The following is a 144,179-nucleotide window of genomic DNA, read 5'->3' on the forward strand; positions in this document are numbered from 1 at the left end:
TTATTTTTAAAGCAGTGAAAGATACACAGGCGCGGTATTTTGGTGTGAATTGTACTGCAAGGCGTGCATTATTTAAGTTATAGAGTGCAAATAAAAGATGATTAACTTCTAAAGTTAGTCTTTTTTTAGACTATATTTTTTGAATTTCGATTCCAGGGCAACAATTATGTTGCTAAACTGAAGGCCGTCAACATCGAAATTGAGACGACTTGCTAAAATTTCCGAACCGGCAACGTGGTTCGAGATACCGTACTTGGAAAAAGATGTCTTCGAACGCTGGTAGGTTGGTAGCTCAATGTTTTTAGGGGAATCAGACAAGGTGGAGTAGATTTTGTACCAAGAGAATAATTACTCATTAGCATCCAGCTAAGCGCAGCCATTCGAGTACAAAGGAAAGCTATAGAGGGAATTTTTCTCTAACTACGAAGTTCATGTGAGAGCTGTATATCTTTAATTTGTAGCCGTAGGGCTAGCCGCGCATGGGTGGACGCTGAGTAATTACTCCCTAATTGCTAGTAAGTTGGCTCTCTCACGTTGCACACCCAACAAATGGTATTGCTGCACGGGGCGCCGTCGCGGAAACAACGTCAGCATCTTCTACGTCATAAAGCACATGAACTGCATGGACATCTCCTGCATTAAATATATGAGTGCAACGGGGGAAAGCCAACTGACCACTTTCCAAATGCTTGTTTTCTAACGTGAAAGTTCGAAATCTCGAGCCAGTATGCCGATTCCGACATTTAAAAAACTGAGCTCTCCTTCAGTCTTGACGGCCTTCAAATTCGAAGTACAATCTCACGTCCTGAATTAAGCACATTTTTTCTTTTTTTTTTCAAGTTTAAACGCAGCACGAGACGGCGAAGAGTCGAATGGAGCAACGAGTTTAGGAAACTTGCTGGGATAGCGACGAGGGCGGATTGGCGAGAAACAGCATATCTCTGGGAGAGACCTTTCTACTGGAATACAGGTTCAACTCTGCTAACGATTATGACATTAATACAGGTACATCCACACTCGAAGAGCAGATTTAGAGAAATAGGAAATACCATCATTCTACTGCGTGTCCCTCTCCTTATTAATTCTGTATCTCAACATTCTGCTTTCTAATGAACACCAACAGAGTTCTGTGTTTCTGTACACTGCAGTGATCACTGGACCGCCTTACTTCCGTCACACGATTTGTTGAAAATGACTGGGCGGTTCAGAATGTGAAAAGTAATTTACAGCAGAGTTGTTCAGTGCGCGGATTCAAATGTTTTAAGAGCATTGTTATGGGGTCCATTTGTCGTTCCGAAACACCGCAAGTTCAGTGGTGGAACAGTATCCAAGCTCGCCTCCTCGCTCAACTTTTTAATGCTTTGGTTTCCACTCCACCCAGAACCCGATTCATGAACCCGATTTGACCTTTCCCCTTTGCAAGCGCCGACGGGGAGCAGGAGGAAAACAGTTGCGGCGCAGAGGCGCGCTCCATACGAGAAGCCAAAGGCGCAGCAAATCAGAGAGCGCTGGCGCCACAGGGGACGTCACTGGCGGCTCCTACGCAGCTGGCGGGCCTGGGGCAGAGGAGAAACCTCGCTTCAAGAACAAAGCGGCAAATGGTTCTGAAAGGAGGCCCTCCAGCCAATAGCGTCGACCGATTCTCATGACGTCGTGGTCAACCCCCTTTGACCTGCCAGCGTGAACTCGCAGGGGGCGGCAGATCAAAGGAGATTAACCACGGCTTAATCGGATTAACCACGGTGTCATGGCAGTAGGCCAAAGCCATTGGCTGGAGGACCTCATTTGAGGGTCATCTGCGGCTTTGTTCTTGAGTTGTATCCGACTAGAGGCGCGTTTGAACAACTTCTGCCGTGGCTCTTCACGGGTTAGCATGGAGGCTAACCCGGGGCCGTCCGGGTTGTCGGATGAGGAGTACCGTCGGGCTCAACGACGGGAACAACAACATGCACGACGACAGCGGCAGCCAGCAACCAGGCAAATGCTGCACCAAAATGCTAACTCACGTTAAAACCGTGATTGGCAATGGCAGACTGTCGGTCAATTCTTTCTTCTCAGAGCGCTTTGAAAAACTTCGAGTGCCTGGCGTAAACAATGTTGATGGTTAAACCGCGGGTTAAACGACTGTTGAAGACAACATGAACGGCGCTTTTTCGCTGCCAAAATTTAGTGCCCATGTATTTCCCCACCGACGGAGGATGGGAAGAGAATTGAACAAAAAGAGAGGTAGCGGGTCCGCATCCGTCCACACTGTTTTGAGAAGAAAGGATACACTAACGCTTATTCATTTAACTGTGACGGCCCGATCAAGAAACCACTAGCCTATATAAAAAAAAATATCCCCTGCCTGTTTGAACGATGTTATCAGCTGTTGGAGTTGAGGGCTGACAGCTGCCTCATTACCCAGAGTACGCAATACTTCTGGAACTGCAGCTGTTCTTTAAAATTAAACTTCTACATAAAGCTGCGTCTCTCGCGGGCATTGCCGGAAAATAATTTCAAGGTTTTCTAAAGGATCAGAAATTTCACATTCTGGATGCTGGTCTTCAGATGGTTCGCAGACATTAAATATCTTGTTGCGGCTAACAGACCTGCCGCTGTCATGAAATGAAATTCTTCCATAAATTACTATCTATTTCGCGCCTCCCTTAGCTAGAAATCTTATCTTACCACACTGCTCCGGAATCAGATTCACATCCTTGTCCGCTGTTTTGCTTACGATGTGGTTCGAGTATACCCTCTCGACGTTAGAGCAACTCACTGTGATAGTCTTACCAGTATGAAGGAAGCGCGCGCTGTAATGTTTGCAGCTATATCACGAAAAAAAAAACAGCCAGTTTGGCCTGAAAGAGCACAGAGCAAACATAACGCACCTGTGGCTGAAACACGCTGCGCATTTGACCTGCACTGTTTCTCTTAGTTCTTGGCGATCTTGGCTCTGATGTGCGCGCTACAGCTCGCGCTAGCATATGAGGGGTTATTACTCAAATCAGCCGGCACTTAAGAACGCCTCGCGACAACCCTTCGAATGCAATAGCTAAGGTGCTGGCCGAAAATGCGAACAGCTTTGAGTGAGAATCAAGTACTTGCACCCAGACGCAGCTTCTAATTTAGTGTGCCATATACGGATTTAATAGGAAGCGGGGGGGGGGGGGGTAGTGCCAACCACCAGCATGGTCCAGTCGCATAGATGCAAGCACGTGCGGTGTGAGGGCATGAGAAGACCACTTTGCACGAAGCTTCTGAGGTTATAGCAAGCGTATCACTAATCTCGACATGAAAAACAGTGGTACCCGCTGTATACATGCAAGAAGCTCACTCTGGTACGTTTACATGCCACATTTACTTCGACTTGCAATAGACTGATTGTGGTTCGTCAGTTGAGGTAAGATATGTTAACTTAATCACCAAATTTTGAGGGAGTATTTTTTTGCTGCGCTCATCGAAGTGCAAGTATCTTCTAATAAAAGACACAATGGCACCTTTTTTCGTGTGCACTTGATAAACAGTAGAACTGTTGTTCAGACACAGCATGTTTCATCGTGTGCATCGAGCACGTTCTTTCGAAGTGCATTCATGAGCAATCGTTTATCCTGCCAAGTGAGTTGACAGCTCTCATTCGGCGCCTGCGCTCTATATGGTGATCAACTCTTGCCTCTCAAGACGCAGCTGCGAGCACATTGTGGACCATCGGCACGGTCTGTTCTATGTGCGCAACTTCTCTTGTATAAGCGCGCCCTCTTTCGTATCACTTTTTAAACTCATTCATTCGAGCCACGGTTGGAATATGAGCGCTTTAAGACATATAAAATCGGCGAGCACATTGCATTTTTGCCGGATTTTATTCTAACAATGCGAATCGTTCTCTTCGTACCGACGGCGCCTTCCTCTCCAGGTCAGACTAGCCCGTCGGGAGTGTCGGAGGTGTATCAAGAACAGAGATTGCTAATCAGACAAGCAGGCTCTCGGCGGCTAGATAAAAAGCCAGGCCAGAGTCAGGAGCATCAATGCAAAGGGCTTCTAGAGGCAGAGGAACGTTCCTCTTCCCGCGTAAGACAAGACGCTGTCCGAGTGCGGGAAGATCACCGGACAGTTGAATGTGGCACCATCGCTTGGAAGCAACTTCGATTGCGATGCTTGTGCATGTGTGTGTTTGCGCAATGCTCTCTACGACGCTCGCGTTAAATTACACGGACGCTTCTCCGAAGCCCAATTTCGTTATAATGCTCATGGATGACGTGAGTGAATTTTATTCTCAACTTGTGGCATACCAATCACAGTAATCTGTAGAATGCAATGGATAAAAGCGAACTGCACCATTAACTCTCAATTCACGCTGCTCAGTGTTATCATGGCATCGATCCACTTGATAGAAGGTGCCCAGCCTGAAACACCCCTCTCGGACGCTGCAATTTTTATGCGGATTTCCCGGCACTACCACGGCGTGCTGAAAGCAGACAGCGCGCAGCATGGGGCAATGTGCGCACTCATGCAGGACAGGCATGCTTTTCCCAGCGCTGCGGGTTCCCCCCCCCCCCCCCCCCCCCCCTTTTTTTATCCATAACGGTGTACGCTCATGAATGCTCTTCTCGTGACACAAGACCGCTCATTATCGTTGTTAATTTTTTTTTAACGCGAAAGCATTTATAGGCTATAACGACGGGGTCGTGTCACCAAAACGTGTCTGCCGCGATTGTGACGTTCTCAGAAGAGGTAGCATCAAACGAATGGGTGTCACCGATAGAGGACGATGTGAGGATGATGCGCAAAAAACTGATGCCAATAGGATGATTAGTTATTTAATTAGAGACAATAATCTAAAAAAACATTGAAATAGCATGGACGTCCATATAGTGAGTGGACGGGAAAACAGTCGTGGATGCTAAGATAGTAGAAAAATAGGCAAATAAGTGAAAATAAAGTTTGAAATGGATTGAAATGGGTTTTATGAGTAATAATTAATTGAACAAAAAGTTTAATTGACATAGAATAATTAATTAATCAATTAGAAACAAAAGTCAATAGACGGTTGAATAGGTCTGATGGGTAAATAGTAAGCGGACGGTAAAGTAACCAAAGCGCCAACTTTGAAAGCCCAAAATGAGTGACTGATATGAAAAGAGGGTATATATCAGAATAAAACTGGTTAATTAAGTGAGTAATTATGAAAATGAGAAAAAAATGAAGAATTAAATGGACGGGAAAGCAACCGTGGCGGCCAATTTGGAAGGTGACGGGTGTCGAAGAGGCGTCAACGCTTTCGCATTCCTCCAATGCGGGCTGCCGCATGTGACCTCTAATTTTGTTCTGCTGAAGCAACAACGCCACCATCACGACCCATAAACCACAAAGAATAGCGCGAGAAAGAAACCCAGGAATGGGTTAATAAAGGTGTTTCAGAGGACCTGAACGCTGCCCTCTGTCATTTGATTAAGGCTTGACGGACCAGCATATATAGGCGTGCACAGGACTCTCTACAAGGGAGGCAGCAAAGTTCATGGTTAAAAACAAACTCTCTTCATTATCGTTTGGATAGGTGAAAAAAATATGGGGCAAAAAATGCGCTCCCCTCTTCCATGCCTGTTGCGGAGTCCACTGTTTCTTTTTCCCCGCTCTCCCCCTCTCTGTATTTCTCGAAGGCGGAAGCCGTTGGGGCCTTTCCCGTGTCAAAGAGCTTTCTCTTTCAATCGGCGGATCAGCTGTCTGCTTATATGACACCACCAGTGGCGCGGATCGCTGTGTGGTAATCACGGCGGCGTTACTCGCTGATATACGCTTTCTGTACTCCCGTGGTCCTCAGATGGGCTGGGGAGATCTGGGCATTTTCGGCAACCCGGCCAAGGAAACCCCCAACCTGGACAGGATGGCAGCTGAAGGGGCGCTTCTGACGGACTTCTACACGGCCAACCCGCTGTGCTCGCCCTGTAGGTTGTATCATTCTTTAGCCCAATCTATCCTCTGTGGGTCGTATCATTGTCATAAAATGGTGCATCCGGCGTTTTTGTCGGCGTGCCTTCACTTACAACGTGGCTTTGACGCATAGACATAGCGGTGAGGCATTAGTGCATAGGCGTATACCGAATTATCGGATACCTACTGCGCACGCACAGTGGCCTCATCTGACGGCGCACCTGCGCTAGTCCATGCTAGTACTGCTCCCCTTTCCTAAACTCTCTATTATAAACGAGGTCATAACGCGATGAAAAAGAAGATGATTGCGAACTTACAATGTATTACAAAATGCTTCGAAGAAGGGTTCCTTTGCTGCACGTTCATTCAGTCTTACCAAAAATGAAAAGAAATCGCTGCTTCCGAACAAATATGAACTGCAAAAGAAGAAAAAATACAGAATACAAACTGCAGGCAGCGTCTGGTTCGCCCACAGTACTGTCGCACTGTAGAATAACAACGGGACAGAATAATGGCACTAAAGAATAGAGGTAGACAAAGAGAAAACTTTTAGCGCAAAACAGCCAAGAAAGATCGAGGACAGAACACTAGACGAAAGATCACTAAAGAATAGATAAACTGTTCTTGTTATCAGAAATACTGTACATCGTGGCAAGGCCACACTTGAGGTTGTTCTACGGAGTGAGCGGCGATAATTTAGGCATTTTTGCGTGCCTTTATGATTTCGTAACAGTTAATTGTGAAGCGCGAGTTAAGAATGAATACGGTCCCCTTTCTGATAAAAGGTGCCTGCAACTAGAAGCGTACAGACACTTTTACCGCTTGTGCTTTAATGGGTCAAAAATTAACTAAACTATCTTTAATCAACGGCGAAAAGCCACAGTGTCCATACTCGGAGGAACTTCGCCGTGCTGCTGTTCCATGAATGTTGCACACGCTTCCTTACAAGCTCACCTCGGTCTCGCATGGTTCTCTGTACGCCTAATTCTTCCCACGTCTTCACCTGATCCCCCGTTTTTTGGTGACTCTTTGTACGCCACATGCTGGTGTCATTTGTATCCCGGCGGGTGGGTGTACTGGGGATTGTGGATGCGCAACTTTAACCTTTTTCGAATTTTCTAAGGAGGGCAGGTCACCTTTTCGTTAAGAATGCAGAAATCACAACAGTTTCAAGCACCCGTCTGCTCCTTCCGAACATTTTTAACTAATAGGACGGGCGTAATTGTTGCGGAACAGCCACTGTACGGGTGTTTTTGTCTTTGCCTCTTTGGCGGGTGCATGTGCGCTCTCCTTTTGTATGTGTCTAAGTGTGTGTTATAGTTATCGTAGAACACCCTGTATAAGCAAATAACTCTATGGTGCATTATTAACAAGCTGGCCAGCGTTGAACAGTAATGAGAAGCAAATGCTTGCTAGCGCACGTTCAAAAAGGAACTACTGTACAAAATTCCGCGATGCCAATGCGACGAGGAAGTACCGCTGTACGAATTTGTATGTCTAAATGGGTGCGCCATCCATAACAGAACGCTGAATGAACCTGTTTCAGGACTGTAGCGAGTAACTCTGAATTACTAAAATATGACTAAATGCCGCATATATAGTTCACTGAGAGCATATGTGAAACGATAACAAGTTTGATAGCGTGCACACAAACATACACACAAGCGCTGACTGTTGCTTCCAGTCAAGCGCAACTAGTCAGACAGAACTAAAAATCGAAGCGACAAGTGCTCCTCAAAGGATATCTTCTAACCAATGACGTCTACCTATTGTCATCACATCACGGTCAACCGCATATCGCTTACTAGCCACTTGTGATGCCCCGTTAGCAGGTGCAAGGCTGTTGACCGCGACACCTGACAATAGGTAGACGCCATTGGCTGCAGATATCCTTTGAGGGGCATCCGTTACGTTGTTTTTTTTCTTGAGTTGTATAGGACAGTTTGCTTATCTTTGTGAAAATGTCTGACTAAATCATTGTGAAGAACGAGCAAGAACCAACGTTGAGCCACGCTTTTCTTCGCCCAGCCCGGGCGGCGCTGCTGACCGGCCGGCTGCCCATCAGGAACGGTTTTTACACCACCAACAACCACTCCAGAAACGGTAAGCGCACCGCATATATATACGCACGGCGTGTGGTGACCGCCGGGCCCATGCTGATGTAGCGCGCATCCCGCATGCGCCCCTGCAGGCTACACGCCCCAGGAGATCGTGGGTGGCATTCAGGACGAAGAAGTGCTCATCCCCGAGCTCTTGGCCGAGGCCGGCTACCGCAACAAGATTGTCGGAAAATGGTGCGAGGTCCCGTGACACACGCATTGCTCTGGGGTCAGCGTTTCGCCTGGGTTAGCGTCCAGGCTGCGGTCACGTGTAGGAGAAGGGTGATGCCTGGAGGAAGTGGAAGCGAAGCCGAAGGGAACCCGCTAATTGAACTAAATGGATCGCGCCTACGACCAGCTGGACGTAATTCCGAAACGGACCCTTTGAAATGACTGTTCATGTACGGTGTGCCCTGGAGAGAAGAATTAAGAGAGAGGAAAGGGCGATAAGGGAAGCACGTGACTGTGGACAGGCAGGCCGCACTCGCTGAAGGATGTTTTGCGCTTTTCTCGATAACTAAAGCTGTTGAACTAACTCCTCGCAGCAGATGTCCTGATGAGAAGCTCCCCCCTCCCCCCCTAAAAAAATGTTTAGCATCAAGGAGGAAAAATATTTATTAAGAGCATAAATACTTGGTGGGTTCAGTAGGAGAACATATTGGTCGCCACCATAATCCGGCCCCTCTCAACCAACGATTTCTGGTCGAAGGAACTGTGGCTATGAAGGGTTGCCCCCCAGTGCTCATATATCGGATAGTCATGGCTGCCCAGGTCTGGGCTTTCTTGACATTCCCAAACCGCATGTCGCCGCCGTGGCTGAGTGGTTATGGCGCTCGGCTGCTGACCTGAAAGACGCGGGTTCGATCCCGGCCGTGGCAGCTGAATTTCGATGGAGGCGAAATTCTAGAGGCCCGTGTACTGTGCGATGTCAGTGCACGTTAAAGAACCCCACGTGGCCGAAATTTCCGGAGCCCTTCACTACGGCGTCCCTCACAGCCTGAGTCGCTTTGGGACGTTAAGCCCCCATAACCCATAACCCAACCCCAAACCGCATGAAAGAGTGTGCCAACTGCTCCACAGAAGGGGCAGGACGATTCGTATTTGTCTGGATACCATTTACTCATCAAGTAGTGATTGGGCAGAGTATTAGTTTGTAGTCTCCTGATTTTGTGCTCTCCAAATTTGCAAAGGGTTTTGTAAGGAAGAGGATATTTCTTTTTTGTGATCTTATAGTACTCCGTAATTTCTTTGCAGCTTAGTAAGGGTGGGGGGCTAACTGTGTCAGAGAGAGGCTGCCTGCCAGATGCTCGGAGGAGGAGAGCTTGAGCAGATGTGTTGGCAACCTCATTGCCCGTCGTTGAGAGTTGCCCTGGCGTCCAGAAGATCTGGACGTTCGAAGCATTACACGTTTCCAAAATTTCCCAACACAGAGTAATAATAATAATAATTGGTTTTTGGGGAAAGGAAATGGCGCAGTATCTGTCTCATATATCTTTGGACACCTGAACCACGCCGTAAGGGAAGGGATAAAGGAGGGAGTGAAAGAAAGGAAGAATAGGTGCCGTAGTGGAGGGCTCCGGAATAATTTCGACCACCTGGGGATCTTCAACGTGCACTGACATCGCACAGCACACGGGCGCCTTAGCGTTTTTCCTCCATGAAAACGCCGCCGCCGCGGTCGGGTTCGAACCCGGGAACTCCGGATCAGTAGTCGAGCGCCCTAACCACTGAGCCACCGCGGCGGGGCCCAACACAGAGCGCCAAAACGACTTCTGAGATAATTCCGTACAGTTACTTGTGAGTCGGACATAACCGTTGCCTCGATGTTCTTTGATATCCCTTGTCCGATAGCTGCTTCTTCAGCCGATGTAGTATCCACCGCTTGGATAAGGCTGCTTGCGATTATATCCCCCCGGGGTGAAACTGCTGCAATTGCCGCAACCCCGCTAACGGGTCCAGCCGCATCGACGTAGATCGTGTCCTTGCTTCCATCCCAACGCTTAGAGAAGTGTCCAGCTCTGGCTAGTCTGCATCCTCTGTTGTGTTCCTCATCTATGCGTCTTGGTACGGGGTGAGTTGTGATGTGTGATCTCATCTGCATATGCATGTCGATCTGGTCGGTGACTTCGCGGGGTGGACGGATTCTCAGCTTCTGCAATATTTTCCTGCCAGGCTTAGAAGTTGAGAGCCTGACAATTGGGTTGACACGGTAGGCCTCTATTAGTTCCTCGATGGTGTTGTGGATCCCCGGCTGTAGTAGCCGCTCCGTGGATGTGCATAAAGGGAGTCCCAGTGCCGCCTTAACTGCCTTTCGAATAATGACATCCAGTTAGTCTTTCTCAGTTTTGCTAAGCAGCAAGTACAGGGTGGCGTATATTATCTTAGAGAGAATGAAAGCCTGAACTAATCTAAAGGCCACCTTCTCCCTCAGCCCAGTTTTTTTCTTGATTCCCCTGCGTAGCTTCCTAGAGACTTGCTCGGAGTAGGCTTGGAACTGTTTGATTGTTGTGGTGTTAGTGTTGCCGCTGGGTATGATGGCTCTGAGCAACTTGTTTTTTTTTTCTTGGTCGTAATGCACATACTCTGGACCGTAATAGCGACAAGGGAGTGGATGAGAAAAGTGCATTATTCTGTTTCTTGCCACGGTCGATCAGGAGTAACTCGGATTTCTCGGCAGAGGGCGTTAAACCAAGCCTCGCCCTGGGACATGGCGTTCGCTGCTTCCGGAAGCCGGTCTTGAATTTTCCTTTTATTACCGCTGCAACACCGGGTCGTAATATGATCAGTCTTTCAGAATAGTCTTTATTTGTTAATATATATCATACGTATAGTATATCATACATATATAGCGGCGTATATAGCCTGCTCAATGCCTTGGATGGGGTCTAGCTTCTCTGGTAGCCCACGCATGACCAGGTTGAAGAGAAGCGGATACAAGACGCTCCCTGCGGAGTGCCCTTGGAACCTACATTGGACGGAGAGGAGGTCCGACCACCGATACTTATTGACCCTTTCCTGTTGGAGAGAAAGTCCCTCACGTAATTATATGTACGGTCGCCACAGTTGATTCCGTTAATCTCCTCCAGTATTCCCTGGCGGGTGACATTGTCAAATGCCCCTTTAATTCGAGCGTGACATCCTTCAGCGTGACATTTTGCACGAATTTTGCTTATTTTACCGAGCACACAGTTCTCGTTCCGGGCCCAACGGGCGCGAAGAGCTGGCCTATCTCGTGATAGTGCATTTCAAGCGTGTCCATGGAGTGCATCGACCTTGCCCGTCGCAGGCACCTTGGCCACCAGGAGCGGTACCTGCCTTTGAGACACGGCTTCCATGAGTGGTTCGGCTCGTCCAACTGCCACTTCGGACCCTACGACAACGTTCAACGGCCAAACATCGCGTTCTTCCGCGATGACCACATGATCGGCAGGTGCAGTTTCAGGAGCAAACGAAACAGCTTTCGTTTGCACTGTTATCGCATCAAAATTTATTTGCCTAGCGCAAACGCACGCGTACGGGATCGGGAAGGGGAAGGTGAAGAATGGAATAGAAAATAATGAACAATACCGCAATCCATCGTTGTGCCTGCGTCGGGCCCGTCTAAAAGCTTAGTCGCTTTCCACGCCCGTCCTCTGCAGTGCAGTGCAGTTGCGTACAGTCTTATTCTGTACTGAAGCTCCGCCCACATTCATGACTGCCATACAGTGTCTCTGCGATAAAGAAAACTTATGTCCGTTGTTGTAGCATTCCTCGTTACCTAAAAAAAAAAGTTAATCACAAGACGCAGTTATGAGCCCTAGAATTTTGGTGCTTTTGATATTTTCAACGCAGTGAAGTATTTAATTGCTTCAACAAAATTAAATGTTGTTAAACTATGCTCCCAGTATAACTTCCGTTATGGCTAGATAGATTGCCGTAGAGGCATGGTATAGAATCATGAAAGCCGATATCATATAGAGGTTAGTGGTTTAGTTTATGCACTGTGGTCAGTGCTTACTCTGAGCTTGCTCTCTGCAGCTAAAAAGATCTGCACTGCCGTACTTTAGTTGCGCACATGGACCTGAAGCTGAAACATAAAACGCACTTACTGCAGGTTGCTGCAAATGAAAAAAAAAGAGTCCGCGCGGTTGATGTGCGTTTAGTTAGGAAGCCGCAAATGTAAAAACAAGCGAACAAAACAAGGAACGTTGGCAGATTATTAGGTATCCTATTTCCTTTCCCTGCGGAACTCAATGTATTCCACTCGAGCAATGAAACATCTATGCGTGGATCAGAAAAGCGCCGAAGGCTTGTCCTGACTTGTGTTCGATGCCTGCCGCGTGTGCTTGTCGCAGACGCTTACTTTGACGCCAGCACATATCATAACGCACCCTATGCGTGGAAATGCATTTTTAAAACCTTAGCTTGCCTTCAACAACCATGTTTTCTTCTTTAAGGGCGCTGTCTTCAAAATGAACGACTCTCATGCGTTCAGCCGCTGGTCCATATCTCATGCACTGGCTTTGACGTGTGCATGTGTCCGTTTAACTTGTCAGCATGCTTTAGCCAGCACAAAAAAAACAGTGCAAGTCTGATATTGATCACATCGCCTCAAAAGTTTATTCACTTGTACGGTCTGCAGATCATTTGCGAGGTAGATGAAAACGCTTTTGAACTATTGAACGCTCATTTCTTGCTTAAGAGGACACTGAGGACAGCGCTGCAATTTTTTTTTGTTAGCAAAATCGAATAGTTCGGCATTTCGTGGCTTTGTTGCCGCTCGTCCGGCGGCGAAAAATGCATTTATTGCTGAGATTTGTGCTCGCAAGTTGAAAAACTTTTTCCCGTCGCTCTGCTTAAAATCTGGAACTCTCTGATGACGAAATAGTCGAAAAGTGACGTAAACTGGCGTAAACATGGGCTCCGTGATTACTCACAGCGAGCTGTGCAGCCTAGCAGCAGCCGAAATGAACACTGCCACCAGCCGGACGTTGATGGCCTCTATCGCCCGTCGCTACCGTCGCTTCGTTTACGCTGGCGCCAGCATTACGATGGCTCCCGTTCCCGATTCCGACAACAAAGTTCTCGCAAAAATACTGCGGCCTGCACTTCATCGACTTTACCACAACAGAGCGTGCGATGATTTTGAGGGGTGAGGCGGCGGGTTTGCCAGGATAGCCCGAGCGTCGAGGAGTCGGCAGCATCAGCAGCGAGCCATCTGCTGGCGCGGCAGCTGTCACCGCCGAGAAGTCGTCATGACTGATGAGTAGAAATTGGGACGTACGGATATATTTAAATTTTGTAACAACAGTCCTCGTAGCGCTGGTTGTGCAGCCCAACGTCTTGGTACGTTGACGAAGTGAACACGCCGAGCGGTGCTTTTGCTGACGTGCAGGCTCGTGCAACATTAGCTAGCCACAGGTTCTTTCCTCGTCGCAGGTGCGTGGCTCGGCAAGAACTTCGTCCGAGGAGCTCTTAGATGGGCACATTGAGTTCCTTTGCTGCTTCGTACTTAAATCGAGGCGCATCAAAGATGAAACCACCGGGGCAAGCAAAGCTCATGGCCGCAAAGCACCAAAACAAACTCAATTGGCCGCCTGCTGCGCCGCAAAGCATGCGATAGGTTTTCTTTGGTTTCTAGCATTCAGGTTGTGTTTTTCCCATCTTGTGTGATGAAAGTGCATTAGCGGTTTCAAGACAAAACTTATATACTTCAATATCTGAAACGCGTAACCTTCAAGAACGTTTGTGAGCTTCAAAGATCCGTAGCGGTTTTCGGATATTTCGTCAACGCGTTCGTACTTGCGAGATTGGCCTGGGGCGATAATACCTTTATTTATTTATTTATTTATTTATTTATTTATTTATTTATTTATTCATTTATTTATTTATTTATTTATTTATCCACATCGCCAATTGGCATTACAGTTGGGGAGGATACATAAAAAGACAAAACATGTCAGACACAGAACAAATCTTTTCAGAACAAACCAACATCGTTTCAAGAAACAATGACAAAACAGAAAAAAAAGAAAAATGATTACAGCACCACGAATTTGAAATGATCATTGTAACACAGAAAATACAACGTCATTAAACATAATCCAAGCAGTGTTTAAAGGCAATTTGTTACAATCGCGTATTGTTTTGGGGAAAAAAAACAATCGAAGTAAAGCAGCCTTAATTGGAGGTGATCTCCCGTACTTTGAAACTGTGGTCTACGTGGTCAGAGATATAGTGAGGTGCTAGTAAATATTCCGCCTTTTGAATTCAACGGATTTCCAAGTGTTCCCATTGCAGGCTTTCTTTGAAAGTCTCCGCAGAAGTATATTTACTTTAAATTCTTGACATAAACCGAGCAGCTAAATCCTGTACCCAATGTAATTTGTCGTTGTCTCGTACTGCTGGAGAGTTTTAAACTGTGCAGGTATATCCAAGTATCAACCTAACATTGGACTTTGACAATAATTCTTTAGTACTTAAAGGAAATGATCTGCCATTTCAACGCAAAAAGCTCGAAGCTTTTGTAGCTCTGCCTGCATCATAATCAACCTGTCTCTGCCACCTTAGTTAAGATGTAAACACCTAAGTATGTATACTCTGAAACTTCATGTAACGCTATACCGTTTAAATTGTAACTGGTCACGTGTGGATTTTTCCTTCTGGTAAATATCATGCAAACGATTTTATTTAAATTTAATCTCATATGCCCTTTATACACCATTCGCTGATTCTGTCTAGGTTTTGTTGGAGAACAGGCACATCACTTGCGCCTTTTTATTTCTTGCTTTTTTCTACCTTAGAAGTTGGAGCTTTGCTTTCAGTAAGAGCGGTCTTCTTTCTATTGATACAAGTCAACTTCAATTTTTCCTCAATGTCTCTTTAATATGGGATATATTTGTCGCTACAATTTGGGATATATCTGGCGCTACCTCTTCAACAACCATAAAAATATTTGACGTGTTTCACCGCCTACAGGTACTTCGAGGACTTCAAAATAAACCTGACAACGAGCACTTCCAACCTGACCAAGCTGTACGCTCAAGTAAGCGTTTGATCTCAGCAGGTTCTTCCTAATATGCTGCTGAAACTACGAAAACGTTACGCCGACCTCACCTCGGTGAGGCAAGGCACAGCTCAGGCGGTGCACAGTTAGTCCTTGTCGCTGAACATAGAAGATTCGTGAGGCAAAGTTAGGTGAAACGTAAGCGTGTTCTGGAGGAATGGAAAGCGACTGCTTGCCATCGGGGCAACGTCAGGGAGACCCTTGCGCCCACCGCTTGTCTGAGCCCCTGCATGGACGTTCCTTCCAGGAAGCCGTGGACTTCATCGAGAAGCAGGCTGCGCGGCGCCAGCCCTTCTTCCTGTACTGGGCGCCGGACGCTTCGCACGCGCCCGTCTACTCGTCCGAGGAGTTCAGGAGCCGCAGCCAGAGAGGACCGTGAGTGACTTCAGGCTGCGCAAGACATTCAGCAAAATGAGACGGCCTTATTTCGGCACGACAGTGGATTCATGCATGCGCTGCACGGTTAATTTATCTGTCTCTTCTCACATATTAGGCGAGTTCAGCGTAGACAGACAGAAGCACGAAGGAAGGATCATGCATGGAAAGACAAACATCGTGATCCTTCCTTAAAGTGAGGACGCATATTTGCAGCCCAACTTTGTGTTCCACACCACACCACAATGAAATCGTGTTAACCTACGCCATCATAAATGTTTTCAGTTTTGGAACCTCAATTTGTACTGGACGTTGGAAAAAAGAGGTAAGGATCCGAAACATTCATGCCTTTTAACCGTGGTGTCGCGATTCTGGCCTGATGCTTGAAAACTTTTTACCTGCAAAAAGGAACTGCGGCTTCGATTCAATATGAAACAGAGGAGGAGAATTGCGATTTAGTGGTAGCTCTCTCGCTATGTGAGCGACGGATTTAGAAACAAAAGTACACTTTTGCTCTTAATGTCACCGCATGCAGCAGTATTAATTGTATAGCGTGTAATGTACAGTCTCCAATACCCCACTGCGGGAATGTACTCGTCCTGCGCCGCGTTTCCTTGCCGTATGCGTTGTCGGTAAACAAACCTTTAGGCACTCGTTTCGTTGCTATTGTCTTCCGTTCTGTCACACAGGACAGTGAAAAAGTGATCGATGTGAGCTGCGAACGAAACCTTGCCCACCGGTCACGATTACTATGCGGCGTAGTGTGTTCAAGGCGATCGTGAAGGCTTGGCTGCACTAAACGCTTTAGGCGCCACTGTGAAATACATTCCTCGCTTCTCGGCTCTCTCCCGCAGCATATGCGAACGCGATCCTGCTGCCGTTTTACTCTTCTTGGCTCGGCTGCGTCTCTCAGCGCTGCTTCTGTGTCATGAAGGTTAATTGTTGCATCGTCCTGGAGTTCGTGGCGCCCTCAACTCTGGAGCACCCGTCATACATCCGACATTAGCGGCTGATCGACGCAGTTGGTAATTCATAGCCAAGTTTGAATGAAAAACAGGGAAACAGACGTGCGCTGTTCGACGCAGCCACGCGACCTTTCACCTTGCGTTAGCACTGATGCTGCCATCTTCGAAAAAGCCTCCCCTCGTGGGCAATCAAATGAGAAGACTCAAACGCACCCAGCCAGGGAGTCTTGTTCTGAGACAATTAGCCCCACGCCTACCTAGACCAGTAGCACAAAATTGAGAGTCCGAGCACATATACCACGAAATACGAGTATGATCCCCAGGTGGTCGAAATTATGCCGGAGCCCTCCACTACGGCACCTATTTCTCTTTCTACTTTCACTCCCTCCTTCATCCCTTCCCTTACGGCGCGGTTCAGGTGTCCAACGATATATGAGACAGATACTGCGCCATTTCCTTTCCCCCAAAAAACCAATTATTATTATTATTAACCCGAACAGTACACCGGTAGGCGTAATGGTAAGGACCAAGGCTCTGAGCGCCGACGACCACGACACCCTCTATACGGACGCTGCCGGCTACCCAACTACAAAGGTAAAGGTAACAGCCGTGGCTGACTGGAGAGGTGAACCGATAATATCAGCCATAGTACGGACCGACTGCAGCACGGAAGCAGAAGAGTGCGACACAGCCTTCGCTGTCAGCACTGTTCGAAAGACAACTCAATTAACATAATATGGGACTCACAACAAGCATGCCGAAGCTATGCGTAAGGACGTGTCTCGGCGATCGCACTCAAATCTTACATCGAAACAAACACATCCCGCCAGACCACCTATAGTCTGGACACCTGGGCATACGTCTCCCCCTGGTAATGAGTGCGTTCATGCGACAGCCCAATACCTCGCTCTCCGGGCACCAGCGGAAGGCCAACCCAACCCAGAGAGGGCGATAAGTACCCCACTTATATACAGAGACATACTACCACACCACAGCTATCCTGTAGAGCGCCCTCAACAACACGTAAAACTAATCCATTAAGAAGCCGCCAAATGGCGCCAGCTTCAAACACCTACCCCATAGCTCGCGCTAAGGCGCGCATTCTCCCCAAACAGGTACCCAGAGCGATGCCCGTCCTGCGAAGGACAATCAAAACTATATCATTTCACGTGGGAATGCCCCCCCCCCCCCCCCCACCTAGCCTCACAAAAAAATGCCTCCCCCTAGTAATGGGAAGCAACTCTGTCCAGCCCAGACCTGGACAACAAGCGCAGACTGATCGACCGCGCAAGGCGGATCGCAGCAGCCCATGGGGCACTGGACTAAGGCCTCCACGCTCTGGGGGATGTGTAACCCCCGAATGAAATGCTGTTGCTCAGTCAGTCATTCAAGCGCAGGTCCACACTGGCTTGTCGCGGAGGCCTGCGACAGGCTTCACTCGATTTGTTACGTTCCCTCCCTGCTTTCCCAGCGCTTCCGAAACCGGGACTAATTGACTGAATCCGGTTGCGCAACGTGTGCGACTGGCCAGTGTCAACCCGCCTTCAGTGAGCCAATCGTCGGTGATAGATGTGTGAAGCCTCGAATAAGAATCGAAGGGAGAGTGTGTAGGTGAGGATGCAGGAGTAGGAGCACCGTAGAAAGGAGGAAATTACAGCGGCCAATCAGAGCCGGCGGATGAGGCGGCGGGCACGCGGGTGAGGAGGATGGCGCGACCTCTTGGAGCGCGTTCGACATCGCGCCCTTGGGCGTGAAGGGCGCAGCTCCTTTTCCTGACACGCTAGAATGCATGCGCTCCCGAGATGCGCGTGGACAAACGGGAAGCTAGGCAGTAACCTCTGAGAGTACTAGCTCCGACGTGCGCTGTCCGTTAACGAAGAACTCAAGAACCTGAACAACTCTAACCGGCAGTTTTATTTGTTATCCAATGTTAGAAACACCTCGTCTACACAGTAAATCTGCAGACACAGTAGTACGTCTACGCTAATGCGTCTCCGATATGCTAATAAATTCGAAGGGTAACCCGTGACGCACTTCCCGAAAGTCACGGTCGCTCTGCCTTCCTCTTGGCGACCCCTGCAGGTACGGGGACGCCGTGATGGAGTTGGACCACAGCGTGGGCGTCATACTGGACGCACTTCGGCGCACCGGCACGGATAACAACACTCTCGTCTTCTTCACCTCAGACAACGGAGCGGCGCTGGTCAGCAAAACGAGAGGCAAGTTCACAGGGCCCACGCAGCGCAAGGCGACGCCAGTCTTGTGTGGCTAGCGTGTACTGAGACATCGTCTTCGCGCGCATGTGTTAACGTTCCCAAACAGCTAAGTAATAGACGTTTTTAGCATACCGGAGACGTACTACCGGAGGCGTATACCGGAGACGTATACCGGTTTGCCGGACCCCTCTTGCGCACGCGCAGTGGCTCCCCATCACCCCAACAATGCCAGTGCGCATGCGTAAGAGGGGTCCGGTAAACCGGCATACGCCTCCGGGAGTGCGTCTGGGGTAGTGCGTCTCCGGTATGCTAAAAACGTCTAATGAGAGTGTGCCGGTACGTGGGCGCAACTCGAAAACTTATATCATTGCAGCAGTGCACTCCCGACGGTGTTAGCTGTTCTAAAAATGATTTCTGAGAGCGATATGAACTACAAAAACGCGTGGTCGACTGCACCGTGCCAGTTCTATATACTGCAGCGAAAAACGCGAAATTGCTCATCCTTAATAACACGCTGAAGAAAACGTTCAAGATTAAATATGAGAGGTGCTTGGATCAGGGTATCGTTAGAATTGGTAGCGCTTCATACAGTGAAGCGATGATAGCTTTTTTAAGACATTGTCTGAGACAGGTTTTAGCCCCTCACTTCTGAACTACCCTTTTCGAACTTATCTTCAAATTCATCCGCTTCTTGAAAACGAGTGTCAAAAGAAATTTAAGATCCGTAGCCGACCGAATACACTGCTCTGAAATAAGCGCGACATAACAAATTTCCTTGCGGCGTCTTCAGCTTTTTGAACTCGAAAACCAATCGGATACAACTGCAGTGCGAATCGCAAATGCCTCTCAAGGGAACCCTAATCCAACCGACGGCTTCGACAAATTCTCCTCCTTGACGAATTCTCCCCTTCCCCCTTGACCGATCCCCTTGCACCTGCTATAGTCGGATACAAGTCAAGAAAAAAGAGACTTTTCCCCGTCAAAGCACCACTTTCCAGCCAATGGCTTCGGCCGATTCCTATGAAAATGCTAGCAACAATGCAGGGAGTGGCGTGACAATGCAGGGAGGGGCTATCCCGAACAATGCTAGGAGGGGACTATCCCCTTTCATCTGCCACTCCCTCCATTAGGAAGATTTAGCATACCGGAGACGTACTAGCGGAGACGTATACCTTTATGTACGCCTGTTGCGCACGCGCACTGGTCCTACCCGGCTGCACGCTTGCCACTGCGCATGCGCAGCTCCCGTACGTAAGACCGGTGTACGACTCCGCTAGTGCGTCTGCGGTATGCTAGCAGGTTCATGAGAATCGGGCGAAGCCATTTGCTGGAAGGGGGTCCTTTGACCGAAAAAAAGCGGCTTTTTTCTTGACTTGCATCCGACTACAGCGTGAAATCTCAGAGGGTGGCAGATGAAAAGGAATAACCACGGCTTAATCGGACTAACCGCAGTTTCATCAGAATCGGTCGACATCATTGGTTAGGGGGCCTCCTTTGCGGGGCACCTGCAGCTTCGTTCGTGAGTTGTATCCAACTATAGAAGCCTCATTTTCAGGGAGAAATCGGGGTCAACCCGATTATTCAGAAATGGGTTTGGGGCGCAATCATCAGGTAAAATCGGGTTTTACCCGCAAAAGGAAAAATCCTTCGTATACACCATGTACTGTAGTTAAACTACAAAATGATTTCGTTATGGACCGCAGCGGCGGCCTAGTGGCTTGAGCATCCGCCTCGCATGCGGGAGGTGCGAGGTTCGATCCTCATTGCTGTCGGCTACCCACCGGTGATACAATGGGTACAAGCGCTCCCCTGCGTGGTTCTCGGCTTCTCTAGGGTGAAATGCTTGGGAAGTAGGTCTTTTAACCCACCTTGTGCAAGGAAAACTAGCTTGTGCCATGGCGCTCTTTGGCCAAAGCTGCCCTTGCGTCATAAAGATTCATCATCATCATTCCGGGATGAAGCCATCTGCGTTTTTATGGAGGAAAAACGCTAAGGCGCCCGTGTGCTGTGCGATATCAGTGCACGTTAAAGATCCCCAGGTGGTCGAAATTATTCCGGAGCCCTCCACTACGGCACCTATTCTTCCTTTCTTCTTTCACTCCCTCCTATATCCCTTCCCTTACGGCGTGGTTCAGGTGTCCAAAGATATATGAGACAGATACTGCGCCATTTCCTTTCCCCAAAAAACCAATTATTATTATTGATCGAGAGCGCCTTTGTCACCATGAAGTGAGCGAAAACGTGAGTGACTATTCGTGTACTTCGGCTGCTCACTCGCACTACAGCATGCATACGTCATAGTTGCAGTTAAACCCAAATTGTAGCCTCTATCGCCAAAGGCGCATCAAATCGCTCCCTGAGTGACGCGAGACGCAGTCATTGCGCTCCGACGCAATGATGCACGGATGTTTCTCAAGCTATCCACGCTTCTAGGCATTCAATACGAATTCGACGAGGATTGTACATGACGTAGAAGACTGGAATTTAGGAAAATTAAAATGTGTGCTCATCAGAAGTGTATGGTTTATGGGGGCTTAACATCCCAAAGTGACTCAGGCTATGTGGCACGCCGTAGTGAAGGGCTCCGGAAATTTCGACCATCTTGGGCTCTTTAACGTGCACTGACATCGCCAAGTACACGGGTCTCTAGCCTTTCGCTTCCATCGAAATGCTACCGCCGCGGCTGGGATCGAACCACGTCTTTCGGGTCAACAGCCGAGCGCCATATCTCCTGAGCCACCGCGGCAGTTGTTTATCCTAAGTTACACCTTGTAATGGAGTTATAGTACAGCTGTTGTGTGGTGTTATTTTTTCTAATGCATGTCGGCCTTGTTCTTGAACCTGGAGGAGCGCTGCTAGATGAGTGAACTAACCGGTCACGGGATTCCGCAGGGGGTAGCAACGGACCTTTCCTGTGTGGCAAGCAGACCACATTCGAGGGCGGCCTCCGAGAGCCCGCGATCGCTTGGTGGCCCGGCACCATCGCGGCTGGAAAAGTGAGTAGTCTCCGAGCCTGCGACCTCACGGCAGAACAGCGCGCGGAAGAGCAGGCTTGCCTGTGCGCCCAATTATGCGCTTGTTAAAGTGAGCATGTGAGTGTAAAGCGTTCATTTCCCTGTAAACATGTCATGACAAAGTAAAAACTAGCTCACAATGGAACAGATGAACGATCCTCAGACGCTAATTTTCCCGCGGGGCACTGGTAAAAGCCGCCGTCACACTTAATATACGTTTTTAGCATGCCATAGAGGTGTAAGCGGAGACGTATACCGGTTTACCGGACCCCTCCTGCGCACGCGCAGTGACGTGGATCGGGCCAAGCGCGGCAGTAATTCGACTCGTTCGCAGGCTCGACTCGAAAGCTGCGCTTCATGTTGTTTGAGCCCCGCCATACACGATGCTCGCTGCGCAGGTCTAGCTTCGATGTTGCGCGCATTGCTCAGCATATACATTTGTTTTGCTGAAGCTGGACTCCTTCGCTCACGACCTCGAGACTATAAAGCGGCAGTTCTCGATGTTCATGTGCCCGCTGTTCAAGTTGCTCGCGAAGCTTGTCTATAGCTTTGATGTTGCGCGCAATGCTGAGCGTATGTTTTCGAGTGGTTGTTACGAAAGCTGGCCGTTACTCTGCCTATAGGCATAGCAACAGCAGAAATCTTTTGAGTACGCCATATCAGTGGGCTTATAATATTTTAGTATGCAAGGGAAGACCTCCATTAAGCATAGTCGCAAGCACGTTCACGGCCGCCGTCTCGGCCGTCGAATAGACGTGAAAATATGGCTGGTTGGAACTTTTGTAACGTGTGTAGGGTGGGGTAAAAGGAATCACGCGCAGGGGCGCGCGCATTGTCCCAGGCCGTTTTCAACTTTCGACGTTGTTAAAGCTTTTATGACCATGCATACGGCAGGCTGACATGTTGTTGTGCATTGTTTTTAAATTATTTATGAAGTACACACTAATTTTTTTTCTTGCCTTGTACCTTTCCTAATAAGGGGTTGCCATACCAAATCTTGCTTTATTTACCGTGGTAGCCCAGGCTGCTGGGCGTTATGCGCGACGATTTCACGACAGAAACCAGCGTTCTCTAATCACTGGACGCCGGCAGTTTCGCTATCGTTGGGAAAAAGTTGCCGGCGAAAATATTCGCTCCGCTGTTGAGTGCGTCGATGCGGGCAGGGCTTGACGAAGAGTTACGCGTTTTTTCAGCCCCGCCTCGTTCACTGGTGAATCACGGGTGCAGTGCTGCTGCGCGACACTTCCGCGGTGGAGGCGGCGATCTAAAGGGGACAGTATATACCGTGCTGGGTACCTCGGCCGCTGTCCCGACAGCAAAGACGTCGACTCTGCAAAGGCTGCCGGCAGTGCACGCGTGGTCATCGTCGAATTCAAAGAGAAAACATACCCCACATGCTCCGCCCAAAACCGGCGAATGGACGCGTGCCCGCTATCAGGCGTGTGTTGCAACTTTGTGTGCGCCGCTCGGCGAAAGCTCCGTCGTCGAGCTGCGAGCAATACAGCGTGGGGCGGGCGAAGCTTTCTCCACCTTGTCGGGCCGACTGCTCCGTACGCTGTGTTTTTACGGAGATCAGTGCGTCGGGAAGGGAAGACAGACGCTGTTCGCATGTTTGCCCGGCCGAAAAGCCGCGAAGACGCCCCGTAGTCGACGGGCAGCTGCGCGAGAAAAATTGGTTGTGGTTTAGCTCTGGTTAACCCTAGCAGAATAGCGAAAGCTTCGCCTCCTCGGCCCGTCGTCTACGCAGCGTCTCATTCCGAGAACTCAAACGACTTCTTCTAGCCGCATCCTCGTTAGAGAGAGAGAGAGAGAACAACTTTATTTGCCACTTGAGGTTTGGGAGTTAGGGCAGGTGGACTGAGTGTGGCCCCCAGTTGGGAGCGACGTCTTGAGCTCACGAGACGAGTGCGAGGTTTGTCTTCCTGTCTGGTCTTGCAAGAAGTTGGATCCAAACCTCCAAAAACGGAGCTAGCAGTAAAGTTTGTGGGGACGGGTTGCCCTCGCATCCCCATAGGATGTGTGCCTGAGTGGCAAACTCTGGGGTCGCAATTAGGACAGACGGAGTCATATTCCCCGTCAGTGATGAGGTATAGTCGAGAATGACAGAAAATCGAATTGGTCTGCAGTCTGCGAAGCATGGTGGCTTGCGCTCGGTCGAGGTCGGGGTGGGGAGGCGGGTACACGCATCTTGTCTCCTTGTAGAAGTTGGCGATTTCCGCATAGGATAGGGGGGCCTCGGCGAGAGCATACGGGTTCGAAGGGGTCGGCTTCCCGGTTGTTTAGGCATCGGGCTAAAAGATCGACCCCTTCGTTGCCAGAGCTCTCCGCGTGGGTGGGTGCCCAAACTAAGCTTACAGTGCGGTCGAGAGTGCAGCCGCGGAGGATGTGTGCGGCAGCCTCCGCATCTTCGTTACGGTGCTTCTCGAGTCATGCGGTGCGTTCTTCTGGCGTCTCTTGAGCGCGTTGTCTCTTCCTCGCTTCGTTCTGTCGTTGTTGCGTCTCTTTCGCGCTCTCCGTAACGACTACAATACAATCCAGTCCTTTCAGATTTCCAGTAGCAGACACAATGGCTCTCCCAGCGTTACCATTTCAAAGCCAAATGAGAGAAGCGTCAATTTTCCAGTGGAATGCCCGTGGACTCAATTCCCGCATTTCGGACATTCGCGAATACGTCTATAAACACAGACTTCCCATCCTTATGATTTGTGAGGGCAGTTTACAAAATCCCATCCGAATTTCTGGCTATGAAGCGTTTGCATCCTCCACGCACAGGGGAAATAGCAACGTCATCCTCTACATTCGAAGGGAGTTTACTTATGTGCACCATACGGTTCCCCCTCACAACCATAACCAGTACGTCTGTGTAACGGTGAAAATGCGCACCCTGACGTTTACGCTTGTGGGGACGTACTCAACTCCAACAACAAGGTTTGACGCCGACAGGCTGAGGGACTTGTTGGCTGCCACACCTGGGCCTTGAATCGTCACTGGCGATTTTAACGCGCAGCACGCCACGTGGGGAGGCATCCGGATGAATTCGAAGGAAAGAAACTTGTCTGTTTCGCATCTGACCACGATCTACAATGCCTTAACGACGGTTCGCCAACGTAGATTCGCGGGCTTTCTTACAGCAGTTGTCTGGACTTGACGTTTGTGTCTCGGTGCCTTGCGAGATGCGTCTGGTGGTTTGCCGACGTAGAAACGCATGGAAGTGACCACATCCCCATATATATTATTCTTCCTGGTCTCGCTGAATGCAGATCTGCCAAACGTTTGCAAGGAATAGAATGGACTATTTTTAAAACCTTTATGGAGGAATCCTGCAGAGAAGACATTACAACATACATTGAAGAGCGCATCAAGGAGGCTATGAAACACGCGAGATGCTTCTTCACTGCAAAGCCAAAGTTCACACACTTCGATGTGGAGCTGCAGCACCTCCGATCACTTCGACGAAGAGCAGAGAGAACATACAGGCGCACAAAGTCGCTGCTCGACTTAAGGGATGCAAGGCGCACAGAGAAGAAAATTCAGCGCAAAATTCAAATCTTACCGTTGGAAAGAATTCTGTGAATCACTGGATCCTCGAAAGCCTCTCTCACGAATCTGGAGTGTGGTGCGTGGTTTGCGAACAGCTCGTCAGCAGCTGCAACCATTCAAGTCTCTCGCACTTCACCAAGAACGTAGCGAAGCGGAGATTGGTGAACATTTTTGCGCAAGAATAGCAGGTCCCAGGAACCAATCCACAACTCTGAATTGCGGCGAAGTGCCTAGATCTAGGGATTCACGAATGGACCTTCTTTTCTCCATGGAAGAACTAGACACCGCCATGGCCGGTTGCAGACGGTCTTCATCGAGGGGGCCCGACGGAGTAACATACTCTGCACTTGCAAACCTTGGTCAGGAGGCTCGATGTGTTCTTTTAGACCACTTAAACTCATCATGTTGTACGGGTACAATTCCGGACGTGTGGAAATCAAGTCGTCTGGTTCCAGTCCTTAAACCTCGAAAATCGCCGCTTGACCTAGCATCGTACCGCCCAATCGCATTGGCTAGTTGCGTGGGCAAACTCATGGAAAGGATGGTACTAACGCGAATTGAGTGGTACCTGGAGCGCTATCAAATTTACCCAGATATAGCGTCCGGGTTTCGGCGGGGACGTTCTTCTATTGATAGCGTGATTCACCTGGTTCCAGCAGTTCAACATCAGAAGCATCTGAAGCGCTTGACCGCGGCGTTGTGTCTGAATGTTAAAGGGGCGTATGATAACGTCACTCATCAATCTATTTTGGACTCTCTGGAAGGTGCAGAACTTGGTGGTCGCATGTTCTGCTGGATACGCAGTTATCTATCTAACCGATCACTATTTATGCAGACTGAAGACGGACCAACATCTTCACATTACACTTCCCGCGGTGTCCCACAGGGTGGAGTACTCAACCCAACGCTTTTCAATTTTGCGCTTATCGGCCTTGTCGATATACTACCACAGTCGGCAAGAGTCTCAGTCTATGCAGATGATATTTGTATCTGGACATCAAGAGTTACGTGACCACAAGTTCGAGCAAGGCTTCGAAAGGCGGCAAGAATTCTTGCAGCCTACCTCCGCCTGCAAGGCCTAGAGATTTCTACTGAAAAAAATGTTTCGTTGTTGCCTTTACACGCAAGAGCACGTCCCATTACCCCGTACGCATAAATGGGTCAACAATACCCTATGAAAGAAGCCATCGCTTCCTCGGAGTAATCATCGATCGTAATCTAACATGGAGCCCACATGTCTCGTACATGAAAAGGCGACCGACATCGATCGTTCACGTTCTCTCCTTTCTCGGAGGGAAGTCGTAGGGAGCATCAGGGCAGTCGATGCTCCAGCTGAACACGGCGTTATTCATGGGATTCCTTCGGTACAGTATCCCTGCACTAGGAAACTTGAGGAAAACGAACATACGGTGTCTGCAAAGTGTTCAGTCTCAAGCTCTGCGGACGAGCCTAGGACTGCCAAAATGCGCCTCTACAGCCGCAACAGTACTCATCGCTCAGTAGAATCCAGTGACTGCCTATGTCACAATCGAAGCCTTGAGAGTGCATATTCCTCACCTTTCTCGGATTCCAGCGCACCGTCTTACCAGTCTTCCTGCTAACCGGCCGACTACATCGTTTGCGAAAATTATTGATGCCCATCGCGATTTCCTACGAATTCAATTCACACCAGCCTCTAGACCGTCTTCTGCATTATGGAGTCTGCACCAACCACGTGTGCTTCTTTCGATACCGGGTATCAAAAAGAAGGCTGATTTATCGACGGCAGCACTAAAACAGACAACTCTAGAATATTTGCTTGAGAAACACGGACACCGACTGCACGTACACACCGATGGCTCAGTGACCCCTTCCAGTTCCTCGGTCTCCGTAGTCATCCCCGTAAGGACCATAGTTAATAAAGTGAAAACATCACACCGGACTCCAACGACTGGTGCAGAACTTACTGCTATTCGTGTCGCCATTGAGCATATCAGTGCAGAAACTCCCCAGCGGTGGTCTGTTTTCACCGATCCAAAGGCCGCCCTCGAAGCGTTACAATCTGCTCTTCGTGATGGGTTCCATGAACAACTTGTCGCCGAAATCCGAGACCTCCACCACACAGCAATCAACAAAGGGCTCGATATTGTTTACCAATGGCTGCCATGACACAGCGGAATCGCAGGCAACCACCGCGCGAACGAGGCCGCGCGAACTGCTCATCATGGGGGGAGGGGGGGGGTTGTGTGTCCATCCTCATCCCGAGAACCGACGAAGCGGGTAGGCTTAGACCACTGTCGCGGGATGTCACGCTTGCCGCGTGGAGTTCAGGCCAATTCTCGCATTCGCGTTTCAAATCCACAGACCCAGATCTGAAGCTTCGGCTTCCATCCGGCTTACCACGACGTGAAGCAACTTTATTGTGTCGCCTGTGGCTTCGTGTAGCTTTCACCAAACACTACTCCTTCTTAATAGGCATGGCTGATAGCCTTGCATGTGCCATCTGGAGGTGTGATGAGAGAATAGCCCACATTCTTTGTGAATGCCTTGCCTACAGCGCCGAAAGACCGTCTCTCTGCCGTGCACTGGAGCCTCTCGACTTGCGCCCACTGACGGAAACGCAGATGCTCGGCCACTGGCCGCGGCGGTCGTCGGCGGTGAAGGCCTCCAAGCCACTGCTCGGCTTTTTGAAGACTTGTGGCCTGCCTGCACGATAGGCTGTTACTTTACTGAACGCTGTGACTTCGCATAGTGACTAATTTCCTGCAACTGTATTTTCTCCTTCATCTTTTTTCCCCTCACCCATTTCCCCCCGTGCAGGGTAGAAACCGGCCATTCGTCTGGTTAACCTCCCTGCCTTTCCTCCTCCTCCTTCACCTTCTCCTCCTACATACGGCATGCGCCGCGACGAGCTGAAATGTCTCGCTGGCTGACGTAGTAAAGCTTTCGCTTTAAAAGGCGCACAAAACGCCGCTGCGTGATCGGCATGCACTGCGCAGCCGCCGCGCCTTCCGACACTTCCTTCAGTGAGGCGGCCGTCTGCGCGGCTTTTGACCTGCGGGCAAGCGCGGAAGGCAAAACGTTTTGGGAAAGAGAAGAGGGCGAAAAAAAAGAACGTGCCTAGAAGCGAGGTTGTGTGCGCTTCTGCCAACCAATGTGTGTCAGAGAGAGAGAGAGCGACTCACTAATTACACGCAAACCTGTTGTAATCAGCTGTAACTGTGACAGCTGCAACCTCCACGCCTTCCTTTGCCCACAACTCTCTTTATCGGTGTTTTGCACAGCGATTCGAGTGCCCGCCTGTAGCTTAACGCTAAGATTCAATAACCTAAAGCAGGCGCGAACCCGGTTATTACCTGGGCGGCCAGACTTCGCGAACGCTCTTTTGCCTGAACACGGCCAGCTTTTGTACAGTATCTGGGTTCCGACGTAAACACGTGAGCGCATGTCAATATGAGCATTGAATAAACCCGCGGAAGTGTCTTTCTGCCAGCTTTAACGCCAGACTACTTACGTGTAGAGATCAAGCAGGCATTTCGAAAGCGCTGGCTACGCAATCGTGCCTACATTTTTTTTTTTCAATCGCAGCCCAATGACATTTTTAGTTTCGCTGCATTGCTTGCCAGGCGTGCAAACTCGCGCAGCTTAGCCGTATCACGAGTGCAAAAAATTTCACAACTTAGCCGGAGTACCCGGGTTCGAACCCGACCGCGGCGGCAGCGTTTCGATGGAGACGAAACACTAAGGCGCCCGTGTGCTGTGCGATGTCCGTGCACGTTAAAGATCCCCAGGAGGTCGGCATTATTGCGGAGCCCTCTACTACGGTACTTCTTTCGTCTTTTCTTCTTTCACTCCCTCTTTTATTCCTTCTCTTACGGCGCGGTTCTGGTGTCAGCCTTAATGTGAGGCATATTCTTCGCCATTTCCTTTCCCCAAAAACCAATCTTCAATTTTTTTCGTTGCGTGCAGAGGTTTGTCACGTGATCGTTGGTGAGCGCTTGCCCCACCCGAAGACGAAGAGAATAGACTTTTGAAGCGAAAGCTTTACTGGCCGCGAACTTGTGATTTCGCCCTGGTGGCACCCCGAGGAGGCACACGACGTCACAACGCGCGCTTCGCCGCAGATATTTCTCTCTCTCTCGCTCCCTAGTCACTACTGCGCATGCGCCACTTGTAGCACCGAGCCACAGGTGTTCCGCCGCTGCGCAGCACCACGCCTTTCCTCAAAATCCAACTTTCACTTTTCAGTTTTCTCTTTCTTCTTTCTCTCCCTCATTAGTACTTTCCTTTACGGTGCGGTTCGGGTGTCCACCGAGATATGTGAGACGGTTACTGTGCCATTTCCTTTCCTAAAAACCAAACACAACAAGTGAGCCGACGGCGTTCATAGAGTTCATTGGAGATGACTTTTCAAAGGCCGTTCATTTTCACGAAAGGAAAGGTGCACAACCGGCTCCGTGGGCCAGTGGAGACCTCAATATCGCTTTCATGTACGCGGCGTTGGTGTACAACTGCAAAGGCCTGCTTTGATTGCGATCCGCACACTGGATAGGCAGCGCGCCCTCCCTGCCACCCTAGGAGGTGAAATGCAGTTAATGGTTGATCGCGAGAGATTGATCACCCAATGAACGCGGCAGCCTAGCTATTGCTGCAGTGCCTCATGTCTGCCACAACTCTGCCAGCGCTAAAGCATTCAGGCCACATCTCTCTCCCACCATCGCCACATGTATCAAAACACGACTGAGGCGTCCACATATCCAGGGAGCAAGTTATGCGCCCTTCCTTTCCTCAAAGCCATAGCCGTCTGGAATATTGTCAACTCCAACGCCAATGAACGCAGTGAACGCCAACATTTTACGCTTCGTATATCCTGGATTAGCTGAGCTAATACACATAAAGTTTTAGGAACGCAACGACGCAGTAGCTGCAGCCTAGCGCGTCGCAGGCGTTTCTTACCACTCACTGCCCTCGCCTCGCCGCATTGGGGTTGCTGCAGTGCGGACAGCACATGCATTCTTTTCCAACGTTGTAGACAGAGCTCTCAAAAGCTGGTTTTAAAATCCCACGCGTTCGTTGAATTGCCGTGACACTATGCGCAACAACAAGGTTATTGCGAAGGTGTAGCGAACAGTGCGATCCAGCATTCAACCATACCTGGTGCAAAAATGCACGTCGGGGGCCATAGCATGTCAGTAAGAGCTCGTGACACAACTGAATTTCTTATAACTTTCCGCTGGTCCGACTTTATGCACCGGTTTATCACTGCGGTGGCAATGTGACGTGACTCCAATATCGAAGGAAAAAGATACTATTTAACAAGTCGAGAGTTGGACGAAAACTCGTCTGGTCGGGGACGATCATAATAAAACTTAAAAGGAGGACGCCGACCAAAAGTAAAAAACAACAAAAAACAACAAAATGACGTTTCGGCTCCCGTACGGGAGCCTTGTTCACAATGAGAAGGATTAGAAAGTGCATCAGGATTAAATACGTTTGAAAACAGGGCGCAGGGAGCGTGCGTATACAGGAGTTAGATTTCCAGTGTTGCGATTGAGGGTGCGATTAGTCGTTTGAATGAATAATTATTCGAGGTGAAGGCGACGGTACAGATTCTTTTCAGTTGCCAGCACGTGGGCCCTACCCCAGTCAATATCGTGGCCAGTTGATACGGAGTGTTCGGCGATAGCATTAGAGTTCACTTTTTTGTTTTTAACGTCATTACAATGTTCTTTTAGGCGTCTATTAAAATCACCAGTCTCGCCGATGTAGACGCTGTCACAATCAGAGCAGGGGACGCTGTAAACAACGCCAGGGTACTTTTCTTTGGGGAGAACGTCTTTGACGTTAACCAGCGCATGCCGAAGTTTCCTTGTGGGGACATGGGCAACGAGAACTTGGAATGTGCGCAGAATACGCGCCAAGGCTTCGCTTATTCCAGGTGTGTAGGGAACAGCGGCACGTTTCAGAGGGGACAACACGGGAGTTTCACGTGTCGGGCAAGATAACTGCTTTTCAGCGGATGCCACAAAAGCAGCTGGGTACTCGTTTCGCGCGAGTTCTTGCCGTACAGTACCAAAGTCGACTGCCCGATCTTCAGGAAAACTGCATATGCGTTCTGCGCGTTTGAACAAGGTTGTGGCAACAGATTTCTTTTGATTAGCCCGGTGCACAGATTTGAAGTTAAGGTATCTTCCGGTGTGGGTGGGTTTCCTGTAGACGCTGAATGATAGCTTTCCACTGTTTCGTTTTACCAATACGTCCAGGAAGGGCAACGCGCCATTAATTTCTTCTTCGACGGTGAAATCAATCGCTTCTTCAATGGAATTTAAATGGGACGAAAAGGCCAGCAAATCATCTTTCCGAATGAGGCAGAAGCAGTCATCTACATATCTAAGAAAGATTCTTGGCGGTGATGGGGATGTTTCAAGGGCACGGCGCTCAACAAATTCCATAGTCAGATTCGCGACAGTCACTGAGATAGAGGCGCCCATTGGTGTGCCCTGAAGTTGTCGGTAAAAAGAGCCTTGGAAGACGAAATAAGTGTTGTCCAGGCAGAACTGTAAGAGCCTGCGGAGATCTGGAATGTCAATGGGGGTCCTTTGTGGTAAACAATTGTCAGCTTGAAGGGCAGCAGAACACACTTGTACGGCGAGGTCAACGGGAACGCATGTGAAAAGCGACTTGACGTCAAACGAAACCCTGTACTCGTCATCGTCCGGTGATACGTCGCTTACCTTCTTGATGAAGTCAGTCGAGTTGCGTACGTGTGTTGAGACGAGACCGACAAGTGGCCTGAGGATCCGGTGAAGGTAGCTGGATAAACTGTGAAGAGGAGAACGACTGTAGTCTACGATGGGCCGCATCGGCATACCAGGTTTGTGCACCTTTGGAAGCCCGTAGAGAGCGGGGGCGGAACCATTCGTGCACGACAGTTTGAAGTAAAGTGCTTTGTGGGAAGGAGGAACGAATTTGAACACGTCAGAAAGAAGTCTTTGTAAAGCGCGCTGCACCTTTGCGGTCGGGTCCTTGTCGAGACGGGAGTAGGTGGCGTCATCTTGCAGTAGGCTTTGCATTCTGCTTATGTAGTCATTGCGGTCCAGAAGAACTGTCGTGTTTCCTTTGTCTGCTGGAAGTATAACAAGATCCATGTTCTTGCGAAGGCTCCTCACAGCTTCACGTTGTTCAGTGGTCAGTGGGGACGTGTGATGCTGCGGGTGGTACCTGGAGAGGACGCTGACAGCACGAGTCCTTGCTTCATCTCGGCGCGAAGTTTCAACCTGGTTAACCGCGTTTTCCACGGCACACACAAGTTTTTTGGCATCCAGGGTAGGTCCAGTGTTGAAATTTAGGCCCAGGTTTAAAACAGAAAGCTCGGCGCTGTTGGGTTTATAAGAAGAAAGGTTATGGACAACCGTTGAAGGCGCAGCTTTCTCTGTAGTTGAAGGGAGCGTAAGGAGTTGACGTAACTTGTTATTGTGTGCACGGTCAGCGGACCGAGGCACCATGGTTGCTTTATGATTGGCATGCAGATGAATGCTAGGAAATTCCTTCGGGTAGCGGGATTCCAGGCGGCGGCGGGCGAAAAAGGCTTCATTTTCCATTGCTCTAAGTTTTTCTTTGCATTCAAGTATCCTGGCTTGGAGGAGCGAACGTTCAGCCTTCGCAATAAGCCCGAAGGGTGTGCAGACGGGACGAATCAAACGAAGCGATCGTGGAATAAGTGCTAAACACTTGCACGTCATGTTGAATTGAAGATGGCCTTTGAACGATGCGACACGGGTGACCAGGGATACGTACTGACGGATGCTTGTGACGATGGGTTGGCCGTACGCCCGGCGAAGGTTGATGAAGTCGAGAGTTGGACGAAACCTCGTCTGGTCGGGGACGATCATAATAAAACTTAAAAGGAGGACGCCGACCAAAAGTAAAAAAAAAAGACAAAAAACAACAACAAAATGACGTTTCGGCTCCCGTACGGGAGTCTTGTTCACAATGAGAAGGATTAGAAAGTGCATCATTATTCATTCAAACGACTAATCGCACCCTCAATCGCAACACTGGAAATCTAACTCCTGTATACGCACGCTCCCTGCGCCCTCTTTTCAAACGTATTTAATCCTGATGCACTTTCTAATCCTTCTCATTGTGAACAAGGCTCCCGTACGGGAGCCGAAACGTCATTTTGTTGTTCTTTTTTTGTTTTTTACTTTTGGTCGGCGTCCTCCTTTCAAGTTTTATTATACTATTTAACACACTCTCACGACTGGAGCTCATTGCATATCCCGATGCAGGTCAATGGTGGCCGCATTTGTTTACACTGAAAGCGTTTACTGATTTGTGGACACTTTGTTCACTCAATGGTATAGCCCAGTTACCGATTTATTTATGTTTTCATGTATTTAAGTCAACTGCCTGACTCTGTTATCGGTTGTGGGCATTCTGCTTTATGAGTGGTGACGCAAAAAAGATGGTAAGATTCATCTCCGCAGAGCAGTAGGAAGCGCGCTGGAGAGTAAATGGACGCCGGCTGCTTGGCTATGGTTGGAAAAAGTTGCCGGCGAAAATATTCGACCCGCTGTAGAGTGCGTCGATGCGGGCAGGGCTTGGAGAGGCGTTACGCGTTTTGTCAGCCCCGTCTCGTTCACTGATCAATCACGGGTGCAATGCTGCAGCGCGACACTTCCGCGGTGGAGGTGGCAATCTAAAGGGGACAGTATGTACCGTGCTGGGTACCTCAGCCGCTCTCCCGACAGCAAAGACGTCGACTCTCCCCAGGCTTCCGGCAGTGCACGCGTGGCCATCGTCGAATTCAGAGAGAAAACATTCCCCACATGCTCCGCCCAGAACCGGCGCCTGTACGCGCGCCCGCCATCGGGCGTATGCTGAAACTTTGTGTGCGCCGCTCAGCGAAAGCTCCGTCGTCAAGCTGCGAGCAATACAGCGTGGGGCGGGCGAAGCTTTCTCCACCTTGTCGGGCCAACTGCTCCGTACGCTGTGTTTTTACGGAGATCAGTGCGTCGGGAGGGAAGAGAGAGGCTGTTCACATGTTTGCCCGGCCGAAAAGCGGCGAAGACGCCCCGTAGTCGACGGGCAGCTGCGCGAGAGAAATTTACTGCGGTTTAGCTCTGGGTAACTCTAGCTGAATAGCGAAAACTGCGTCTCCTCGGCCCGTCGTCTACGCTGCGTCTCTTTCCGAGAACTCAAACCGGTCTCTTCCGCAGTGGAAGAGTCACTCAAGGGACGTGGCACGACTTCTAGCCGCATCATCGTTAGAGAGAGAGAGAGAGAACAACTTTATTTGCCACTTGAGGGTTGGGAGTTAGGGCAGGTGGGCTGAGTGTGGCCCCCAGTTGGGAGCGACGTCTTGAGCCCGCGAGACGAGTGCGAGGTTTGTCTTCTTGTCTGGTCTTGCAAGAAGTTGGATCCAAATCTCCTAGGAGTGAGCTGGCAGTAAAGTTTGTGGAGGCGGGTTGCCCTCGCATGCCCAGAGGAGATGTGCCTGAGTGGAAAACATTCTGTGGTCGGAATTAGGATAGACGGAGTAATATTCCCCATCAGTGAGGAGGTATGATCGAAAATGACTGAGAATCGAATTGGCCTGCAGCCTGCGAAGCATGTTTGCTTGCGCTCGGTCGAGGTCGGGATGCGGAAGCGGGTACACGCGTCTTGTCTCCTTGTAGAAGTTGGTGATTTCCGCATAGGATAGGGGGGCCTCTGCGAGAGCATACGGGTTCGAAAGGGTCGGCTTCCCGGTTGGTTAGGCATCGGGCTAAAAGGTCGACCCCTTCGTTGCCAGAGCTCTCCGCGTGGGCGGGTGCCCAAACTAAGCTTACAGTGCGGTCGAGAGTGCAGCCGCGGAGGATGTGTGCGGCAGCCTCCGCATCTTCGTTACGGCGCTACCCGAGTCATGCGTTCTTCTGGCGTCTCTTGAGCGCGTTGTCTCTTCCTCGCTTCGTTCTGTCGTTGTTGCGTCTCTTTCGCGCTCTCCGTAAGGACTACAATACAATCCAGTCCTTTCAGATTTCCAGTAGCAGACACAATGGCTCTCCCAGCGTTACCATTTCAAAGCCAAATGAGAGAAGCGTCAATTTTCCAGTGGAATGCCCGTGGACTCAATTCCCGCATTTCGGACATTCGCGAATACGTCTATAAACACAGACTTCCCATCCTTATGATTTGTGAGGGCAGTTTACAAAATCCCATCCGAATTTCTGGCTATGAAGCGTTTGCATCCTCCACGCACAGGGGAAATAGCAACGTCATCCTCTACATTCGAAGGGAGTTTACTTATGTGCACCATACGGTTCCCCCTCACAACCATAACCAGTACGTCTGTGTAACGGTGAAAATGCGCACCCTGACGTTTACGCTTGTGGGGACGTACTCAACTCCAACAACAAGGTTTGACGCCGACAGGCTGAGGGACTTGTTGGCTGCCACACCTGGGCCTTGAATCGTCACTGGCGATTTTAACGCGCAGCACGCCACGTGGGGAGGCATCCGGATGAATTCGAAGGAAAGAAACTTGTCTGTTTCGCATCTGACCACGATCTACAATGCCTTAACGACGGTTCGCCAACGTAGATTCGCGGGCTTTCTTACAGCAGTTGTCTGGACTTGACGTTTGTGTCTCGGTGCCTTGCGAGATGCGTCTGGTGGTTTGCCGACGTAGAAACGCATGGAAGTGACCACATCCCCATATATATTATTCTTCCTGGTCTCGCTGAATGCAGATCTGCCAAACGTTTGCAAGGAATAGAATGGACTATTTTTAAAACCTTTATGGAGGAATCCTGCAGAGAAGACATTACAACATACATTGAAGAGCGCATCAAGGAGGCTATGAAACACGCGAGATGCTTCTTCACTGCAAAGCCAAAGTTCACACACTTCGATGTGGAGCTGCAGCACCTCCGATCACTTCGACGAAGAGCAGAGAGAACATACAGGCGCACAAAGTCGCTGCTCGACTTAAGGGATGCAAGGCGCACAGAGAAGAAAATTCAGCGCAAAATTCAAATCTTACCGTTGGAAAGAATTCTGTGAATCACTGGATCCTCGAAAGCCTCTCTCACGAATCTGGAGTGTGGTGCGTGGTTTGCGAACAGCTCGTCAGCAGCTGCAACCATTCAAGTCTCTCGCACTTCACCAAGAACGTAGCGAAGCGGAGATTGGTGAACATTTTTGCGCAAGAATAGCAGGTCCCAGGAACCAATCCACAACTCTGAATTGCGGCGAAGTGCCTAGATCTAGGGATTCACGAATGGACCTTCTTTTCTCCATGGAAGAACTAGACACCGCCATGGCCGGTTGCAGACGGTCTTCATCGAGGGGGCCCGACGGAGTAACATACTCTGCACTTGCAAACCTTGGTCAGGAGGCTCGATGTGTTCTTTTAGACCACTTAAACTCATCATGTTGTACGGGTACAATTCCGGACGTGTGGAAATCAAGTCGTCTGGTTCCAGTCCTTAAACCTCGAAAATCGCCGCTTGACCTAGCATCGTACCGCCCAATCGCATTGGCTAGTTGCGTGGGCAAACTCATGGAAAGGATGGTACTAACGCGAATTGAGTGGTACCTGGAGCGCTATCAAATTTACCCAGATATAGCGTCCGGGTTTCGGCGGGGACGTTCTTCTATTGATAGCGTGATTCACCTGGTTCCAGCAGTTCAACATCAGAAGCATCTGAAGCGCTTGACCGCGGCGTTGTGTCTGAATGTTAAAGGGGCGTATGATAACGTCACTCATCAATCTATTTTGGACTCTCTGGAAGGTGCAGAACTTGGTGGTCGCATGTTCTGCTGGATACGCAGTTATCTATCTAACCGATCACTATTTATGCAGACTGAAGACGGACCAACATCTTCACATTACACTTCCCGCGGTGTCCCACAGGGTGGAGTACTCAACCCAACGCTTTTCAATTTTGCGCTTATCGGCCTTGTCGATATACTACCACAGTCGGCAAGAGTCTCAGTCTATGCAGATGATATTTGTATCTGGACATCAAGAGTTACGTGACCACAAGTTCGAGCAAGGCTTCGAAAGGCGGCAAGAATTCTTGCAGCCTACCTCCGCCTGCAAGGCCTAGAGATTTCTACTGAAAAAAATGTTTCGTTGTTGCCTTTACACGCAAGAGCACGTCCCATTACCCCGTACGCATAAATGGGTCAACAATACCCTATGAAAGAAGCCATCGCTTCCTCGGAGTAATCATCGATCGTAATCTAACATGGAGCCCACATGTCTCGTACATGAAAAGGCGACCGACATCGATCGTTCACGTTCTCTCCTTTCTCGGAGGGAAGTCGTAGGGAGCATCAGGGCAGTCGATGCTCCAGCTGAACACGGCGTTATTCATGGGATTCCTTCGGTACAGTATCCCTGCACTAGGAAACTTGAGGAAAACGAACATACGGTGTCTGCAAAGTGTTCAGTCTCAAGCTCTGCGGACGAGCCTAGGACTGCCAAAATGCGCCTCTACAGCCGCAACAGTACTCATCGCTCAGTAGAATCCAGTGACTGCCTATGTCACAATCGAAGCCTTGAGAGTGCATATTCCTCACCTTTCTCGGATTCCAGCGCACCGTCTTACCAGTCTTCCTGCTAACCGGCCGAGTACATCGTTTGCGAAAATTATTGATGCCCATCGCGATTTCCTACGAATTCAATTCACACCAGCCTCTAGACCGTCTTCTGCATTATGGAGTCTGCACCAACCACGTGTGCTTCTTTCGATACCGGGTATCAAAAAGAAGGCTGATTTATCGACGGCAGCACTAAAACAGACAACTCTAGAATATTTGCTTGAGAAACACGGACACCGACTGCACGTACACACCGATGGCTCAGTGACCCCTTCCAGTTCCTCGGTCTCCGTAGTCATCCCCGTAAGGACCATAGTAAATAAAGTGAAAACATCACACCGGACTCCATCGACTGGTGCAGAACTTATTGCTATTCGTGTCGCCATTGAGCATATCAGTGCAGAAACTCCCCAGCGGTGGTCTGTTTTCACCGATCCAAAGGCCGCCCTTGAAGCGTTACAATCTGCTCTTCGTCATGGGTTCCATGAACAACTTGTCGCCGAAATCCGAGACCTCCACCACACAGCAATCAACAAAGGGCTCGATATTGTTTACCAATGGCTGCCACGACACAGCGGAATCGCAGGCAACCACCGCGCGAACGAGGCCGCGCGAACTGCTCATCATGGGGGGGGGGGCAGGTTGTGTGTCCATCCTCATCCCGAGAACCGACGAAGCGGGTAGGCTTAGACCACTGTCGCGGGATGTCACGCTTGCCGCGTGGAGTTCAGGCCAATTCTCGCATTCGCGTTTCAAATCCATAGACCCAGATCTGAAGCTTCGGCTTCCATCCGGCTTACCACGACGTGAAGCAACTTTATTCCGTCGCCTGTGGCTTCGTGTAGCTTTCACCAAACACTACTCCTTCTTAATAGGCATGGCTGATAGCCTTGCATGTGCCATCTGGAGGTGTGATGAGACAATAGCCCACATTCTTTGTGAATGCCTTGCCTACAGCGCCGAAAGACCGTCTCTCTGCCGTGCACTGGAGCCTCTCGACTTGCGCCCACTGACGGAAACGCAGATGCTCGGCCACTGGCCGCGGCGGTCGTCAGCGGTGAAGGCCTCCAAGCCACTGCTCGGCTTTTTGAAGACTTGTGGCCTGCCTGCACGATAGGCTGTTACTTTACTGAACGCTGTGACTTCGCATAGTGACTAATTTCCTGCAACTGTATTTTCTCCTTCATCTTTTTCTCCCCTCAGCCATTTCCCCCCGTGCAGGGTAGAAACCGGCCATTCGTTTGGTTAACCTCCCTGCCTTTCCTCCCCCCCGCCCCCCCCCCCCCCCCTCCACCTCCTCCTACATACGGCAATCGCCGCGTCGAGCCGAAATGTCTTGCTGGGTGACGTAGTAAAGCTTTCGCTTTAAAAGGCGCACAAAACGCCGCTGCGTGATCGGCATGCACTGCGCAGCCGCCGCGCCTTCCGACACTTCCTTCAGTGAGGCGGCCGTCTGCGCGGCTTTTGACCTGCGGGCAAGCGCGGAAGGCAAAACGTTTTGGGAAAGAGAAGAGGGCGAAAAAAAAGAAAGTGCTTAGGAGCGAGGTTGTGTGCGCTTCTGCCAACCAATGTGTGTCAGAGAGAGAGAGAGACTCAGTAATTACGCGAAAATCTGTTGTAATCAGCTGTAACTGTGACAGCTGCAACCTCCACGCCTTCCTTTGCCCACAACTCTCTTTATCGGTGTGTTGCACAGCGATTCGAGTGCCCGCCTGTAGCTTAACGCGCAGATTCAATAACCTAAAGCAGGCGCGAACGCGGCTATTACCTGGGCGGCCAGACTTCGCGAACGCTCTTTTGCCTGAAGACGGCCAGCTTTTGTACAGTATCTGGGTTCTGACGTAAAAACGTGAGCGCATGTCAATATGAGCATTGAATAAACCCGCGGAAGTGTCTTTCTGCCAACTTTAATGCCAGACTGCTTACGTGTAGAGATCAAGCAGGCATTTCGAAAGCGCTGGCTACGCAATCGTGCCTACATTTTTTTTTTCAATCGCAGCCCAATGACATTTTTAGTTTCGCTGCATTGCTTGCCAGGCGTGCAAACTCGCGCAGCTTAGCCGTATCACGAGTGCAAAAAATTTCACAACTTAGCCGGAGTACCCGGGTTCGAACCCGACCGCGGCGGCAGCGTTTCGATGGAGACGAAACACTAAGGCGCCCGTGTGCTGTGCGATGTCCGTGCACGTTAAAGATCCCCGAGAGGTCGGCATTATTCCGGAGCCCTCTACTACGGTACTTCTTTCGTCTTTTCTACTTTCACTCCCTCTTTTATTCCTTCTCTTACGGCGCGGTTCTGGTGTCAGCCTTAATGTGAGGCATATTCTTCGCCATTTCCTTTCCCCAAAAACCAATCTTCAATTTTTTTCGTTGCGTGCAGAGCTTTGTCACGTGATCGTTGGTGAGCGCTTGCCCCACCCGAAGACGAAGAGAATAGACTTTTGAAGCGAAAGCTTTACTGGCCGCGTACTTGTGATTTCGCCCTGGTGGCACCCCGAGGAGGCACATGACGTCACAACGCGTGCTTCGCCGCGGATATTTCTCTCTCTCTCTCTCTCGCTCCCTAGTCACTACTGCGCATGCGCCACTTGTAGCACCAAGCCACAGGTGTTCCGCCGCTGCGCAGCGCCGCGCCTTTCCTCAAAATCCAACTTTCACTTTTTAGTTTTCTCTTTCTTCTTTCTGCCCCGCCGCGGTGGCTCAGTGGTTAGGGCGCTCGACTACTGATCCGGAGTTCCCGGGTTCGAACCCGTTCGCGACGGCTGCGTTTTTATGGAGGAAAAACGCTAAGGCGCCCGTGTGCTGTGCGATGTCAGTGCACGTTAAAGATCCCCAGGTGGTCGAAATTATTCCGGAGCCCTCCACTACGGCACCTCTTTCTTACTTTCTTCTTTCACTCCCTCCTTTATCCCTTCCCTTACGACGCGGTTCAGGTGTCCTACGATATATATGAGACAGATACTGCGCCATTTCCTTTCCCCCAAAAACCAATCATTATTATTACTTTCTTCTTTCTCTCCCTCATTTGTCCTTTCCTTTACGGCGCGGTTCGGGTGTCCACCGAGATATGTGAGACGGTTACTGTGCCATTTCCTTTCCTAAAAACCAAACACAACAAGTGAGCCGACGGCGTTCATAGAGTTCGTTGGAGATGACAACTTTTCAAAGGCCGTTCATTTTCACGAAAGGAAAGGTGCACAACCGGCTCCGTGGGTCAGTGGAGACCTCAATATCGCTTTCATGTACGCGGCGTTGGTGTACAACTGCAAACGCCTGCTTTGATTGCGATCCGCACACTGGATAGGCAGCGCGCCCTCCCTGCCACCCTAGGAGGTAAAATGCAGTTAATGGTTGATCGCGAGAGATTGATCACCCAATGAACGCGGCGGCCTAGCTATTGCTGCAGTGCCTCATGTCTGCCACAACTCTGCCAGCGCTAAAGCATTCAGGCCACATCTCTCTCCCACCATCGCCACATGTATCAAAACACGACTGAGGCGTCCACATATCCAGGGAGCAAGTTATGCGCCCTTCCTTTCCTCAAAGCCATAGCCGTCTGGAATATTGTCAACTCCAACGCCAATAAACGCAGTGAACGCCAACATTATACGCTTTCTATATCCTGGATTAGCTGAGCTAATACACATAAAGTTTTAGGAACGCAACGACGCAGTAGCTGCAGCCTAGCGCGTCGCAGGCGTTTCTGACCGCTCTCTGCACTCGCCTCGCCGCATTGGGGTTGCTGCGATGCGGACAGCACACGCATTCTTTTTCAACGTTGTAGACAGAGCTCTCAAAAGCTGGTTTTAAAATCCCACGCGTTCGATGAATTGCCATGACACTATGCGCAACAACAAGGTTATTGCGAAGGTGTAGCGAACAGTACGTTCCAGCATTCAACCATACCTGGCGCAAAAATGCACGTCGGGGGCCATAGCATGTCAGTAAGAGCTCGTGACACAACTGAATTTCTTATAACATTGCGTTGATCTGAGATATTTTCACCGGTCTATCACTGCGGTGTCAATGTGACGTCACTTCAATAACGAAGGAAAAAGATACTATTTAGCACACTCTCACGACTGGAGCTCATTGCATATCCCGATGCATGCCAATTGCCGGCCGCTTGTGTTTACACTGAAAGCGTTTACTGATTTGTGGACACTTTCTTCACTCAATGGTATAGACCTCCTTCACCCCGCGACGTCACGAAGATGTGGTGGCGCTGATGTCAGCAGCGACTTTCGCATGGTAGGCAAAACAGCTACGGCCAGCCGGTGCCTACCGCAGCTGCTGCAGCTACCGGCGGCTGCATATCATGCCTGCGCACTGCAGAAGCAGCATGTATTGATCAGCCGCGTTACTGTTCGATCCACGTAGAAGCATAAAAGGAAATTTAAATTAGCCCCGATAGGCTTCTCGCGATAAATACCCCATTAGTAAACTGGCTAACGGAATGGGCCGCGGTACTAAAGCGCGGAGTCTGGGAGTAGATCGGCACTGCCACTCAATGTACTTAATAGCATCTAAGTTACTGCGTTCATTCACCTGAACATCAGCATAGCACGCTTGTAGCTGCGCAAGGAAATAAAAAGCACGTATGTAGCTGCGCATGCATTTATCACCTTGAGCCGGTGTGCATGGGGCCCCCGCCGGCAGGTTCAATCGCCCCCAAGGAATGCGTACTTTTGTTAATAGCACAGCATGTTTTAATGGCACGTTTTATGGCATTTGATATTTACTAGAAAGTGTTTTTTATTATGACAGTCGTAATTATTTGATTCGAGTAGAAAGAAGTCTGGTAAGTTCATGCGCGGTCACGTTGGCGTGCTTAGAATAGCGTACCTTAAGTGTGCTAAAAGCCACATGCTTTTTCATTGCATCATGCATGTGTCATGTTTCATGATGCAGTCCATGACCGCGAAGCTTGTTTGGAAAGAAGCAGCCGCAGGTGTGCTACTAACAGACGTGTCAAGATTGAGAGGGCCCGGGCGCGGCAATGAAAAGTGTTTTCGTTATTTATGCACGTGATATGAAACTAAATTTGGTGCAAATATGAAATTGCTACGCTAGTTTCAGTAATTCCTTTTATTTTTAGCTATACCTGGTGCATTTCTTGGGTAATTTTAATTAACACCCTCGTCAAGTCACCTCAAAGTCTTAAATAATTGAGTAGAAAGTGCGCAAATTTTTTATGCCAGCATGTTCACAAAACACTGTTCTGTATATGACGCTATTACTTCTTTTTTTAGATAATCGTGTACTTATGCATGCATAGTTACGTGAGAACGTTTCTTACAAAAGTAACGAACATAATACTGCAGGTGTAGGAAAAAAAATCGAGAGATAAATTACACTCCTCAACGTCTCAGGAATCGTTTGCGACAAATAGAATCATTCTATTTTCATGCGTTACGAAATTACGAAGGTGTGAGTGATGTCAATCGCAGAAAATGTGAAAGGTCAGAAAACAAACCTTATAATTAACGTTTATCTCCTCGTTTCTGGCCTCTTCGCTTGCGCTTTGTTTAAAGAAATGCGGCCCTGAACTCAAAGAAAGCCTCAAAGGAATTACCTCACAATTTTCGACGACCCCGCATCTCGAAAGCGTAGTTTATAAATTTGTACTGAATATTTTGCTATAATTTTTCGTCACGAAACAAAACACCCCAGGGCTAAGAAAGAAAATAATTCCAGAAATCAAAAATTTTCACCAGATCGACCAGTTTAACAAGGGGAGAAGTTGGCCTGGCTGGTGCGTTATCCTGCGGATAAAAACAGCGCTTAAGCGGGACAGCTAGAGGAGAATGGGGGCACGACGCTGTCCCCTCTTTTCGCACAGCACGACACCTACGTATGTCAGCAGACGGGGAGCGCACGTCTGCTCCGCCGAAAGCTCGCCAGCACATCCCCTCACTACTGTCAAGAAGTAAAATCATTCTGGCTATAGCAGAGTGTCAAAAACTTCCTATTTTATTCAATGCCTAGCGTAGAAATCAATGGCAGAAACGCTTTCTATACCATATATACCATATATACAATACACAGTGGCGAACTATTTCTCTGAATACGCCGCACGTGGCCAACGCGAGCCCGTGTACTTCAAGAAGTTACTAAGCTGTAAACATCAACCATTGCTGTGCTTCGCAGAAACTGAAAACGCGCCTACAAGCCTTGAAAACCCGCGCTCAACACCTCTCCGCGACGACACTCCCTGGCCTTTTGCCTACCGCGAGCCCGCTAGCGACTGCAGCGCCACCTCGTTTTTTTACAAACATGCAGGAGGTTCATAGCCCAGTCCCCAATTTATTTACGTTTTCATGTATTTCAATCAACTGCCTGACTCTGTTATCGGTTGTGGGTGTTCTGCTTTATCAGTGGTGACGCAAAAAAGATGCTAAGATTCACCTCCGCAGAGCAGTAGGAAGCGAGCCGGAGAGTAAATGGACGCCGGCTGCTTGGCTATCGTTGGAAAAAGATGCTGGCGAAAATATTCGATCCGCTGTTGAGTGCGTCGATGCGGACAGGGCTTGGCGCGTTACGGGTTTTGTCAGCCCCGTCTCGTTCACTGATGAATCACGGGTGCAGTGCTGCTGCGCGACACTTCCGCGGCGGAGGCGGCGACCTAAAGGGGACAGTATATACCGTGCTGGGTACCTCGGCCGCTTTCTTGACAGCAAATACGTCGACTCTCCCCTGGCTGCCGGCAGTGCACGCGTGGCCATCGTCGAATTCAAAGAGAAAACATTCCCCACATGCTCCGCCCAAAACCGGCGCCTGTACGCGCGCCCGCTATCGGGCGTGTGCTGCAACTTTGTGTGCGCCGCTCGGCGAAAGCTCCGTCGTCGAGCTGCGAGCAATACAGCGTGGGGCGGGCGAAGCTTTCTCCACCTTGTCGGGCCGACTGCTCCGTACGCTGTGTTTTTACGGAGATCAGTGCGTCGGGAGGGAAGAGAGACGCTGTTCACATGTTTGCCCGGCCGAATAGCCGCGAAGACGCCCCGTAGTCGACGGGCAGCTGCGCGAGAAAAATTGGCTGTGGTTTAGCTCTGGTTAACTCTTGCTGAATAGCGAAAGCTTCGTCTCCTCGGCCCCGTCGTCTACACAGCGTCTCATTCCGAGAACTCAAACTGGTCTCTTTCGCAGTTGAAGAGTCGCTCCAGGACGTGGCACGACTTCTAGCCGCATCATCGTTAGAGAGAGAGAGAGAGAACAACTTTATTTGCCACTTGAGGCTTGGGAGTTAGGGCAGGTGGGCTGTGTGGCCCCCAGGTGGGAGCGACGTCTTGAGCCCGCGAGACGAGTGCGAAGTTTGTCTTCTTGTCTGGTCTTCCAAGAAGTTGGATCCAAACCTCCAAGGAGGGAGCTGGCAGTAAAGTTTGTGGGGGCGGGTTGCCCTCGCATGCCCAGAGGATGTGTTCCTGAGTGGCAAACTCTGTGGTCGCAATTAGGATAGACGGAGTAATATTCCCCATCAGTGAGGAGGTATAATCGAGAATGACTGAGAATCGAATTGGTCTGCAGTCTGCGAAGCATGGTGGCTTGCGCTCGGTCGAGGTCGGGGTGGGGAGGCGGGTACACGCGTCTGGTCTCCTTGTAGAAGTTGGTGATTTCCGCATAGGATAGGGGGGCCTCGGCGAGAGCACATGGGTTCGAAGGGGTCGGCTTCCTGGTTGGTTAGGCATCGGGCTAAAAGGTCGACCCCTTCGTTGCCAGAGTTCTCCGCGTGGGCGGGTGCCCAAACTAAGCTTACAGTGTGGTCGAGACTGCAGCCGCGGAGGATGTGTGCGGCAGCCTCCGCATCTTCGTTACGGCGCTTCTCGAGTCATGTGGCGCGCTCTTCTGGCGTCTCTTGAGCGCGTTGTCTCTTCCTCGCTTCGTTCTGTCGTTGTTGCGTCTCTTTCGCGCTCTCCATAACGACTACAATACACTGAGGCAAAGCGCATATATATATATATATATATATATATATATATATATATATATATATATATATATATATATATATATATATATATATATATATATATATATATATATATATATATATATTGTGAGTCTGGACACGGGCTTTAGAATCTTCAGAGGCTGGCGCTCAGCGAAGAAGACGACGAGAAGCGCCGAACACTGCGAAGCTCGAGCGCCGAACACTCCGACGCTCGAGCGCCGAACGCTCGGTCGCTCGTGCGTGCTCTGGACTGAACGCGGTCTCTGTTCTGTGCCTGGACGGTTCGGCTGGTTGTTCGTGACGCTGTGCTTATTACTGTGCTGTGCTCTCATTACTGTGCTGTGCTGTGGTGTGCTGTGTTCTTATTACAAGTGGTGGAGGTGCCAACGATCCCTCGCCCTGGAGCTTCGCGCCCGCGCATTTACTACCACCTCTGCAATGTCTGAGACCGTCACTCACACCGCTTCACCGCTTCCGTCGGCTGTCTTCGGTTCCGGCGCCGCGCGGCAGCGTGACCCGACCATCTTCAGCGGCACCGATGACACGGATGTGGAGGATTGGTTGGCCTCCTATGAACGCGTAAGGGCATACAACAAGTCGGACGATAGCGTCAAGCTCACCAACGTTATCTTTTATCTGAGCGACGTAGCCAATCTGGTTTCGAAACCACGAGGCTGACATCTCAAGCTGGGCAGCTCTAAAAACCGGTCTGACAGAATTCTTTGGCCGTCCCGCAGTGCGAAAGCTTCGCGCCGAGCAACGCTTGCGAAGTCGGACCCAGCAAACCGGTGAAAACTTCACCAGTTATATAGAAGATGTCGTCGACCTCTGCAAGCGTGTCAACCCTTCTATGAGCGAGGCCGACAAGATCAGACACATTATGAAAGGCATTGAGGATGATGCCTTCCAGATGCTCGTCGTTAAAGATCCCCAGACTGCCTCCGGTGTCATCGGCTACTGCCAAAGCTTCGATGAGCTGCGCAAACAACGCCTTTCTACCCGGCGTGCAGGCTTTCAGGAGGCCGCACTTTGTAGCTTGGCTCTGCCAGGGGACGGTGCTCTGGACCAACAGTCGCTGCTCCAGAGCATCGAGCAGTTTGTACGTGAGGAAGTCGCACGCCAGCTATCTTTGTCTACCTGCCCGCCTACGCCTTCGCCGTCGCTCACTCCCAACCTACAGCGTGTTATCGAGGAGCAGGTCGCTGAAGTCCTGCCACCTCCTTCTCAGCCACCCCTGATGGCGGCTCCTCTTACGTACGCCGATGCTGTGGTGTGGTCGCGGCCCTCACCTGCTGCCCCTGTCTACAGGCCACCTACCCGGCAGTTAGAACCCCAGCGACCTGCAACCCCACCTTACCGTCCGGTTGCCCGCCCCCGATCACAGCCGCAGCCACTCAACCCCTGGCGCACACAAGACAACCGCCCTATTTGCAACGCCTGTGGCGTCGCTGGTCACGTGGCTCGTTTGTGTCGCAGTCGTGACCACCGTCGATTATAGGCGTGAGCCGACGTACGACCTTCCGCCGTCGTCCTCGCCTGCGTCACACTTGCCGCCTCCGGATTCTTCTTCCCCTAGTCACCATCCCCGCTCCCAATGCTCGCCGTCTCCTGGCCGTCGTTCCCGTTCCCAAATGCTCCGTCGCCAACCCGCCGTCCATGCGGAAAACTAATCACCGCAGTTCCGGAGGCAAGAACTGCGTCACCAGCGGCTCACTCAAGACCTGTTTCTGCGCCTGCCAATATTATTGCCGTTTTCGTTGAAGGAGTCGCCGTCGAAGCACTTGTTGACACTGGCGCAGCCGTTTCGGTTCTCAGTCACACCCTCTGTCGCAGACTCAAAAAAGTGACGACGCCCCTTCCTCCCGTTTCTCTCCGGACGGCCAGCGCTCAGGACATTCGACCTTTAGCCGCCTGCACCACCCGCCTGTTCATCGGGAACGTTCCCTACACAATCGAGTTCATCGTCCTCGCCCGCTCCTCTCACGACGTTATCCTTGGCTGGGACTTCCTCTCCTCACATCACGCCGTTATTGATTGCGCCCATGCTCAGCTTGACTTGTCGCCCTACAGTGACGCCCCCTTGGACGTAACCGGTGCTGCTGCCGCTGCTGTAATCGTCTCAGAGGACACAGGCGGTCCACCTTTCTCTTCAGTGCTGGTGCATCTTTCTTGTGCTGCGCTCTCAGATGCAACAGTGACTTATACATCCTCTTTACGGTGCGCTGACCAGAAGTCTGTTTTGCTGCCTCATGCTGTGCTGACAATTGTTCGTGGCTCCAGCGCTATTTATGTGGCCAACCCGTTCTCCTGTCCTACCACTTTACTCCGTGGCCAATCGCTTGGTAGCGCTGCCGTTCTCGATCCCGCCTCCGCATACCCCGTCGTCGATAGCGCGGCCGACCTTCACGTCAGCGCCATTGCGCCTGTTCCCATCACGAATCAGTTGTCTGTAGATATTTTTCACCGTTCCGTCGACACCGCCCTGACGTCTACCCAACGAGACCAGCTTGTAGCCGTTCTGCAGCGTTTTAAAGCTTCGTTTGACTACCAGCAACCTTCCTTGGGCCGCACCACCACCGTTACCCACTGTATTGACACTGGAACCCATGCCCCTTTGCGCCAACGTCCGTACCGCGTGTCAGCCGCTGAGCGCAGCATCATTGACGCCCAGGTGACCGACATGCTCCAGCGTCACGTGATACAACCGTCGCACAGCCCGTGGGCATCGCCAGTGGTTCTGGTCAAGAAAAAAGACGGTTCCATCCGTTTCTGCGTCGACTACCGTCGTCTGAATAAGATTACACGCAAGGACGTTTACCCTCTCCCCCGTATCGACGATGCCCTTGACTGCCTGCAGGGCGCTGAGTTCTTTTCTTCATTGGACTTGCGCTCCGGTTACTGTCAGGTGCCGATGGCGGAGGCCGATCGCCCAAAAACTGCGTTCGTCACACCCGACGGGCTCTATGAATTTAATGTCATGCCTTTCGGCCCCTGCAATGCACCCGCCATATTCGAGCGCATGATGGATAACATACTCCGAGGGCTCAAATGGCACACATGGCTTTGTTATCTAGACGACGGACTTTCCGTATCACCTCCAGCGCCTCGAAATTGTTCTTCGCTGCCTGGCCGACGCTGGCCTCCAACTTAATTTGAAAAAGTGCCGCTTCGGAGCTCGGCAGCTCACCATTCTCGGTCATGTCGTTCTCCCGGACCCGGCCAAGTTGCGAGCTGTGGCCGAATTTCCAAAGCCCACTTCTGTCAAAGACCTCCGCAGCTTCGTTGGCCTCTGCTCCTACTTCCGCCGCTTTGTCCGCAATGTTTCCACTATCGTCGACCCGCTGAACAAGCTCCTTTCCACTGTTACGTCTCGCCTACGACGCGCGGTATAGCCGGCGCGGATGCAACGGACGCCGCGGCTTCGTTCGAAGTGGCGGTCATTTTGGGCCCGTTCATCGCTGCCGCAACGCCTCCCGCCAAGCGCGTCCAGGTAGGTTTCAGTGCCACGTGTCGTCGTGCGTGCGTGTGTGTGTGTGTGCATGTTGGTGCCCACGCTTGTCAAAGCGCGGCAGCCGGGGAGAGGAGCTCCCCAACTGGGAGGCGAGGAGGTCTGACCGGCGCCGGCCCGGCGGACGCGCCCGTCACGTCTGTACATGTCCGCGCGTCGCCGTCTAGTGCGCCTCATCCCAAGCCGTTCCTTCTTGCCCTCGACTCCGTGGGTATAAAGGGAGCTGCCCCGGACGCCAACGAGAGATTTCGATTTCTTCCTTCGAGTAACGTGGTCGCCCTGACCGGCTGCTCTTTTGCGACGCCAGAATAAACAAGTTGTTCTGTTGCCAGTCGACTCATCTTTTGCCGGGACCTTCGGATGTTTCCAGCTTTGCCCCAGGCCGCCAGGCCAACGCTACCCTTGGGGCTTGCAACCCTTTTGCAACAACTGGTTGCCAGCGGTGAGATCGCGACAACGGAGGCCAGCAGCGAAGATATGCGGTCAACTGTATGCTGAGCAGCTCAACGACCATCCGGGAGCACTGCAACGAGCCCTGTGTGATGACTGGTTGCCTGCAGCGGAACGACTGCGCTGAATTCTTGGCTGCGAGGTTTGGTGAGTGCGGGACTTTCTTCTTCTGAGTTTTGCCAGGCTTTTGTTAGTGTCAGAAACAGAGCTGGTAATTGTGTTGTCGTTGCTGCCGGGTTAGTTTGCGGCAAGACAATAGTAGGCAGTAGAGAAAGCAGCATTCGGAGCAGCCATGGATTTGAAGTCGTTGCGCAAACCGAAATTGCTGGAGCTTGCAAGAGAGTTGGGTCTGGATGTCTCAGACAAACTCAGAAAACCAGAACTGCTAAGGGCTATTCTTGAGTTGGAGGCTGAGGATGACGAGCTGTCGGAATGCCTTGAGACCATTGAGGAGAGGGAGCAAAAAGAGAAAGACGAGCGCGAACGTAAAGAGCAAAAAGAGAAAGACGAGCGCGAACGTAAAGAACAAAAAGAGAAAGAGAAAGAAGAGCGCGACCGTCAACACGCTTTGGAAATGAAGCGTCTCGAGGTAGAGATGGAACGCGCTCGTAATGGAAGTCAGGCACACGGTGCAGGAGAACGGGTATCGTTCAAAATGACTGACCTGATGCGGCCGTTTAAGCTTGGAGAGGACATTGGTTTGTTCCTGGTTAACTTTGAGCGAACGTGCGAGAAGCAGGGGTTCTCTCGGGAAACGTGGCCACAGCGCTTGCTCACTTTGTTACCCGGCGAGGCGGCCGACGTAGTCGCTCGCTTGAAGAGAGAGGAGGCAGAGGATTTCGACCAAGTGAAATCAAGTCTGCTAAAAAAGTACAGGCTGTCAGCGGAGGCGTTCCGTCGGAAGTTTCGGGAAAATGAAAAAGGCAGAAATGAGTCATATACAGAGTTTGCCTACAGGCTTATGTCAAACATGCAGGAGTGGCTCAAAGAAGAGAAAGCGTTTGGTGACCACGAGAAAATTCTGCAGTGTTTCGGGCTGGAACAGTTTTATAGTCGGTTACCTGAGAACGTGCGGTACTGGGTCTTGGATAGGCCAGACGTTAGTACAGTGGCTAAAGCCGCCGAGCTAGCCGAGGGGTTTGTGACGCGTCGGGCTCGCGGAGCTAAGGACGGTCAAAAGGGTGAATTTGGCTCCAAGTCTGAGAGGCCGAAGTTCACACCCATGAGAGCAAGGGGGGACACACGTAGTGCGGATGCGAGTGAAAGCAGTCCTACCGAACGTAAGGAGACGGCGGCAGCCGAAGCCGAACGCAGAAAGCGGTTCGAGACGAGGCAAGCGCGCGTGTGTTATACGTGCCAGAAGCCGGGTCACTTTTCGGCGCAGTGTCCAGAAACAAAAACAAAAGTCGTGTTTTTGTCATTATGCAGCACTGACGAGAACATGAAGCTTCTCGAGCCTTACATGCGAGACTTCCTCGTGAACGGGAAAGAGTGCCGAGTGCTTCGTGATTCCGCAGCTACAATGGATGTAGTTCACCCCTCTTACGTAGAACCCGATATGTTCACGGGCGAGTGCGCATGGATCAAGCAAGCCGTGGAAGCTCACAGCGTGTGTCTGCCCGTAGCAAAAGTGGTTATTGAAGGACCTTTCGGAGCAACTGAGACGGAGGCCGCAGTGTCATCTATGCTGCCCCCCTCAGTACCCGTACCTATTTTCGAACCGGTCCGATCACCTCCTGCGCGAGAAGGGGCTTTTGTTTGGTAAGGCTAGCGTTCAGGCCTTAACCAGATCAAGAGTTCGGGAGCTCGCTGCAAAGGCGGTAGTTGCGGGGCCGACGTTGTCGAACAATGAAAAAGGGTCGGAGGCGCAGCAAGCTAATATTCAGAGCACGTCCCAACTGAATAAAATTGAGCCTGTAGCGTTGAAGGCACCAGGTACTGGAGAGGAAACGCCCGACACGGGAAAGTTAGAAGAGCTATGTGCAGATTTGCTCATCGCGCCTACGTCCGATGGACTTAGTAGGTTGCTAAAAGTCAGCCGGTCGGCTTTGATAGCCGAGCAAAAAAAGGATGGCAGCCTAGAAAACATGCGCTGCAATGTCAAGGAAGGTATCGCCAAGAAAAATGTTCGTTTTGTGGAAAGAGGTGGGGTCTTGTACCGGAAGTATCTAGACCGCAGGGGAGTCGAGTTCGATCAGCTGATCGTGCCTCAGTGCTACCGTCAGGATCTGTTGCGCTTGTCGCATGGCGGTTCGTGGTCCGGACACCTAGGAGTTAAGAAGACTAAGGACCGTCTCTTGCAAGAGTACTATTGGCCAGGGTGTTTTCGTGACGTAGAACACTTTGTGAGGACATGTGACACCTGTCAGCGGGTTGGCAAACCAGGGGACAAATCGAAGGCGCCGTTGAAGTTGGTACCTATCATTACGGAGCCTTTTAGACGGCTCGTTATTGATACAGTGGGACCTCTGCCGGTAAGAGCCACGGGGTACAGACACATTTTGACTGTGATCTGCCCAGCGACAAAGTTCCCTGAAGCAGTGCCGCTTAAAGAACTCAGCTCAGTTGAGATAGTCAATGCACTACTGTCCATATTTGCGCGAGTTGGTTTTCCTGCGGAAATCCAGTCAGATCAGGGCACAGTGTTTACCAGCGCTTTGACGACAGCCTTTCTCGAAAGGTGTGGGGTAAAGCTGTTACACAGCTCAGTGTACCACCCACAGTCGGATTCCGTTGAGAAGCTCCACTCCGTCATGAAGCGCGTGTTGAGAGCATTGTGTTTTGAGCAACAAAGTGATTGGGGGCTGTGTCTGCCTGGGGTGATGTTTGCATTAAGGACCGCGCCGCATGCGGCTACGGGGTTTTCGCCAGCTGAGCTGGTGTACGGTCGCTCGCTGCGGTCTCCGCTTCGCATGCTTCGAGACTCGTGGGAAGGCAGGGGCGACGACCCAGTCGTGGTCGAGTACGTGCTTAGTCTCCTCGAACGTTTAAGAAGGGCACAGGAGTTGTCAGGTGAAACAATGGCAAAGGCCCAGCAGAGGGCGAAGGTTTATTATGATCGGACAGCCAGGGCCCGTCGTTTTGAGGTGGGCGATGAGGTAATGATATTGCGCACATCGCTAAAAAACAAACTCGACGTGCAGTGGGAGGGCCCAGCACGGATTGTTCAAAAACTGTCGGATGTTAACTACGTGGTGAGTCTGCCAGGAAAACGGAAAGCACAGCAAGTTTACCACTGTAATCTGCTCAAACCCTATAGAAAACTGGAAGCAGTGGTGTGTATGATGGTAAACGTTCCCGAAGAGCTTCCGGTCGAGCTTCCGGGACTAGGCTCAGTGACGAACAGGGAAGACACCGGTCAGGTCATTAGTGACTTACTCAGTAAAGCACCGCTGTCGCCTGAGCAGAAAACCGAACTACACCAACTCTTACAAGAGTTTCAAGGTTAGTTCTCTGAGAGGCCTGGTAGGACTTCTGTCCTTACTCATGATATAGAACTTACCTCCCCAGAGCCAGTACGATCCAAGGCGTACCGGGTGTCACCCCGCCAGCGCGATATTATGGAGGCTGAGGGAAAGAAAATGCTACAGCTCGGTGTTATTGAGGCGGGTGAGAGTGATTATACCTCCCCTTTGATTTTAGTTGAGGTACCGGGCAAGGAACCTCGTCCTTGCGTCGACTACCGCAGGCTTAATTCCATCACTAAGGATCAAATTTATCCGATCCCTAACATCGAGGAGCGCCTTGAGAAAGTTAGTAGCGCTCAGTTTATTTCCACCCTAGATCTTGTCAGGGGTTATTGGCAGGTTCCACTTACAGAAGAGGCTAGTAGGTATGCGGCGTTCATTTCACCAATGGGAACATTCCGTCCTAAAGTTTTGAGTTTTGGTTTGAAGAATGCGCCATACTGCTTTTCAAGCCTCATGGACAAAGTGTTGCGGGGACAGGAAGAATTCGCTTTACCGTATTTAGACGACGTAGCGATATTCTCCGCATCCTGGTCTGAGCATATGGCACACTTGCGGGCAGTGCTAACCCGCCTGCGCGAAGCGGGCTTGACAGTCAAGGCTCCCAAGTGCCAATTAGCACAGGCCGAGGTTGTCTACCTCGGTCACGTGATTGGACAGGGTCGTCGCCGCCCCTCTGAAATAAAGGTGGCCGCTGTGCGAGACTTCCCGCAACCGCGCACGAAGACCGATATTCGGTCGTTCTTAGGTGTCGCCGGCTACTATCAGAGGTACATCCCCAGGTACTCCGATATCGCGGCTCCCCTGACGGATGCTCTAAGAAAAACAGAGCCCCAAACAGTCGTCTGGAGCGAGACAAAGGAAAGAGCTGTTAGCGCCCTAAAGAGCGCCCTAACAAGCCAGCCTGTGCTACGATCGCCAGACTATACAAAAGGGTTCGTTGTTCAGTGCGATGCTAGTGAGCGAGGCATGGGCGTTGTACTGTGCCAAAGGGACAATGGAGAAGTGGAACACCCCGTCCTGTATGCTAGTCGTAAGCTGACCTGTCGTGAGCAGGCGTACAGCGCCACCGAGAAAGAGTGTGCGTGTCTCGTGTGGGCCGTTCAGAAATTGTCATGCTACCTAGCCGGCTCGAGGTTTATCATTGAGACGGATCACTGCCCTCTCCAATGGCTGCAGACCATCTCTCCCAAAAATGGCCGCCTCCTGCGCTGGAGCCTCGCTTTGCAACAATATTCCTTTGAGGTGCGTTACAAAAAGGGGAGTCTCAACGGTAACGCCGATGGCTTAAGTCGAAGCCCCTAACGTGGGAATCCGCCTCAAAGTTGTTCGTTACGGATGTTTTCTTCCTGAGGCAGGATTTTTAACATATTGCTTTTGTTTAGTGTTTCAAAGTGATTATGTGCTTTCTAGTGCAATTTTCCAATTTGTGGACGCGTTCTGAGTGCTGCTTGACTACTGTAAGGAACTAGGCAGTAGTATAAAAGGGGAAAGAGCCTGGCAGAGCTTAGTGAGGGTTGTCTCGTGCTTGCTGACTGAGCGGTTGCGTTTCGGCGTAGTTCTAACGCTTGCTGGGAACGAGCACCAAAAATGGCAACTCTCCCGAAGTGACTTTGCAGTGTCCTATGTGATCCTGAACCCGAGAACGAGGCCTTCTCTGTGCGCTGCGCTCAAGCAACGTCGAGGGACGACCGGTTTCGATTACGAGCATCATCGAGCGACATCCCTCTGGACAGTGGATGCAGTCCCCTGACCATCGGGATCTCCTTCTCCCGGCGGGGCGGTCTGTTACGTCTCGCCTACGACGCGCGGTATAGCCGGCCCGGATGCAACGGACGCCGCGGCTACGTTCAAAGTGGCGGTCATTTTGGGCCCGTTCATCGCTGCCGCAACGCCTCCCGCCAAGCGCGTCCAGGCAGGTTTCAGTGCCACGTGTCGTCGTGCGTGCGTGCGTGCGTGCGTGTGTGTGTGCATGTTGGTGCCCACGCTTGTCAAAGCGCGGCAGCCGGGGAGAGGAGCTCCCCAACTGGGAGGCGAGGAGGTCTGACTGGCGCCGGCCCGGCGGACGCGCCCGTCACGTCTGTACATGTCCGCGCGTCGCCGTCTAGTGCGCCTCATCCCAAGCCGTTCCTTCTTGCCCTCGACTCCGTGGGTATAAAGGGAGCTGCCCCGGACGCCAACGAGAGACTTCGATTTCTTCCTTCGAGTAACGTGGTCGCCCTGACCGGCTGCTCTTTTGCGACGCCAGAATAAACAAGTTGTTCTGTTGCCAGTCGACTCATCCTTTGCCGGGACCTTCGGATGTTTCCAGCTTTGCCCCAGGCCGCCAGGCCAACGCTACCCTTGGGGCTTGCAACCCATTTGCAACACCACCCAGGACCTTTCGGCCTGGTCGCCAGCCTGTGATGAAGCGTTTACGACACTCCGTCGCCTCCTCACCACTCCACCAATTCTGCGTCACTTCGACCCTCGTTCTCCGACGGAACTCCACACCGATGCCAGCGGCATCGGCCTCGGTGCCGTACTCGCTCAACGCGAGCAAGGCTTTGACGAATACGTTGTCGCTTACGCTAGCTGGACACTCACAAAAGATGAAGCCAACTATTCTGTCACCGAGAAGGAGTGTTTAGCCATCCTTTGGGCGATCGTCAAATTTCGCCCCTACCTGTATGGGCGCCCTTTTGACGTTGTCACCGATAACCACGCCCTCTGCTGGCTGTCCTCTTTGAAAGATCCCTCTGGCCGACTGGCGCGATGGGCTCTGCGACTCCAAGAGTACGAAATTCGCGTTATCTATCGTTCCGGCCGCAAACATGCCGATGCTGATGCCCTCTCACGTTCCCCTGTACCATCTGAGGCAGCGCCTTGTATATCCGCCCTGTCTTCTTTGAAGTTTGAGTTCGCTGATATGGCTTCCAAGCAACGCAAAGACCCGTGGATCACTTGCCTTTTTGATCTATCTGGCCAATCGTCTCGACCTCCTTCCCGTGCTCTCCGTCGTCAGTCCCACCATTTCGCCATCCGAGACGAGCTCCTTTACAGCCGCAACTATTTCCCGGATGGTCGCAAGTGGCTTCTCGTCATTCCGACACATCTGCGCTCCTTCATTTGCTCTTCTTACCACGATTATCCCCAGTGTGACCATTCCGGATTCTTGAAGACTTTCACCCGTCTACGACAGCGGTACTACTGGCGTGGGATGGCCCATTACGTCCGCCAGTTAGTTCAGTCCTGCACCACATGCCAGCGACGAAAGCATCCACCTCGCCGACCCGCCTCTCCTATGCAGCCGCTGCCTTGCCCAATACAGCCCTTCGAGCGTGTTGGCATCGACCTCTACGGCCGTCTTCCCAGCACATCAACCGGGAACCGCTGCATCATAGTTGCCATCGACCACCTTACACGTTACGCTGAAACATCGCCTTTACCATCCGCTACAGCCCACGACATTGCATCCTTCATTCTCCATCGCATCATTCTCCGCCATGGTGCGCCCAAAGAGCTGCTAAGTGATAGAGGTCCAGCCTTCCTCTCAGAAGTTGTAGAAGCTCTCCTTCAGGAATGCAACGTTGTTCACCGCTCCAGCTCCGCCTACCGTCCCCAGACAAATGGCATGGTTGAGCGTTTTAATCGCACCCTCGGCGACATGCTGGCCATGTATGTTGCTTCCGACCATTGTAACTGGGACCGCGTTCTCCCTTTTGTCACATTCGCTTATAACTGCGCTGCTCAAGCCACCACCGGATTCTCTCCGTACTTTCTCCTGTACGGCCGTGAGCCTTCTTGCACAATGGACACCATTCTACCTTACCGCCCTGATGCTTCCGAATTTACAACTCTTTCTCAAGCCGCAACTTATGCCGAAGAATGCCGACAGCTTGCCCGGTCCTTCACTTCTCACGCCCAGCAGCAGCAGAAAAGCACCCGTGATCCCCTGCACTTCCTCCCGCTTACCTTCCTGACTCTTTGGTCTGGCTCTGGGTACCCTCCTCAGGTCCCGGCCTTTCCTCCAAACTTGTTAGCAAGTACCAGGAACCCTACCGTATTCTTCAGCAGACATCCCCCGTCAATTACCTCATCGAACCCCTTACGCCATCCCTTGATCATCGCCACCGAGGCCGCGAAATTGTCCACACGACCCGCCTCAAACCTTACTACGACCCCGCCGTCGTCACATCCCGGGGGGAATTGTAAGACTCGACACGGGCTTAAGAATCTTCAGATGCTGGCGCTCAACGAAGAAGACGACGAGAAGCGCCGAACACTCCGAAGCTCGAGCGCCGAACGCTCGGTCGCTCGTGCGTGCTCTGGACTGAACGCGGCCTCTGTTCTGTGCCTGGACGGTTCGGCTGGTTGTTCGTGACGCTGTGCTGTGGTGTGCTGTGTTCTTATTACACTATATATATATATATATATATATATATATATATATATATATATATATATATATATATATATATATACCCCGCGAGGCGACACCTCCTCTCCCTCTACACCAGCGGAGCACATCTGGTGGAGCGAGCGGCGACGGCAGCGGCGTCGACGGCGACACCATCTGTTGGAGCGCGGCTGCGGCGTTGCTAGGCAACGCCGGCTCAAGGTCGTTCGTGGGCCACCGCATACAGCATACGGCTGCCTACATACGGCATACGGCGCGACGAGCTGAAATGTCTCGCTGGCTGACATAGTAAAGCTTTCGCTTTGAAAGGCGCACAATACGCCGCTTCCTGATGGGCATGCACTGCGCAGCCGCCGCGCGCCTTCCGACACTTCCTTCAGTGAGGCGGCCGTCTGCGCGGCTTTTGACCTGCGGGCAAGCACGGAAGGCAAAACGTTCTGGGAAGGAGAAGAGGGCGAAGAAAAGAACCTGCTTAGAAGCGAGGTTGTGTGCTCTTCTGCTAACCAATGTGTGTCAGAGAGAGGGAGACTCACGAATTACACGCAAACCTGTTGTAATCAGCTGTAAATCTAACCGGTGCAACCTCCCCGCCCTCCTTCGCCCACGCCTCTCTTTATCGGTGTTTTGCACAGATATTCGAGGTTGCGAACGCGTAGTGCCCGCCTGTAGCTTAACGCGCAGATTCAATAACCTAAAGCTGGCGCGTACGCGGTTATTACCTGGGCGGCCAGACTTCGCGAAAGCTCTTTTGCCTAAACACGGCCAGCTTTCGTACAGTGTCTGGGTCTGGGTACACTACTTTAGGTACCAAGAAATGCGACCTCGCAAAGGACGGTGTGCTTTGTCGGAACGAAGTCCATAAAGCCGATATTGTGGATTCACTTTTTTTGGAAAGTTCCACTTCTCGCATGCTAAGCTGAAGGTCAAAATACGCCTGGATTTGACCTCTAACTGGAAGCTCGCCGCATGTGTGGCTGTGACGTCATACCGCGTGACTTGTCGCAGCTGTTACCGCTCGCTCTCGCCAGTTGTGTCGCGTGATTAACCACGTGATTCGCTCCTGCTGAATAAAGGCCAGCGCTAGCCGCCTAGACACCGCAGAGAGATGGAGCCAGAACTGGTCACCGCGAGAGTTCTTCGACTGAGCATTGGAGGCGCCGGGCTGCTTCCGGCGATCCCTACAACAGGGAGCGTCACGAATCCGCGTTGGCTAGAGATAAGTCGCGTAACCGGCTCGCCGGGTGGATGAAACCGCTAAAGAACGGGAGGTACGTCTGGAGAAGCAGCGGCACAGGAAACGAGAGTGTCTCAAGCGATAAAGGAATCGCGAACACCACGAAGCCATTTTCACGCTGGCTTGTGCACTGCAATGCGCCGCAACCGGGCATATTGGATTGCGAAACATTTATTTCGTCAGAAAATGCAAATGGAGAGGATCCGTGCTAGGTGGCTATCAGCCCACGGCTGACAACAACGCGCGTAGCCCATTCAATGCCCCGGTTTGAACGCCCAGGTATGAGCTGACCAAGACGGCCTCCCATTGCTCAAGAGTAGGACCTTGTGTTAGAGATTCCGGTGGCGACTCCTCTTTACAGTTCTACAGTATGTAATCATAAGTGACTATTTCGCCACATACTGTGCCTTTCGGGTCGTAATCACCGGGATATAATCTTGATAGCAAGTAAGGAGTCATGAAGGATTGCGTCTGGAGTCGCCTTCGAATGGTCTCCTGCTCCTTATCTAAGGTTTTGTCTGGAGGAGGGCAGATCCTTCCTTCTTGGTTTCTTCCTCGTCCCTTGACGTTTTTTTGCGTGGTTTCAAGATGCACTCTACTAATAGTCACCAACTAGCCCGTCTCTCTCTATTATTCTAGTTTAAAACGGTTAGTAATTTTGTGATACGATGTTAGGCTGTCCCTCGAGAAACTCTCCGTAACTACCGCGTCCCCTGCACGGCTGACGAATACTCGAGCTTGGATGTGTGCCGCTTCGTTACCAGGATTCCCCGAGTGAGCCGGGACCCATATCAACTTAATAATTCTGCCGAAGTTGTTTGTTTGAGCCAATATGTTCATTGCTGCCTGAGAAATTCTTCCCTTCACATAAATGCGTATGGCGAATTTATGATCGCTTAATATACTATGAGCGTAACGTGGCAGTAAAAGTAGGGTTGGATTTGTCATCGCGGGCGCGCGCGCGCTACACACACACTTGGCAAGTTGTCCAAAACCCGGTGGACAGCCTGCCACACGGCCGGGGTCCGCACAACAAACTGACACAGTGGATTTTCGTCTGAGTGAGCCGACAGCTCTGTGAAAAAGAACTCTTCCTCAGGTTGCGGCTCGCTGCTCATCCGCCGAGTGAAGCTAAGCACTCCAGGAGGAAGGAGGACAGTACGAGAAATACATGAGTAAATGTTGTGTTCTGTATATCGAGTGCATTTATTCAGCGCATTCAGAATTAGACGCCAGACAAAGTGATGAACGTGTACACACGCAGGACGAACGTTGAATTTCACCTGTTTGTTTAATTGAACGTGCCACAAGCATATAGACTCAGACGCGATCACTGATCTTGTCAGAGGAGAAGTGTGGACATCGTGAAAATCAGTGCACCGAAAAAGTAATAAGAACACCATAATTGTAGGTTTTCATACCTGGCCTTATGCGATACCAGGCATATGATTGCAACGAAAAAGAAATTGTCATTCACAGGAGAAACGAGCACCGAATTGACCGCAAAAAAAAAGGTTATCAGCGAGAGATCCCCACAAAATCACCTGAGCGCACCCGTATTTCTGGATTTTAGAAAATGCATTTATCTAGACAGTAAAGTTGGTGAAGGAGTGCTTACGCAGTCGTTCTGTATTGATACGGCCTCTAGAATTTCTTTGATGTTCTGCTGCTTCATTCTTCGCAAGGACGTGCGTCACTGAATGAAGACGTGCATGCTGGGCAATGATTGCTCGACTATTCACTCGGCATTTGCGGCTCGACTGCCACGTGGTGCCCTCCTAATCTGCCGTTAAAAAGGTCGTGACACCACTTTTCAGACAAAAGCTGTTTATTACATGTAGTGTGCTATGCATCTCGGAATAACTGGACCAAATATGAGCTCATCTGGCGCAGCGAGTAATTTGCAATTGAAATTCTGAATTTTATATTTCTTCTGGACCGTGTGGCAGTCAGGCAACACTGGCGCGCTCGCGAACCATGATGACTGTGATGACGTTAGCCGACGGTCACGTGCTTGCTCGCGACTGAAGTGGCTGAGCACGGCGGAAGAAATGTGACTGCGCTACTGAACTGCGCATATTGAGCGTAGGGGAGGGGGTTGTTCGTTGTTCGAGTGCGGCGGAGTGAAGGGGGGAAGTTGGAGAGACGACGCGGGGTAGTTAGATTGCTGAGGAGCCCACACCCCTCGACAGGGGGGACGTAGGCAACAAAGGCCCGTGTGCTTCCCTTTTCTGCCTAGCTTCTGCCCGATCTCTGCAACTTCACCACTATGTGCTTCAGCCGACTCGAGTAGGCGCCCGCTCTGCTCCGCACCGACGACCGTGCGTGTGGCAGTTTGGCAGCAGACAACGGCGCTGTCCGATCAAGACCTCACTCAGGCTGCTTCAACATGGCCGTCGCTTCCAGGGGAAGGAGATAGCTTAGACCCGATAACGTCTAAATGCAATTTCTAGGTCGAATGCGTGCCTAGAACCCTACTTCTTTTTTAAATACGCACATTAACCTCGCGGCTCCAGCGTAAAACCACGATATGATGGTAGACCATGCCATCACCCCTTTAAGGCGACCAAGCCAGTAGCGCGAGGCGCATGCAAGGTTGGTCGCGTGATCGCCAACCGACCGAAGCTACGCTGTAGCTGATACTCCCACTCGGGCTAATGTCTGTTAACAGTGTACCTGAAAGAAGACTGCTGTGTCAAGTTCCAGACGCATGCAGCATGCATTTTCAAGAGAGAGGTGCGACTTAGTTGTATTGAAGATGGAGTTGAGCCTCTTTCTGAATGAAAAACGGAAAGTACGTGAGTGGCGTGTGTGAATGGTGTGCCCCCGTAGGAGCTGACCGGTGCGGTGGCTACGGTGCTGGACTTGCTGCCGACGCTGTGCGAGCTGGCCGGTGTTACACTACCACCGACTCTCGTATTGGACGGCGCCAGCATGGTACCCTTGCTGCTCGGAAGACTGTCGCCTGCAGACCCGCGGATCCAGCGCGACAGGCAGGTGGCACTCGCAGAGTCTGCCTATACGCGCTGCAGTCGACCTCGCACACCTGGGTCCGCTCCTGGAGCTTGCGTTCAACGAGGAAAATTCAAGATCTGCTGGCAAGCACCAGAAAGGAACTGGGGGAAAAATGCTTAGCTGATATCAGACACAGCAGGTAAAAAAGGAAAATGGTTACGGGCAAGCACTGTCGGCTGCTCGAGTCAGCTTGAGGTCATGACGCGAGGCTTTCGTGGTGCTGATGAGGATAATGAAATTCAACGAGCATTACAATTGTTCCCGATTTCAGCACCTTACAAAGTTGCGACGCATGCAGTTCTTGAGTGCAGATGTGGCGCGTGCACAGGCCGGTGTTCTTCTACCGTGGCAACGAGCTGATGGCGGTGCGCAGTGGATCGTACAAGGCCCATTTCTGGACGTGGACAAACTCCTGGGAGGAATTCAAGCAGGTATGCTGCGCGAATCAGCCCCAACGAACGTCCCCGCTCGTCGCACAGACGCCTGTCGCAGAGACGCATTCATTGTCCGCATTTCGCAATGCAGCAGTTGTCGTAGCGGCCTTCAGTGTGCTGACAGACAGTTAACCGCATTTTGTAATTGTGATTAGCATGTCAAGGCGTCAAAGAGAATAATAACTGTTCTCCACTACATCTCGGTGCACACATGCAAAAGAACGCGCATATCACGCGTGCTCACCAACACGGAATCAGGGCAGTAAGTGTTCAAAAAGCGAAGCCTTCGTTTCGTCGTTTGTTGATGTCACGCTTTCACGGCAAGCCAAACGAAACAGTCGCTTCAAACGAACGCCGATGATGATGATTGTATTCGAGGGCATTGTGCAGTTTTTAGTGCGGTAGCACTACTAGGCGCATTTTCCGATTTCGGGCATATGTAAAATATTATATATGTAGTACGTCCCTGAACCTGAAGCCTGGTTGGTGGCAGGCGGCCCACCTGCCTACCGGGTTGTGGGCAACCTGCCAGGTGTGTACACCCGGCAGGCCTTAAAATGGGTGAAGGGCGCATCTGGGTGAAGGTGTTCAGGGTAAAGGCATTTAGGTGAAAGGCTTTATGATAAATACCTTTAGGTTGAATGCCTTCGTTGTAAATGCCTTCCTTGTAAATGCCTTTAAGAGCAAAGCCTTTATGCCAAAGGCCTTTAGGTAAAATGCCTTTAGCACGTAAGGACCTTAAGTGTCCACCGTAACTAGTGGTATTGAACGATATTCCGCGCTTAGCTGTGCTAAACTGCCTGCTAATACTTAGGGCGCTAGCACTTATAGGGGTCATTCCCCCCGTTTATCCGTTGTGTGTTTGGAGCATGTTTTGTGGCTGGTGAGAAGCCTGCCCGCCGTGTCAGGCGGCAGCTCAATTAATCATCAATTAATCAGGCTGCTCGGGAAGGGCAACCTGGATCGCAACTCAACCCAAGCAACGCAAGTCACACAGATGGCAGCGCCTGCCATAGAAAGGCAGTGGCGCATCTTAACTTGACCTGTGCACCACTGCACCGAGAGTGGTAGGAAGACTCCCAGGGATCAATGAATGCAGAGAATGACCAATTCCGCATATATGCGCATTAACCCATTATCGCTATCCGAACAACTGCCATCCATGGACACTGGATCTGAATGCCGGAACCGAAGTGAAAACAGAACTGCTAGCGCACCTAATTCGCATTTGGCCTAACTACGCAAATCGACCACTTTTTTTTTGTGTTTCAGGACGTATGCACCATGTGGTGTCTGAACAAGTTTTGCTCAACAGAAAAGAACTGAATTACAATGACAGATCCAGCTCCCAAATTTCCGGCCCTCAAACTTCTTTGCATACTCGGCAAATCCACAACAAATATTTTCTTCTGTCAGTGCTGATTTCAGCAATGTGGGTCATTTACCATGGTTGTATATTAGTTGGTAGCGAGTGCACCACCTGCGCCAAACAATCAAACTCTAGACTCTGTCGCTCATACCATCTCATATCATGCAGGATAAATAAATTTCTGAAGCTTCGTTGCTGATAAGTGTACTGGCCTGTGCTCAAGAGGAGCCTGGTGAAGGCCGTCGCTGGCCTCTGGGACTTCCCTAGCATTTGTTTTGATGTAGGCGGTCAAGCACGAAAAGCGAGAGATTTTTTTTTGTTTTTTTCCAGTACCACTCCCATCGTGTATCCTGGAGAATACGAAGTGGCGCAACCAAGAGTCTTTATTGCCCAGGATTGTTGGAGGTTGGGAGCGACGCAGTGTGTGACGATAATTTTACTTCTGTGTTCGACGAAGGCAATAGTAGATCATTCTCCCCTCCTCTGGGGTCGTTAAAGAGCATATAGAACACATTAATCCGATTGCTGCCGGAAAGCGCCGATAAAATTTCTAATATCTAAAGCTTTGAACCTTAATATATAGTATGTTCCGATTTTAATCCTGGATCTCTTTGGCAGCGTTTGAGTTAGCTTTCGGTAGTTCCGCATGTCTCGCGGCGGCGAGGAATGGAAGAAATAGCAAGCGCCCGAAAGAAAGAAAGCTACGAGCAAGCGGAAAAGCGGAAACTATTGTTGGGTGCTGAACGCACGAAGACGCCCCCCCCCCCCCCCCTCCTCCCCTGTGCTGCGCCTTTGGTACGAGCAGAATGAATCCCATGTGTTCTTCTGTCTCATTTCCTCCTGCTAGCATTTTATTTGCTCCCTACAAACGCAAATTTGCGTCAGCGTAGTCAGGTGTGTATGCACTCCAACCAGACCCTATCTTTAGGCCCTTCGCTGGCGGATTCTTCACTCTTGCTGCGTTCTTCCTTGGACACTGTTAACGCGGCGGAAGGTGCAGGAGCAGACGCTGCGAAGCTCGTGGGTCGCACGCAGTCAGCGGTCAATCGCGCGCCAATGTACCGCCAATATTCAATCACCGCCAGGCGCTGGCCTTGAAGCGACCAAGCACAATAACCTATGGCGACAATAGTATACAATCTGGGCTCTTAAAATATGCCTCGTGCAGTGCTCCAGCTGCAGCCTTTACTGCGGATCAAAGAGATATGCCACGGAAGTAAACGGCCGGTATGGAGCAGCATCCGGATATAAGGGGTGTCCCTCAGAGCCCTCGGTAGCGCATATCCTCCCGAGTATAGGGTCAACGGTATACAGTGCCGAGGCGGATATATGTCACTTTTGTTTGTAGTGGATTCCAATTGAACAATGCATTAGTTTGACTTTTTAGTGCGTAAAATGTTGCTCGACGAAGTTTTCCTATAAATATCCCTGGCTAGGGCCTCAGTGCGCAGCTGTAATTCACGGTGGTGGTTGCCTGTGTTGTTGCGTGAGGAGTCACTGCGACAACCGCATTCGTTGCGCTCAGGGCATCGACTTCTGCCCCGGCGTGGTCGTCGACAAGGTGACGTCGCACGAACAGCAGAACCACACGGCGTTACCGGTCCTCTTCCACTTGGGACGAGACCCTGGCGAGAAGTACCCCCTCAAGTGCGTATATGTATTGGGCTCGTTGTCTCGCCTGCGCGGAGGCATTTAGGGCGAGGGTCACAAAGCTTTTCTCGTGTACGGTTCGTGAGCGGTCGGCGCTTTTGTTGCTGCAAGCACAGAGCAACTCTTGCTGAGGATACGGCCCGGAAGGGACGCATTGTGTAAGGATTCTTTTGGTCAGCCTTGTTTTTGATATCGGGACGCCAGAGACTGGCATTGATTGCTACCTGCCAGCCCTGGCGTCACTGGTGGTGTGGATGCACCAGTGGGAGAAACAAAACAATAGACCGAGAAAAGAACCCGTTATGAGACAGAAAAGCTCGTAAACAAAATCTGATTTATCCGGAAAAATATAGAGCGCCATTGTTTTCACGCTTCATTAGAGGGACCTCTTCGGCCGAGTCGCTGCACTTTACAAACAGTCGAGTTTGTTTTCGCCGTTATTGTTGTAAGCTGCCATATCCAGTAAGGAGCAGCGCGCTTTTTCTTTTGCTTTTTTCGTTCTGCAGCCCGAAAAGCGAAGAGTATAGGAAAAGCATGGCGTCTATCCTCAGCATTTACCACGAGCACAAGGCAGCGCTAGTTCCGGGCAAACCGCAACTGGATTGGTGCGACGCCTCTGTCATGGTAAGTATATAGGCTATATTGAAGCCCAGAAATGAACGATAAAAATATTGTGTGTGAGATACTGTATCAGTATTCGCTAACTAGTATAGGTGTTGTTGGTGCTTCGACTTGCTTCTGAACAAGTATTAGTTATTCTGGTCACCGTCGTCGACAAAGAAATGACCGTTTTCCTCTCTATGTTTGAAATGACCATTTTAGTTAGCTATATGCCAGATGAGCGGGCGAAAGCGCTTTGCGAGCGCCAGGTGACCATTGTACGCGTCTATTTCTGTTGTCTTCGCTTTCCAAGCAGAGTTTCGCCGACTCGCTTCTGCGTAGCGAATCTAAAACACAAGCGCCACAGTTCGTTCCCATGGAGTACCTTGTGCTTGCAAAGGACGGTGCCGGCTGTCAGGAGGGAGCCGATGTTTGTATTAGTTGCACGACGGGCGTGCAGTTACTGAGGTGAAAAGCGCAAGGGGATGGGAGAGGATCTGTGGCGTCGAAGAATGGGAGGAGGTACAAGAAAGGCAAACGCATGTTTCGTTCCGTACGTCGATCCGTCGCCGACTTCTCCGCGGCCTCTGCCCATCGCTTTAGTCCCTGTCTGACCGCGATGCTGCTTCCTTTCTTCTGCTTTGTGGCTCAACCATCCGCACCACAAAACTCGTCGGGATGACACCACCTGGAACGCTGTACGATGAACGACTGCATCATAGTTTTCGTACGAAAATTGGTTTATGAGGAAATGAAATGGCGCAGTCACTGTCTCACATCTCGGTGCACACCTCAACCGCGCCTTAAAGGGGATCTGAAATGCCTTCCGATTAGAGCACATTAACTCAACGCAGCAGACGACCCAATATCACGCGTCAAAGTTGGCGAGCCTTTCCCGGCGACTTTTTCATGCTCGCACACTCCTCCGTCCCCCGCCTCAGCGTAGACAAGGTGAGAGGTGGCCATTGGATAGATTCTTTCAGACGTCAGGCAGCTACCGTGGCCGCGGCCAATAAGCCGCCTATCTCCGACGGGTCGGGAAGCTCCGCTCCCAGGGGGAGGGGGTCGGCGAAGGAGCGCCTACCTTCCAGCGTGCAAAAAGTGATGAGAGGAGCGGAAAAGGCGTGAAGACGCTGAAATTCCAATTTTAACTACAGATAACTCGGCTTGTACAAAGAGCATTTAAAAAATCCTTGCTGGACACTATTCGTGAAGCGGTGTGCATCAATATCCCAGGCATGCCGCAACTTTATTAGAGCCCCTTCACAGAACCTTTAAGGGATGAGGTAAAAAGTCTGGGAATTCAGCCAACGAGAAATTGTATGACACCGACCGGAACGATGCTGCGTGCGTCACAATATTGGTACAAATGAAGTCGGGAAAATTGGCGCCACACTGAGATCGGCCAGTGGAGAGTATATGTAGACGAACGACATGCCTATGATTGTCTGAAATGGCGGTGCTTGGCTTGCTGTGTGCGTCGTACGGCCACTTGATGACGTCACCTTATTTTTCTTGCCATCGCTGGGATCTTATGTGCCATATACGAGCAAACACACTAACACACGCCGCCAGCTTTTCTCGTAATGGGACTAGTCATGTTTTCGCTTTAAAAAGAAAACGCTGATATCAACGACGTTCTAAATGTTTACTGCGGGAGCTAAAATCTGAGGTCATACTATTGGCTAGTCCGCGCATGAATTACATTATGTGCCTTACGTGTTAAAATATGACTCAGTTGTTAGAGGTGTCGGCGGCGCGATCTTACTTTCAAACACGGGTTGTGAACAGATAGACCTGGCAAGTGAAACAAGGAAATTAACATTCACTCGAATGCAGCCGTATCGGTAGAAGGGGAAATTGCAAAAATTCTCAGTCTTGTAGCCCCGTGGCTGCACTCAGGTGAATATAACCGCGTGTGCAACAACGGCTGTTCTGTGGCTGCTTATAAGAAAGCCCGCGTTGTACGTTCCTGTTTTCAGAAGAGCCTGAAGTTCAGCTTTGGCCATGCTGTGTTCTTATGGCACTCATCTGCCTTCTGGGACTCGCCCCGTTAAAAGCCTGTCTTACCTGTCGTGTCGTGTACTAGTTCCTATGGGGCATACAGTAATGCTAATTATTTCCTTTTTGAGTTCTACTCACTATACCGCATAAATATGCCCTTACACACAAAAAAATAAGAACAAAAATCTAATGGATCTATGCCTAGTGATTGTTCGATTGAGTACATGTATTTCAGCGATTTGAAACGAATGGGTCGATTTCCGGAATTCGTACGGATGAAACGAATAAATAAAACGTTTATGGCCGTGGTAGAGGACGAGGTTGTGAAGGCTGGAAGCAGATCAAGGAGGAGGAGGAGGAAATGCAGGGAGGTTAACCGGAACAATAGCCGGTTTGCTACCCTGCACGGGGGGAAAGGGGTGAGGGATAAAAAGATGAATTAGAAAAGAGAGTAGCAGGAAATTAAAGTCACTATGCAAAGTCACAGCGTTCGGTAAAGTCACCGCCTATCGTGCAGGCCAGAAGTTCTCAAGAAGCGGAGCAGTGCATTGGAGGTCTCAAACGCCGACGATGGGTCGGTGGCCGAGAATCTTCATTGCAGTCAGTGGGCTCAGGTCTAGACGCTCCAGCGCATGGCAGGGAGAGTGCCTTTCGGCGCTGTAGGCAGGGCAGTCTCAAGGCATGCGGGATATAGGCTCGTGATACCCGCACTGGCAAATGCAGGGCTATCAGCCATACCCGTTAAGAATGAGTAATGCTTGGAGAAAGCTACACCAAGCCACAGGCGACACAGCGAAGTTTCTTTACGACGTGGTAGGCCGGATGGAAGCCGCAGCTTCATATCTGGGTCCAAGGATATTAAACGTGAATTTGAAAATTAGGAAGGACCTTGGCTTAGGAGCAAGATGTGGCGAAAGGCTATCAATGGGTTAACGTGCGTCCGGTATATGCACAGTGCGCACGTCGCGCGTGGACCGAGGCGCTGCATGGAGGAAAGAAACGGCGCATGAAAGGGCACACTGGCGCACACGTCTCTATGGCTGTCGGGATTTGTGGGCAGGTTTATACAACAATGCAGCGCGATGTTGTCTCTCTTTCTGTGCTGTCGTGCGTATTTCTCATAGACACATTTCCTTGCCTTTCTCTTCCAGCACTGGGCTCCTCCTGGCTGCGAGGAAATCGGGCGCTGCCTCAGGAAGCCGCCTTCCAGGCCGTATCTCTGTGAATGGCCCCACTAAACCATTAACACACTATTAAAGAGTCGTGAGCTGGCGCTCCGTATTTCTTGTCCCTCTGCAGCCATGTCGCGAAGTAAATGACATGAGTTGTCGCCGAAAGCTTGCGTGCCCGCCACCCCAAAGAGAATGTCGCCTGAGCCGAGGCACACGCGGACCGCAGAGTGGGCCCGACGCACGCTTTCCACGGCCTAGACACGTGCAGGCTTTCGCTGCTATCGCAGTGCTCCTGGTTCGCCAACGTGGCGGCTGCAGTGAAGTCGGTCCAGGCCGTGTACCGACGCGCCGGCCGCCACTCCAGAATGTCGCCTTACGACCGCCCTCCGTTACAGCTGCAAAAGAAGCACTCACTGGGAACACGTGGCGCTAAACTTGGTAACCGCGGGTGAAGGAGGCGTGCTGCTGCGCTGGCATGATTCCGCGAAGGCCAATTTTCAGCGTTAAAGAAGGATGCACGCGAAACCATCTGATTAATTAAAGTACAGCTTTGACAAGCCTACCGTCATCGCTGTGTACCCAAAGACATCGGTGCACGAAGGGCAAGGAATTTCCCCCGCTCGTAAAGACGGCTTGCACTATGGCCGCCGACCATAAATGTCGCCAAATCTTCCCCGTCGACGACCGTTGGAGAACGTCGGTCAACTGCAGGCAAACAATCGACACGTCACGCTGAAAGACAGCGTGCTCACACTCATCGCACGCCTGACGTACTGTACTAGAAATTCCACGCCTGCAACACCAATGCCTCTGATACGATATAAACAGGCCCGGACGGTCCTGGCTGCAAAGGGCTGCGCACTACAGCATTTGGTTTGGTTTATGGGGTTTCTGATTAAACTGCGCGAAAGAAACAGGGACAAAAGGCAAGAAAACACGTACACACACAGAGCACACTGTGCTCTGTGTGTGTACGTGTTTTCTTGTTTTGGTCTCTGTTTCTTTCGCGCAGTTTAATCATGAACGAGAAGCACCGGCTAGCCCGCCAGAAAACCCTTCTTGAGTTTATGGGGTTTACCGTCCCAAAGCGACTCAGGCTATGATGGACGCCGTAGTGGAATGCTCCGGGAATTTCGGCCACGTGGGTTTCTTTAACGTGAAGTACATTATTTAGATATATGACCTATCCCAACCACTTGTGTGTATACACCGACATCATTGCAAGTTACGCCAGAATTTTTATTAGCAGCCTAACCTCATCCACCCACGCGGAAATGATATGCTTTCAATGTCAAATACATGAAATTAATGGTGATAATCGCCGACGTCAAGGCAACTATACAGCGCCTTCGAAAGTCAACGGACAAAGCACACTTAATTCCAGCGCTCCTGAGGCCACAGCATCTCTTAGAGGAATAAACGTTGTCATCAGTGGGTATACCACCCCGAAATAACTGTTGCTTCACACTTGGAGGGAACACGGGAAGGCGTCTGTTGCGACCGCGCATCGAAGCAAAATGGCGCAGGCGCAGGGGTACCTGGGAGTGGTGCTTCGCGTCGTCTGCCAAGTTGCCTGCCAGTGCAGCCAAGTTGCCTGCCAGTGCAGCCACGACGGACGCACCGCTCCGCGCAAACGCACTTCCGTGTTCCCTCTAAGTGCGAAACAACCTGCACATTGCGCCAAATTGAAGCAGATTTAGTACTTGTCTTGTACAAATGTCATGTACAAGGACGCACGAAACAAAGTGAATGCACCGCCGTCCGCAACTTAACACGAGCACTCGAGACCTGGGCTGGCATTAGCGCCGCGGGGCGTTGGCCACCGGTGAATTTATTTTTTTAGGGCAGCTTCAATGGAGAAGCTGCCGACGCTCGCTTCGCCATGGCCCATGCATCGAAACAGTTCATTGGAACCTTGGCAGGCATAGGCGTAGGCGCCGACTGGGGGAAAGGGGGGAGGGGGGCTGGAGGGCTCGGGACTACCCCTGCCCCTACCCCCCTCGAAGGCTGAGTGTTGGGGTCAGGGGGCAGCATATCTTCTGCTACGGACTTGCACATCCACACGGGCGACGGGGAGTCGCCGAGAGCGATGTCGCTGTTTCCAGGCGCACGCTTCACGACAGAAACAGCGAAGTACACTGGAGCGAAAAAAAAAACGCGCAGCAAAGTGAAATGAACAAACTCGTCCCGTCAGCCACTTTATATCAGCAGCGCCAACGTATCGTTCGTCACTTGTTGATCACCAACACAAAGTTCACTTGAGTCACTGCCACACAAACTCGTTTTTTTATTCGATCATGTCATGCACGTTAAATGACTGGAATCACCTTCCTGTAGACACTGTGCAAATAAGCGATTTTTTTTTCGCCACTCACTGTCTCCATTTTTGTTTCGTGATCTGATTTAGCTTTTTTCACAAGTAGCCCGTTTTAGTCTTAATTTTTGCCGATGCGTTTTGCTCATGTTTGCATGGTGTCCTAGATTATTGGTCGAAAATCTGTACTACTTCCATTACGCTATGATCTGTTTTGCGAATGTTCTTCAACAATTTCTTCGCTCTAACAGAGCATGGCTTCCGAAAGTTATTCTCTTGTGGCATTCAACTACTTTCCTTCACTAAAAACTTGCACTTGTATTTGGACTCCGCTTTTTCAACTGACTATATATTTCTTGACTTTCCTAAACCATTCGATAAAGCTAATAACTCACTGCTATTCAGTGTTGGCGGTAACGCGTTACAATTAACGGTAACTTAGTAACGTACTCGTTACTTACGTGGGTAACGTACTTACGTTAACATTTATCGGTAGCGTGAGGTGTCTAGTTACTAGTTACTTTTTATTCCAACCAACCCCCCCCTCCGCCCCCTTGTTTAGAAAAAAAAAGCGCAGAGCACCTAAAGGGATGTTGCAAATAAACAAAATGTACAGGTGCTCTCGACGACCCTTGTTGCGGCTCACATGCAGTGCCAGAAAACACCTGCTCTTCACGACGCCCCCAATTGAAGGATAAAAACTGAATACCCACAAAGCACGAAACACGTGCACAAACACGCATTCACACACTTGCCTTCACCTACCTCTCCTTCCCAAACCACTCACACACACCTCTCTAAAGAGTGGAAGCATGCCGAGCATTTTGGAACATCGCATGTTTCGGAATTACTGTAAATTTGTCTAGGTATCAGAGATGTTTTATTTGTGAAGTTAGAATTGATGATCAAGTCCCATTTTGGGTGTAATGTCACATTCAGAAAATGGCTTCACCATGTGCCACAGGGTTACAAGCGATCACATGTATTCTCGTTAAATCATGATTTCGGGTAAAATGGTTGTTTGGGCTAGAACGTTTATGTGAAATATGAGCTTCATAAAATTGTTATCGTGAGTTCTTGCAGCGAAGACGTACTGAATAAAATTTATGGCGACGGAGTAACGGGAAAGTAACGTGCGGTACTCTTTTCGGTAACGGTACCGGTAACGCGCTACCTTTTTTTGAAGCTAACCTAGGGCTTTGACGAATTTTTTAGCATAAAGAGTAACGTATTTAGTTCCTTTTTTTCCGGTAACGCCTACAACACTGCAGCTATTACGTAAACTAAGTGTGCTGAACATTGACCCTGCAGTTCTTAACTTAATCCACGAATTTCCTTCTTCTAGTGTTGAATTTGTCAGCATAAATGACGCTGAATCCTCTACCGTGCCACTTGGTTCTGGGGTTACTCAAGGATCAGTACATGGCCCCCTTACCTTTTTTTATCTTCTATATCACTGTGAATCGCCGTTCTCCTCTGTAATGTACTCTGTATCCTGAGAGTAAAATCAATAAATAAATATCTCTTGCCAAGTAGCATGCCCGAAGGAGGGGGGGGGGGGCGAATGTAAAAGGAAGAGGGTGCTAACTGCGCCACCCCCCGCCCTCCCCCCGCAGATTGAATGCTCGGCGCCTTTGTTGCCAGGAGTAGTGGAAGTCGTGGGATATGACTCAATACAAAGCCTAAACACGTAATAAATGTAGTTTGGAGCTGCTGCGTACTGTTCCCCAGGTCCAAATTATTTTGATGAAATATTTTCTAAAATATTTTCATCATTTCTTTTACCCCTCTTTACGCTGTATAAAGACGTAAAAGCAGGGTGCTAGCGTAGTTCTACTTTTCTGATAACGCGAGGTAACTGAACGTTAAAGCGCGGCTGCAACTGAGCAACACTGAAAACGTGCTGCTGTGCCTCAAATGTCGCCGTTTCGAGAGCTAGTATGAGCGGCGTCGCTTTTTCGCCATAGGCCAACATCGATCCGGGTTGTAATTTTTATACGATGGCGGTGCCGTCAATGGGTTACGGGCTATATGAGTGCATGTGAACAAAAGCTTTCAAACTACTTCTATTACTTCGCATTGCACCTATGAGGTCGTCCCGTCGTTAACCAAAGCGGATTACATCCACGACGACGACGATCCAATGACAGTGCAGTTTCAGCTAAGATGACGTAGCAAGAAATATGGGTTAGCTGTCTTCACGCAGACGTCATCTTCGTGTTTGGGGCTCCAATCAATCGGCGCGGGCACAAATGCTACCCAATTCAGGAACGGATTTATAAACTTTATAGGGAGTAAGGAAGCGGTTGCTTCCCCCCCACCCCAAGCGAGAAATTTTACACAAGAAAACGAGGCAGACATCCATTTGTTTTCTACAAAAGAAGTCCTAGGAATACATGGTTCAAATGGGACTGTCCCAACCGCCCTTTCCAAGAATGACCCATAAATCCTCCCCTGACATCCCCCACGAAAGCCAACTACGTGCTTCAGCGCTTGCACTTAATTTAAAGCGAGTATAGAGGGAAATCTTTAAAACTAAATCGTCGAGCGTGACGTAACATCTCGTATGTCATTTAGACTATGCTTGCTTGCGCACAGTAGGAGAAATGGAGGGCTGCATTAATACGGGAAGATGATGTGCTGGAATTCAACAGCGCGAAAAGAAACGAGGTCAAAGGAAGGAGCACGTATCAAACGTCGCCCCCCCCCCCCCCCTCCGCCTCTCCCCTCCAACACGCGAGCCGACCCTCCCAGCCACCCTTCCGGCAACGCGGTCGTTCACGACGACTGCTCGAAAGCCCGTCGTGGTTGTCGTCACGAGCCCGCGTCCAACCCGATGCCAGAGAAGCCGAGGTACGGTGAGGCAGCCTCCCGACACACTTAGCAGCACGTTCCTCACCACAGGCAGAGCCGCGATGCTGACTTCTGCTCGGTCCTCCTTCCACAGCAAAGTGGTAAGCTCACGTTTGAGACGGTATATAGGTGGCTTTCCCAAACGTCACAGTCATCATCATAATCATAAGCCTGACTACGACCACGGCAGCTGCGACCACCGTATCCCCACAAACTTCTTTGCCTCATCCGCGAACCTATGCCTTTCTGCCGCCCCCTGCTACGCTTGTCTTCGCTTGGTATCCACTCCGTTAACCTTAAGGACCAGCGGTTATCTTGTCTTCGCATTACGTGCCAATTTCCTCTCGATTTCAACTAGGATGTTTTTAACCCGCGCTTGTTCTCGACCAACTCTGCCCTCTTCCTGTCCCTTAACGTTACACCTGTCATTTTACTTTCCATAGCTCGCTGCGTTGTCCTTAACTTAAGCTGAACCCTTTTCGTTAGCCTCCTCGTTTCAGCCCCGTAGGTGAGTAACGGTAAGATACAGGTGTCGTATAGTTTCATCCTGAGAGATATATTGGTAAACTGTCATTCATTATCTGAGAGGACCGGCCAAATGCGCTCCGCTCCATTCTTATTCTTCTAGTTATTTCCGTCTCGTGATCTTGATCTGCGATCACTACCTGCCCTAAGTAATGAAATTAAAATTGGTTTTTTGAGGAAAGGAAATGACTTAGTAAATGTCTCATTTATTTCGATGGACACCCGAACCGCGCCGTAATTGAAGGGGTAAAGGAGAGAGTGAAGGAAGAAAGGAAGAAAAAAAGGTACCATGGTGGAGGCCTCCGAATAATTTCGATCCCCTGGGGATTTTTATCGTGCATTGAAATTGCACAGCACACGGGCGCCTCTCCTGTTGCGCCTCCATCGAAACGCGGCCGCCGCGGTCGGGTTCGAACCCGGGTACTCCGGCTCAGTAGTCGAGCGCCTCAAACATTGAGCCATCGCGGCGGGTTAGGTAGACGTATTCCCTATCCGCTTTCAGCGCCTCGGTACCAATTATAAGCTGCTGTTCACTTGCAAGATTGTTGAACATCACTTTGGTTTTCTGAATATTAACTTTTAGACCACCCGTCTAGGGGCACTCTGATGGTTCAAGTCATTGACTATGGTTTGCAATTAATCCCCCGAGTGACTGAGCAAGGCAATGCCATCAGCGAATTGCAGATTACTAAGGCATCGACATTACCTCTTATCCCCAACTGTTCCTAATCCATGCCTCCGAATACCTCTTGTAAACAGGAGTTGAAAGGTATTGGCGCGACTGTGTCTCCCTGCCTGACGCCTTTCGTTATCGGAATTTTATTAATGACTTAATGGAAGATGATGGTGGTTGTGCAGCTTTTATAGATATCTTCCAGTATTTTCGGATAAGGCTCATCTACTCCTTGATTCCGTAATGTCTGTATGACTGCTGAGGTTTCTACGGAGTCAAGTGCTTTCACGTTATCTATGAAGGCTATATGTAGGGGTTGGTTATATTCTGCGCATTACTTATCACGTGTTTGATGGTGTGAATATGGTCTATTGTCGAGTAGCCTTTATGAAAGCCTGCCTGATCAATTGATTGATTGAAATATAAGGTTGCCCGGACTCTATTAGCGATTACGTTAGTAAATACTTTGTAGGCAACGGAGAGTAAGCTGATCGGTCTTTAATTTTGCACTTCCTTCACGTCCCTGTTCTTATGGAGTAAGATGGTGTTAGCGTTCTTCTAGGCTTCCGGTACGCTTGAGGTCATAAGGCATTGCGTATACAGGGTGGCTATTTTTTATAGCACAAGCTCCCCACCGTCATTCAAGAGACCTGCTGTTACCTCATCCTCACCAGCTGTTTTCCCCCTTTGCTTTTCTCCTAAGTCCTAAGGCTTTTCTTTACTGCCTCTTTCGTTACTGGTGGGACGTCCCATGGCTGTACGCTACTGCTTCTCTCATCAACCTCCTTATTACATTGGCTTCTGTACAGATTTGTGTAGAACTCTTCGGTTACTTTAACTATCGAATCCATATTGCTAATAACATTGTCCTCTTTGTCTCTTAACGCATACATTTGGTGTTTACCTATACCAAGTTTCCTCTCCATCGCTTTTAGGCTACCTCCGTTTTGTAGAGCATGCTCTATTCTCTCCATATTAAATTTGGTTGCGTCGGTTACCTTCCGCTTATTTATTAGCTTTGATAGCTCTATCATTTATATTCTGTCGGTGGGATTATAGGCTGTTATGCTTTGACGTTTCTTAATCAGATCTTTCGTCTCCTGAGATAGCTTTCCGGTGTCCTGTCCAACCACCCTACCGCCTACTTCTACTGCGTACTCCATAATTAAGAGCTTTAGCGCAGCGTCTAAAACGTCCGAATGAGCGTAGTAGAGCGGAGTAGTGTTCCTATATATGCTCCCGCAGGGAGCAGAGTTGCGCGTCTGTTTACCCTCGCCGCTCCGAACGCCATTCGCCGAGAGGCGGTCACATGATTTTCGTCACGTCAGGTGTTCACTTTCAGCGGGAAGCTGACTTCTCAGGCGCAGTGCCGAGCGACCCTTCGTAAGCTCGGCGCCTCACAAGAGCCCCCGCTGTCGGCTACATTTCACACATTTCCCGTGCGCACCTGTCGCGTCAGGTTTGGGGTTCTGATGTGGCAGTGAGCCACGCCGCGTCAGCTATGACTGCGTGCAGTGCGTCAAACTGCAGCAACCGCACTGGAAACGGCAAAAGCGTTTTACGAACTGCCATTTGGAAGTTCGGCAGCTGAAGTGCGTCGGCGATTAAAGTGGTTTTTGAGAATGGGCCGCGTTAAGCGCGACGAAATATAACTTAATAACACAGATGAAAAGATAATGCTTAATAAAAATTAGGTAAGCTAATAATATCAACGAGAAAGAGTACTCTCAAAGTCCTTGAAAGATTCGTCATTTCACTGCATTTAGCAACGGGGTACATTGTGTAAAATGTTTTAGGCAAGCAACTGAGTTTTAATTTTTTTCGTTAGGTCATACTCGCCTGTTCAAAGCATTGGCGTTGCTTTAGTCTAATTGCCTGTAATATGCTGCAGAATTATTTTAATGTGGTTCTAGGGAGATGCGTTTCCATATTTTCCGTGCATAACTCGCACAGAACACGCGGCGGTGCTAGTTTTGAAAAAAGTAATTCATCGCTATACTCTTTTTTTCTTAAGATGCGCACAGAGGAAGACAGGACGGGACAGACGCTGTCTCATCCGGAACGGGACTGCTTGTGCATCTGAAATTATTTTTTCCAGAAAAAAAAAACTCACAGGCTGTTTCCAGTATTTTCCGTCAATTTGTAATGACGCCGTGCGGACGCGTCTCGCATAAGCTCCCGAGTTTTGTGCTCCTGTTGGCGGAAATTCGACACTGGGCAGATAGTAGACCTACTTACAAGTTCCACGAAAGTGAGTTTCACTTAACCGCTACAGTTTTTGGGGACGAACCCGGGATTTTTGGACACTTTTCGACCGTTACAAGCACGGGAACGCGTGGGAAGCAGCTAAGCCTGACTAGGAGTACGCGTCACCAAAGGGGCTGCCTGCGGCGCAGTGCTAGGCCTAACGGCCGCCGCCCGCATGGCGAACCATGGCTACGTCGTTATGAGCGAAGATATCAGCCCAGAAGAATACAACAATCAAGCTTTGTGAACGCGAATGCTAGAACACCAAAGAAGAGTCCATCAGAAGCATAATGGCGCGTTCACACTTGGACATTCGGCAGCGAGAGCGAACGGAATCCGCTGCCGCGGCAGATGGATGGACGGAAGACTTTATTGGGTCCTGCAACTAGTGATAAGTAACCACTAAGCGGGCCGCTCCCACGTCGGGACCGGAAGACCAAGCCTCACGGCTACGTCGTGAGCCTGCTGGACAGCCCAGGATTGTTCATCCAGTTCCAGGCTGCGAAGTGCAGCCTCCCACTTGGATGCGTCCTTGATCGCCGAGTCTTCAATTCCTGCGCAAGACCAGAGCATGTTGTCGAGCGTGGCTAAATCACCACAATCCTGGCAATAAGGCTCAGCATACGTCTCAGGATAAAACATGTTCAACCTCCGTGGGCAAGGATAAGTACAAGTCTGTAGTAAGCGTAATGTAAGTGCCTGAGCCCTGTTTAGTTAAGGATGCGGCAAACCATAAACCCTGCGATTAAGAAGGTAATACTTCGTGAGGGGAATCTCTGTTCTCGGGGAGTACCGCCACGCCGTGCGCGGGGCAGAGCGGAGGGTAAGATCTCGCGCTGCCTCATGAGCGGACTCACTGTGATTCGGAGGGGCTCCCTCAATCATCCCAAGGTGAGCAGGAAACCAACATAAGTAGTGTTGAGAGATCTCACAGGTCTGCACAATCCTAAAAGCAACCTTAGCCACCGAGCCCTTCTCAAAGGCCCTAACGGCCGACTTTGAATCACTGTATACAAAAGGCCTGCGCCTGTCAACCAGGGCGAGAGCAATAGCCGCTTGCTCCGCGACCTCTGGCCTATCAGTCCGAACGGTAGCAGCGTTAACGACACTGCACTCATTGTCCACGACAACTACGGTAAACACCTTCCTCTCCTCGTTAAATGAAGCATCGACGAAGCCAACCTTCTGATTCTCATCACGAATGAGTCTCAGCAAACAAGCCCCCCGGGCCTTTCTTCTACCCACATTTCGCTCCGGATGCATGTTCCTGAGAACAGGCTTGACATGATACCGCTGACGGACCTTCAAGGGAATACCGACGTGAAGCTGCAAAATCGTCTCCTGAGGAACACCTAACTCTCTCAGAATCTGCCGACCGGCGCTAGTTGTAGAGAGACGCACCATCTGCGTCCTCTCCTGAGCCTCAGCTATCTCATCGAAGGTATTATGAATTCCCAGCTGGAGAAGTCGGTCGTTGCTGCTGCACATCGGCACTCCCAACACTTTCTTGGTGATCTTCCTAATCTGTGTGTCAAGCTTCTCCTTCTCTGATGGTTTCCATTTGTGCATGGCCGCCACATAAGTAAAGTGAGACAATACAAATGCGTGCATAAGTCTAATCAGACTATCCTCCTTCAACCCCGTCTGCCTGTTGGCCACCCTCTTCACTAGGCGTACCGCATTTTCTGTCTTGGCAATGATCTTCTGGATCGTCAGCGTGTTGGCGCCGTTCGACTCAATCAGCATCCCCAAAACCCTGATCTTATCTACCCTAGGAATGAGATCGCCATTTCTTGTGCGAAGCTGAATGCTCAGCTTCTAGTGGGACTGTACAGCAACAGCTCCGACTTGGAGGGGGAGCACCTTAATCCCGTTGGGTCCAAATAAGTCTCCATTACATCTACTGCCTCCTGCAGTACACGCTCGATATAGCCCTCACTACCCCCGGGACACCATATGGTCACGTCGTCGGCATACATGGTGTGCTTAATCCCCTCAATCTCCAAGAGCTTCTTGGCCAACCCGACCATGGCCAGATTGAACAATGTGGGCGAGATGACGGCCCCCTGAGGAGTGCCCCTGTCACCAAGGTTTAACGTCTTTGACTCCAGCTCCGCAACCCTCAAGGTGGCCTTCCTGCATGACAGGAAGGACCTGACGTAGTCATGAAAGCGCGCGCCGAGGCCAAGATCCGAAATGGACTTTAGAATATAAGAGTGCTGAGCGCTGTCAAAGGCCTTCTCCAGGTCCAGGCCTAGGATGGCCTTAACGCCCCTTCCATCTCCGTCAATGACCTGATGCTTGATGAGTTTCATTGCGCCTTGAGTCGACAGCCCAGCCCGAAAACCAATCATAGTGTGGGGGTAGACCTCGTTCTAATCAAGGTATCTTGTAAGCCGATAAAGCACCGCATGCTCGGCCACCTTGCCCACACAGGAAGTGAGCGAAATAGGCCTTAAGTTATCAATGCTCGGGGCTTTGCCAGCCTTGGGAATGAGCACCGTGAGAGCTGTCTTCCCCTGCTCCGGAACCACACCATCTCTCCACATAGTGTTAAACTCCCCGGTAAGGTACTTGATCGACCTATCATCCAGGTTTTTCAAAAGCTTGTTCGAAATGCCGTCCGGTCCGGGAGCCGACTTGCTGTTAAGGTCATGCAAAACCGTGCGTATCTCTTCCACAGAAAAGGCCTCATCAAGGGAAAAGTTGTCCTCTCTCGTGTAGGCATGTTCTGTCAGAAGAGCATCCGGGTCCGCAACAGAGAGGTATTTTTTTGGACAGCCTCTAAACCAGCTCCTCCTCCGAGGCAGACCCCACTGCTTCGTGTACAGCTCTAGCAAGGACGTGCCCCTGACTAACTCTCGTATTGGAGTCGTTCAGCAAATGCTTAAGCCAGCCCCACGACCTCCTGTTGCGTGCCTGCTCGTCCACCGAGTTGCATACCTCATTCCACTGTTGCCTAGACAAAAGCTTACAGTGCTCCTCAATCAGCTTATTCAGCTCGGAAATCTTTTTACGCAGCCTGCGATTAAGCCGCTGCCCCTTCCACCTAGCCAGCACAGACCGCTTGGCTTCAGTCAGATGGGCCAGCCTGCTATCAACACAATCAACCTCCAAATCCGTAGTGATCTCCTTCGTAGCCTCCTTTACATCCTCCCTCACCTGGGTGACCCAATCCTCCAGGGACGGCCGGTACGGGCCTTCGAATTCCTTCCCACTTTTTCCTCTCTCCTCACGGATCATCCGAAACTTATCCCAGTCTATAAACGTTAACGCCATAGGGAACCTACCTTCAACCTCAAAAACGACTTGGTCAATATAATGATCACTATCTAGGTCTTTGGCAAGATTGCACCAACTAGGCTTGGCGGCGTTCTTTACAAAGCAGAGGTCAGGGGTAGTATCCCTACACGTCGACGTCCCAATACGTGTCGGAAAGGCAGGGTCAGTGACCAGCGTTCTGCTAGAGGTCTCTCCCTTTAACTGTGGCATGCTTGTACCCCCACACGTGATACGGAGCATTAAAGTCCCCGGCCACGATCAGCGGATGGTCCCCGGCAAGGTTAGAAGCCTTCTGCAGAAGCAGCTTGAATTTCTGCACCCTGTCCCTCGGGGCTCTATACACGTTCAGAATAAACACGCTTTTCTTATTCACCCGGTTAGGGATCACCTCAATCATGACATATTCCAGGGAACTGAAATGTATCTTAAGAACATGGACCAAGTGCGTCAGTTTGCTATCCAATAGAATGCAGGTCCCCCGAGCTTTGGATTCCTCGAAGACGGTTCGGTAGCCCGTCAGAGAAACTTCTGTCGTTATTGTCTCCTGCAGTAGAATAGCCTGCGGCCTACACTTACACGCGCGAATATACTGCTGTAGAGGCGCCCGTTTACGAGCATACCCCCTACAGTTCCATTGCCACATACAAAAAGTCATTTTGTCGCGCCATGTTGAAGCAGTTGCTGCGAGGCATCTTGCTGAACCTGAGACTGCCCCGTCGAGGAACCAGCCGACTGATATCCCGACCTAAGAAGGGGAGAGGCACTCAGACTGGACTTGTTTTGGAACACCTCTATTCTACATTGCAGCTCCTTGAACCTCCCATCGATCAAGCCGAGCGACTCTGTGAGACGCGTATTCAGCTGCGCCAGACCATCGTTTACCTGCTTGACACTATCCACAACACTCGACATCTCCGCCACCTCAGATCTCAGCTTCCTCGACGCGGGCTCCGCCTCATGTGTCAAAGCATTCCTCTTTGAGGGGCGCGACCCTCTAGCCTCATCTACATCAGCAAAATCCATGCTCTCTATGGGCTCAGGCATTGCCCTCTCTGCCGGTGCAGTGTCTGCCACACCCTTAAGTGCCGAGATTGCTGCCTGAAGCGACCTCACCAGTTCTCTCAACTCTGCGTTTCCCTGCTCTAGCCTCTTGAATCTCGTCTCATTCTTGCTATGCTCTGGCCTTACCAAACTAGGCATCTCCACGCGAGCACTTGCGCGCTCCGCCCAGGTAGTACCACTGGCCTCTTCACCGGGGCCCTTGCCTTGTAGACCCTGCAACACACCACTCTTGCGCACACCCTGTCTCTCAGTCCCATTGGGGCCACGCGCAGTTTCAGTTACCAACTGTCCGTCCATTCCGAAGCGCACCTTAGACGCCGATCTGCTCCCGGAGCGGCTGCGAGATACTCTTCCTGGTCCCCTTGATCTTGATCTTGAGCGTCGACACCCACGATCCTGTCCTTGCCCAGCCTCCAGCGTCTTCCCCAACGTTGGGAACTGGCTTTCGGCGTATCTGAAGCTTCCATTCTCTTCGTCCTTCGCCTTGATATCCGCCATAGCCCGCTCAAAACGGCGGCGCCGGACCACATATGGGGTACGGAACCGCTGCTGGCACTCCTTGGCAGCCGTGATATGCTCTCCCCCACACAGCTCACACTTGGGCGTACACCGGTTGGCCTCATCGGGATTGGTTGAACCGCAGCCCCTGCAAACCACTTCTTCCGGCGAGGGGCAGACGTCAGCGCGGTGCCCCAGCTTTCCGCAACCATAACAAACATCAATCTGCTTGCGGTAAAGCGTGCACCAAATCAGCGCGTTACCATACCGAATGTAGTTGGGCACCTTGTACCCGTCGAAAGCGATGATGACCGTACCCGACTCCTTGATGCGTTTTGCCGCCAGGGCCAGGGGATTACGAGGGTTAACAATCTTGCGACTGAGCGCTTCGGGTCCCTCGCTGAGAGGAACGTTTCTTATGATTCTCTTGCCCGTTTCATGCGGCGCCGCACGATATGCGGCAGCTGCATGCGTGTCCCCAGCAATGCATAACTCCTTGATCCTCACGTACTTCGTAGCATTTTCTTCTTCCGGCGTGCTGACCACCACAATATTCTGCTGATAGTTGGGGCAGATCGTGTCCTCTTCTCGCTTCACCTCGTCTATGCAAGCAGCAGCCGTGATTGCATCAGCCACCGCGGCCGCACCAATTTTAGCAATATTCAGACCTCCCCTGATCCTGACGATAATCTTGATATCATTTTTTGGCAGCGGAGGCATTTTACCTCGCCGGGTGATACCCTTCTTGACACTAGAAGGCGAGTTTGTACTCACTTTGCCGTTCTCGGGTCCCAGCCCGCCGTTAGGGCTAACAGCGTTGCCGCTGTATGACAGCTTTGCCTTGGTCGTAGAATTCCTCTGGGTGTTAATTTTCCAGCCAGCATCCTCCGAAACGTCTTCCGGAAAAATATGCCGCGGCAGAGATTCCGCCGAAATACCCAGCGGAAAGGCCGATCGGTCCAGGGCCGAATTCTGCCGCCGGAAAAAAATCCGCCGAATCTCGTCAGCCAATAGGAAGGCGAGTACCCGCGGCGAGAAACATGGCGACGCCTTTCGATGCAGGACGCCTCGCTTCGGACTGAATTCGTCGCTGTTACTGCCTTTTTCAGCGCGTTCACTGGCCATAAAAGAGCCAGCGGTCTTTCGCTTTGTCTCATCTCGCCCATAAGAAAACGTTTGAGTGATAAATTTGCTTTATTTTTTATTTCGGGTGACGATTCTTCCCCGTTTAGGATTAAGAGGGGCGTCGGTTTGTTGACAGTAGTAACTCTCGTAACCACCAGATGGCGCCACTAGGCGTTTAAAGTTGAGAATGTTAGAAATGGCGTAAAGTCTGACAAAATAGCTGCATTTAGCGTGCGCAAGCGTGCATACGGTTTTGGTACGTAGACAGCATCGATTAAACTCTTGCCACATCTGTGTACGCCGTGAGCAGACGACACACAGACGATGAGCGGCGACGCGGCGGCCGGGAAGTGTGAACGAGGGAGCAGTTAGGCAGCCGCGGATTCCTCTCGCTCTCGCCGCCGAATGTCCAAGTGTGAACGCGCCATAAGGCGCCGGGAAACGCAGCCCACCAGAAGCATACGACGCCGGAAAACGCTACGAACATTGACTGAGACGCGGACGCGGCTGGCTCAGTAGCTAAGCTGAACACCCGCGTTGCGAGGGCGAGCCTTTTCGGAAAGAAACCCCTACCGCGACTACCGAGCGATGACTACAAGGTAGTTTTCAGGCCAAGAGGAGGCCTAGACCTCAGCCGAGCCTCACCCCAGAGCATCGTTGGAGCGGTCATCAAAGGCGCTGGATGCAAGGAATTGACCGCGGCCCTCAAGCAGGACGCGATCCGGATAAACACGGTGAATAACTCTTTCACTATAAGCATACGAGATAGAGCCAATGAATATGTAAAGCTTCTATACCTCAAGTTGGATGATGAGACCTATCCCTTGAGGGCATACGTACCAACTGCCGAAAATGCAGGCATCGTATACAATATCCTGGCGGATGAAGGGCACGAGGAAATTGTTAAAGACGTTATAGAAGCGAACCAAACGCTCCCGATCGCAGACACAAGGAGACTAGGGCACACCAACTCGATGATCATCACTTTCTCTGATTTGGAGCACCCTCCAAGACAAATTAGGTACAGAAACGTCATCTGTATAGGCTACAAATTCAAGACCTAAGTAGAAGCTTGCTTGAACTGTTGAACAGCTGGACATCGAGCGAATATGTGTGCGTCAAGCCAAGGACTAACCTGTGCGCTAGGTGTGGACTAGACCACCCCAGAAAAGACTCGCCAGACTGTGCCTCAAGCGCATCATTTGTGGTGGAGACCACTTCACGGGAACCAAAAAGTGCAAGCTGCGCTTTGAAAGTACCGTGCAACCGTGCAAGGCGAATCACCGCACCTCAAGGACAACAAAGTGAGGAAGAAACCCCGCAAAGAACGGACACCGGTCGACCACCGCTCGGGTGGGAATCGAAAAGCTCGGATCAGCGAGCATCGAGGAACAGGGCCAGGGGATCCGACCGGGACAGCAGCCGGGGCCGGGCCAGGAGTCGCTCGGAATACTTCCCGCCATTCAGCCGGGAGGGAAATACAGAAACAACTAAACAGGTGGGCTGGGAACCGCACTCTCCATGGGAAAGAAAGAAGGAAGAAATAAAGGTTCAGATAGCACAGTTAAAGATATTGATATTGGAACTTAAGCGAGGGCAGGCCCAAAGTAAACAGGATGAAGCCCCTCAATCTAAACCACCCCAGCCGAAGTTACAAAAAAGGCTCAAACCGTAACCACGCCCACGACCCATACCCTTACTGCACCTAAGGCTCTCGGCGTGGAAAGTAATACAGCAATGGAGGTAGCGTCAGCGAGCTCCTCGAGAGCCAGTTCACCGGTTTGGCAACCTCAGTTGAAAAAGCGGTCTAATGAGGATCAAGACCACGAGGGCCAGTTCAGCTCATTTAGAACTCTCGTAGAAGTAGAGAGCAGGAACAACAAGAGAAATGTGCGGATAGAGGATGGAATAAACGGAATAATGCAGCAGTTGCAGGAACAAAGCAAAAAGAATAACTTACCTGATGGAAAGGGTGCATAAAGTCGAGGCAACGGTGGCAGACCATCAGATCCAATTACATGAAATCAAGCACAAAATTAAGATAGCACCGCCTGAGACACAAAGGGTCGAGGTAACCATACACATCGCTGAAGCCCAGGAAGAGCAAGATGGCTAACGAGAAAAAGGAAACCATAATCTGGCAGTGGAACTGCAGGGGATACCGTCGAAAAAGGAAGAAGCTGAAGCTTGATATCCAAAACCTGGAGGAAGTGAATGTGCCGGCCGTGATTGCCTTACAAGACACGAAAGCAATTACTAAATTAAGAGACTACAAGGCACTCCAAAAGAAAAATACGGCGATGCTTGTGCAAAGAAACCTTACGGCTATAGAATATGACATAGGCCCCGCAGACGTAGACTGCTTCCTAGTGGAGCTGATACCCTCTCAAATGGGCAAAATCAGTATTTTCGTGCTGAATGTGTATAGTACACCCAGAGAAAACAATCCCCCGGTAGTGCAAGCAATTAAAAAGGCGCTTTGTGTGATTGGTAGACAGCCACTTATAGCGGTTGCAGACCTAAACGCCTCGCACACTACGTGGGCATACAAAATAGACCAACCAAAAGGTGTAGGGATCTTGAACTGCATTCAGGACGAAGGCCTAACGGTTATAAATGATGCAATGAAGCCGACCCGGATTGGGAACAGCGCCCAACGAAACACCAGCCCAGACCTGACCATGTGTAAAAATGCGGGGGACAGAAAGTGGCAAAGCACCCAAGACAGTTTAGGCAGCGACCATTTTATTATTGAAGCCAGATTACCAATTATGCATATAAGAGACATTCCGAAATTACAAGCGAAAATAACTAATTGGGACAAATTCAGACGGATTAGAACCCATCGGGAAGGGGAAGGAACCCCTAAATATATTAGCACTTGGTTGGGACAGCTCGAAAGGGACGCTGCTGCAGCAACATAATCTGTGCCGATAGAAAGAGAACACCAAGCGCTAGGCAGTAGGATATTACACAAGTGGCAGGCAAGGGCTTCCTTGATGCAAAGGTAAAGCAAAAGCAAAACCGGAAACGGAAGGTAAAAATCAACCAGTTTTATTTTTGCATAGGAAAGCACTCGCAAGACCTAATTAGGCAACAGTGGAATCAATTTTGCGATCAGATGAGTGGTAAATTAGGCAATAAAAACACGTGACAACTGCTCAGGCATTTATTAGACCCAGAAAGCAGCAAGGCGGAAAGCAGGAACGGCATAAATAGACTAATACACCAGGCAGGTTTAACAAGTGGCGCTTTATTAAAGGAAATCGAACTTATCTATATTGGCGACACCAATTCGGCACCACATCAGAAATACAACGGTACTCCGAATTCGGGTATGGACGAAGACATAACGGAGGCGGAAGTAAGACCAGCATTGCACCAGGTACGCACCGCCTCGTCGCCGGGAGCAGATAACGTAACCAACAAAACGCTAAGAAACCTAGATGACAGGTCTGTAACAGATCTCACCGATTTCTTCAATCAATGTTGGCTAGCGGGGAAAATCCCGGATTCTTGGAAACACGCAAAGATAATAATGATACCCAAACCTGCCAAGGCCCTCGACTTAAAAAACCTAAGACCGATTTCTCTCACATCGTGTGTAGGAACGCTTTTGGAACACGTAGTACTAAACAGAATTCAGCATCACATGCGCAAGGGGGACCTATACCCGGTTTCTATGCTGGGCTTTAGTCCTTCCTTGTCAACACAGGACGTCATGCTGCAGCTGGCCGAGGAAGTGATTAACCCAAAAAGCAGTGGGGTGCCCGAGCAATACTAGCGCTAGATTTAATCAAATCTTTTGACAATGTCAAACACGAAGCTATTCTAGAGGCGCTAGGTTCGCTGGGGGTAAGGAAGAACACCTACAATTATATCTCAGCGTTTTTCAAAAGAGAACGGCTAGGATACATATTAACACACTCAAAAGTGAAACAATTAAATTAGGAAGCAAGGGGACCCCACAATGATCAGTCCTGTCCCCGTTCCTATTTAACATAACTCTCATAACTCTGGCTAAAATTTAACAAAGTGCCTAACCTTTCCAACCTGTTGCAATGAAATTTGGCATGCAGGGGCCAATATGTTTACGATTTTCTGTCTTTGCTTGTTGAGATACAGTAGAGGCGGCATAAAGCGCTTGGAAGTGAATGCCACGACCACTTCAGCCTTTAAGCATATTCGTAATGGCAACTATGACACGTTAAGTACTAGCTACCCACACAGTACAGCCACACATTACCTACCCACGCAGAACGAGGCGGCACTATTCCGGGTGTTTAAAATCATTCGTTGCAGATTTTTTTTAAAGCAATGAAAGATACACAGGTGCGTTTTTTTGGTGTGAATTTTACTGCAAGACGTGCATTATTTAAGTTATAGAATGCATATAAAAGATGACTAACTTCTAAAGTTAGTCTTTTTTTACTATATTTTTTGAATTTTGATTCCAGGGCGAAAATTATGTTGCTAAACTGAAGGTCGTCGACATCTAAATTGAGCCGACTTGCTAAAATTTCCGAACCGGCAACGTGGTTCGAGATACCGAACTTGAAAAAAGATGTCTTCAAACGCTGGTAGGTTGCTAGCTCAATGTTTTTAGGTGAATCAGCCAAGGTGGAGTAGATTTTGTAGCATGGGAATAATTACTCAATAGCATCCACCTAAGCGCAGCCATTCGAGTACAAAGGAAAGCTATAGGGCGAATTTTTCTTTAACTACGAAGTTTCTGTGAAATCTGTATATCTTCATTTGTAGCCGGATGGCTGCGATTGGGTGGACGTTGAGTAATTACTCCCTAATTGCTAGCAAGTTGGTAGGAGAAAGCCAACTGACCACTTTCCAAATGCTTGTTTTCGAACGTGAAAGTTCGAAATCTCGAGCCAGAATGCCGATTCCGACATTTTAAAAACTGAGCTCTCCTACAGTGTTGACGGCCTTCAATTTCGAATTATGATCTCGCGTCCTAAAGTAAACAAATTTTTTTTAGGTTAAACACAGTACGAGACGGCGAAGAGTCGAATGGAGCAACGAGCTTAGGAAACTTGCTGGGATAGCGACGAGGGTGGATTGGCGAGAGACAGCATGTCTCTGGGAGAGACGTTTGTGCTGCAATACAGGTTCAACTCTGCTAACGATTATGACATTATTACAGGTACATCCACACTCTAAGAGCAGATTTAGAGAAATAGGAAATACCATCATTGCATTGCGTCTCCTTCTCCTGATTAATTCTGTACCTCAACATTCTGCATTCCTCTGAACACCAACTGAGTTCTATGTTTCTGTACACTGCAGTGATCACTGGACCGCCTTGCTTCCGTCACACGATTTGTTTAAAATGACAGGGAGGTTCGGAATGTGAAATGCAATTTACAGCATATTTGTTCAGTGCTCAAATTCAAATGTTTTAAGAGCATTGTTATGGGGTGCATTTGTCGTCCCGAAACAGTGCATGTTCAGTGGTGGAACAGTATCCAAGCTCGCCTCCTGGCTCAACTTTTTAGTGCTTTGGCTTCCACTCCAATCAAAACCCGATTCTTGAACCCGATGTGACCTTTCACCTTTGCGAGCGCCGACGGGGAGCAGGAGGAAAACAGCTGCGGCGCAGAGGCGCGCTCCATACGAGACGTCACAGGCGGCGCAGCCAATCAGAGAGCGCTGGCGCCACAGGTGGAGTCACTGGCTGCTCCTGCGCAGCTGGCGCGCCTGGGGCATAGGAGAAACCTCGCTTCAAGAACAAAGCGGCAAATGGTTCTGAAAGGAGGCCCTCCAGCCAATAGCGTCGACCGATTCTCATGACGATGACGTCGTGGTCAACCCCCTTTGACCTGCCAGCGTGAACTCGCATGGGGCGGCAGATGAAAGGAGATTAACCACGGCTTAATCGGATTAACCATGTTGTCATGACAGTAGGCCAACGCCATTGGCTGGAGGACCTCATTTGAGGGTCATCTGCGGCTTTGTTCTTGAGTTGTATCCGACTACAGGCGCGTTTGAACAACTTCTGCCGTGGCTCTTCTCGGGTTAGCATGGAGGCTAACCCGGGGCCGTCCGGGTTGTTGGATGAGGAGTACCGTCGGGCTCGATGACAGGAACAACAACAGGCACGACGACAGCGGTAGCCAGCAACCAGGCTAATGCTATACCAAAATGCTAACTCACGTTAAAACCGTGATAGGCAATGGCAGACTGTCGGTCAATTTTTTCTTCTCAGAGCGCTTTGAAAAACTTCGAGTGCCTGGCGTAAACAATGTTGTTGGTTAAACCACGGGTTAAACGACTGTTGAAGACAACATGCACGGCGCCTTTTCGCTGCCAAAATTTAGTGCCCATGTCTTTCCGCACCGACGGAGGAGAGGAAGTGAATTGAACAAAAAGAGAGGTAGCGGGTCCGCGTCCGTCCACACTGTGTTGAGAAGAAAGGATACACTCGCGCTTTTTCATTTAACTGTGACGGCCCGATCAAGAAACTACTAGCCTCTCTAAAAAAATATCTCCTGTGTTTTGAACGATGGTATCAGCTGTTGGAGTTGAGGGCCGACAGCTGCCTCATTACCCAAAGAACGCAATGCTTCTGGAACTGGAGCTGTTCTTGAAAATTAAGTTCTACATAAAGCTGTTCTACATAAAGCAGGCTAACAAACCTGTCGCTGTCCTGTAATCAAATTCTTCCCTAAATTACTATCTTTTTTGCGCCTCCCTTAGCTACAAATCTTATCACACTGCTCCGGAATCAGATTCACATCCTTGTTCGCGGTTTTGCTTACGATGTGGTTCGCGTATACCTTCTCGACGTTAGAGCAACTCACTGTGATAGTCTTACCAGCATGAAGGAAGCGCGCTCTGTAATGTTTGCAGCTACATCACGAAAAAAATAAATACCAGCCAGTTTGGCCTGAACAAGCACAGAAAAAAACATAACGCACCTGTGACTGAAACACGCTGCGCATTTGACCTGCACTGTTTCTCTTAGTTCTTGGCGATCTTGGCTCTGATGTGCGCGCTACAATTCGCGCTAGCTTATGAGCAGATTATTACACAAATCGTCCGGCACTTAAGAACGCCTCGTGACAACCCTTCGAATGCGATAGATAAGGTGCTCGCCGAAAATGCGAACGGCTTTGACTGAGAATTAAGTTCTTGCACCCAGACGCAGTTACTAATTTAGTGTTCAATATACGGCTTTAATAGGAAGCGGGGGGGGGGGGGGTAGTGACAACCAGCAGCATGATCCACTCGCATAAATGCAAGCACGGGAGGTGTGAGGGCATGAGAACACGACTGTGCACGAAGCTTCTAAGGTTATAGCAAGCGTATCACTAACCTCGACATGAAAAACAGTGGTACCCGCTGTATACAATCAAGAAGCTCACTCTGGTACGTTTACATGCCACATTTACTTCAAATTGCAATAGACTGGTTGTGGCTGGTCAGTTGAGGTAAGAAATGTTAACTTAATTACCAAATTCTGAGGTAGTATTTCTTGCTGCGCTCATCTGGGTGCAATTATCTTCTAATAAAAGACACAGTGACACCGTTTTTCGTGTGCACTTGATAAACAGTAGAACTGTTGTTCAGACACATCATGTTTCATCGTGTGCATCGAGCACGTTCTTTCGAAGTGCATTCATGAGCGATCGTTTATCCTGCCAAGTGAGTTGACAGCTCTCATTCGGCGCCTGCGCTCTATATTGTCACGGACGCCGGTGGGACGTTCAATCCCTGGCAGAACAGTACCTGGCGAGCACACTGCGCAGAGCGTAGCCGGCAGGGCCTAGCACCGAGCAGAAGAGGACGATGTCCGGCGCGCGACAAAGGTCGAAGACAGACCGCACGAGGGAGCCGGTAGCGTGATGGCTTAACTAAGTGCGGCAATATGGTGATCAACTCTTGCCTCTCAAGACGCAGCTGCGAGCACATTGTGGACCATCGGCACGGTCTGTTCTATGTGCGCAACTTCTCTTGTATTAGCGCGCCCTCTTTCGTATCACTTTCTAAGCTCATTCATTCGAGTCGCGGTTGGAATTTGAGCGCTTTGAGACATATCAAATCGGCGAGGATGTTGTATTATTGCCGAATTTTAATCTAACAATGTGAATAGTCGACGGCGCCTTCCTCTCCAGGTCAGACTAGCCCGTCGGGAGTGTCGGAGGTGTATCAAGAACAGAGATTGCTAATCAGACAAGCAGGCTCTCGGCGGCTAGATAAAAAGCCGGGCCAGAGTCAGGAGCATCAATGCAAAGGGCTTCTAGAGGCAGAGGAACGTTCCTCTTCCCGTGTAAGACAAGACGCTGTCCGAGTGCGGGAAAAGTCAGCGGACAGTTGAATGTGGCACCATCGCTTGGAAGCAACTTCGATGGCGATGCTTGTGCATGTGTGTGTTTGCGCAATGCTCGTTACGACGCTCGCGTTTCCCTACACGGACGCTTCTCCGAAGCCCAATTTCGTTATAATGCTCATGGATGACGTGAGTGAATTTTATTCTCAACTTGGGGCATACCAATCACAGTTATCTGTAGAATGCAATGGATAAAAGCGAACTGCACCATTAACTCTCAATCCACGCTGCACAGTGTTGTCATGGCATCGATCCACTTGATAGAAGGTGCCCAGCCTGAAACACCCCTCTCGGACGCTGCAATTTTTTTGCGGATTTCCCGGCACTACCACGGCGTGCTGAAAGCAGACAGCGCGCAGCATGGGGCAATGTGCGCACTCATGCAGGACAGGCATGCTTTTCCCAGCGCTGCGGGTTCCCGCCCCCTTCCCTTTTTTTATCCATAACGGTGTACGCTCATGAATGCTCTTCTCGTGACAGAAGACCGCTCATTATCGTTGTTAATTTTTTTTAACGCGAAGGCATTTCTAGGCTATAACGACGGGGTCGTGTCACCAAAACGTGTCTGCAGCGATTGTGACATTCTCAGAAGAGGTAGCATCAAACGAATGGGTGTCACCGATAGAGGACGATGTGAGGATGGTGCGGAAAAAATTGATGTCGATAGGATGGTTAGTTATTTAATTAGAGGCAATAATCTTTAAAAACCGCCGAAAAGCGCGGACGTCGATATAGTGTGTTGACGGGAAAACAGCCGTGGGTGCTAAGATTGTAGAAAAAGAGGCAAAGAAGTGAAAATAAAGTTTGAAATGGATTGAAATGTGTTTTATGAGTGATAATTAATTGAGGACAAAGTTTGTTTTGCCGTAGATTAATACGTAATCAATTAAAAACAAAGGTCAATAGACGGTTGAATAGGTCGGACGGGCAAATAGTAAGCGGAAGGCAAAGTAACCAAAGCGCCAACTTTGAAAGCCCAAAATGAGTGACTGAGATGAAAAGAGGGTATATGTCAGAATAAAACTGGTTAATTAAGTGACTAATTATGAAAACGGGAAAAAAATGAAAAAAAAAAACCATGGTGGCCAATTTGGAAGGCGACGACTGTCAAAGAGGCGTCAACGCTTTCGCATTCCTCCAATGCGATCAGCCGCATGTGATCTCTAATTTTGTTCTGCTGAAGCAACAAGGCCACCATCGCGGACCATAAACCACAAAGAATAGCGTGAGAAAGAAACCCAGGAATTGGTTAATAACGGTGTTTCAGGGGACCTGAACGCTGCCCTCTGTCATTCTATTAAGGCTTGATGGACCAGCATATATAGGCGTGCACAGGACTCTCTACAAGGGAGGCAGCAAAGTTCATGGTTAAAAGCAAGCTCTGCTCGTTATCTTTCGGATAGGTGAAAAAATATGGGGCAAAAAATGCGCTCCCCTCTTCCATGCTTATTGCGGAGTCCACGGTTTCTCTGTCCCCGCTCTCCCCCTCCCTGTATTTCTCGAAGGCGGAAGCTGTTGGGGCCTTTCGCGTGTCAAATCTTTCAATCGGCGGATCAGCTGTCTGCTCATATGACACCACCAGTGGCGCGGATCGCTGTGTGGTAATCCCGGCGGCGTTACTCGCTGATATACGCTTTCTGTCCTCCCGTGGTCCTCAGATGGGCTGGGGAGATCTCGGCATTTTCGGCAACCCGGCCAAGGAAACCCCCAACCTGGACAGGATGGCAGCTGAAGGGGCGCTTCTGACGGACTTCTACACGGCCAACCCGCTGTGCTCGCCCTGTAGGTCGTATCGTTCTTTAGCCCAATCTATCCTCTGTGGTTCATATCATTGTCATAAAATCGGGCATCCGGCGCTTTTGTCGGCGTGCCTTCACTTACAACGTGGCTTTGACGCATAGACATAGCGGTGAGGCATTAGTGCATAGGCTTATACCGAATTACCGGATACCTACTGCGCACGCACAGTGGCCTCATCTGACGGCGCACCTGCGCTAGTCCATGCTAGTACTGCTCCCCTTTCCTAAACTCTCTATTATAAACGAGGCGATAACGCGGTGAAAAAGAAGATGGTTACGAACTTACAATGCATTACAAATTGCTTCGAAGAAGGGTGCCTTTGCTGCACGTTCATTCAGTCTTACCAAAAATGAAAACAAATCGCTGCATTCGAAGAAATAAGAACTGCAAAACAAGAAAAAAGACAGAATACAAACTGCAGGCAGCGGCTGGGTCACCCACAGTACTGGCCAACTGTAGAATAACAACGGGACAGAATATTGGCACTAAAGAATAGAGATAGATAGAATACCTTTAGCGCAAAACACGCAAGAAAGGTCGAGGACAGAACACTAGACGAAAGAGCACTAAAGAATAGATAAACTATTCTTGTTATCAGAAATACTGTACATCGTGGCAAGGCCACACCTGAGGTTGTTCTTTGGAGTGAGCGGCGATAATTTAGGCATTTTTGCGTGCCTTTATGATTTCGTAACAGTAATTGTAAAGCGCGAGTTAAGAGTGAATACGGTCCCCTTTTCTGATAAAAGGTTCCTGCAACTAGAAGCGTACAGATACTTCTACCGCTTGTGCTTTAATGGGTTCAAAATTAAGTAAACTATCTTCAATCACCGGCGAAAAGCCACTGTGCAAGTACTCACAGGAACTTCACCATGTTGCTGCTCCATGAATGTTGCGCACGCTTCCTTACAAGCTCACCTCGGTCTCGCATGGTGCTCTGTACGCCTAATTCTTCCCACGTCTTCACCTGATCCCCCGTTTTCTGGTGACTCTTTGTACGCCACATGCTGGTGTCATTTGCATCCCGGCGGGTGGGTGTACTGGTGATTGTGGATGCGCAACTTTAACCTTTTTCGAATTTTCTAAGGAGGGCAGGTCACCTTTTCTTTAAGAATGCAGAAATCACAACAGTTTCAAGCACCCGTCTGCTCCTTCCGAACATTTTTAACTAATAGGACGGGCGTAATTGTTGCGGAACACCCACTGTACGGGTGTTTTTGTCGGTGCCTCTTTTGCGGGTGCATGTGCGCTCTCCTTTTGTATGTGTCTAAGTGTGTGTTATAGTTATCGTAGAACACTCTGTATAGGCAAATAACTCTATGGTGCATTAATAACAAGCTGGCCAGCGTTGAACAGTAATGAGAAGCAAATGCTTGCTAGCGCACGTTCAAAAAGAAACTACTGTACAAAATTCCGCGATGCCGATGCGACGAGGAAGTACCGCTGTACGAATTTGTATGTCTAAATGGGTGCACCATCCATAACAGAACGCTGAATGAACCTGTTTCAGGAATTTAGCGAGTAACTCTGAATTACTAAAATATGACTAAATGCCGCATATATAGTTCACTGAGAGCATATGTGAAACGATAACAAGTTTGATAGCGTGCACACAAACATGCACACACGCGCTGACTGTTGCTTCCAGTCAAGCGCAACTAGTCAGACAGAACTAAAAATCGAAGCGACAAGTGCTCCTCAAAGGATATCTTCTAACCAATGACGTCTACCTATTCTCATAACATCGCGATCAACCGCATATCGCTTACTAGGCACTTGTGATGCCATGTTAGCAGGTGCAGGGCTGTTGACCGCGGCACCTGACAATAGGTAGACGCCATTGTCTTTAGATATCCTTTGAGGGGCATCCGTTGCGTTGTTTTTTCTTGAGTTGTATAGGACAGTTTGCTTATCTTTGTGAAAACGTCTGACTAAATCAGTGTCAAGAACGAGCACGAACCGCGACGTTGAGCCACGCTTTTCTTCGCCAAGACCGGGCGGCGCTGCTGACCGGCCGGCTGCCCATCAGCAACGGTATTTAGACCACCAACAACCACTCCAGAAACGGTAAGCGCACCGCATATATATACGCACGGCGTGTGGTGACCGCCGGGCCCATGCTGATGTAGCGCGAATCCCGCATGTGCCCCTGCAGGCTACACGCCCCAGGAGATCGTGGGTGGCATTCAGGACGAAGAAGTGCTCATCCCCGAGCTCTTGGCCGAGGCCGGCTACCGCAACAAGAGTGTCGGAAAATGGTGCGATGTCCAGCGATGCACGCATTGCTGCGGGGTCAGCGTTTCGCCTGGGCTAGCGTCCAGGCTGCGGTCACGTGTAGGAGAATGGTGCTGCCTGGAGGACGTGGAAGCGAAGGCGAAGGGAACCTGCTAATTCAACTAAATGGATCGCACTTACGACCAACTGGACGTAATTCCGGAACAGGCCCTTTGAAATGGTTGTTCATGAATGGTGTGCCCTGGAGAGAAGAATTAAGGAAGAGGAAAGGGCGATAAGGAAAGCACGTGACTGTGGACAGGCAGGCCACACTCACTGAAGGATGTTTTGCGCTCTTCTCGATAACAAAAGCTACTGAACTAACCCCTCGCAGCAGGTGCCCTGAAGAGAAGCTTTGCCCCCCCCCACCCCAACCCCCTAAAAAAATGTTTAGCATCAAGGAGGAAAAATATTTATTAAGAACATAAATACTGGGTGGGTTCAGTAGGAGAATCCAATGGCCGCCATCATAATCCGCCACCTCTCAACCAACGATTTCCGGTCGAAGGGACTGTGGCTATGAAGTTTTGCCTCCCAGCGCTCATATGTCGGATCGGCATTGCTGTCCAAGTCTGCGTTTTCATGGCATTCCCGAACCGCATGAAAGAGTGTGTCAACTTCTCCACAGAAGGGGCAGGACGATTCGCATGTGTCAGGATACCATTTACTCATCAAGTAGTGATTGGGCAGAGTATTAGTTTGTAGTCTCCTGATTATGTGCTCTTCAAATTTGCAAAGGGTTTTGTGAGGAAGAGGATATCTCTTTCTTATGATCGTGTAGTACTCCGTAATTTCTGCGCAGCATAGTAAGAATGAGGGGCTGTGTCAGAGAGAGGCTGCGTGCCAGATGCTCGGAGGAGGAGAGCTCGAGCAGATGTGTTGGCCACCTCATTGCCCGTCGTTGAGAGGTGTCCTGGCGTCCAGAATATCTGAACGTTCGAAGGATTAGACGTTTCCAAACTTTCCCTGCACAGAGCGCCAACACGACTTCTGAGGTAATTGTGTACAGTTACTTGTGAGTCGGACATAACCGTTGCCTCGATGTTCTTTGATATCGCTAGTCCGATAGCTGCTTCTTCAGCCGATGTGGTATGCACCGCTTGGATAAGGCTGTTAGCGATTATATCCCCCCGGGGTGAAACTGCTGCAATTGCCGTGACCCCACTAACGGGTCCAGCCGCATCGACGTTGATCGTGTCCTTGCTTCCATCCCAACGTTTAGATAGGTGTCCAGCTCTGGCTAATCCGCGTCCTCTGTTGTGTTCCTCATCCATGTGCTTTGGTACGGGGTTTGTTGTGATGTGTGATCTCATCTGCATAGGCATGTCGATCTGGTCTGCGACTTCCCGGGGTAGCCGGATTCTCAGCTTCTGCAGTATTTTCCTGTCGGGCTTAGTATTTCCTGGCAGAGCCTGACTATTTGGTTGACACGGTAGGCCTCTATTAGTTCCTTGATGGTTTTGCGGATCGCCGGCTGTAGTAGGCGATTTGTGGATGTGCATAAAGGGAGTCCCAGCGCTGCCTTTCGAATAATAACATCCAGTTAGCCCATCTCCTTTTTGCTAAGCAGCAAGTACAGGGTGGCGTATGTTATCTTACAGAGAATGAAAGCCTGAACTAATCTTAGGGCCGCCTTTTCTCTTAGCCTATTTCTTTTCTTGATTCCCCTGCGTAGCATTCTAGAGACTTGCTCGGAATAGGCTTGGAGCTGTCTGATTGTTGTGGTGTAAGAGTTCCCGCTAGGTATGATGGCTCTCAGGATCTTGAGTTTTTTCTTGGTCGGAATGCTCATACCCTGGACCGTAATAGCGACAGGGGAGTGGATGGGAAAAGTGAATTATTCTGTTTCTTGCCACTGTCGATCAGGAGTAACTCGGATTTCTCAGGAGAGCACGTTAAACCAAGCCTCGCCGCACGCTGGCACACGACGTTCGCGGCTTCCGAAAGCCGGCCTTGAATTTTCCTTTTATTACCGCTGCAACACCGGGTTGTAATATCATCAGTCTTTATTTGTTATTATATTTCATACGTACACTATATCACACATATATAGCGGCGTATATAGCGTGCTCAATGCCTTGGATATGGTCTAGCTTCTCTGGTAGCCCACGCATGGCCAGGTTGAAGAAAAGCGGAGACAAGACCGCTCCCTGCGGAGTGCCCTTGGAACCTACATTGGACGGAGAGGAGGTCCGACCCCCGATACTTATTGACCCTTTCCTGTTGGAAAGTCCCTCACGTAATTGTATGTACGGTCGCCACAGTTGATTCTGTTAAGCTCCTCCAGTATTCCCTGGTGGGTGGCATTGCCAAATGCCCTTTTTAAATCGAGCGCAAGGATGGCCTTGACCTGTCATTTGCCGGGGTTGTCTAGAATATCCTCTCTGATTCGAAGGAGAATATCTTTCAGCGTGACATTTTGCACGAATTTTGCTTATTTTATCGACCGCTCCGTTCTTGCTCCGGGTCCAACGGGCGCGAAGAGCTGGCCTATCCTGAGATCGTGAATTTCAAGCGTGTCCATGGAGTGCCTCGCCTTTGCCCGTCGCAGGCACCTCGGCCACCAGGAGCGGTACCTGCCTTCGAGACACGGCTTCCATGAGTGGTTCGGCTCGCCCAACTGCCACTTCGGACCCTACGACAACGTTCAACGGCCAAACATCGCGTTCTTCCTCGATGACCACATGATCGGCAGGTGCAGTTTCAGGAGCAAACGAAACAGCTTTCGTTTGCACTGTTATCGCATCAAAATTTATTTGCCTAGCGCAAACGCGCGCGTACGGGATCGGGAAGGGGAAGGTGAAGAATGGAATAGAAAATAATGAACAACACCGCAATCCAGCGTTGGGTCTGCGTCGGGCCCGTCTAAAAGCTTAGTCGCTTTTAACGCCCGTCCCCTGCAGTGCAGTACTGTTGCGTACAGTTGTACTGAAGCTCCGCCCACATTCATGACTACCATACATTGTCTCCGAGACAAAGAAAACTTATGTCTGTTGTTGTAGCATTCCTCGTAAACTAAAAAAAAAAGTTAATCACAAGATGCGCTTATGAGCCCAAGAATTTTGGTGCTTTTGACTTTTTCAATGCAGTGAAGTATTTAAATGCTTCAACAACATTAAATGTATTTAAAATATACTCCCAGTATAACTTCCCTTATGGCTAGATAGATTGCCGTAGAGGCATAGCATAGAATAATGAAAGCCCATATAATATAGAGGTTAGTGGTTTAGTTTATGCACTGTAGACAGAGCTTACTCTCAGCTTGCACTCTGCAGGTAAAAAGATCTGCTGCAGTTCCGTACTTCAGTTGCGCACATGTACCTGAAGCTGAAACATGAAACGCACTTACTGCAGGTTGCTGCAAATGAAAAATAAAAGAGTCCGCGCGGTTGATGTGCGTTTAGTTATGAAGCCGCAAATGTAAAAACAAGCGAACATAACAAAGAACGTTGGCAGATTATTAAGTATCCTATTTCCTTTCCCTGCGGAACTCAATGTATTCCGCTCGAGCAATGAAACATCTATGCGTGGATCAGAAAAGCGTCGAAGGCTTGTCCTGACTTGTGTTCGATGCCTGCCGCGTGTGCTTGTCGCAGACGCTTACTTTGACGCCAGCACATATCAGAACGCATCTTATGCGCGGAAATGCATTTTTAAAACCTTAGCTTGCCTTCAACAACCATGTTTTCTTCTTTAAGGGTGCTGCCTACAAAATGAACGACTCTCATGCGTTCAGCCGCTGGTCCATATCTCATGCACTGGCTTTGACGTGTGCAGGTGTCCGATTACCTTGTCAGCATGCTTTAGCCAGCACAAAAAAACAGTGCAAGTCTGATATTGATCACATCGCCTCAAAAGTTTATTTACTTGTACGGTCTGCAGATCATTTGCGAGGTAGATGAAAACGCTTTTGAACTACATTGAACGCTCATTTCTTGCTTAAGAGGACACTGAGGACAGCTCTGCAATTTTTTTTGTTAGCAAAATCGAATAGTTCGGCATTTCGTGGCTTTGTTGTCGCTCGTTGGGCAGCGAAAGATGCATTTATTGCTGAGATTTGTGCTCGTAAGTTGAAAAACTTATTCCCGTCGCTCTGATTCAAATCTGGGACTCTCTTTTGACGATATAACCAAAACGTGACGTAAACTGGCGTAAACATGAGCTCCGTGATTACTCACAGCGAGCGGTGCAGCCTAGCAGCAGCCGAAATGAACACTGCCACCAGCCGGACGTTGAAGGCCTCTATCGCCCGTCGCTACCGTCGCTTCGTTTACGTTTGCACCAGCATTACGATGGCTCCCGCTCCCGATTCCGACAACAAAGTTCTCGCAAAAATACTGCGGCCTGCACTTCATCGACTTTACCACAACAGAGCGTGCGATGATTTTGAGGGGTGAGGCGGCGGGTTTGGCAGGATAGCCCGAGCGTCGAGGATTCGGCAGCATCAGCAGCGAGCCATCTGCTGGCGCGGCAGCTGTCACCGCCGAATGAATGAATGAAAAACTTTATTGTATAAGGGTTATTTCTCGCAGCCTAGGTGGAGCCCTCAGTCCAGGGCCCCAGCGGCCTTTGCAGTCTTGCGAGCCCTGTAGATCAGCTTGAGCTGCTCTTCAGGCTTCGAGCTGGACAGCGCAGCCTCCCACTGCTCCGGTGTAGGTGTGTTGTTTATCGGCGCTGCCTGCATTTTCTGACAGGCCCATGTAACGTGGTAAAGCGTTGCGTGTTCACCGCATAGGGGGCATTTGTTTTCATAAGTGGATGGAGAGATTTTGCTGAGTAAACTCAGATTGGGGTATGTATTAGTCTGTAGTTGTCTCCAGGCAACCGACTGCTGTTTACTAAGGTCTTTGTGGGGAGGCGGGTAGGTCCTCCGGAGGGCTCGTTGGTGTTCTAAGATGGCTCCATACCGTCTAGTGACTGCGTCCAGTTCCCCTTCGGACTTCATATGTCACCGCCGAGAAGTCGTCATGACTGATGAGTAGAAATTGGGACGTACGGATATATTTAAATTTTGTAACAACAGTCCTCGTATCGCTGGTTGTGCAGCCCAACGTCTTGGTACGTTGACGAAGTGAACACCCCGAGCGGTGCTTTTGCTGACGTGCAGGCTCGTGCAACATTAGCTAGCCACAGGTTCTTTCCTCGTCGCAGGTGCGTGGCTCGGCAAGAACTTCGTCCGAGGAGCTCTTAGATGGGCACATTGAGTTCCTTTGCTGCTTCGTACTTAAATCGAGGCGCATCAAAGATGAAACCACAGGGGCAAGCAAAGCTCGTGGCCGCAAAGCACCAAAACAAACTCTATTGGCCGCCTGCTGCGCCGCCAAGCATGCTATAGGTTTTCTTTGGTTTCTAGCATTCAGGCTGTGTTTTTCCCATCTTGTGTGATGAAAGTGCATTAGCGGTTTCAAGACAAAACTTATATACTTCAATATCTGAAACGCGTAACCTTCAAGAACGTTTGTGAGCTTCAAAGATCCGTAGCGGTTTTCGGATATTTAGTCAACGCGTTCGTACTTGCGAGATTAGCCTGGGGCGATAATACCTGTATTTATTTATTTATTTATTTATTTATTTTATTTATTTATTTATTTATCCACATCGCCAATTGGCATTACAGTTGGGGAGGGTACATAAAAAGACAAAACATGTCAGCCACAAAACAAATCTTTTCAGAACAAACCAACATCGTTTCAAGAAACAATGGCAAAACAGAAAAAAAGACAAAAACGATTACAGCACCACAAAATTGAAATGATCATTGTAACAGAGAAAATAAAACGTTATTAAACATAATTCAAGCTGTGTTTAAAGGCAATTTGTTCCAATCGCGTATTGTTTTGGGGAAAAAAGACAATCGAAGTAAAGCAGCCTTGGAGGTGATCTCCCGTACTTTGAAACTGTGGTCTTCGTGGTGGTCAGAGATATAGTGTGGTCCTAGTAAATATTCCGCCTTTTGAATTTAACAGATTTCCAAGTGTTCCCATTGCAGTCTTTCTTTCAAAGTCTCCGCAGAAGTATCTTTACTGTAAATTCTTGACATAAACCGAGCAGCTAAATTCTGGACCCAATCTAATTTGTCTTTGTCTCGTACCGCTGGAGAGTATTAAATTGTGCAGGTATATCCAAGAATCAACCTAACATTGGACATGTACAATAATTCTTTAGTAGTTTAAGGAAATGATCAGCCATTACAACGCAAAAAGCCCAAAGCTTTTGTAGCTCTGCCTGCATCCTAATCAACCTTTCTCTGCCACCTTAGTTGAGATGTAAAGTAAACACCTATGTATGTATACTCTGAAACTTCATGTAACGCTATACCATTTAAATTGTAACTGCTCACGTGTGGATTTTTCCTTCTGGTAAATATCAAGCAAACGGTTTTATGTAAGTTTATTCTCATATGCCATTTATACACCATTCGCTGATTCTGTCTAGGTTTTGTTGGAGAACACGCACATCACTTGCGCCTTTTTAGTTCTTGCTTTTTTCTACCTGAGAAGTTAGAGCTTTGCTTTCAGTAAGAGCGGTCTTCTTTCTATTGATACAAGCCAACTTCAATTTTTCCTCAGTGTCTCTTTAATATGGGATATATTTGGCGCTACCCTTTGGCCCCCTCTTCAACAACCATCAAAATTTTTGACGTGTTTCACCGCCTACAGGTACTTCGAGGACTTCAAAATAAACCTGACAACGAGCACTTCCAACCTGACCAAGCTGTACGCTCAGGTAAGCGTTTGATCTCAGCAGGTTCTTCCTAATATGCTGCTGAAACTACGAAAACGTTACGCCGACCTCACCTCGGTGAGGCAAGGCACAGCTCAGGCGGTGCACAGTTAGTCCTTGTCGCTGAACAGCGAAGATTCGTGAGGCCAAGTTAGGAGAGACGTAAGCGTATTCTGGAGGAATGGAAAGCGACTGCTTGCCATTGGGGCAACGTTAGGGAGGCCCTTGCGCCCACCGCTTGTCTGAGCATCTGCATGGACGTTCCTTCCAGGAAGCCGTGGACTTCATCGAGAAGCAGGCTGCGCGGCGCCAGCCCTTCTTCCTGTACTGTGCGCCGGACGCTTCGCACGCGCCCGTCTACTAGTCGGAGGAGTTCAGGAGCCGCAGCCAGAGAGGACCGTGAGTGACTTCAGGCTGCGCAAGACATTCAGCAAAATGAGACGGCCTTATTTCGGCACGACAGTGGATTCATGCATGCGCTGCACGGTTAATTTATCTGTCTCTTCTCACATATTAGGCGAGTTCTGCGTAGACAGACAGAAGCACGAAGGAAGGATCATGCATGGAAAGACAAACATCGTGATCCTTCCTTAAAGTGAGGACGCATATTTGCAGCCCAATTTTGTGTTCCACACCACACCACAATGAAATCGTGTTAACTTACGCCATCGTAAATGCTTTCAGTTTTGGAACCTCAATTTGTTCTGGATGTTGGAAAAAAGAGGTAAGGATCCGAAACATTCATGCCTTTTAACCGCGGTGTCGCGATTCTGGCCTGATGCCTGAAAACTTTTTACCTGCAAAAAGGAACTGCGGCTTCGACTCAATAGGAAACAGACGAGGCGAATTGCGATCTAGGGGTAGCATTCTCGCTACGTGAGCGACGGATTTAGAAACAAAAGTACACTTTTGCTTTTCATGTCACCGCATGCAGCAGTATTAATTGTATAGCCTGTCATGTACAGTATCCCATGCCCCACTGCAGGAATGTACGCGTGCTGCGCCGTGTTTCCTTGTCATATTCTTTGTCAGTAAACAAACCTTTAGGCACAGCATACGGCTGCCTACATATGGCATACATAAGACATACACATGGCGTACATACACATGACATACATACACATGGCATAACATACGTAAGAATATGGACTCGTCCTCATCAAGCACATCTACCGTCATCACGACGCGTGGTGCACCGGCACATACAGTCCTGTTTGCGCCTGAAACGCCCACCGACAACCTTAACCTGCTGAGCAGACAAGCTACGTCTGTGTTCCTCGAGGCTCGCGTCCCGGGGGTGATCAAGGACGTCAGGATCAACAGCCGAAGGAACCTCCTTGCCATCGATGTAACGGAGTGGAGCGCCTTGGAATTTCTTGCCACCCTCAGGAAGATCGAAGACATTCCCAACCACTCTCCTGTTCTTGAAAACAATGGCAGAACCGCTGGCGTCATTTACGACATCGATGCGAACATCTTTGACGCCGACCTGCCGATACTCATTAAACCAGCGACGAACAGCATCGAAATAACCAAGGTTCAGCGCCTCGGCAAGTCAAGGTGCGCCAAGCTCACTTTTAAGGGCGATTGTATTCCATCGCACGTGAATTTGGCCGCTTTCGACATGCAGTTCGCACATTCGTCCCGAAGCCGCTTCAGTGTCGCAAGTGCATGAAAACTGGGCATGTAAGTGGTGTTTCTAATAGCACCATTGCGTGCCCGCGCTGCTCTGAAGCACATAGCGGTGACAGTTGCCACGCTACTGTCTTGAAGTGTGCCAACTGCCGTGGCCCTCATGACGCTTCTTCACAAGCCTGCCCCCGCCTGAAGAAAGAACGAGCGGTGTTGAAGGAAATGGTGCGAGATCATTTAACGCACAGAGGGGGTTCAGCCACGGTGCGTCGGCGTCGTTCGCGTCGTCGACGATCTGCTAGACAAAAGGCCGACAGCGGCAGGCAAGCCCCCATCGCACCAGCTACTTGTCCTCCCGCTCCACCGAGTAATGTAAGCCCGGTGACTGGTGAAGCCGGAACGAGTGCTTCAGAGGTGACATGGCCACCATTGCCGAAGCCACGCTCGACCTTGGTGTCTGAGCAGGCACCACGCCCCCTCTGTCCCGCGCCTACAGCTGAGCGAGCCCAAGGCAGAGATCCAGCCCCAGGTGAGGAAGTGCAGGTGTTCGCCATCTTGAGGTCCCTTATGAACGCCATGCCTGCGATGCTGTCTAGCTTTCACTCGCCAGCAGCATGGAACGCATTGCAGGTACTGGACGCGCTAAATCCAGTCCTTTCAGATTTCCAGTAGCAGACACAATGGCTCTCCCAGAGTTACCATTTCAAAGTCAAGTCAGGGAAGCGTCAATTTTCCAGTGGAATGCTCGTGGACTCAATTCCCGAATTTCGGAGATTCGCGAACACGTCTATAAACACAGATTTACAATCCTTGTGATTTGTGAGTCCAATTTACAAAATTCCATCCGAATTTCTGGCTATGAAGCGTTTGCATCCTCCACGCACAGGGGAAATAGCAAGGTCATCATCTACATTCGAAGGGAGCTTACTTATGTGCACCATACGGTTCCCCCTCACAACCATAACCAGTACGTCTGTGTAACGGTGAAAAGCTGCACCCTGACGTTTACGCTTGTGGGCGCGTGCATATCTACAACAACAAGGTTTGACGCCGACAGGCTGAGGGAATTGTTGGCTGCAACACCTGGGCCTTGGATCGTCACTGGTGACTTTAATGCGCATCACGCCATGTGGGGAGGGATCCCAATGAATTCGAAGGGAAGACGTCTTGTCTGTTTCGCATCTGACCACGACCTATAATGCCTTAACGACGGTTCGCCAACGTACATTCGCGGGCTTTCTTACAGCAGCTGTCTGGACTTGGCGTTTGTGTCTCGGTGCCTCGCGAGATGCGTCCTGTGGTTTGCCGACGTAGAAACGCATGGAAATCACCACATACCCACATATATTATTTTTCCTGGTCTCGCTGAATGCAGATCTGCCAAACGTTTTCAAGGAATAGACTGGTCTATTTTTAAAACCTTTGTGAAAGAAACCTGCAGAGAAGACATTACAACATACATTGAAGAGCGCATCAAGGAGGCTATGAAACACGCGAGATGCTTCTTCACTGCAATGCCACACACTTCGATGTGGAGCTGCAGCGCCTCCGATCACTTCGACGAAGAGTAGAGAGAAGATACAGGCGCACAAAGTTGCTGCACAAATTAAGAGATGCAAGGCGCACACAGAAGAAAATTCAGCGCAAAATTCAAATCTTGCAGGCTTACCGTTGGAAAGAATTTTGTGAATCACTGGATCCTCGAAAGCCTCTCTCACGAATCGAGTGTGGTGCGTGGTTTGCGAACATTTCCTCAGCAGCTCCAACCATTTGAGTCTCTCGCACTTTACCAAGGACGTAGCGAAGCGGAGATTGGTAAAGATTTTTGCGCAAGAATAGCAGGTCCCAGGAACCAATCCACAACTCTGAATTGCTGCGAAGTGCCTAGATCTAGGGATTCACGAATGGACCTTCTTTTCTCCACGGAACAACTAGACGCCGCCATGGCCGGTTGCAGACGGTCTTCATCGCCGGGGCACGATGGAGTAACATAATCTGCACTTGCAAAACCTTGGTCAGGAGGCTCGACGTGTTCTTTTAGACCACTTCAACTCATCATGTTGTGCGGGTACAATTCCGGACGTGTGGAAATCAAGTCGTCTGGTTCCAGTCCTTAAACCTGGAAAATCGCCGCTTGACCTAGCATCGTACAGCCCAATCGCATTGGCTAGATGCGTGGGCAAACTCATGGAAAGAATGGTACTAACGCGAATTGAGTGGTATCTGGAGCGCTATGAAATTTACCCAGATGTAGTGTCCGGGTTTCGGCGGGGACGTTCTTCTATTGATAGCGTGATTGACCTGGTTTTCATCAGTTAAACGTCAGAAGCATCTGAAGCGCTTGACCGCGGCGTTGTTTCTGGATGTTAAACGGGCGTATGATAACGTCACTCATCAAGCTATTTTGACTCTCTGGAAGGTGCAGAACTTGGTGGTCGCATGTTCTGCTGTATACACAGTTATCTATCCAACCGATCACTATGCAGACTGAGGACGGAGCAACATCTTCACATTACACTTCCCGTGGGGTCCCACAGGGTGGAGTACTCAGCCCAACGCTTTTCAGTCTTGCGCTTGTCGGCCTTGTCGATGTACTACCCCAGTCGGCCAGAGTCTCAGTCTATGCAGACGATATTTGTATCTGGGCATCAGGAGTTAGGTGACCACAAGTTCGAGCAAGGCTTCAAAAGGCGGAAAGCATTCTTGCGGCTTACCTCCGCCTGCAAGGCTTGGGGATTTCTTCTGAAAAATGTCCCGTGGTTGCCTTTACACGCAAGAGCATGTCCCATTACCCCGTACGCATAAATGGGTCAACAATACCCTATGAAAGAAGCCATCGCTTCCTCGGAGTAATCATCGATCATGATCTAACATGGAGCCCACATGTCTCGTGCATGAAAAGGTGACCGACATCGATCGTTCACGTTCTCTGCTTTCACGGAGGGAAGTCGTGGAGAGCATCAGTGCAGTCGATATGCTCCAGCGGTACATCGCATTATTCATGGGATTCCTTCGGTATAGTATCCATGCACTAGGAAACTTGAGGAAAACGAACATACGGTGTCTGCAAAGTGTTCAGGCTCAAGCTCAGCGGACGTGCCTAGGACTGCCAAAATGCGCGTCTACAGCCGCAGCAGTACTCATCGCTCAGGAGAATCCAGTGACTGCCAATGTCACAATCGAAGCCTTGAGAGCGTATATTCGTCACCTCTCTCGGATTCCCGCCCACCATCTTGCCAGTCTTCCTGCTAACCGGCCGAGTACATCGTTTGCGAAAATTATTGATGCCCATCCCGACTTCCTATCAACCCAATTTACACCAGCCTCTAGACCGTCTTCTCCATTATGGAGTCTGCGCCAACCTCGTGTGCTTCTTTCCATACCGGGTATCAAAAAGAAGGCTGATTTATCGACGGCAGCACTAAAACAGACAGCTCTAGAATATTTGCATGAGAAACACAGACACCGACTGCACGTACACACCGATGGCTCAGTGACCCCTTCCAGTTCCTCGTGCTCCGTAGTGATCCCCGTAAGAACCATAGTTCAGAAAGTGAAAACATCACACCGGACTCCATCGACTGGTGCAGAACTTACTGCTATTCATGTCGCCATTGAGCATATCAGTGAAGAAACGCCCCAGCAATGGTCTGTTTTCACTGATTCAAAGGCAGCTTTCCAAGCGTTACAATCTGCTCTTCGTCATGGGTCCCATGAACAACTTGTCTCCGAAATCCGAGAGCTCCACCACACAGCCATCAACATAGGGCACGATATTGTTTACCAATGGCTGCCACGACACAGCGGCATTGCACGCAACCACCGCGCGGACGAGGCCGCGCGAACTGCTCACCATGAGGGTGATTGTGTGTCCATCCCCATCTCGAGAACCGACGCAGCGGGTAGGCTTAGACCACCGTCGCGGGACATCACGCTTGCCGCGCGGAGTTCAGGCCAATTCTCGCATTCGTGTTTAAAATCAATAGACCAAGATCTGAAGCTTCGGTTTCCATCCGGCTTACCACGACGTGAAGCAACTTTGTTGTGCCGCCTGTGGCTTCGTGTAGCTTTCACCAAACACTACTCATTCTTAATAGGCACGGCTGACAGCCTTGCATGTGCCATCTGGGGGTGTGATGACACAATAGCCCACATTCTTTGTGAATGCCCTGCCTACAGCGACTGAAGACAGTGTCTCTGCCGTGCACTGGAGCCTCTCGACTTGCGCCCACGGACGGAAACAAAGATTCTCGGCCACTGGCCGCGTTGGTCGTCGGTGGTGAAGGCATCCAATGCACTGCTCGGCTTTTTGAAGGCTTGTGGCCTGCACGATAGACTGTGAATTTACTGAACGCTGTGACTTTGCGTGACTTTAATTTCCTGCAACTGTCTTTTCTCCTTCATCTTTTTCTCCCCTCACCCTTTTCCCCCCGTGCAGGGTAGAGACCGGCCATTCGTCTGGTTAACCTCTCTGCGTTTCCTCCTCCTCCTTCACCACCTCCTCCTACATACGGCATGCGCCGCGACGAGCTGAAATGTCTCGCTGGCTGACGTAGTAAAGCTTTCGCTTTGAAAGGCGCACAATACGCCGCTGCGTGATCGGCATGCACTGCGCAGCCGCCGCGCCTTCCGACACTTCCTTCAGTGAAGCGGCCGTCTGCGCGGCTTTTGACCTGCGGGCAAGCGCGGAAGGCAAAACGTTTTGGGAAAGAGAAGAGGGCGAAAAAAAAAGAACGTGCTTAGAAGCGAGGTTGTGTGCGCTTCTGCTAACCAATGTGTGTCAGAGAGAGGGAGACTCACTAATTACACGCAAACCTGTTGTAATCAGCTGTAACTCTGACCGGTGCAACCTCCCCGCCTTCCTTCGCCCACACCTCTCTTTATCGATGTTTTGCACAGCGATTCGAGGTTGCGAAACGCGTAGTGCCCGCCTGTAGCTTAACGCGCAGATTCAATAACCTAAAACTGGCGCGAACGCGATTATTACCTGGGCGGCCAGACTTCGCGAACGCTCTTTTGCCTGAACACGGCCAACTTTCGTACAGTATCTGGATTCCGGAGTAAACACGTGAGCGCATGTCAATATGAGCATTGACTAAACCCCGCGGAAGTGTTTTTCTGCCAGCTCTAAAGCCAGACTGCTTACGTGTAGAGATCAAGCAGGCATTTCGAAAGCGCTGGCTACGCAATCGTGCGTACTTTTTGTTTTCAATCGCAGCCCAATGACATTTTTAGTTTCACTGCATTGCTTGCCAGGCGTGCAAACTCGCGCAGCTGAGCCGTATCACGAGTGCAAAAAATTTCACAACTTAGCCGGAGTACCCGGGTTCGAACCCGACCGCGGCGGCAGCGTTTCGATGGAGGCGAAACACTAAGGCGCCCGTGTGCTGTGCGATATCCGCGCACGTTAAAGATCTCCAGGAGGTCGACATCATTCCGGAGCCCTCTGCTACGGCACTTCTTTCGTCTTTTCTTCTTTCACTCCCACTTTTATTCCTTCTCTTACGGCGCGGTTCTGGTGTCAGCCTTAATGTGAGGCAGATTCTTCGCCATTTCCTTTCCCCAAAAACGAATTTTCAATTTTTTCGTTGCGTGCAGAGGTTTGTCAAGTGATCGTTGGTGAGCGCTTGCCCCACCCGAAGGCGAAGAGAACAGCCTTTTGAAGCGAAAGCTTTACTGGTCGCGAACTTGCGATTTCGCCCTGGTGGCACCCCCAGGAGGCACATGACGTCACAACGCGCACCTCGCAGCAGATATTTCTCTCTCTCTCTCTCTCGCTCCCTAGTCACTACTACGCATGCGCCATTTGTAGCACCGAGCCACAGGTGTTCCGCCGCTGGGCAGCGCCGCGCCTTTCCTCAAAATCCAACTTTCACTTTTCAGTTTTCTCTTTTTTCTATCTCTCCCTCCTTTATTCCTTCCTTTACGGCGCGGTTCGGGTGTCCACCGAGATATGTGAGACGGTTACTGTGCCATTTCCTTTCCTATAAACCAAACAGAACAAGTGAGCCGACGGCGTTCATAGAGTTCGATTGGCGTTGACAACTTTGCAAAGGTCGTTCATTATCACGAAAGAAAAGATGCACAAAAGCTGGTTTTAAAATCCCACGCGTTCTATGAATTGCCGTCACACTATGCGCAACAGGAAGGTTATTGCGAAGGTATAGCGAACAGTGCGATCCAGCTTTCAACCATATCTGGCGCATCAATGCACGTCGGGGGCCATAGCATGTGAGTGAGAGCTCGTGACACAACTGAACTTCTTATGACCTTCCGTTCATACATGTTTGTGCCGGTTTCTCACTGCGGTACCAATGAGACGTCACTTCAATAACGAAGTAAAAAGATACTATATACCACACTTTCACGACTAGCGCTCATTGCATATCCCGATGCATGCCAATGGCCGGCCGCATTTCTTTACACTGAAAGCGTTTACTGATTTGTGGACACTTTGTTCACTCAATGGTATAGCCAAGTTACACATTTATGTATGTTTTCATGTATTTCAATCAACTGCCTGACTCTATTATCAGTTGCGGGCACTCTGCTTTGTGAGTGGTGACGCAAAAATGTTGGTAAGATTCATCTCCGCAGAGCAGTAGGAAGCGATCGAGCCGGAGAGTAAATGGACGCCGGCTGCTTGGCTATCGTTGGAAAAAGTTGCCGGCGAAAATATTCGATCCGCTGTTGAGTGCGTCGATGCGGACAGGGCTTGGCGAGGCGTTACGGGTTTTGTCAGCCCCGTCTCGTTCACTGATGAATCACGGGTGCAGTGCTGCTGCGCGACACTTCCGCGGCGGAGGCGGCGACCTAAAGGGGACTGTATATACCGTGCTCGGCACCTCGGCCGCTTTCCCGACAGCAAAGACGTCGACTCTCTCCAGGCTGCCGGCAGTGCACGCGTGGCCATCGTCGAATTCAAAGAGAAAACATTCCCCACATGCTCCGCCCAAAACCGGCGCCTGGACGTGCGCCCACTATCGGGCGTGTGCTGCAACTTTGTGTGCGCCGCTCAGCGAAAGCTCCGTCGTCGAGCTGCGAGCAATACAGCGTGGGGCGGGCGAAGCTTTCTCAACCTTGTCGGGCCGACTGCTCCGTGCGCTGTGTTTTTACGGTGATCAGTGCGTCGGGGAGGGAAGAGAGACGCCTTTCACATGTTTGCCCGGCCGAAAAGCCGCGAAGACGCCCCGTAGTCGACGGGCAGCTGCGCGAGAAAAATTGGCTGTGGTTTAGTTCTGGTTAACCCTAGCTGAATAGCGAAAGCTTCGTCTCCTTGGCAGGTCGTCTACGCAGCGTCTCATTCCGAGAACTCAAACCGGTCTCTTCCGCAGTTAAAGAGTCACTCCGGGACGTGGCACGACTTCTAGCCGCATCTTCGTTAGAGAGAGAGAGAGAGCGAGAGAACAACTTTATTTGCCACTTGAGGGTTGGGAGTTAGGGCAGGTGTGCTGAGTGTGGCCCCCAGGTGGGAGCGACGTCTTCAGCCCACGAGACGAGTGCAAGGTTTGTCTTCTTGTCTGGTCTTGCAAGAAGTTGGATCCAAACCTCCAAGGAGGAAGCTGGCAGTAAAATTTGTGGGGGCGGGCTGCCCTCGCATCCCCAGAGGACATGTGCCTGAGTGGCAAACACTCTGTGGTCGCAATTAGGACAGACGGAGTCATATTCTCCGTCAGTGATGAGGTATAATCGAGAATGACTGAGAATGGAATTGGTCTGCAGTCTGAGTAGCATGGTGGCTTGCGCTCGGTCGAGGTCATGGTGGGGAGGCGGGTACACGCGTCTTGTCTCCTTGTAGAAGTTGGTGTTTCCGCATAGGATAGGGGGGCCTCGGCGAGAGCATACGGGTTCGAAGGGGTCGGCTGCCCGGTTGGTTAGGCATCGGGCTAAACGGTCGACCCCTTCGTTCCCCGCGTGGGCGGGTACCCACACTAAGCTTACAGTGCTGTCGAGATTGCAGCCGCGGAGGATTTGTGCGGCAGCCTCCGCATCTTCGTTACGGCGCTTCCCGAGTCATGCGGTGCGTTCTTCTGGCGTCTCTTGAGCGCGTTGTCTTTTCCTCGCTTCGTTCTGTCGTTGTTGCGTCTCTTTCGCGATCTCCATAACGACTACAATACACTGAGGCGAAGCGCATATATATATATATATATATATATATATATATATATATATATATATATATATATATATATATATATATATATATATATATATATATATATATATATATTGTAAGGCTAAAGAAGAAGATGCGTCGGATGATTTGAAAAGACGAAGACGAGGTGACAGTGTTCTCGAGAGTTTTTGCCAGCGCTACGCTTGTGTGTCTTTTGCCGATCTGATCCCAGACTGCTGCCGTTGCCGTTCCCGTCGCCCCAGTACCTCGTAACAAACCCCCCGTTACATTTGGTGGAGGTGCTGGGACAAAACATCGGCCCTGGAGCTCCGTAGTCGTGCTCTCCCGGCGCGCACGATGCCTGAGGACGTCCAACACCAGGCCGTACAAGTGGGCCAGGCTGTCATCTGTGCCGGCTCTCTTCGTCAACGGGACCCGACCATTTTCAGCGGGACTGACGAGAACGATGTGGAAGATTGGCTCACATCGTACGAGCGGGTGAGCGTATACAACAAATGGACGATGTGACGAAGCTAAACAACGTCATCTTTTATCTCGCCGGTGTGGCTAACCTCTGGTATCGCAACCATGAGGCAGATATTCAAACCTGGTCCATTTTTAAGACTAAATTTGCAGACGTATTTGGTCGACCGGCTGTCAGGCAACTCCGAGCCGAACAGCGATTGCGTGAACGATCTCAGCAGGCTAGTGAAAGCTTCACTAGCTACATTGAAGATGTCGTCGACTTGTGCAAGCGGGTCAACGCTCGTATGTCGGAAGCCGACAAGATCCAACACATCTTGAAAGGCATCGATGACGACGCTTTTCAGATGCTTCTAGCGCGCGACTTGCGTACCGTTGCTGAAGTCGTCACGCTGTGTCAAAGCTTTGAGCAGTTGCGCAAGCAGCGGATTCTGACACGCCAGCGGCCACAGCAGGTTGAGTCGCTCGCTGGGCTCACTCCTGCTCCTGACCCCTCTCTGCTACAGCAGATTAAAGACTTCGTGCGGGAAGAAGTGGCACGTCAACTTTCCTTTCTGCCGAGCGCTCACGACCGACCATCATATCTGACTCCAGCGCTCCGACATACAATTCAAGAGCAAGTTGCTGAGGCTCTTCCACCGGCTCATCCGTCACCACCTGTCACGGTTCCGCTGACATACGCTGACGTTGTCGCCAGACCACAACCTGTGGCGGCTCCACTCACATATGCCGAAGCCGTCGCGAGACCGCCTCCTGTCGCGGCTCCAGTGACATATGCCGGTGTCGTAGCAAGACCGCAGCCGCCAATCTATAGTGCGCCTCCGGCGCATTTGCGAGGGCCAGTGGCTTACCGACGACCTACTCCAAGGGTCAGCGATTCCTGGCGTACAACGGACAATCGGCCGATTTGCTTCTTTTGTGGTCTCCCAGGTCATGTAGCTCGGCATTGCCGCCGTCGTCTCCCGGACGCGGAAATTCCTCCCCAAGCTCCTGGGTACTGGCCCCCACCGAGTCAGTACTCTGTACCAGCTGCGCCGCCGCAAAGTCGTACTTCCTCGCCGGACCGTTCTACCCTCTCCAGCCGCCGGCCCTCTTCTCCACGACGCCGGTCTATTTCGCCTATGCGACGTCGCCCCACCGCTAACCAGGAGGAAAACTAGGCGCCGCAGTTCCTGAGGCGAGAACTGCGTCCACAACGAACTTCGAAAGGCCTCATCCGTCAGCCGCTAACCTCATTGAAATTTCCGTCGACGGCGTTTCTGTCATGGCGCTTGTCGACACTGGTGCTGCCGTTTCCGTCATGGACGCAAAGCTGTGTAGTTCTTTAAGAAAAGTAAGGACGCCAATTGCTGGACTCTCACTGCGCACCGCCAGCGCTCAGAACATCCAGCCGTCAGCAGCGTGTACCGCTCGCGTTGTAATCCAGGGGACCATTTATGCCGTCGAATTCGTCGTACTGCCCTGCTGTTCTCATGCTGTTATCCTGGGCTGGGATTTCCTATCGCGCCATGCTGCTATCATCGATTGTGCTCGAGCTGAAGTCGAGTTTTCTCACCTGCCCGAAGCTGTCTTGGACACTGCCCCTCCTGGTGCCTGTGTTAAGGCCCTAGTTGCCGAAGACATTGACCTGCCTCCCTGCTCTTCCGTCCTCGTACCCCTCTCTTGCGGCCCTCTTCGCGACGACACTGTCCTCTTCACTCCGTCCCCTATCTTTCTGCACCGCAAGTGTCTGCCTCTGCCATACGCTGTACTGACTATATCCGCTGGCCTCTCCGTACTGTTCGTGTCTAACCCATTCTCGTTCCCCAACGCCTTGCGCCTAGGTGAATGTCTCGGCACGGTACAACCATTCGCGTCTCTGCTCATCCGCGAAGAGACGGACGACGCGCCGCACCTCTCCATAGCCGCACTCAGCCCACCTACTGCTGCGCCCGATCCCTCCTCAACCGAAGCATTCCTTCGCTCCATCGACGACAACCTTCCAGCGCCGCAAAGGGCACAGCTTCTCACTTTACTTAATCAGTTTCGCTCATAATTTGACTCACATCAAAGTTCCTTGGGCCAAACTTCCACTGTCACCCATGCCATCGACACAGGTGACCACGCACCGCTGCGACAACGTCCCTATCGTGTGTCTGTCGCCGAGCGCCAAGTTATTGAAGACCAAGTCGACAAGATGCTCCAGAGCGGCGTCATTCAGCCCTCAAGCAGCCCATGGGCGTCGCCTGTGGTGCTCGTCAAAAAGAAGGATGGCTCCATACGCTTCTGTGTAGATTACCGCCGCCTTAATAAGATTACGCGCAAAGATGTCTATCCCCTCCCGCGCATAGACGACGCTCTGGACTCTTTGCAAGGGGCCGAACTCTTTTCATCTCTTGATTTGCGTTCCGGGTACTGGCAAGTTCCTATGAAAGAAGCCGATCGCCCCAAAACCGCCTTTGTGACACCGGATGGCTTGTATGAATTTACGGTGATGCCCTTCGGGCTTTGTAACGCCCCTGCGACTTTTGAGAGGATGATGGACACCATTTTGCGCGGACTTAAGTGGAAGACATGCCTTTGCTGCTTCGACGACATTGTGGTCTTTTCCCCGGACTTTGACACCCACCTCTCCCGTTTGAAGCACGTCTTGACCTGCCTCTCTGACGCCGGCCTGCAGCTGAACTTAAAAAAATGCCGTTTTGCCGCTCGTCAATTAACCATCTTAGGTCATGTTGTCTCTAAGCAGGGCGTCAGTCCCGACCCAGCGAAACTTCGTGCTGTGGTTGACTTTCCCAAACCTACCTCCATCAAAGACCTGCGCAGCTTCCTGGGTTTGTGCTCATATTTCCGCCGGTTTATTCGCAACTTTGCGTCCATTGCTGCGCCTTTGACTCAACTGCTGTCTGGAAGTGCGGATTTATCACTGTGGTCTCCAGCGTGCGACGACGCATACACCACCTTGCGCCGTCTCCTCACGGCGCCGCCCCTTCTGCGCCATTTCGACTCGGCCGCTCCTACCGAAGTTCACACGGACGCCAGCGGTGTTGGCCTCGGCGCTGTCCTCGCCCAACGAAAACCTGGCTTTGACGAATACGTCGTTGCTTATGCTAGCCGCACACTCACAACAGCAGAACGCAACTACTCCGTAACTGAAAAAGAGTGTTTGGCGATTGTATGGGCCCTCGCGAAGTTTCGACCGTACATTTATGGGCGCCCTTTTGACGTTGTGACCGACCACCATGCGCTCTGTTGGCTTTGCAACCTGAAAGACCCCTCCGGCCGCCTCGCTAGGTGGGCCCTTCGCTTGCAAGAATATGATATCCGCGTCGTGTATCGCACCGGCCGCAAGCATCAAGACGCCGATGCACTGTCACGCTGCCCCCTTCCAGCCGAGATCGCCAGCCTTTCCCCCTCCGACGCTTCTCTGCCCTTGCTTCGCCTCAGCGACATGCCTTTAGCGCAACGCATGGATCCCTGGATCGCTTCCCTTCTCGACTTTCTCGCCAACCCGACGGCTGCTTCACCGTCACGTGCGCTCCGCCGCCAAGCTGCCCATTTTGCGATCCGTGACACCCTACTTTATCGCCGTAACTACAACTCCGAAGGTCGCAAGTGGCTGCTCGTTATTCCACGTCACTTACGCTCGGAGATATGCGCATACTTCCATGCTGCCCCCCACAGCGGTCACGCGGGCGTTTTCAAGACCTACACCCGCATACGGCTGTGCTACTACTGGCGCGGAATGTACACCTTTATCATGAAGTACGTGCGCGCATGCATTCCCTGCCAACGTCGCAAGACACCTCCCCATCGTTCTGCTGCTGAGCTGCAGCCGTTACCATGCCCTCCACGCCCGTTCGACCGCGTTGGCATTGATTTATACGGTCCGCTTCCATACACTGCAGACGGCAACCGTTGGGCTATAGTAGCGGTGGATCACCTTACACGACATGCCGAAACTGCTGCCCTTCCGGCTGCCACAGCGACGGACGTCGCCTCCTTCATTTTGCACCGATTCATCCTTCGCCATGGTGCACCTCGTGAACTGCTCAGTGACCGAGGCCGCGTGTTCTTATCTGAGGTGGTGAAGGCGCTTCTCAAAGAGTGCAACACGATTCACCGAACTACCACCGCCTATCATCCGCAGACCAATGGCCTCACTGAGCGATTTAACCGCACACTCGGAGACATGCTCTCCAAGTACGTCGCTTCTGACCACACGAATTGGGATCTCGTCCTTCCGTACGTTACTTATGCGTACAATACCGCTACGCAGTCTACCACCGGATTCTCTCCTTTCTTCCTACTTTACGGCCGCCAACCCTCTGCTACTATCGACACTATCCTCCCTTACCGCCCTGATGAATCCGAATATCGGCCTGTTTCCGACGCCGCGCAACACGCCGAAGCCTGCCGCCAAATTGCCCGGTCACTCACCACTGACACCCAGCATCGCCAGCGCTCCCGCCTCGACCAAGACCAAACCCCACCGAACTACACTTCTGGTGCACTTGTGTGGCTCTGGATCCCTTCAGGAACTCCCGGTCTCTCCTCAAAATTTCTTGCGAAGTACCATGGTCCCTACCGTGTGCTGGAGCGCACCTCTCCGGTTAATTATATCGTGGAACCCCTCACGCAGTCTCCTGATCTCCGCCGCCGAGGACGGGAGACCGTTCATGTCCAGCGCCTCAAGCCCTACTACGACCCCGCCGTCTTGCCATCATCCTAAGTCGCCAGGATGGCTCCTCTTGTCCCCGGGGTGATTGTAAGGCTAAAGAAGAAGATGCGTCGGATGATTTGAAAAGACGAAGACGAGGTGACAGTGTTCTCGAGAGTTTTTGCCAGCGCTACGCTTGTGTGTCTTTTGCCGTTCTGATCCCAGACTGCTGCCGTTGCCGTTCCCGTCGCCCCAGTACCTCGTAACAAACCCCCCGTTACAATATATATATATATATATATATATATATATATATATATATATATATATATATATATATATATATATATATATATATATGCACAGTTAAAAGGTCACAACTGGTTCGATTATCTAGGTTTATTCACCAACGGTTTCAGACGGTGGACCGTCCTTCATCAGGGTAAAGTCGAATGAATACATAGATGTCCTAAATGCAGAGGGAGAGGAGGCACTTTCTCTCTCTCTATGTCGGCGTCCACTAAGGGGAAAGGAGAATGGATGCGAAACAAGTTAAAAAAAGCTAGTTAAAGTACAGAGGTGACAGACATGCAGCAGAGCTGGATTTTCGCCGAGAAGACTAAAGGAAGAAAGGTTTCCCTCTGCGGAAGCGAGAAGTTCGAGCACAAGGGGAAAATAACGAAAACACAGAAAACAAGAAAAGAACAAAAAGGAAAACACCAGAATACACTGAAACAAAACACAAAGGCGCACATAGCATGACCCGCTCCCCAGCGGTGCAGATGTTAAGAACTCTTGTAATGTAATTTACTGTCAGCTGTCAAGGCCGCATCATTACGCCTTGTTCAGGAGGCACCAGTGACCGCTACGAGGGCAGCGTGCCGCCTCAGCGGCGGAAAAGCGGTCGTCCAGACGCCGTGTCGAAACCCGATCCCGCAACTAGCCGCCGAAGGAAAAACGCTAAGCGCCCGTGTGCTGTGCGATGTCAGTGCACGTTAAAGATCCCCAGGTGGTCGAAATTATTCCGGAGCCCTCCACTACGGACCTATTTGTTCCTCTCTTCTTTCACTCCCTCCTTTATCCCTTCTCTTATGGTGCGGTTCAGGTGTCCGTCGTTATGTGAGACAGATACTGCGCCATTTCCTTTCCACCAAAAACCAATTATTATTATTAACTAGCCGCCGCAGAAAGCAACCACCGGCCGTTCGTCAGAGGTCGCCTGCGCCGCGCGTCCCACCGCTGACAATTCCGAGAAGGGAGCTTGGAGGACCTGGAAGAAAAAGGGAAACCGGCATGGGGTAAAGAAGAGGGGGGGGGGGGGGGGGCGCATGGTGATCAGGATAAAAGGAAAACAAATGGAAAATAACAGACGGGAGCTTCTTTCTCAATTGGAAAGGTTTTGAGGAAGGCAAGATTGCCCAAGTTCTCATTAATATCGTGGGTTAATGTCCGAAATTTATGTATGAAATACGATTCCCTTTGTTCTCTTTGGCGGCCGGTTTGAAAACCCGACTGTAGGAGGATGACTCGGATGCTTTCAAATGAAATCAACTGAGGCATTATAGCTTGTGCCGACTCATGACAGTCACCTGAACGAACAGAATTCTAGTGAATCACGCAGTGCTAGAGATTAGGAAGAAGCAGTGGTTATGCAGACTTTTTTGGCTGCCGTTAATCCACTGTAAGGCAAATCATCCTACATCGAAATTATTGTGATCACAGCCGTGTAACTGCTCGCAGCTGTAGGGCATCGTATTCGGCAGTCTACACAGAGACTCTAGTGTGTACCTCCAGTCGGATCCTTTCAATGTTAGCCTGTGTCCAACGGTTTTAGATAATGACAGTTGGAAAACTTGCTGTGTGTTTTGTGCTGTGTGCTAGGTCGTAGAATGTGTACAGACAGGAGCAAAGTCATTCGAAGCAAAAATATACCGAGAGCCTCTGGTGGTGTATATATGCTCTCCTTGCTTTACAGCCCTTTTATCTAAGGCAAACACGTTGGTTTTGTTTATGTAATATAAAACGCAATAACGTGACGAAACGTAACTCTATTTATTAATACAATTTGCAGTTTACAGTTTCTCCAGTTATCAAGCTTCCGCCCAGTGATGTCATATACACTGCTTAAAACCGCCACAGTAAGGTGACATCGTCAGCGCCATGTATTTGTTTTTGCGATCTAATTCAAATACTAAAAACTGGAGTATACGCGGTGAGACTGATGCTAATAGCATCACTATACCTCATTCTATGCAACCAACAGGCTAAACAATGCACTGATTATGTGTTTCGGGGCCCCTTTAAGGAGTGCTTCAGATATCCATGCTGCATCAATATTCAGCACTGTAAAGCCCAATAAGACAATATGTAGTCATTCTGTGGCGGAGTCAGCTTCACAGAAACATTTCGTACTATTTTATAAACTACGGATTAAAGAATGTGATGTTATTTTGAAAACATAATTCAGTGTTGTATATCATAACGATTTCGACTGTGACGAGTCAAAGCTCGCCCTCACGCCCTCACGCTCGCCCTCACGACTCGCGCCTCACGCGGCGTGAGACATCAGAATCGCGGTACAGTTCTGAGTCGCGACGGTCGAAAGAACGCCTTAATTGCTCTAAAGATTAACACCGCCTTGATTCCTAGACAGACGATGGTATAACGCTGTTACGGTTACTACACAAGAATTCTGGGGCAAAGGGACTGCCGTATAAGCTACGAAAATCAAGAAGTTTTCTATTCTGCGCCACGTTAGAAGCGCGCCTATTTGCTGGCAAAAAAAAAAAATAACGTCTACGATGCAAAATTTTTTCGTGGAAACCCACGCTGAGATCCAGAAATTGAAGCGACTATTATACGCGCATTCCGTACGCAAACAATCGCAAATAGAACACACGAAGCAATGCCATCAAGTGGAAAGAGTAGCGCGCGAAACGACACACAACGGTCAGCGAATTAATAAGATTATCGGCTTCCTGGTGATCCCGCAAGACGTTTCAAGTATACACACTACTTTAGGTACCAAGAAATGCGAGCTCTGAGTACCTCTTGTAAACAGGAGGTGAATGGCATTGGCGCGACTGTCTCCCTGCCTGACGCCTTTCCGTATCGGAGTTTTATTAATGACATAATGGAAGATTATGGTGGTTGTGCAGCTTTTGTAGATATCTTCCAGTGTTTTCCGATAAGTCTCATCTACACCTTGATTCCGTAATGCCTGTATGACTGCTGAGGTTTCTACTGAGTCAAGTGCTTTCACGTTATCTATGAAGGCTATATGTAGGGGTTGGTTATATTCTGCGCATTTCTTATCACCTATTTGATGGTGTGAATATGATCTATTGTCGAGTAGCCTTTATGAAAGCCTGCCTGATAATTTCGTTGATTGAAATATAAGGTTGTCGGGACTCTATTAGCGATTACGTTAGTAAATACTTTGTAGGCAATGGAAAATAAGCTGATCTGTCTTTAATTTTGCACGTCCTCCACGTCCCCGCTCTTATGGAGTAAGAAGATGTTAGCGTTCTTCTAGGCTTCCGGTACGCTCGAGGTCATAAGGCATTGCGTATACAGGGCGGCTAGTTTTTATAGCACCAGCTTCCCACCGTCTTTCCAGAGACCTGCTGTTACCTCATCCTCACCAGCTGCTTTCCCCCTTTGCTTTTCTCCTAAGTTCTAAGGCTTTTCTTTACTGCCTCTTTCGTTACTGGTGGGATGTCCCATTGCTGTACGCTACTGCTTCTCTCATCAACCTCCTGATAGTATTGGCTACTGTAGGGATTTGTGTAGAACTCTTCGGTTACTTTAACTATCTAATCCATATTGCTAATGGCATTGTCCTCTTTGTCTCTTAACGCATACATCTGGTGTTTACCTATGCCAAGTTTCCTCTCCATCGCTTTTAGGCTACCTCCGTTCTGTAGAGCATGCTCTATTCTCTTCATATTTAATTGGGTTACTTCGGTTAACTTCCGCTTATTTATTAGCTTTGGCAGCTCTATCAGTTATATTATGTCGGTAGGATTATAGGCTTTTATGCTTTGACGTTTCTTAATCAGATCTTCCGTCTCCTGAGATAGCTTTCCGGTGTCCTGTACAACAACCATACCGCCTACTTCTACTGCGTACTTGATAATAAAGAGTTTTAGCGCAGCGTCTAAAACGTCCGAATGAGCGTAGTAGAGCGGAGTAGTGTTCCTGTATATGCTCCCGCAGGGAGCAGAGTTGCGCGTCTGTTTTCCCTCGCCGCTCCGAACGCCATTCGCCGAGAGGAGGTCACATGATTTTCGTGACGTCAGATGTTCAACCTTCCGCGGAAAGCTGACTTCACAGGCGCAGTGCCGAGCGACCCTTAGTCAACTCGACGCCTCACGCGAGGCCACGCTGTCGGCTACATTTCACACATTTCCCATGCACACCTGTGGCGTCAGGTTTGGGGTTCTGCTGTGGCAGTGAGCCACGCCGCGTTAGCTATGACTGCGTGCAGTGCGCCGAACTGCAACAACCGCACTGGAAACGGCAAAGCGTTTAACGAACTGCCATCTGGAAGTTCGGCAGCTGAAGTGCGTCGGCGATTAAAGTGGCTTTTGAGAATGGGCCGCGTTAAGCGCGACGAAACATAACTTAATAACACAGATGAAAAGATAATGCTTAATAAAAATTAGGTAAGCTAATAATATCAACGAGAAAGAGTACTCTCAAAGTCCTTGAAAGATTCGTCATTTCACTGCATTTAGCAACCGGGTACATTGTGAAAAATGTTTTAGGCAAGCAATTGAGTTTTAATTTTTTTCGTTAGGTCATACTCGCCTGTTCAACGCATTGGCGTTGCTTTAGTCTACTTGCCTGTAACAAGCTGCAGAATCATTTTATTTGGTTCTAGGTAGATGCATTTTCATATTTTCCGTACATAACTAGCACAGAACACGCGGCGGTGCTAGTTGTGAAAAAGTAGTTGTTGTTGTTGTTGTTGTTGTTGTTGTTGAGAAAAAGTAATTCATCGCTGTACTCTTTTTTTTCTTCTTAAGATGAGAACAGATGAAGACAGGACGGGACAGGCGCTGTCTCATCCGGAACGGGACTGCTTGTGCATCTGAAATTATTTTTTTAGAAAAAAGAACTCGCAGGCCATTTCTAATATTTTTTGTCAATTTGTAATGACGCCTTCCGGACGCGTCTCGCATAAGCTCCCGAGTTTTGTGCTCCAGTTGGCGGAAGTTCGACACTGGGCAGATAGAAGACCTACTCACAAGATCAGTGAAAGTTAGTTTCACCTAACCGCTACAGTTTTTGGGGACAAACACGGAATTTTTTGACGCTTTTCGACCGTTACAAGCACGGGAACGCGTGGGAAGGAGCTAAGCCTGACTAGGAGTACGCGTCACCGAAGGGGCTGCCTGCGGCGCAGTGCTAGGCCTAACGGCTGCCGCCCGCATGGCGAACCATGGCAACGCCGTTATGGGCGAAGATATTGTAGCACCCTCTCTTGGGCGGCGCCGACAACCCGGCTAGCGCGCGCCACCCTGCGAAGAGAATAAAGACGGCACCTGGTCGTGGCTCGTGCAGCCACGGCTGGCAGTTCTGTTCTGGTGTCGGCTCGTAGTAGTGGTCTCGTTTCATTCGATCCTGAGGCGTTAAGCCTACATTGGTGACCAAGGACGAGCAATGACCGATCCCGCAACATCCACGCAGCAGGATTCGCGTCCGCAGGACGTCTCTTCGCTGCAGGTTCGCCTTCCACCTTTCTGGCCCCAGAACCCGCAAGTTTGGTTCCACCAGGTTGAGGCGCAATTTTGCCTAGCCCGCATCACGTCGGAGACGACGCGCTACTGCCATGTTGCCTCAAGCCTGCCTCTTGACGTTGCCTGTGAGCTCTCCGACGTTCTCTCCGCCCCCATGGGTGCTACACCATATCAGCACCTGAAAACCAAGGTGCTGGAGAGATTTACGCCGTCGGACCGCACCCGCCTCCAGCAGCTCCTTACCGGGGAAGACCTTGGCGATCGGCGCCCTTCCTTGCTTCTGCGCCGCATGCAACAGCTTCTCGGGGAGCGCGACATCCCCAACCACTCAGCGTTGCTTCGAGAGCTTTTCCTCCAACGCCTTCCCCAGCCCATCCGCCTCGTCCTTGCGGCGGCCGGTGACGTCACCCTCGACCGCCTGGCTGAGCTCGCAGATAACGTTCATGCGGCGACCTCCCCGTCCGTCACTGCTGTTTTGCCGCCTACAGACCCGGTGATTTCGTGCCTCGAGGCCCGTCTCTATCAGTCGCCGCACTCCGCAGCCCACCCCAAGAGACCCGGCCGCCTCGTCTCGATCATCGCGCTCTTACGCGCACACGTTAAGCTCGGAGTCCCAGCCCTACATCTCTCTGCTGGTACCACAGGCGTTTTCGCCACCGGGCCACGAAGTGTACACCGCCCTGTTCGTGGCCGGGAAACGCCCGCCGGGATCACTAACGGCGGCGTGTGGTTCCCCCAGTCATTCGAGCCGCCTGTTCATGGTCACTGACAAGTTCTCCGGCACCCGGTTTCTTAACGACACGGGCGCGGAAATCAGCGTGGTTCCACCGACTAAGGCAGATCGTTCCAAGCCATCAGGACTGTCGCTCCGTGCTGCCAACGCCTCCTCTAAACCCACGAACGGGCTACGATCTCTCACCCTCGACTTCGGCCTACGCCGCACTTTTCGATGGGTCTTCGTCATCGCAGACGTGGTTCGCCCGATCATCGGCTCAGACTTCCTCTCCTACTTCGACTTGGACGTCAGAGTGCGGCATCCTCGGCTTACCGACGGTCTGACACATCTCTCCATCTCGGGAGTCTCGTCCGACCTTGCTCCCATAGGCATTCGCACGCTGATACCTTCCTCTCAGTTCGAAAAAGTGTTGGCGGATTTCCCGGAGCTCACTAAGCCATGCAACCTCACTCAGGCGCCTAAACATACTGTGACACACCACATTGTAACCCGGGGTCCACCCGCAGCTGCTCGACCGCGTCGCTTGTTTGGATACCGTCTAGCTATCGCCAAACGTGAGTTTGACCACATGCTGGAGCTCGGCATTATACGCCCGTCGTCCAGCGCGTGGGCGTCTCCGCTGCATCTAGTGCCCAAGCGTGATCCCGGTGACTGGCGTCCCTGCGGCGAATATCTGGCGTTGAATGCCAACACTGTCCACGACAGCTATCCGCTGCCCCACATCCAGGACTTTACATAGCGCCTCGCCGGCTGCGCCATTTTTAGCAAAGTTGACCTGGTTAAGGTGTATCACCAAATTCCCATTGAACCCGCCGACATACCTAAGACCGCCATCACGACGCCCTTTGGTTTGTTTGAGTACGTCCGGATGCCTTTTGGACTACGCAATTCGGCTCAAACCTTCCAGCGGTTCATGGCTGAGGTCACGCGGGGCCTACCGAGTGTATTCGCGTACCTTGAATATGTCCTCATCGCCAGCCCTACACCTCATGATCATGAGCAAGACCTACGTGCTTTGTTCAAGCGTCTACAGCACTACTGCCTGGTTGTGAATGCCTCCAAGTGTGTTTTCGGTGCTTCTGATCTCGAGTTTTTAGGTCATCACATATCCTCAGTGGGTATCCGCCCTCTCGCGTCCCACGTCCAGACCATCGAGAATTTTCCCCTGCCCACAACCCTGCGCCTCCTGCGACAATTCCTGGGGCTGGTGAATTTCTCCCGCCGCTTCATCCCGCACTGTGCAGAGCTACTTCGCCCGCTCACCGACCTCCTCCGGTCAACCGCTGGCCCGTCCTCCGCAATCTCTTGGTCATCAGAAGCCCAGGCCGCCTTTACTGCCGTGAAGCAATCAGTCACTAACGCCGTGCTTCTAGTTCATCCGCGCAACGACGCCCCTACGAGATTGATGGTGGATGCCTCCAGCGTGGCCATCGGAGCCGTCTTATAGCAGTACATTAACTCCGAGTGGAGACCATTGTCTTATTACTCTCGGAAGCTACTTCCTGCTGAGACCCGCTACAGCGTCTTCGGTCGAGAGCTCCTAGCCATCTACTCCGCTATCCAGCACTTTTGGTATTTTGTAGAAGGATGCAAGTTTCACGTGCTAACCGATCATAAACCGCTGGCATATGTATTCCGGACCAACTCATCGAAGTACGTGTCACGTGAACTCCGTCAGCTCGCTTATATCTCGGAGTTTACTACCGACATCCGGCATGTGAAAGGTGCAGCCAACACCGCCGCTGACGCCCTCTCTCGTATAGTCGCGGTAGACGCTCCATCTTCCACCGTCGACTGGGCCGCATTCTCTTCTGCCCAGCAGAATGACGATGCGCTCGCCGCTTTTCGAGCGAACCCTCGTTCTCTCCGATTACGGCTTGTGCCCCATCCTTGCTCGCCTGAGCCCTTGTGGTGCGATGTTTCAACGGACTTTCCTCGCCCTTTTGTTCCGGCTTCACTACGTCGCCCTATCTTCCATTCTCTCCATGACATATATGCCATCCAGGCATTCGGGCTACTCAGCGCCTTCTCACCCAGCGCGATGTTTGGCCCGGAATCAACGCTGATGTGCGTGCTTGGACGCGCCGGTGCCTACCCTGTCAGTCAACCAAGATCTGTCGACATACCAAGACACCTTCCCAAGCCTTTCTACCCCCTGGCCGTCGTTTCGACCATGTTCACCTCGACATCGTGGGCCCTCTACCCATCTCTCGAGGCTACCGCTATATCTTGACCATAGTCGACCGCTTCACTCGCTGGCCAGAGGCAGTCCCCATTCGTGAAATCACCGCAGAGACTGTTTCGCGTGCCTTCATTTCTGCGTGGGTATCTCGATTTGGTTGTCCTGACACTGTGACAACCGACCGTGGACGCCAGTTTGAGTCCTCCCTGTTTGCTTCCCTTAATAATATTCTCAAAATGCAGCGATGGCGTAGAGGTAGAACATCCGCCTCGCGTGCAAGAGGACCGGGGTTCAAATCCTGGTGCCGCGCAATTCTCCACCGGGTTTAAAAAAAAAATCCGCGTGTCGATGGAATTGCATACCCAGGCCTGGAGTGCGGCCTGATCTCGGTGACCAAAACCGACAACGCACTCCCTCACCAGAGCAGGATTTGGCCACCCTGGTGTAGTACTTGGCCACAGCCTTCTATGATCAAACCAATTAACCCTCGGCCCTCAGTCCCCAGCGGCTGCAAAGCAACTGACCACGGCGGCGGTCAGACCTGTGACGCAGCGGAGGGTGCTAAGAATCTCTGGCTCCGGACAGGCCGCCATTGGAATCTGAACCTGGCAACGTTTAACGCTAGAACTTTAGCTAGTGAGGCTAGCCTAGCAGTGCTGTTTGAGGAACTAGCGGGAATTAAATGGGATGTGATAGGGCTTAGCGAAGTTAGGAGGACAGGTGAGGCGTATACAGTACTAAAGGACGGACACATACTGTGCTATCGCGGGTTAGAGGGTAGACGAGAACTAGGTGTGGGTTTCCTCATTAATAAGGATATAGCTGGCAACGTAGAGGAGTTCTACAGTATTAACGAGAGGGTAGCAGCTATAGTAATTAGGCTGAATAGGAGGTACAAGCTGAAAGTGGTGCAGGCCTACGCACCCACATCCAGCCATGATGACCAGACCGTTGAAAGCTTCTATGAGGACGTAGAATCAGCAATGAATAAAGTAAAATCGCAGTACACTGTACTGATGGGCGACTTCAATGCGAAGGTGGGCAAGAAGCAGGCTGACGACCACGCGGTAGGTGACTATGCGATAGGCTCTAGAAACAGCAGGGGAGAGTTATTAGTCGAATTTGCGGATAGAAATAATTTACGGATCATAAATACCTTCTTCCGCAAACGAGAAAACAGGAAATGGACCTGGAAGAGCCCCAATGGTGAGATTAAAAATGAAATCGACTTCATACTATGCGCTAAACCTGGCATCATTCAGGATGTGGCCGTCCTCGGAAGGGTGCGTTGCAGCGACCATAGAATGGTAAGGTCTAGAATTAGCTTAGACTTGAAGAGGGAACGGAAGAAGCTAGCGAAGAAGAAGACCATTAACGAGTTAGCCGTAAGAGGGAAAGCACAGGAGTTTAGGATAGCGCTGCAAAACAGATATTCGGCTTTAACTGAGGAAGATCATCTTGATGTTAATTCAATGCACGATAATCTGACATCAATAATTACGGAGTGCGCAGTAGAAGTAGGCAGCAGGACAGTTCGAAAAGATACCGGGAAGCTATCTCAGGTGACGAAAGATCTGATTGAGAAGCGCCAAAACATGAAGGCATCTAACACTACCGATAGAATAGAACTAACGGAGCTATCAAAGTTAATAAATAAGCGCAAGGTAGCCGACATAAGGAAGTTTAATATGGAGAGAATCGAGCATGCTATAAAGAACGGAGGTAGCCTAAAAACAGTGAAGAGGAAACTAGGCATAGGTAAAAACCAGATGTATGCATTAAGAGACAAGCAGGGCAATGTCATTAGCAATATGGATAATATAGTTAACGTAGCCGAAGAGTTCTATACAGACCTGTACAGTAGCCAATGTAATCAGAGCGCTAATGAGAAAGACAGCAGTGCACAGCAATGCGTCATCCCGCCAGTAACGAAAGATGAAGTAAAGAAAGCCTTAGAAGCAATGAAAAGGGGAAAAGCAGCAGGGGAGGATCAGGTAACAGCAGATCTGTTGAAGGATGGAGGGGACATCGTGCTAGAAAAACTAGCCACCCTGTATACGCAATGCCTTATGACCTCGACTGTACCAGAAGCTTGGAAGAATGCAAATATTATCTTAATTCATAAGAAGGGAGACGCCAAGGACTTGAAAAATTACAGGCCGATCAGCTTACTATCCGTTGCCTACAAAGTATTTACTAAGGTAATCGCTAATAGAGTAAGGGCAACGTTAGACTTTAATCAACCAAATGATCAGGCAGGCTTTCGTAAAGGATATTCCACAATAGATCATATTCACACTATCAATCAGGTGATAGAGAAATGCGCTGAATATAACCAACCTCTATATATAGCTTTCATTGATTACGAGAAAGCATTCGACTCAGTGGAAACCTCAGCAGTCATATAGGCATTGCGTAATCAGGGGGTAGAAGAGCCTTATGTCAAAATACTGGAAGATATATATAGCAACAGTACAGCTACTATAGTCCTCCATAAAGTCAGCAATAAAATTCCAATAAGGAAGGGCGTCAGGCAAGGAGACACGATCTCGCCAATGCTGTTCACCGCATGTTTACAGGAGGTATTTCGAGGCCTGAAATGGGAACAGTTGGGAATAAGAATAAATGGAGAATATCTAAATAATCTGCAATTCCCTGATGACATTGCCTTGCTGAGTAACTCAGGAGGTGAACTGCAAATCATGATCAATGAGTTAGACAGGCAGAGCAGATCGGTGGGTCTAAAAATTAACATGCAGAAAACCAAGGTAATGTTCAACAGCCTAGCAAGGGAACAACAGTTCACAATTGGCAGCGAGAGCCTAGAAGTTGTGATGGAATACGTCTACTTAGGGCAGGTAGTGACAGCTGATCCGGATCATGAGAGGGAGATAACTAGAAGGATAAGAATGGGGTGGAGCGCATATGGCAAATTCTCGCAGATCATGAGTGGTAGTTTACCAATTTCCCTCAAGAGGAAAGTGTACAACAGCTTAATCTTACCGGTACTCACCTACGGGGCAGAAACGTGGAGGCTAACGAAAAGAGTTCAGCTTAAGTTAAGGACAACGCAGCGAGCCATGGTAAGAAAAATGATAGGTGTAACGTTAAGAGACCGGAAGCGGGCAGAGTGGGTGAGGGAACAAACACGGGTTAATGACATCCTAGTCGAAATCAAGAGAAAGAAATGGGCTTGGGCAGGGCATGTAATGCGAAGGCAGGATAACCGCTGGTCTTTAAGGGTAACGGTGTGGGTTCCAAGAGAAAGTAAGCGTAGCAGGGGGCGGCAGAAGGTTAAGTGGGCGGATGAGATTAAGAAGTTTGCAGGCAAAGGGTGGATGCAGCTGGCAAAGGATAGGGTTAATTGGAGAGACATGGGAGAGGCCTTTGCCCTGCAGTGGGTGTAGTAAGGCTGATGGTGATGATGATGAATAATATTCTCGGCGCCAGGCATTGCCGTAGCACTGCATATCACCCGTGTGCTAACGGCATGGTGGAACGCCTTCACCGCCAATTGAAGGCCGCCCTCGCTGCCCGCCTCAATTGCGCCTCCTGGGTCGACTCCTTGCCCCTTGTGCTGCTTGGCCTAAGGGCCGTCATCCGAGAAGACTTACAGTGCTCAGCTGCAGAGCTCGTGTATGGTAGTGCTTTGCGTCTTCCAGGCGAATTCTTTACATCCCAGCAGCTTCCAGCCCAGCCCCAAGAATTCCTCCAACGCCTGCTGGACTGCGTTAAAGACCTCCGGCCTACTCCCCCACGTCCGTCCCGCCACCATACCATTTTCGTAAACCCCGACCAGGCCACTTCGACCCACGTTTTTGTGCGCCGCGACGCTGTCCGAGCTCCACTCACACCGGCTTACGACGGACCTTTCCGCGTTCTCCGCCGCACCCCGAAAACCGCCACCATCCTCCAAAACGGCCGCGAAGAGACCGTCAGTCTAGACCGCCTTAAACCGGCTTACATGGAGACCGCCCTGGAACGACTCCCAGCGCCGCCTGACCTAGTGCTCGAGTGCCATCGCCGGCCCTCCGTCCGTTTCGACTTCCAGTCTAGGCGGGGGCTCTGTAGCACCCTCTCTTGGGCGGCGCCGACAACCCGGCTAGCGCGCGCCACCCTGCGAAGAGAATAAAGACGGCACCTGGTCGTGGCTCGTGCAGCCACGGCTGGCAGTTCTGTTCTGGTGTCTGCTCGTAGCAGTGGTCTCGTTTCCTTCGCTCCTGAGGCGTTAAGCCTACAATATCATCCCTGAAGAATACAGGCCAAGAGGAGGCCTAGACCTCAGCCGAGCCTCACCCCAGAGCATCGTTGGAGCTGTCATCAAAGGCTCTGGATGCAAGGAATTGACCGCGGCCCTCAAGCAGGACGCCATCCGGATAAACACGGGGAATAAGTCTTTCACTATAGGCCTACGAGATATAGAGCCAATGAATATGTAAAGCTGCTAAACCTCAAGTTGGATGATGAGTCCTAACCCGTCAGGGCATACATACCCACTGCCGAAAATGGAGTTAAAGGCGTCGTATACAATGTCCTGGTGGATGGAGGGCACGAGGAAATTGTTAAAGACGTTATAGAAGCGAACCAAACGCTCCCGATCGCAGATGCAAGGAGACTAGGGCACACCAACTCGATGATCATCACTTTCTCTGATTTGGAGCACCCTCCAAGACAAATTAGGTACAGAAAAGTCATCTGTATATGCTACAAATTTAAGACAAAAGTAGAAGCTTGCTTCAACTGTTGAACACCTGGACATCGAGCGGATATGTGTGCGTCAAGCCAAGGACTAACCGGTGCGCTAGGTGTGGACTAGACCACCCCAAAAAAGAGTCGCCAGACTGTGCCTCTAGGTGCATCATTTGTGGTGGAGACCACTTCACGGGAACCAAAAAGTGCAAGCTGCGCTTTGAAAGTACCGTGCAACCGTGCAAGGCGAATCACCGCACCTCAAGGACAACAAAGTGAGGTAGAAACCCCGCAAAGAACGAACACCGGTCGACCACCGCTCGGGTGGGAATCGAAAAGCTCGGATCAGCGAGCATCGAGGAACAGGGCCAGGGGATCCGACAGGGACAGCAGCCGGGGCCGGGCCAGGAGTCGCTCGGAATACTTCCCGCCATTCAGCCGGGAGGGAAATAAAGAAACAACTAAACATATAAGCTGGGAACCGCAGTCTCCATGGCAAAGAAAGAAGGAAGAATTAAAGGCTCAGATAGCACAGCTAAAGATGGAGATATTGGAACTTAAGCGAGGGCAGGCCCAAAGTAAACAGGATGAAACCCCTAAATCTACACCACACCAGCCGAAGTTACAAAAAAGGCTCAAACCGTAACCACGCCCACGACACATACCCTTACTGCACCTAAGACCCTCGGCGTGGAAAGTAATACACCAATGGAGGTAGCGTCAGCGAGCTTCTCGAGAGCCAGTTCACCGGTTAGGCAACCTCAGTCGAAAAAGCGGTCTAATGAGGATCAAGACCACAAGGACCAGTTCAGCACAATTATAACTCTCGTAGAAATAGAGAGCAGGAACAACAAGAGAAATGTGCGGATAGAGGATGGAATAAACGGAATAATGCAGCAGTTGCAGGAACAAAGCAAAAAGAATAACCAACCTGATAAAAAGGGTGCATAAAGTCGAGGCAATGGTGGCTGACCATCAGATCCAATTACATGAAATCAAGCACAAAATTAAGATAGCACAGCCTGAGACACAAAGGGTCGAGGTAACCATACCCATAGCTCCAGCCCAGGAAGAGCAAAATGGCTAACGAGAAAAGGAAACCATAATCTGGCAGTGGAACGCAAGCAATTACTAAATTAAGGGACTTCAAGGCACTCCAAAAGAAAAATGCGCCAATACATGTGCGAATAAACCTTACGGCTATAGAACATGACATAGGCCCCGCAGATGTAGACTGCCTCCTAGTGGAGCTGATACCCTCGCAAAGGGGAAAACCAGTCTTTTCCTACTGAATGTGTATAGTACGACCAGAGAAAAGCATCCCCCGGTAGTGCAAGCAATTAAAAAGGCGCTTAGTGGGAGCGATAGAAAGCCACTTATAGGGGTTGGAGACATAAACGCTTCGCACACTGCGTGGGCATACAAAATAGAAAAACAAAAAGTGTAGGGATCTGGAACTGCATTCAGGACGAAGGCCTAACGCTTCTAAGTGATCCAATGAAGCCCACCCGGATTGGGAACAGCGTCCTACGAAGCACCAGCCCTGACCTGACCACGTGTAAAAATGCGGGGGATCGAAATTGGCAAAGCAAACAAAACAGCTTAGGCAGCGACCATCTTATATTGAAACCAGATTACCGAATATGCATATAAGAGACATTCCGCAATTACAAGCGAAAATAACTAATTGGGACAAATTCAGACGGATTAGAACCCAATGGGGAGGGGAAGGAACCCCTAAATATATTAGCACTTGGTTGGGACAGCTCGAAAGGGACGCTGCTGCAGCAACAGAATCTGTGCCGATAGAGAGAAAACCCCAAGCGCTAGACAGTAGGATATTACACATGTGGCAGGCAAGGGCTTCCTTGATGCAAAGGTGGCTAAAGCAAAAGCACAACCTGAAACAGAAGTTAAAAATCTACCACTTGGATCTTAGCATGTGAAAGCACTCACAAGACCTAATTAGGCAACAGTGAAATCAATTTTGCGGTCAGATGAGTGGTAAATTAGGCAATAAAAATACGTGGCAACTGCTGAGGCACTTATTAGACCCAGAAAGCAGCAAGGCGGAAAGCAGGAAGGGTATAAATAGACTAATACACCAGGCAGGTTTAACATATGACACATTATTAAAGGATATCGAACATACCAATATTGGCGACACCAATTCGGCACCGCATCAGAAATAGAACGGTACTCCAAATTCGGATATGGACGAGGACATAACGGAGGCGGAAGTAAGAGCAGCATTGCACCAATTACGCACCGCCTCGGCGCCGGGAGCAGATAACGTAACCAACAAAACGCTAAGAAACCTAGATGACAGCTCTGTAACAGATCTCACAGACTTCTTCAATCAATGATGGCTAGCGGGAGAAATCCCGGATTCTTGGAAACACGCAAAGATAATAACGATACCCAAACCTGCCAGGGCCCTCGACTTCAAGAACCTTAGACCGATTTTTCTCATATCGTGTGTAGGAACGCTTTTGGAACACGTAGTACTAAACAGAATTCAGTATCACATGGACAAGGGGGACCTATACCCGGATTCTATGCTGGGCTTTAGTCCTTCCTTGTCAACACAGGACGTCATGCTGCAGCTGGCCGAGGAAGTGATTAACCCAAAAAGCAGTGGGGTACCCGAGCAATACTAGCGCTAGATTTAATCAAATCTTTTGACAATGTCAAACACGAAGCTATTCTAGAGGCGCTAGGTTCGCTGGGGGTAAGGAAGAACACCTACAATTATATCTCAGCGTTTTTCAAAAGAGAACGGCTAGGATACATATTAACACACTCAAAAGTGAAACAAATAAATTAGGAAGCAAGGGGACCCCACAATGATCAGTCCTGTCCCCGTTCCTATTTAACATAACTCTCATAACTCTGGCTAAAATTTAACAAAGTGCCTAACCTTTCCAACCTGTTGCAATGAAATTTGGCATGCAGGGGCCAATATGTTTACGATTTTCTGTCTTTGCTTGTTGAGATACAGTAGAGGCGGCATAAAGCGCTTGGAAGTGAATGCCACGACCACTTCAGCCTTTAAGCATATTCGTAATGGCAACTATGACACGTTAAGTACTAGCTACCCACACAGTACAGCCACACATTACCTACCCACGCAGTACGAGGCGGCACTATTCCGGGTGTTTAAAATCATTCGTTGCAGATTTTTTTTAAAGCAATGAAAGATACACAGGTGCGTTTTTTTGGTGTGAATTTTACTGCAAGACGTGCATTATTTAAGTTAAAGAATGCATATAAAAGATGACTAACTTCTAAAGTTAGTCTTTTTTTACTATATTTTTTGAATTTTGATTCCAGGGCGAAAATTATGTTGCTAAACTGAAGGTCGTCAACATCTAAATTGAGCCGACTTGCTGAAATTTCCGAACCGGCAACGTGGTTCGAGATACAAACTTGAAAAAAGATGTCTTCAAACGCTGGTAGGTTGCTAGCTCAATGTTTTTAGGTGAATCAGCCAAGGTGGAGTAGATTTTGTAGCATGGGAATAATTACTCAATAGCATCCACCTAAGCGCAGCCATTCGAGTACAAAGGAAAGCTATAGGGCGAATTTTTCTTTAACTACGAAGTTTCTGTGAAATCTGTATATCTTCATTTGTAGCCGGATGGCTGCGATTGGGTGGACGCTGAGTAATTACTCCCTAATTGCTAGCAAGTTGGTTGGAGAAAGCCAACTGACCACTTTCCAAATGCTTGTTTTCGAACGTGAAAGTTCGAAATCTCGAGCCAGAATGCCGATTCCGACATTTTAAAAACTGAGCTCTCCTACAGTGTTGACGGCCTTCAATTTCGAATTATAATCTCGCGCCCTAAAGTAAACAAATTTTTTTAAAGTTTAAACACAGTACGAGACGGCGAAGAGTCGAATGGAGCAACGAGCTTAGGAAACTTGCTGGGATAGCGACGAGGGTGGATTGGCGAAAGACAGCATGTCTCTGGGAGAGACGTTTGTGCTGCAATACAGGTTCAACTCTGCTAACGATTATGACATTATTAAAGGTACATCCACACTCGAAGAGCAGATTTAGAGAAATAGGAAATACCATCATTGCATTGCGTCTCCTTCTCCTGATTAATTCTGTACCTCAACATTCTGCATTCCTCTGAACACCAACTGAGTTCTATGTTTCTGTACACTGCAGTGGTCACTGGACCGCCTTGCTTCCGTCACACGATTTGTTTAAAATGACAGGGAGGTTCGGAAGATTACTTCAGCCTTTAGATGTAAACATTTATGATATCCTTCCTGCGCTTCGCAATGGGCCCGCTATCCACATTGTTTTCGACGACATATTCCCAAAAAATGCAAAACTTTTGCCACCGAGTATTCTAAATGGTCTTCTAGAAGATCATCTGAGGACCCTACCTACAGATATAGCAATAGCCACTGATGCATCGCAATGCAATGAAAAAGCAGGTGTGGGAATATTTTGCTCGCATTTAGACTGGTCCTTTTCTCTGCGCCTTCCAGATTTCACCCCTATTTTTCAAGCAGAGTTTCTAGCAGTTGTACTTGCTCTACGCAAGCTAGACCCCTCTATTACAGCAGTTGCAGTAATTACTGAATCTTTATCTTTGTGTTCGTCCCTCGCTGCACATGTTGACGGTCCCATTTTAACAACTTTCTTATCCCTACTTCCTCCGCATTTGAGCCTTGTTCATTTAGTATGGGTTCCCGGTCACAGCAGTGTGACAGTAAATGAGATTGCTGATAATCTCGCAAAGGCTTCCCTCAGCGGCCCCGTGTTGCCAATCATCCCGGCTACAGCCTATATTACAGCATCTAGATTTCGGCGACGTGCGTTTTTAAGCACGCAAGACGCATCACTTTTAACATCGGCGGATTATGAGTACCTTAAATATTATTGGAACAGAAAAATTTGTTGCTCTCGGCAGCTTGAAGTATCACTGACGAGGCTGCGCTGCCGCATCCCCCCTCTAAATTTCTATTTACACAAGTCGGGTTTGGCGCTCTCTCCCCTTTGTGCATTTTGCCGTGAGCCTGAATCTATTGAACATTTTTGGCTGTATTGTCGCCGATTCAACTCACTGAGAAAAAGGTTGCTGGAGGAGCCCTTGCAGCATCTTGGCCTTAGTTTGAGCAGCCCGCTCTTGCTATCATTTGGCGCCACCACATTTGGGTTCAGCCACAGATCTGTTTGTACCGCTGTTCTAAATTTCCTGATAGAATCTCACCGACTGCCCTGCTAAGTGTTCCAACCTTTTCTTTTCTATCAATTATTACATTTTGACTAAATCATTAATATTTAATCCCTCTCTTTATTATTATTCTTAAAATTTTAAAATCAAAACACTCATCCCTTTTCTGTTCATTTCGAAAAATTCACCGGTCTTGCGCTCCCACGTGCTTTTCCTTTTTGTTAACTGCGTTCAGGTGAATAGCCACCCGATTCTTGGCCGATCCCCCAGTGTGGGTATGTGCCATCTTTTGATAGGCTAACAACCACAACATGTGAAATGCAATTTACAGCATAGTTGTTCAGTGCTCAAATTCAAATGTTTTAAGAGCATTGTTATGGGGTGCATTTGTCGTCCCGAAACAGTGCATGTTCAGTGGTGGAACAGTATCCAAGCTCGCCTCCTGGCTCAACTTTTTAATGCTTTGGCTTCCACTCCACCCAAAACCCGATTCTTGAACCCGATTTGACCTTTCACCTTTGCGAGCGCCGACGGGGAGCAGGAGGAAAACAGCTGCGGCGCAGAGGCGCGCTCCATACGAGACGTCACAGGCGGCGCAGCCAATCAGAGAGCGCTGGCGCCACAGGGGGCGTCACTGGCGGCTCCTACGCAGCTGGCGGGCCTGGGGCAGAGGAGAAACCTCGCTTCAAGAACAAAGCGGCAAATGGTTCTGAAAGGAGGCCCTCCAGGGGGGTAGTGCCAGCCAACCACCAGCATCATCCACTCGCATAGATGCAAGCACGTGTGGTGTGAGGGCATGAGAAGACCACTTTGCACGAAGCTTCTAAGGTTATAGCAAGCGTATCACTAACCTCGACATGAAAAACAGTGGTACCCGCTGTATACAATCAAGAAGCTCACTCTGGTACGTTTACATGCCACATTTACTTCAACTTGCAATAGACTGATTGTGGTTCTTCAGTTGAGGTAAGATATGTTCACTTAATTACCAAATTCTGAGGTAGTATTTCTTGCTGCGCTCATCGGGGTGCAATTATCTTCTAATAAAAGACACAATGACACCGTTTTTCGTGTGCACTTGATAAACAGTAGAACTGTTGTTCAGACACATCATGTTTCATTGTGTGCATCGAGCACGTTCTTTCGAAGTGCATTCATAAGCGATCGTTTATCCTGCCTAGTGAGTTGACAGCTCTCATTCAGCGCCTGCGCTCTAGATGGTGATCAACTGTTGTCTTTAACGACGCAGCTGCGAACACATTGTGGACCATCGGCACGGTCTGTTATATTTGCGCAACTTCTCTTGTATTAGCGCGCCCTCTTTCGTATCACTTTCTAAACTCATTCATTCGAGTCGCGGTTGGAATATGAGCGCTTTGAGACATATCAAATCGGCGAGGATGTTGTATTATTGCCGAATTTTAATCTAACAATGTGAATAGTCGACGGCGCCTTCCTCTCCAGGTCAGACTAGCCCGTCGGGAGTGTCGGAGGTGTATCAAGAACAGAGATTGCTAATCAGACAAGCAGGCTCTCGGCGGCTAGATAAAAAGCCATGCAAGAGGCAGGAGCATCAATGCAAAGGGCTTCTCGAGGCAGAGGAACGTTCCTCTTCCCGTGTAAGACAAGACGCTGTCCGAGTGCGGGAAGATCACCGGACTGTTGAATGTGGCACCATCGCTTGGAAGCACCTTCGATGGCGATGCTTGTGCATGTGTGTGTTTGCGCAATGCTCTTTACGACGCTCGCGTTTCCTTACACGGACGCTTCTCCGAAGCCCAATTTCGTTATAATGCTCATGGATGACGTGAGTGAATTTTATTCTCAACTTGTGGCATACCAATCACAGTAATCTGTACAATGTAATGGATAAAAGCGAACTGCACCATTAACTCTCAATCCACGCTGCACAGTGTTGTCATGGCATCGATCCACTTGATAGAAGGTGCCCAGCCTGAAACACCCCTCTCGGACGCTGCAATTTCTTTGCGGATTTCCCGGCACTACCACAGCGTGCTGAAAGCAGACAGCGCGCAGCATGGGGCAATGTGCGCACTCATGCCAGGCATGCTGTCCCCAGCGCTGCTGGTTCCCCCCCCCCCTTTTTTTATCCTTAACGGTGTACGCTCATGAATGCTCTTCTCGTGACAGAAGACCGCTCATTATCGTTGTTAATTTTTTTTAACGCGAAAGCATTTCTAGGCTATAACGGCGGGGTCGTGTCACCGAAACGTGTCACCGAAACGTGCCTGCAGCGATTGTGACGTTCTCAGAAGAGGTAGCTTCAAACGAATGGGTGTCACCGATACAGGACGATGTGAGGATGATGCGGAAAAAATGGATGTCGATAGGATGATTGGTTATTTAATTAGAGGCAATAATCTTTAAAAAACGCCGAAATAGCGCGGACGTCGATATAGTGTGTGGACGGGAAAACAGTCGTGGGTGCTAAGATAGTAGAAAAATAGGCAAAGAAGTGAAAATACAGTTTGAAATGGATTGAAATGTGTTTTATGAGTGATAATTAATTGAACAAAAAGTATGATTGACATAGATTAATTAGTTAATCAATTAGAAACAAAAGTCAATAGATGGTTGAATAGGTCAGACGGGTAGATACTAAGGGGACGGGAAAGTAACCATAGCGCCAAATTTGAAAGCCCAAAATGTGTCACTGAGATGAAAAGAGGGCATATATCGAAATAAAACTGGTTAATTGATTGAGTAATTATGAAAATGAGAATAAAATGAAGAATTAAGTGGACGGGAAAGCAACCATGGCGGGCTATTTGAAAGGCGACGAGTGTCGAAGAGGCGTCAATCCTTTCGCATTCCTCCAATTCGGGTAGCCGCATGTGATCTCTAATTTTGTTCTGCTGAAGAAACAAGGCCACCATCACGACCCATAAACCACAAAGAATAGCGTGAGAAAGAATCCCAGGAATCGGTTAATAACGGTGTTTCAGAGGACCTGAACGCTGCCCTTTGTCATTCGATTAATGCTTGATGGACCAGCATATATAGGCGTGCACAGGACTGTCTACAAGGGAGGCAGCGAAGTTCATGGTTAAAAGCAAACTCTGCTCGTTATCTTTCGGATAGGTGAAAAAATATGGGGGCAAAAATGCGTTCCCCTCTTCCATGCCTGTTGCGGAGTCCATGGTTTCTCTGTCCCCGCTCTCCCCCTCTCTGTATTTCTCGAAGGCGGAAGCCGTTGGGGCCTTTCGCGTGTCAAATCTTTCAATCGGCGGATCAGCTGTCTGCTCATATGACACCACCAGTGGCGCGGATCACTGTGTGGTATTCACGGCGGCGTTACTCGTTGATATAAGCTTTCTGTCCTCCCGTGGTCCTCAGATGGGCTGGGGAGATCTCGGCATTTTCGGCAACCCGGCCAAGGAAACCCCCAACCTGGACAGGATGGCAGCTGAAGGTGCGCTTCTGACGGACTTCTACACGGCCAACCCGCTGTGCTCGCCCTGTAGGTCGTATCGTTCTTTAGCCCAATCTATCCTCTGTGGGTCGTGTCATTGTCATAAAATGGTGCATCCGGCGTTTTTGTCGGCGTGCCTTCACTTACAACGTGGCTTTGACGCATAGACATAGCGGTGAGGCATTAGTGCATAGGCTTATACCGAATTACCGGATACCTACTGCGCACGCACTGTGGCCTCATCTGACGGCGCACCTGCGCTAGTCCATGCTAGTACTGCTCCCCTTTCCTAAACTCTCTATTATAAACGAGGCGATAACGCGGTGAAAAAGAAGATGGTTACGAACTTACAATGCATTACAAATTGCTTCGAAGAAGGGTGCCTTTGCTGCACGTTCATTCAGTCTTACCAAAAATGAAAACAAATCGCTGCATTCGAAGAAATAAGAACTGCAAAACAAGAAAAAAAGACAGAATACAAACTGCAGGCAGCGGCTGGGTCACCCACAGTACTGGCCAACTGTAGAATAACAACGGGACAGAATATTGGCACTAAAGAATAGAGATAGATAAAGAGAATACTTTTAGCGCAAAACACGCAAGAAAGGTCGAGGACAGAACACTAGACGAAAGAGCACTAAAGAATAGATAAACTACTCTTGTTATCAGAAATACTGTACATCGCGGCATGGCCACACCTGAGGTTGTTCTTTGGAGTGAGCGGCGATAATTTAGGCATTTTTGCGTGCCTTTATGATTTCGTAACAGTAATTGTAAAGCGCGAGTTAAGAGTGAAAACGGTCCCCTTTTCTGATAAAAGGTTCCTGCAACTAGAAGCGTACAGATACTTTTACCGCTTGTGCTTTAATGGGTTCAAAATTAAGTAAACTATCTTCAATCACCGGCGAAAAGCCACAGTGTCACTACTCACAGGAACTTCACCATGTTGCTGTTCCATGAATGTTGCGCACGCTTCCTTACAAGCTCACCTCGGTCTCGCATGGTGCTCTGTACGCCTAATTCTTCCCACGTCTTCACCTGATCCCCCGTTTTCTGGTGACTCTTTGTACGCCACATGCTGGTGTCATTTGATTCCCGGCGGGTGGGTGTACTGGTGATTGTGGAGGCGCAACTTTAACCTTTTTCGAATTTCCTAAGGAGGGCAGGTCACCTTTTCGTTAAGAATGCAGAAATTACAACAGTTTCAAGCACCCGTCTGCTCCTTCCGAACATTTTTAACTAATAGGACCGGCGTAATTGTTGCGGAACACCCACTGTACGGGTGTTTTTGTCTTTGCATCTTTGGCGGGTGCATGTGCGCTCTCCTTTTGTATGTGTCTAAGTGTGTGTTATAGTTATCGTAGAACACCCTGTATAGGCAAATAACTCTATGGTGCATTAATAACAAGCTGGCCAGCGTTGAACAGTAATGAGAAGCAAATGCTTGCTAGCGCACGTTCAAAAAGAAACTACTGTACAAAATTCCGCGATGCCGATGCGCCGAGGAAGTACCGCTGTACGAATTTGTTTGTCTAAATGGGTGCGCCATCCATAACAGAACACTGAATGAACCTGTTTCAGGAATGTAGCGAGTAACTCTGAATTACTAAAATATAACTAAATGCCGCATATATAGTTCACTGAGAGCATATGTGAAACGATAACAAGTTTGATAGCGTGCACACAAACATGCACACACGCGCTGACTGTTGCTTCCAGTCAAGCGCAACTAGTCAGACAGAACTAAAAATCGAAGCGACAAGTGCTCCTCAAAGGATATCTTCTAACCAATGACGTCTACCTATTGTCATAACATCGCGATCAACCGCATATCGCTTACTAGGCACTTGTGATGCCATGTTAGCAGGTGCAGGGCTGTTGACCGCGGCACCTGACAATAGGTAGACGCCATTGGCTTTAGATATCCTTTGAGGGGCATCCGTTACGTTGTTTTTTTCTTGAGTTGTATAGGACAGTTTGCTTATCTTTGTGAAAATGTCTGACTAAATCAGTGTGAAGAACGAGCACGAACCGCGACGTTGAGCCACGCTTTTCTTCGCCAAGACCGGGTGGCGCTGCTGACCGGCCGGCTGCCCATCAGCAACGGCTTTTACACCACCAACAACCACTCCAGAAACGGTAAGCGCACCGCATATATATACGCACGGCGTGTGGTGACCGCCGGGTCCATGCTGATGTAGCGCGCATCCCGCATGCGCCCCTGCAGGCTACACGCCCCAGGAGATCGTGGGTGGCATTCAGGACGAAGAAGTGCTCATCCCCGAGCTCTTGGCCGAGGCCGGCTACCGCAACAAGAGTGTCGGAAAATGGTGCGATGTCCAGCGACGCACGCATTGCTGCGGGGTCAGCGTTTCGCCTGGGCTAGCGTCCAGGCTGCGGTCACGTGTAGGAGAATGGTGCTGCCTGGAGGACGTGGAAGCGAAGACGAAGGGAACCTGCTAATTGAACTAAATGGATCGCACCTACGACCAGCTGGACGTAATTCCAGAACGGACCCTTTGAAATTGTTGTTCATGAATGGTGTGCCCTGGAGAGAAGAATTAAGGAAGAGGAAAGGGCGATAAGGAAAGCACGTGACTGTGGGCAGGCAGGCCACACTCGCTGAAGGATGTTTTGCGCTCTTCTCGATAACAAAAGCTACTGAACTAACCCCTCGCAGCAGGTGCCCTGAAGAGAAGCTTTGCCCCCCCTCCACCCCAATCCCCTAAAAAAATGTTTAGCATCAAGGAGGGAAAATATTTATTAAGAACATAAATACTGGGTGGGTTCAGTAGGTGAATCCAATGGTCGCCATCACAATCCACCTCCTCTCAACCAACGATTTCCGGTCGAAGGGACTGTGGCTATGAAGTTTTGCCTCCCAGCGCTCATATGTCGGATCGGCATTGCTGTCCAAGTCTGCGTTTTCATGGCATTCCCGAACCGCATGAAAGAGTGTGCCAACTGCTCCACAGAAGGGGCAGGACGATTCGCATGTGTCTGGATACCATTTACTCATCAAGTAGTGATTGGGCAGAGTATTAGTTTGTAGTCTCCTGATTATGTGCTCTTCAAATTTGCAAAGGGTTTCGTGAGGAAGACGATATCTCTTTCTTATGATCGTGTAGTACTCCGTAATTTCTGCGCAGCATAGTAAGAATGAGGGGCTGTGTCAGAGAGAGGCTGCGTGCCAGATGCTCGGAGGAGGAGAGCTCGAGCAGATGTGTTGGCCACCTCATTGCCCGTCGTTGAGAGGTGCCCTGGTGTCAAGAAGATCTGGACGTTCGAAGGATTAGACGTTTCCAAACTTTCCCTGCACAGAGCGCCAACACGACTTCTGAGGTAATTGTGTACAGTTACTTGTGAGTCGGACATTACCGTTGCCTCGATGTTCTTTGATATCGCTAGTCCGATAGCTGCTTCTTCAGCCGATGTGGTATGCACCGCTTGGATAAGGCTGTTAGCGATTATATCCCCCGGGGTGAAACTGCTGCAATTGCCGCGACCCCACTAACGGGTCCAGCCGCATCGACGTAGATCGTGTCCTTGCTTCCATCCCAACGTTTAGAGAGGTGTCCAGCTCTGGCTAATCCGCGTCCTCTGTTGTGTTCCTCATCCATGTGCTTTGGTACGGGGTTTGTTGTGATGTGTGATCTCATCTGCATAGGCATGTCGATCTGGTCTGCGACTTCCCGGGGTAGACGGATTCTCAGCTTCTGCAATATTTTCCTGCCAGGCTTAGTATTTCCTGGCAGAGCCTGACAATTTGGTTGACACGGTAGGCCTCTATTAGTTCCTTGATGGTGTTGCGGATCGCCGGCTGTAGTAGGCGATTTGTGGATGTGCATAAAGGGAGTCCCAGCGCTGCCTTTCGAATAATAACATCCAGTTAGCCCATCTCCTTTTTGCTCAGCAGCAAGTACAGGGTGGCGTATGTTATCTTACAGAGAATGAAAGCCTGAACTAATCTTAGGGCCGCCTTTTCTCTTAGCCTATTTCTTTTCTTGATTCCCCTGCGTAGCATTCTAGAGACTTGCTCGGAATAGGCTTGGAGCTGTCTGATTGTTGTGGTGTTAGAGTTCCCGCTAGGTATGATGGCTCTCAGGATCTTGAGTTTTTTCTTGGTCGGAATGCTCATACCCTGGACCGTAATAGCGACAGGGGAGTGGATGGGAAAAGTGAATTATTCTGTTTCTTGCCACTGTCGATCAGGAGTAACTCGGATTTCTCAGGAGAGCACGTTAAACTAAGCCTCGCCGCACGCTGGCACACGACGTTCGCGGCTTCCGGAAGCCGGTCTTGAATTTTCCTTTTATTACCGCTGCAACACCGGGTTGTAATATCATCAGTCTTTATTTGTTATTATATTTCATACGTACAGTATATCACACATATATAGCGGCGTATATAGCGTGCTCAATGCCTTGGATATGGTCTAGCTTCTCTGGTAGCCCACGCATGGCCAGGTTGAAGAGAAGCGGAGACAAGACCGCTCCCTGCGGAGTGCCCTTAGAACCTACATTGGACGGAGAGGAGGTCCGACCCCCGATACTTATTGACCCTTTCCTGTTGGAAAGCCCCTCACGTAATTGTATGTACGGTCGCAACAGTTGATTCTGTTAAGCT

The 144,179-nt window shown here is 50.0% G+C and overlaps 2 protein-coding genes and 1 long non-coding RNA gene across 5 annotated transcripts; all 3 read left to right on the top strand.

The window, feature by feature from the left end:
* Window positions 1-3,981: 3,981 nt before the first annotated feature.
* Window positions 3,982-69,093, top strand: LOC144113945 (N-acetylgalactosamine-6-sulfatase-like). Of its 2 annotated transcripts, XM_077647358.1 has the most exons (14): window positions 3,986-4,238; window positions 5,801-5,924; window positions 7,939-8,013; window positions 8,102-8,204; window positions 11,296-11,439; window positions 14,967-15,033; window positions 15,302-15,429; window positions 18,477-18,613; window positions 21,503-21,606; window positions 61,573-61,733; window positions 62,084-62,186; window positions 65,084-65,205; window positions 65,715-65,832; window positions 68,964-69,093. In XM_077647358.1, exons 1-14 carry the CDS (start codon window positions 4,098-4,100, stop codon window positions 69,048-69,050), a joined length of 1,614 nt encoding a protein of 537 aa, XP_077503484.1. In that variant the 5' UTR covers window positions 3,986-4,097; the 3' UTR covers window positions 69,051-69,093. The 2 variants fall into 2 exon arrangements, with proteins under 2 accessions (XP_077503485.1, XP_077503484.1); XM_077647359.1 differs by lacking the exon at window positions 11,296-11,439 and having other exon boundaries at window positions 3,982-4,238.
* A 22,627-nt stretch (window positions 69,094-91,720) lies between these two features.
* On the top strand, window positions 91,721-103,171 carry LOC144113946 (N-acetylgalactosamine-6-sulfatase-like). Of its 2 annotated transcripts, XM_077647360.1 has the most exons (4): window positions 91,721-92,036; window positions 98,533-98,676; window positions 102,641-102,707; window positions 102,976-103,171. In XM_077647360.1, the coding sequence occupies exons 1-4, from the start codon at window positions 92,032-92,034 to the stop codon at window positions 103,066-103,068; spliced, it is 309 nt and encodes a 102-aa protein (XP_077503486.1). In that variant the 5' UTR covers window positions 91,721-92,031; the 3' UTR covers window positions 103,069-103,171. The 2 variants fall into 2 exon arrangements, 1 of the variants encoding a protein (XP_077503486.1); XR_013310921.1 differs by lacking the exons at window positions 98,533-98,676; window positions 102,641-102,707; window positions 102,976-103,171 and adding an exon at window positions 93,566-94,012.
* A 34,476-nt stretch (window positions 103,172-137,647) lies between these two features.
* Window positions 137,648-141,584, top strand: LOC144113947 (uncharacterized). Its single transcript, XR_013310922.1, has 3 exons — window positions 137,648-137,927; window positions 139,478-139,605; window positions 141,566-141,584. It is a non-coding gene; the product is annotated as an uncharacterized LOC144113947 (long non-coding RNA).
* Window positions 141,585-144,179: the final 2,595 nt, after the last annotated feature.

The sequence above is a fragment of the Amblyomma americanum genome, chromosome 1 (assembly GCF_052857255.1).
Source record: "Amblyomma americanum isolate KBUSLIRL-KWMA chromosome 1, ASM5285725v1, whole genome shotgun sequence".
Classification (NCBI taxonomy): domain Eukaryota; kingdom Metazoa; phylum Arthropoda; class Arachnida; order Ixodida; family Ixodidae; genus Amblyomma; species Amblyomma americanum.

Coding starts and splice junctions, on each gene's coding strand:
- LOC144113945 (XM_077647358.1), top strand. CDS start 4,098: ATGTGGCACCATCGCTTGGAAGCAACTTCGATTGCGATGCTTGTGCAT. Junction 15,430..18,476: donor AGCCGCAGCCAGAGAGGACC/GTGAGTGACTTC, acceptor CGACCCCTGCAG/GTACGGGGACGCCGTGATGG. Junction 61,734..62,083: donor CCGCGGATCCAGCGCGACAG/GCAGGTGGCACT, acceptor GCGCGTGCACAG/GCCGGTGTTCTTCTACCGTG.
- LOC144113946 (XM_077647360.1), top strand. Junction 98,677..102,640: donor GATGACCACATGATCGGCAG/GTGCAGTTTCAG, acceptor CACCGCCTACAG/GTACTTCGAGGACTTCAAAA. Junction 102,708..102,975: donor TGACCAAGCTGTACGCTCAG/GTAAGCGTTTGA, acceptor CGTTCCTTCCAG/GAAGCCGTGGACTTCATCGA.